This window comes from Ctenopharyngodon idella, chromosome 7 (genome assembly GCF_019924925.1).
Source record: "Ctenopharyngodon idella isolate HZGC_01 chromosome 7, HZGC01, whole genome shotgun sequence".
NCBI classification, from domain to species: domain Eukaryota; kingdom Metazoa; phylum Chordata; class Actinopteri; order Cypriniformes; family Xenocyprididae; genus Ctenopharyngodon; species Ctenopharyngodon idella.
Genome location: NC_067226.1, coordinates 16,787,296 through 16,931,474, shown reverse-complemented (window position 1 = coordinate 16,931,474; position 144,179 = coordinate 16,787,296). Strand labels below are relative to the sequence as shown.

Genomic DNA, 144,179 nt, shown 5'->3' with positions numbered 1-144,179 from the left:
ATTACAGAAGAATAAAATAAATCATATTTTGTTACCTTTTTTGTTGCTCAGTTTGAGCAGATGTTTTATGCCATCATCACTGTCCTCGTCAGAGCTCATTTCCCAGTAAATTCAGCAAATAATAGGCTAGTTTTATGTTTGAGGTCGCAAATATGAGCCCATTCGCGATCTCAAACCTATTCTCAGAACTATATAATTTTCAACATGTTCAAAATCAATATTTCGATCGCTAACAGCTTCACCAGATCCATCCAGTGACAGTCATTTGATTGCGTTTAGTACTCATTCTGCAGTAAATCACTGAGCCATTTCATGTTTTTCTTATTATTTCGTTTTCTGTCTGAATGAGTCATCACTTCAGCATTGTGTATCAGACATTGCCACCTTGTGGAATAAAAGTGGATTGCACTTATTCCGTCATCTAAGATTCGATTATTGTTGTGCAGAAAAAATATATGTACACTCATACACAACTCGGGTCGTTAGCGACCCTATACAATTTTTTACAAAAAAATGAATTCAAAAATAGGCATTCTTTTATAATTTTATGATTTTTTTCTTGTTATATTCTTTATAATGAATTGATTGAGGAATACCAAGAAGGTTGAAGTCTAACTTTAAAAAATGAATGAGGAGGAGGGTAGTGAATGACGTCTCGGGTCACTAAAGACCAGAGGTATGCATTTAAGGGTTAATTGGTTTTCAGAAAGTTTCCGTACTATATACAGTAAATAACCGCAATAGATCTAACGGTACATTTAATGTTATTCTACGGTAAAATACCATTAAAGTTGTTTTTGGAAGTGAAAAATAACAAGTCATTGTATAATTTACAGTGAAAAAACGTAAATTGACATTCCCACAATTCCCTGCGTGACACTTCACATTTAATGTATTTTCGTTCAAATAACTTTGATTCTTCTTAGTTTTTTCTAATCAGTTACATTAGGGTTTTATGTTACATCTAACACCGTGTCCTAACTACACTACATGATAAGATTCCAGCGACAAGCAATTTGACTCTCCACACTAGACGCGATGTGACAATGAGAAGCGATAAAATCAATCAAAAACCACAGCCAATCAGAAGAGAGTGTGGGCGGGCTCTCTTGGCAAGAGCACAGCAGACATGATGAAATGGGTTAAAATTCATAAACATTACACCATTTAAACATTATTTAAAGTACATACGGAGTGACTGAAACAATCTTTGTCATAGAATACAGTTGTTTGTTCGCATTGAGTTGACAGTTTGAACGTTCTTTTGCAAATTTATTTATTTTCAAGATCTGAGGTGAATTAGCCAGTGTTGTTTTCATTACAGCTTAAAAGCCGGGAACACAGAATGATATTCAAACTCACATTATACGCTTTTACCATTAAATAAAGCACATAAACATTACCTGATATTATCATTGCCATACTTTGTGTTGCTGTTCCAGAAACAGAAACCGTTTCTAAAATAGAATCGTCACCTTTCGCCGTTGCGGCTGGTTAGGACAAAAACTCTGATTAACATGGAAAAGACACTTCTTTTTTTTTTTGTCGCGGCGCATCTGGTTAGGACACAGTGTACTGTTGTTAAATTAATGTTTATTGCATTTTTAAAATTTTATGTGTTACCATGATGGTGTTTAGTATTTCTGTGAATGACGCTGTGTGCACCTTCTATATATTAGTATTGTCCTTCTCAGTTTGTGGAAAAGCTGCATGTGATGAACTTCGAATCATCATGTGACTCTTATCACCACTGTGTTTGGTGGTTGCCAGTGTATTACAAAGGTACAAAACAGATTAGTACTTTAAATAGGTTGGTAAATTATTATTATTATTATTATTTTATACATTATATCAGTTAATGAAATATGTTTTTTTTACCGTAAATTTAACAGATTTTTTTTTTTACAGTGTAAAAAACAGTTATGAACCTTAATGATTACAATATAAACCTTTAAATTATACGGTTTTGAACTGTAAAACAGACGGTAAACTAAGTGCTGTCCCGTAAAACCTAAAACATTGCTACCGTATTTTTACAGTAAAGTTCTGGCAACCACAGCTGCTGTTTTTTTACCGTAAATTTTACAGGGATTTTTTTTTTTTTTTTTTTTTTTACAGTGTATACTTACATTTTAGACATTTAGCACACAAGTCATATAATTTTAACCTTATAGTGTCTGACATCATTCATATTCACTGAATGGAAAAGAAAACCCGGTACATTGAGCAAAATTCCTCCTTTTGTGTTCCTCTGAAGACAGGCAGTCATATAAATTTGGAAAGACATGAGTGTGAGTAAAAGATGATTTCATTAAGAGTAATTTACATTTTACAGGCTTACAGTTTTTAAAGCATTTCACCCAAAGATAAAGCATCCTCTAATGGCAAACATATTTTTTGAGGCACACTGTAAACACGTCTGGACATCTTTTGTCACACACACCCACGGAGCAGATTCATGCATCTACAAAACCATATTACACACTGTTACTCACTGCTTTTCCCCACATCACCCTTACAGAAAACACATACTCTCACACAGTGACGTGGACGGACACCCACACATACTGGCTTGTGAGCCGGGTGTTAAATGTGGGAAACCATGATGGCAGGAGATCGCTGGCAGGAGTCGAGGACGATCCACAGAGAGAGAACCATGTCATCTTTCTTTACTCCAACCAGCTATTAATGCCACCTCTGATTGGTGCGGTGCTATGAGGCTTAGTTGTTAATGCTTAGACATTTCTAACTCCACTTTTTGGGCAATAATAATTATTTTAAGCTTAGTTTTGCTTTGCCACAGTCCGGAGGAAAATATCCTAGCCAGATAAAAGCCTCTGCCAACTGTTTGCATCAGCAGTCATTCGAATATAACCACATACCTGCTTTTCAGCAAATCAGTTACGACTATTAGGCTAATGTTACATCACCCAATTAATATTTATGAGCCATGCTGATACTTTTACATTTACCAGCTGGCAGACAATTACACTGCCATTCAAAATTTCGGGGTTGGTAATAAAGGCTGCATTTACTTAATCAAATACAGTAAAAACAGTAATATTGTGAAATATTAATAGAATAGAAAGTTCAAAAGAACTGCAAAAGAACAGAATTTATGTGAAATGGATGTTTTTCGTGTCAGTTTTGATTAACTTACTGCATCCTTACTTAAAAAAAGTATTAATTTATTAATTAAAAAAAAAAAACCCTTAACTGACCCCAAACTTTTGAACAGTAGTTTATATAAAGCAACCTGCATTGCTAGCACCATGCTCTACTAGTTGAGCTATTATAAAGACTAATATAGGTTATATAATGTGCATTTTTTCATGCAAAGCTCGCTCAGAATTTCCTTCGTAAGGTGTAATCTACCGCAACAACAACTTGTAGGTCGCCTCCCTGCAGCCTGTAATCTTAGACAGAACTGAAAAGTCACCAGAACATATCTCTGAATCAGTGATTCTTCTTTGCTGAGCTCAGGATATGTTTTTTTTTTTTACGCTTAAAGAGTTCATTCACGCTCTCTTTCCCCCACACAAACAAAAACACACAGGCACACACACACACACACACTGGGTGGAGCAGATGCTGTTTAGCTGTGGTAATTTGAATATATTTTTGGGTCAATCGCGTGCTCGCAAGAGACACATCCACGCCTTCCATGTGCTGAACAATTTAAATTTTTAATACTCCATTTAAATATATGGGCCACCTCTGCGGCAATTTCACAATGCCAAAAGCCCCTCTGATTTATGTGAGCCAAACAAAGCCACGGCGCCACGCTCTGATATCTGCTCTTACCTTCCCTGCTATTGTTATCTTTAAACCATTTCACCTTAAGGAAGAATCAATAAGAACAATTATTAGAAGAAGACACTACACACAGCTGTCTCTCTCTCCTCTATTTTTTCCCCTTCCTTATTTTCTAACCTCCTGTTTTTTTCTCCATTCATCTTCTCTTTCTATCTGTCTCTCCCTCGTTCTGTCTTTCTCCTTGGCAACTCACAGGGTATAATATTTAATTACGCTTTATAATTTATGCAGGTTATCAAAACTGTGAGAGCATCATTTTATGTACATTGGGCAAATTGCTTTTTTCCCCTCCTTTTCTTGAGAATCGAGGTGGGGGGGGTGATTCTTTGCAGGCATAGACAAAGATATTGAAGCAGGGTGCAAATGTGAAATGAATAAACAGGGTGGATCTCTTCTTCAAGGCCCTAAATGAGATCTGTAGGAAATAATTTAAACCAGCGATAGGACCATTTATCATTGAAGGAGAAAAAGAGAAAGAGAAAGGGAGAGAGAAAAAGAGAGAGAGAGAGCGAGAGAGAGTAGTGCCCCTGGCCCTGACTGCTGCAGCCAGCATCCTGCCACCATAAAAGAGCCATTACTGTAAACAGACACTGGTTGTGCCCTGCTACTAGTCAAAGGAGTCTCTATCGAGAGACTTGTGCAGGTAGGGCCTGCATGCGCACCGCAGCTCGGCATATGCTGCTCCTCTGAGACCTGTTGTTTGTCAAACTGCCTTTCTGCAACACGTAAAAAACTGTCACAATTCACTTTGCCTGCATTTAAGCTAAGGCCTAATGCACAGATCATATATTTTGACGTGTATGCGATTTCATTTCCCGACTGTGTACATTCACTTAAGATATAACCGACTGTGTTTGCATTAATATCCTGCCAAGACGCACTAGGCTGACAACAGCACTATATAGTGTCATTAGTTAGCTTTTTAGTAGCAATACTGTTTAGCATTAATGTCACCAAATATTAAATTATTTTGCATTTTCTTGTTCTTAGAAATATCATAAGATGTAGACAAATACATTATACAAATGCACAAAAAAAAAAAGATATATTGTACAACTATATCTCTAATACGACACTGTCATTAGTTCGCTTTTTAGTAGCAATACTCACAAGAGTTTAACACAAACATCACCAAATATTAAAATATTTAGCATTTTGTTCTCAGAAATATCGTATTAACACAAACATAACACAAATGCATAACAAAATGAAGTTAAATTGTAAAACTGTCTCTAATGTAGCACTATCCAGTGTCATTAGATAGCTTTTTGGTAGCAACACTCATAAGTGTTTAACATGAATGTCACCAAATATTAAATTATTTTGCACGTTCTTATGTAACCGACATATTATGATACTTCTTAGAACAAGTGCAATTTAAATAAAATTAAATAAACTCCACAAAAATCTCTAATGCAGCACTATCTAGTGTCATTAGTTTGCTTTTTAGAAGCAATACTCAAGTTTTTAACATGAACATCACCAAATATTTATTTAGCATTTTGTTGTTCTTATAAATATCATAAGGTGTCAATAAATATTATACAAATGCAAACAAAACCTTAAAATAAACAGTGCACTTATCTCTAATACAGCTTTTGATAAAAAAAAAAAAGAAATAATAATAATAATGTACTTACAATGGAAATCACTGTAAAACACTTTATCTGTGCATTCCTCCATGACTCAAGCCCACTCAATTTCCGCTACTCCAAGTGATGATTTCAGACCAGATATTTTTTATCTGTCCTGCAAAAAATTTAATTAATTAATTAATTAAAAATACTAAAAGCAATGATAAAGATGATAACCGGACATGAGTGTTTAGATCAGGCCAAATATCACATTTACTACCATTCAAAAGTTACAGTTCAACACTATAACTGTAACTGTTAAATGTGGTTTAAATAGACTACTATTCAGTCTTCAGCGTCACATGATCCTTCAGAAATGTGTATAATAATTTGGTGCTCAAGAAAGATTTCTTATTATCAATGTTGAAAACGGTTGTGCTTCTTAACATTTTGTTGAAATTACACTTTTTTCAGGATTCTTTGGTGAATAGAAAGTTAAAAAGAACAGCATTTATTCGAAATAGAAAACTTTTGTAACATTATAACTCTCTTTACTTTCACTTTTGATCATTTTAATGTCCTTGCTGAATAAAAGTATCATTTATTTCCCAAAAAAAAAAAAATCTTACTGACCTCAAACTTTTGAACAGTAGTGTACATATGTATTAAATTTAGAACCACATTTGAAAGTGCATCAAATGAGATGCATATTTTTCCTGTTTACATGCATGTATCAAGATCTGAGAACAAAATAGATGATACACATGAATAAAAAATAAATAAATTAGTTGAATGCAGCTTATTTAAATATAGAAAAGTCCTATCAAACTTATCCAGAACAGATGTAAACATATATCTGAATATGCATTAAAATCCAGTGATAAACCCTCAGAGAACTTTGAACTTCACCCTGATGTTACGAGGCATGAAAAGGGACCAGTTTTAGCATCTTTGTTTAGTTTAAAGTGCATACTTTAACATTCGTCTAATGCTGGCAGGCTTGTTGAATAGTGCACCTGTGTCTATAATCCATACCTACCCCAGCTGTCTCACCCCAATCCAGGTGTGTCTGTTTCACTGGATGCTACTATTAGCATTGCTAATGATCCAAATCTCCATACTTCTCTATATAATTAGCGGTAAAGATGACAAGCGACAGTCAAAAAAAAAATCATGTGCTCTACTTTAGAGCACCGATCAGCTGCAGGAGGAGGAGATAGAGACATATGCAACAACAGAGCTTCAACACTTAGTGGAGGACATAAGCACATCTTATAATTTTCAATATTAGTAGCCAGTGACCACAAGCTTAGAATGTTTTTCAAATGAGAAAACAATAAAGCTGACACTAATAACGACAATGTGAAAAGCCAGAAATCATTGAAGCATAGATTATTTTTCTCTTAATTGTATTCAATGCTCTCAAAAAAAATGGCACCAGGCCATAAACAGCACATTATGCTCATTTATAACTGCTTAAGATGCTCTTAAGGATTTTTTTTTAATTATTATTATTGTAATTTAGAACAGGAGTTTTTGATCTTTTGATATTACCCACCCCCAAATATGATCATCCTTGTAAGAGTGACCCCAAAATTTAAAAGGCAGCTACACTATATTGCCAAAAGTTTTGGGACACCTGCCTTTACGTGCACATGAACTTTAATGACATCCCATTCTTAATCCGTAGGGATTAATATGGAGTTGGCCCACCCTTTGCAGCTATAACAGCCTCAACTCTTCTGGGAAGGCTTACCACAAGGTTTAGGAGTGTGTTTATGGGAATTTTTGACCATTCTTCTAGAAGCGCATTTGTGAGGTCAGGCACTGATGTTGGCGAGAAGGCCTGGCTCGCAGTCTCCGCTCTAATTCATCCCAAAGGTGTTTTATGGGGTTGAGGTCAGGACTCTGTGGAGGCCAGCACAGAGTTCCTCCACACCAAACTCGCTCATCCATGTCTTTATGGACAACCCCACACCATAATCCCCCCTCCACCAAACTTTACACTTGGCACAGTGCAGTCAGGCAAGTGCCATTCTCCTGGCAACCACCAAACCCAGACTCGTCCATCGGATTGCCAGACAGAGAAGTGTGATTTGTCACTCCAGAGAACACGTCTCCACTGCTCTAGAGTCCAGTGGTGGCGTGCTTTACACCACTGCATTCGGCGCTTTGCATTGTACTTGGTGATGTAAGGCTTGGATTCAGCTGCTTGGCCATGGAAACCCATTCCATGAAGCTCTCTACGCACTGTTCTTGAGCTAATCTGAAGGCCACACAAAGTTTGGAGGTCCGTAGCTATTGACTCTGCAGAAAGTTGGGGACTTCTGCGCACTGTGCGCCTCAGCATGCGCTGACCCCGCAATGTGATTTTACGTGGCCTACCACTTCATGGCTGAGTTGCTGTTGTTCCCAATTGCTTCCACTTTGTTATGATACCACTAACAGTTCACCGTGGAATATTTAGTAGTGAGGAAATTTCACGAATGGACTGGAATTTCACAGGTGGCAACCTATCGTGGTACCATGCTTGAATTCACTGAGCTCCTGAGAGCAACCCATTCTTTCACAAATGTTTGTAGAAGCAGTCTGCATGCCTAGGTGCTTGATTTTATACACCTGTGGCCATGGAAGTGATTGGAACACCCGAATTCAATGATTTGGAGGGGTGTCCCAATACTTTTGGCAATATAGTGTATATAATATCATGTATAAAGAACCAATTTTTACTAATACCCAATTTATAACTATTATTATAAATGTGTAAAATATTATTTGAAAATATTTGTTCCCTTTCGAATGGAACTCAACGGCGCGTCATGGCTTGACGTTATGGAAACGCTCCGCGTGAGCCGTGTCTGAAGCATGTGAAGCATGTGTTTACACAACAATCAGCGTTAGACTGAGCACAATGACATAGCGACGTAATGTAGTACATCACTGAAACCATAAATAAACGCAATGCCAATGTGTCGCCAGCTTCGTCTTCAGAACCTGCATGTGTGAACTTGTATTTGCTGCTTTTAGTGTGTGTTTGACAAAGATAGGAGTTAGATTCCACCATGTCGGGAAATAAGTTCAGGAAATGTGTGACACTGTGAGCGCGATACATTAAAGTCCAGTAGAGGGGACTGACTGTGCTCATTCCGGCAAGATTAATCTCTGCAAGCTCCGATCCCAATTGGCTGATGAGAGCCAAGCTCCTGCACCCCGTGGCTTGGGTCCCGAGCTGCCTCTGCGACTTCGGTTATGAGGTTCGCAGGTAGAGTTGGTGAACGAGGACGCCCTTTTTTCTCGCCATCTCCACCAACTCTACCTGCGAGCGCCATGACCGAAGTCGCAGAGCCGCCTCTACGGCCATGGGACCCAAGCCACGGAGTGCAGGAGCTAGCCAAGTAGGATCAGACCTTGTGGAGAAAAAACTTGCAGTCACCCCGTTCTGGATCCTGAAGCTTGCTCTGCGATATCTTCAGATCAGAAAGAGGAACTCATTCGGTCTGTATCTGATTCTGAGGAGTTGGATGCAGATAGACAGGCAGGTGCATCAGCAGAGCAGCCCTCTCAGTCAGTTGTATTTGAGGATGTGCTCAAGGACTCGTGCTGTGGACAAGCTCAATCTAGAGTGGCCTGACGAAAAAAGGCAAGCCATGCAATCTGTTCCATCTATGGCTGGTCAGTCAGTTGTTTTGCCGGCTTTCTTCCCTCTGCCTCATGAGACACAATAGCAAGAATGTCTGCACTTGTTATGTCCGGTCCGTGCTTTGAGGATCTATGTCCACCGCTCAGGACAGTGGCGTAAGTCCTCTCAGCTCCTAATCTGCTTTGGTGGCCGCAATAGAAGAAATGAGGTCACCAAGAAGCGCATCTCGCACTGGATCACTTACGCGATCTCCCTCTCCAATGAAGTGCGTGGAATGGCTTCACCTCTAGGAGTTAGGGCCCACTGCACTAGGAGTATCGTGTCTTCTAGAGCTCTTGCTAGCGGTGCACCACTGCAAGATGTTTGTGCTGCGGCAGACTGGTCCTCTCCGCACACATTCATCAGGTTCTACAGTCTGGACATGGATTCAACCCCAGGGTCTCAAGTCCTTCAGGGTTAATCTGGTCACAATTGTCTGTGCTGAAACACAACTTTCTGGGGCAGGCATTGTCCAGTGGCGTGGCAGCATTGGCATTTAAGTCCCCATAGCGCCAAGCCATGACGCGGCGTTGAATTCGTACGTATGTAACCCGGTTCCCTGAGAGGGGAACGAGCCGTGTCGGCCTGCCATGCCCTCGGCCACGCCTGCGCGTCTTCTTCAGACAATTAAAATCTGGCGACACTCTGGCATGGCATCTATTTATGGTTTTTGTGATGTGCTATGCTACATCATCATGCTCAGCCAATCACAGAAATGTCAGGTAAACAAGTGCTTCAGACACCGGCTCACGCGGTCTCGTTCACCTCTCATTTTATTTTTTGTTGCTGTTTCTTTACTCACTATAGTACTATGCTGTTGATGTATTATTTATTTTACATTTTTTACACTGAAATTAAACAGTCCCCAATTACCTTGATTTATAATCCTCCAATAGTGTCAGAGACAAAAAAAGAGAGACAGAAGTAGAGTGAATGGGTCAATGGCAAATAAGAATGTGTAAGATGATTTTAAAAGGAAATTTAAAATCCAGATTTTTGGGATGTAATTTCTATTCACTCCTGAATAGAAAAACAAAGTAAATTCAATATTAGTACTCAATTCGAGCTTATCAACGTTATAAAATTTAGTAAAACCTACTCAACTTTTCTGAAACTGGAGTTACCATCATACACGGGGCCTTGAATAATTAATGAGGTTGATTTTTCGCTGTTTTCCAGCTGTATTTACACTGTTTTATCATTGCTTTTGTTGTTAGGTTTAGAAACTTGGCATTTTGTGACAAATGGAGTTCATTACATACTCAAAATGACACATTCATACTCAAAAACAATCCATCGAATGTTAGCGTCATTGTGTATTGTGTACCAAGTATTGATGTCTGTGTTCAGGTGAAGCATTACTTCTATTATGTAGATATGGTGTCTACACAATATTTATTGCATTATTTACTTAGATGTTTCTAAGTAAAGCATACACTTTAAAAGCATGGTTTAATTCAGTGTTAAAATGTTTGAGTAAGATGTATTGCAAAGGAAACTTCAACTACACAAAAAAAATGACTAGAGAAATACTAAAATTAAGTTTAATTTGTGCAACTTTTCTTTCAACACAGAAAAATTAAGTAGTTTGTACAAAGACTAGTCTTGTTTGATCTACGTAATAAAATTTGCAAAAAAATTCATCACATTTTTTAAGTAAATCAAGCAGAAATTTTTTATCAGTGTAGTACTACACTGTTTATGTATTATTTAAAACAATTTATTTAGTGTAATCTTATTTTTTATTGTTTATTTATTATTTACTTACATTTTTTTTAATTGCTTTTCTCTAAACTTTTCCACGGACCCCCTAGCATTCCCTTGCGGCCCCCTGGGGGTCCCCCAACCCCAGTTTGAAAACCCCTAATTTAGAAGCATATTTTTTTTCCCTATTAAATTATGTGTGAATGATGTTAAAAACTGGATCCCCTGATAAAGTTTGAGGATGATGTGTGTGCATGTGCATTTGACTCCCCGCACTGCGTTTTGGGCTCTAGGGCAGCCCGGTCTCTGGGGTTTCTAAATGTCAACGACCTGAGGGCCTGACTCTCTTTCTAGCATCCCTAACACACACATCAGTCAGCCTCTGATTCTGCTCTCTGCCTGATAACACTCGCTCATTCATCATGCTAATGAATCAAGCAAATTCATCATCTATCTCATTTCACTTTCGGCACTCAATGTACACATTCGCTCTGCCTCTGAAAAGACTAGGCCGCTTCGACTTGTCTCCTTCCCCTTTCTGCTCTCTCTCCCCATAGCGGAAGCGCTAGAGGTGTAAGATGAGAGGTGTGTGTGTGTTGTAGCGCGAGGAAAAGGTTCAGTCTATGTGTCTATCTTCTCTCAGCCTCTGGGAGTTGATACCAATCGGCCCCCACCTGCTAAACTTACTGACGTGCCTCCGCTTTGCCTTCTGCTCAGCTTGACTAACATAAATATGTAATTGGAGCACAAACAACTATGAGTGTGTGGGTATGAATTTATGTGTGTGTGATGTGGGGAGGGTGTGTGTGTAAGTGAAAATGTGGTTTAAATGCTGTAAGCCCACACTCCCTTGCCACCTTACCTAACAGTCTTGTGTCAAGTGCATTGGGAGCGTTGTAAAGATCAGGAGTGTGACAGTGAGCATGTGAGACACCCATATGCACATACGCACACACACACGACGTAGAGGCAGAAAAGCAGCGTGAGGGGCAATAAAGCAGCGAAGTGATGCGGGTAGGCAGATGAGAGAGCGGAAACGTAAAACAGCATGTGGACTCGGCTGGTGACGACATCCTAGCGGAGGTTAAACAGGCCCCGATTACCTTGATTTATAATCCTCCGCCAGTGTCAGAGAAAAAGAGAGAGAGACAGAGGGAGAGTGAAAGGGTCAAGGGGAAATAAGGATGTGTGAAATGATGACAAGTGATTATTTTTTTAAAAGTCTAGATTAAAACAAACAAACAAACAAACAATAATGCATGTGCAATTTTCTTAGAAATGTAAAAAAAAAGGTTTATTGTTCTACAAATGTTTGATTAAAGCTGAGTAACTATCAAGTAAAAAGTAATACACTATACCATTCAAAAGTAAGTTGTGATTTTTAATGTTTTTGAAAGAAGTCTTATGCTTACCAAGGTTCCATTTATTTGATCAAAAATACAGTAAAGTTGTGAAGTGTAACACATTTAAATAACAGTTTTCTATTGTGATATATTTTATTTATTCTTGTAATGGAAAAGCTGAATTCTCAGCAGTCATTACTCCAGTCTTCAGTGTCAAATGATCCTGTTGAAAACGTTGCTGTGCAGCTTAATATTTTTATGGAAACTGTAATATTTTTTTTCAGCATTTGCAAATGCATATAAAGTTCAAAAGAGCAACATTTATTTGAAAAAGAATTATTTTGTAACATTATAAATAACTATAATTTTTTAACAATTTATTGTATCCTTGCAGAACAAAAATATTAATTAGTATTTATTAACTTTTGGACAGCAGTGTACACTTTGAATAGATTTTGTACACATATTAAAACATTTTAATCACTATATTATACACATTATTATATTATTTTACTGATTTTGCAAAATACCTTTTCAGACATATTTTTCAAGATTACTAATATCATGAATTTTTACTAATATCATTAAATTTTAACCAAAAACAGTTACAGACCGCAGCTTTAAATAGCTTAATTCATAAATTGAATACATGTTCATCATAGAAGAGGTATATTCAAGTTCTTATGAACTGCATTTTTAAATTACTTAAAAGATCTGGACAAAAAAAAAAAAAAAAAAAAAAAGGAAACGTCACGTCATTGACCTGAATGAAGACTGCAACCAAAAAAAGAGAGAAAGTGAGAGACTTGACATGAATCATAAGAAGTGGGGACAGAGCGAGTGTTGGACAGGGGGAGGAATGAGAGAAATGAAGAGTGGTTTGTCTCACTGCTGAATCTGTGAGAGCAGAGGCGTCCACTAAAGTGCCTGAGGGAGTTCGGTCCTTCTGCTCTCTGTCTGTCTCTCTCTGAGATTAAGACCAAAATTCCTCATGTCTATGAGAAGAAGAAAAAGAAGGAAAGAGAGTGAGAAACCCAGCATTCCTTCAGCAGCCCAGCGCTGTGCCGCTGCCACAACAAAAGAGCCATTCAGGGGGGCCCCGCTTTAAAAAGTTGAAGAGTATGTCTAATTTTGGTCAAAGTTCATTAGAAAGCACAAAAGCAGGAGCTCACTCAGAACATAAGGACAGTCATAGAGGCAAGTGCTTCGTGCCAGAGCTGATAAGACGGGACGGGCGACTACAAAGCGCTCCTTAAGAGGACTTTGAAAAGGAGGGAAGGAAAGAGAAGCAGAGAAGAGAGAGGGAAAGGGAAAAAAGAAGGGGTCTGCATTTTTCAAATGGAATATGTCATGGTTTTAATGCAGTCATGTCAATGTGTATTAATGCAAGGGGTTAAACTAGTAGAGGGCAATATTTGAATATAATATTAAGCAAATGAACAGCTAATAGCTGGAAAATAAAAAATAAAAATAAATAAATAAATAGAAGTTCATTTTAAATGCAATATTTTAAAATACAGATTAAATTAAAGCAATCTCCACACTCTACCAGCTATCTGTCACAAGACCAAGATAAATATAGCAAAAAATAATGTCAATCCGCACTGTTTTGTGTTATTATTATTATACAATTCAGAATAGGGGAATAAACACTGTGACTTTTTTATTCCCTTATTGTGAATTGTAAAATCTAGACTAAAAAAAAAAAAATCTTAGAAATGTAAACATTTGGGGGGATGTTTTCTACAAACATTTTGATTGAAAAATGTCAAGTTGAGTAACTATCAAAAAAAACTAATACAATATTATCAATGGAATACCAAACATGTACATTCAGGAAAAGAGGAATTTGTTCAATCAAAATCATTCAGCAATATGAAAATGTGCCTTTTTGAGAATTAAACAAACTGTTTCGTTATTAAATGCAGATTTTAAAGGCATTTCCACAGTGCTCCAAAGGAGAGGCCGCCAGTGGAGATGGCCTATAATTGCTAAAGCGAGTCCTAGTGTTGTAAATGGATATTGGAGATTAGATCTCCCAACTGGAGGGGCATGTCATTTTCCTATTTTTCCTCCTATTGATTTTGCTTGCTTTTATACTGTCATGGCCAGAAAGGTTAACCCCTTCTGCGCTGGGCAAACCCATGTACTTGAAGCCAACATAAACTGAGGAATGACCTTTTAATCGGTGGACTAGTTGGCACCCGCAGATCAATTTAATCAACCTGACAAATTTTTCGTTTTATCAGGACCAGAACACAATCCGAATCAATCAACTTGCTTCTGATCAGGTAACGATTAACCCTCTTCTCCTGCCTTGTGTTTGCACTACTGACAGAGCGGCATTTTTCAGATATGCTTCGTTTCATTGCATACACACACACACACACACACACACACACACACACAGCACCCTTTCCCTCCCGCTGAGTGTGTGCTGGCTTATAGGAGCCATGCTCGCTCACTCCTAATCTCCTAATCAATAGTGAAGGCTCCCAATTAACCAAGGCCTGAAAGCCTCAAATGGCCCCCCAGCATTGCTGCCATGTGGCTCTTCTCTCTCTATCTGTATGTGTTTGTGTCACATGTGCGACCGTGAACCCATCCCCCAAACAACATCTCGAACAGACAAACATACACACGCTGTGTTCACAGAATCAAGTGGTTTATAGGCAACTTAACCCTCTTTCTAATACACATTCCCTCACTCCTACTCTCGTAGCGCTACAGGCTTATTTTAAGTGTCTCTTCTGCTGGATTATTTCCTGATGCTTTGGGCTACGTTTGGTGTGACAGCGGCAGTATGTCAGCGCCTGATTTGACTGCAGGGTGAGTATGTGTTTATACTGAGTGAGCAGTGACAAGGCCTTATGAAAGGTAACTTCAGGCTCTACAAAAAAAAAGAAAAAAAAAAAAAGAGGGTTTGTGGCTTTTCCTTTTCAGGAACAATAGTGGAAAACACACACGCACACAAATCCACTCCGCAGCTGAAAGACGCATTTAAGTGCCACCTGCGAGCCTATTAACTGAGTATGCCTAGCAACAGTGCGTCTGCGTTATTGTTCCGCATACAATCCCCTCCATTAAGTTCAAGCGACATGTCTGTTTTAACCAGCACCTGACATTTAAAGGCAAATGTGAGCCAAGTGTACTTAACTACCATGTGACTTTAAGGACAAGTCTGAGAGTAGAAACGGTCTGCGGAGTAGAGCGTGAGGGATTGCCGCTTCGGTTTGTAAGGTGAGACTCTCACGTCTGACTTTATCTCCCGCTCCCCGCCCCTCTCTATTCTTTGCGTTATTTTTACGTCTCCCTCAGCGCCTGGAGATAACGGCTCGTCAATATTTAATGGACATGCTCCAACGAGAGAGCGGCGGCGACAAGGAGTGAATGATATTTTGCTGTCAGAGGCCTATCTGATCAGGAGCTGTCCACAGGGGTGCGGGCCCTTGAGCCGATATAATTCTCTTAGAGCGGGATGAAGACCAGGACAGGAGAGAGGCCTCATCTCCATCCAAGCCCCCTCAACCACACACCAATCAGTCTACCACTATGGACTTAGGCTACCATCAGGCTAATGAAAACAAATGACTTATCAAGCCCCAGACAAACCAATTTCAGACATTCATCATGGCCCACATGGATTTCGGAAATCCCATCAAGTCTGTCCCCCTGTCGTTGTTCTCACCGCATCTCCGATCCCACATGACTGCCTGTCCTCGTCCCGTTCCTCATCCGTTTCAGACTCATAAAGTCTTCCTCGTCTAACAGACAGGCCTCGACGGCAGCACACAATGCAATAGTGCTCATGAAGGCTGCAATTTAGCAGCAATTTGGTCACACGGTTTCGGAAACATTGCGAACGCTTTTGGATGCCAGGCTGACGTGTTGGTAAATGTTGTCTCGACATCAGCCAAGATGACATTAGGCTGCATATCTGCTGAGGGGTTTAAGGGTGGCTCATGAGCGGAGATTGAAGCTCATTGATGCTGGGATAGATATGAGTGATGTTGTCCAACTTGTGTAATTGTCAAATCGAAAAATGAAAGTTGCTGTAGCTGTTGGGAACTGATTGATGGGCAGGTGGCAGGTTGATTTGGATAGGAGGGAAGTACTCATCAGATGGATGGACCACCGCCAGCCTGCAGTAGGAGAAAGACTAAGGCAGGGAAGAGACTGATAAACTAAGTTGTAATGCTGACACATTTACATCATGGGTTGCTTAATACACCAACACAATAGACTTGAATCAGATGGCTCTCTGCGCATTTTCATTTTATATAACTGACAGAGTTACTAAGTACAATGTGACCTGCAACCTCAAGGCTTATGAGCACCTTTTTTTAGCATATAAATTTTTTGTTATTAAGTTCCACAAAACAGACTGAAAATTACAAACCAATCTCTTCTTTTAATGGCCGATGGATAGGGATTTGCAAGAAGCCGAATACTTTATTCGGAAAGACATGGATAATGGCTTCAAAATGAATAACAAATTTTACCTAAAAACAGGAAAAAATATTTGGCAGACTCGTTCATTCCTTGTGTTTGCTGGATAACAGGTGAGACGGGGGATAGCATAGCACGTTATTACTCATACACCTCTAAAATCACTATGCAATAATGAGTGTGAAGTGAATGTGTAAACTTTATCTATGGGTGATTCTCAATCAGCTCCCTAGTTCAGTAATCAGGGCACTGATCAGGGAGTCTGCAATTTTAAGGGCTGTCTCAATCGCAAAATCCTACCAGCGCATTGAAACATTCGCTCCCCCCCCCAAAAAAAAAGTCCCACAATGCACCGTGAAAACCAGAGAGCATCGATGCTCACTATGTTCCCTTAATGGAAGTACTAAAGCATGAAACCATGGGAGCCAACTCACACATAATGATGTGATAAATGTTTTTTTTTTTTTTTTTTTTTAAATACAAACCATTATTTAATTATATTTCAGCAAAACCATAATGAACATAATCCAGCTAACATTTAAAATTTGTTTACAGCTAACCCTAACAAAGGTATCAGTTCTGCTGTTAATACTCATAAACACCAGTAGTGATGTTGTATAATAAGGATGTTGTCATGTTGCCAGAAATCAGTGTCAGAGTCGTCAGTGTCCCCATGTGTAGTGGTCCAGGGTCCTTATTGTCCTTACCAGTGCCCGGATTCATGTACATGATACTGATTTTTACTAGAAGATATTTCAATATATTTTGTAACAAAAACAATTATGAGCTATACAAGGCATATTTGTTAAATGAAGGGAACAAAATTACATTTAAAATGACTTCAAGTATTTTCACAAACTTTCGTTTAAAGTCCCGGTTAAATCAATTTTTTATTAATAATAGTACTAGTAGTAATAAATAAATAAATAAATTTTAATGGTGCTTTTTGTCCTTTTTGAAGCATGTAACTATGTGGCATGTAACCACATGCAAGTGTCCACACTAAAAGAAAAAAAGAAAAATCTAGTCTAAAATACATGTGTATTTACATAATAATAATAATTTACCCTTTTTTTTTACATTTCCGGGTTTCTCAGAGGCGGAAGTCGTCACAGTTGTGTAAACTTATTTAGCGGTGAATAAGAAACTTTGAGAGATTGATAACGGCAGTAAATAATAATAATAAAATAATAATAGAATGTTTATTTCATATGGTTTTGTGAAACATTTTCAAGAAAAGTTTAAATAATAAATAGCAGTTCAATGATAAAAATGTTTTAGCTGTAAGTCATTTTAGGTGTAAAATGCATTTTTATGCATTTTTAAATAAATTAATGGAGAAAAAAAAAAAAAAAAGATATGAACCCAGGCAACATGCACACTTACACTTTCTGCTCCTTTTGCAGGTCAGCTGTACCAATGAAATCTATAAAAAAGCGAGAGAATGATTAAGAAAAAGAAAAGCACCCATCAATCATCATTAAGCAGGACTGACTTTTACTGAAGCCCCTGGATCTTATGGGCTCTTAAAACCTACCCCAATGTGCCATATGGAGGAAGCCATACATGACATGTTTGCCCTAAAAAGCGCCTGCAATATGATCACCCAACTGTGGACTTGGTGCTCCAGAACATGGTCTTGATGTGGAAAATACCGGACACCTTTCCCCCCATGTACTATATGAGAAAGTGTACTCTACTGTAACTGTATGTCTTGGGTGCTTGGGAGCTCTGTTCTTTAATAGGTTTCCTGTCCTTCCCCTCCCTGATCAGAGTGTTAAGAGGAAACAATGGCTAATTACAGAATAAGGTTAGTGAGAATGGGAGAATTGGGACCCCACCCCCCCTCCTCTGTTCTTAATGAGCTCTGGGTCTGACCTTGTACAGCCAACACTCCCTGGTATATCAGTGAAGTACGCACACACATATGCCCAGCCTTTTTTACTAATTGAACTTCCACTAAACATGATTTGTCCTGTCACGCTCACAACTTTAACAGATACTTAACAGCCAACAATGAGAATCTTGCTTAGTCATCAATTACTCACCCTATGTCATTCCAGAACTGTATTATTTTCCTTCTTCCATGAAACACAAAAACAAATCCAGAATGTCGAAGCGAATAGTGATTTATACTGCCAAGCAAGAGTTTCCTCCAAAATCAGTACTGTATCTGGTCGGTTTTGAAAAGTCAGTTATTAATTTTGCGCAAAATGCGATATCCGTCGTGATATTCTGTCACGTTTTCTCCCTTTCTTTCCAAAACGCGACAAACGCCAGTCTCCCTTCTCTGCAGAATGCGATATATCCGCTCAACCAATCACAGCGCACTATTCCACACACAAACAGTAATGGCGGCGCTCTGAATGCACCCGGCATCCTAGTTTTATCTACGTTGTACTTTGTGACCAACAAAAACAGAAAAATGAATAATTTTTGTGAAACCTGTGATGGTTTCTGCGGTGGGGAAAGAAACGTAAGTCATCGAAATGTAATCATTTACGTGAGGAGATTAAGAAGATGAGGCACTCGAGTCGGGAGGAGGAAAAATGCCGGCTGTTGCTTCTTCCACGACAGCATCAAACTTCTGTCACGGTCCCCAAAACTGAACCATGAACAGTTTTTAAAAGCCGTTTTTAATACCAGTGTACTGGGCAAATGTGTTTATTTTAACCATGCGGTGGCACCAGATACTCTTTAATCGTTAATGACAAACGGAGACGTAATTAATTTATAACATTAACAAGATGACTCGTTGAATTCATTTTGTGAGCGAACTGAATGTATTTTTAGTCAAATGCCTGTATATAAGATTCGTATTGACAAAGTTCAGAGGCTGTCATATATGTGAATCAACTTACTTCGTTGTGTATTTTCAATATGAAAAATAACTTTTATATCGATGGATTAATTGCATTTTGAAAAAAAAAAAAAAAAAAAGTGTCATGGATTTATTGCAATTTGGGGGGAAAATAATCAGTTTTTATAATAAACCTTTTAAAATCAAAATCTAGATTTTAATGTTTAATTTTTTTAGAACCAAAAGATGCTATGTGAATGTTTGAAACAGAAAATAGTGGTTTTCATCTTGCCGCTTTCTTGGTAAAGAAAACACATTTTTACTCAAATTAATCAAAATGGATTTATAGCGTTTTGGAACCAAACTCTTCATATGTATGAAAAAAAAAACAATACTAATATTCTTTATTATTAATAGTAATAATAATAATAATAATAATAATAATTATTATTATTATTATTATTATTATTATTATTAATACACAAACTTTTTCTCCTTTTTAAGCTTAGTAAGATTATTCACCATCCAATTTTGTTACGGAAAAGAGCAGATCAGACATTCTGCTTAAGATCTTATTCTGTTCTTCACAGAAGAAAATACCAATGAATTGCAAACGCGTGTGTGAATGCGTAAATGTCCCAAAAGTGGGTGAGTAAATGACCCAAAAGCGTTTCTACACAGTTGCATCCATGATTTTAGCAGTGCCGGCAGTTGTGCTTAACTTGGTGATAGTAGCGACAGCTGTTGTAATAGTGGTGATTTAGTAACAGCAATATTTTCAGTATAAAACATCAGTGATAAATAGATATAGCTGTTGATGTAATATTTAGGCTGTAATACTCGAGCCAGTACAAATGTAAGAGGTGTTGTGGATCAATAAAACTGCACCGTGCATCAACCGTTATACAGTCCATGATAATAAACATTCAGTATAATATACATATTTCTCAAAAGTATATAAAAGCTATATATTGTGAGAGAACAACAGAATCCCCATTGTTTGCAAATTAAGTGCTTCTCACTCGTCCCTGTAATCTTCAACAGGCCTTAAGAGAAAACAAGAGCAATGATTCAGCTGCATTTATTGGCAAAAAAAATGGCACTGAAATATAACATCAAAACAGCAATTTTACACTTAAATTAATCAGTTTTTCTCTGTATCAGACCAGCAGTGTGTTCAATTTGCAAATCTCTCCCTTTCCCTGGTCTCTCTCTGCCAGGCGTGTGTGGAGGTAGAGGGAAAAAAATGTGAGCAGAACCGCAGAACAGTTAATAGTAGCACTGCAATAACAATAAAATGTCATCAATCTGCGGTGCCTCCTGCTTCTGTCACACCAAGTTTGTACAGATTAATGATATTAGGCCCGAGTCGCAGGCAGCGGTCTTAAAGGCACAGCAACCCGTGCAAACAAACAATGCCAACAGAGAGGGAGGGAGGGACAGATGAAAGGAGGTAGGGAGAGATGGCATAGTACTTGCCAGTCACTGGGCTGTAAGCAGATGGCATGATGGAGTAGAGAGAGAAAGAGAGAAAGAAAGAAGGGAAGAGAGAGTGGCTGAAGCCATCGGATGGACTGATGTTGGAGAAGGGAGGAGGGGAGAGGGGAAAACAGCCGACAGATGACTGTTCAATTAAAAAGGGCACTTCAGGGTGGAGAGAGGCAAAAGAAAAGGGAACGAGAGAGAGAGCAAAACAGAGAGAGGGAGGAGGGACGAGGGAGAACGAGAAGGGAAGACACTTGAGGATTGTGTGGAACAGATTACTGGAAGCATGTGGACAAAACACACTACGCCATCGTATCCAGAGATTTTCACACCATCTACTCACAGGCAATCGCACAAACACACATGTACACGCGCATATGCGACGGCTCGGCTAAGGTGTTCACGGCTGCACTGTTTGTGTTTTCATCCATCTGTGTGCCTGGTGGTGACATATCAGCCAAGTGCCTCAATCAATGACACACTCTGGGAGTACTGAGAGCCCGCCCCGTCAGCTTTTAACCCCTTACGAGTAACAGATCCGCCTTTAAACTCCCAGCAGTACTAATGCCAGCCACCATCATCACCACAAAATCTGTTCTGGGGCAGGAGGTGAAACAGAGCCCGCACCTCCCGAGTCCCTACCAGATTTCTGGGAGAAGATCTCCACATATCCATTACGTACCCTACTGCGACATTGGGGAGACCGCGGCACTCATTTAGCATCAACTATGTCCCAGAAAAGACAACATGCAAATGTGTGCTTTAATGGTTAGCACTTGATCTGGAACATTTAATTGTGGGCAACAAAAGTTTAAGCCTTAAGCTGTATTTTATAATACAGTAACAGGTTTGCAGTTGGTCCAAGTTATTAAGGGTGTTGCAATATATCAGTTAATTCATGATAATCATGATATTTAAATGAATTATTGATATCATGTTAATAATAGACATATGATAATAATGTATTCAATCTGGAATCAGTAACTGTTTTCTAGCATCTTAGCACTGGTTGCCCATCATATTTCTAAATTGTTGTACAGTTATGGTTACAAACTCTCTTTCCGCCTCCCTAAACTCATATTTTAAGTGTGATTCATTGGCCAAAAAAGATTAAACACACAAAAGTTAAAAATATATATTTCCTCTATTTTCAACATGTCTACAGATATTGTGATAAATATCATTATCATGATTTCTTTTGGCCTTGATATTCGTGTATTGAAAATCTGATATCGTGACAGCCCGTGTCATTAAATGGTTGACCACCATGTTCCAAAAACCACCTTAATCTGGCATGACTGGTGGGTAGCTGGTTTGTTTGTTGGTCTAGCAGCTGGTCTAGCAGCTTGTGCCGCCTAATGACCATCTTAGACCAACTAGAAACCAGCTACCATGTTCCAAAATCCAACGTCCACAACGTCAACAGCATAGGAGACTGAAAAGTATTCTTGTCACTTCATAAAATTAAGGTTAAACCACTGTAGTCACGTGGACTATTTTAATGATGTCTTTAGTACCTTGACAGTGGTGGTTAAATTGCTGTCTATGGAGGAGTCAGACAGCTCTCGGATTTCATCAAAAATATCTTCATTTGTGTTCCGAAGATGAACGAAGGTCTTACGGGTGTGGAACGACATGAGGGTGAGTAATCAATGACAGAATTTTCATTTTTGGGTGAACTAACCCTTTAAGTGACAGTTTCTTAAAAATAAAAATTCTGTCATCATTTAGTCAACCTCATGTCATTCCATACCCATATGATTTACTTTCTTTTGTAAAAACCAAAAGAATATATTTAGCATAATGTTCAAGCTGCTCTTTTTTTTTAATAAAGTGAACATGAATGGGGTTTAAGGACAGATGTGAGTAATTCCTAAAGGTTTAAGGCCTGTTTACACCAAGGCCGATAACTATGAAGATATAGTTCAAAAAATCATTCAAAATATAAAAGAATAGCAGAGTCCAAACCACAACTATAACAATAATGATACAGTGAAACAATCTTTTCAAAACTTTTTTTTTTTTTTCCAGTTGATGAACGATAAAAACATTGACATTGAGCCAATCAGAGTCCATCCTGCTTTAAAAGCATATAAACTGAACAGAATAAAGAGAACGATATTGTCCTCTGGTTTGGACGCTTATATCTAAATGGTTATCTTATAGTTATTGCTCTTGGTGTGAACAGGCTTTTAGAATGATATAAGGGTGAATAAATGAATGATACAACATATATTTTTGGGTGAACTCTATCCCTTTAATTCCTACTATAATTCTTTTCATTAATTCCATTTAATTCTTTAACATCAAAGTAGCAAAAAAGTCCACTCAAATAAACTTATCTCAAATAATGTTTCCTCTCCACTAACTGATTTCTTTCCTCCCACTCAAATGATGTGATTGAAATTAAGCGTACGTCCTCAGCAGCGGCTGTCTGGTGATGCAAACTTTTTGAGTGTGTATTGTTTTTGTGGTAAAAGCGAACACTAGAGCCCCTATGGGAGTATTGCTCAGGTTTGAAGCCAGACGTCTGACTTGCCTATGAAGTACCAGGAGAACACTGTTTCTCTATTGCTCTGGTGCTCCGCCTAACCATAACTGTGGTAATGGGTCTAAGTAATCTCTGTAGTACACCTAACAGGAGTGGGGGAAAAAAGCGGTTCATGGTGAAGGTGATGGCTACATCTCTATTTGTCTCACTGTCTCTCTCATTTTGTTTTCTTCATATCGTTGCAATATCTTCATGCGGAAGAGGCACAGCATGGCCGAATTAAGGGACACTTCAAAGCTTGCATGCTGAGTTTAATGACACAAAGCGTAGTGTACGAGCCCTATTGTTTAGCCTCAACACGGCAATTCCTCCAACATTACACCATTGGATTTTTATGATAAGGAATTAGGGCTGTCCTGTAATTGTGCAGGGGGCTTGTGTAGGACCCAAGAGGATGTGGCTGCTGAGGTGAAGACAGGGATAACACTCTTGCTACTGCCAACATGAAGGAAACAGAGAAATACAGAAAAATTACAACAATATCGCCAGTCGTAAAAGATGTAAGAAAGCTGGTCTAGTTAACGGAATTCCCATAATCATTTGCTTATTTCATTTAGTGCAGGGAGAAAAAAATTGGTTGGCCAAGATAGCTGTGTTGTATTTCAAAATGGCATGAAAAGCATATTAAATGTTAATCTTTGCAAATATGCGAGAAAAAGGAGGAGGGAAAAAAGAAGAAAAAAAAAAAGAGTGCGTGTGTGGTCCAGCTCTGGCCTGCAGGGACTGTACATAGTCTGAAGCTTGCAGTAGTAGAACATAGTGAAACCACCACACGCAGCAGTTGAAGTGGTGATACCATGTAGCAAAGGCCTACTAGTCATGTCATGCTACACACAGACACTCACTTTTTGCTACGCCTGCATGAATGGAGAAGAAAAAAAGATTCCAGTTGCCTAGGAAACACTTCACTCTGATAATTATTACTGTAACTATCTCTGCACACCCCACCTATAATAGAAATGGATCATAAATTATAATCAGACTGGCAGACCTCTGTGGCGAGGGCTACTCACTGCTGCCACCCTCTGGCCAAAGCCTCTCTGTCGTTCTCTGTCCCTGCTGTCTGTGTGTGTCTGAGAGAACCGAGGATACCCTGAGAGCTCCATCTAATTTATGCTCTCCGCTGAACAGAAATTCAAATATTTATGTATTTGATGTTTTTAGACTGTTTTCAGAGAATAATTATTGAGCGCGGAAAAAATGCAGTTAACCGCCAATTGAAATATGGCTTCATGCAGGATTGCATGTCTTTAAATATTTAAAACTAGGAATTCCCATGGCCATATCCTAAGTAATCAAAAAACAATTAAATATTCTTCCAGTTGAGAAATGCTTTTTTGTTTGTTTATTTTTAAAATAATTTGTGCCTTTAAGAAAAAAAAAATAACAAACAAGAAAGTGGGATTGTGCAATACTTGCAAAGTGAGCGTCCTACTTTTCTCTCTTCCCAAGAACTAGGAGGCAATAAATAAATAAATAAATAAAAAATATAAACTAAAAAAAAAAGTCTAAAATAGCAGCATCATTAAGTTTTCAAACAACCAGCCAAAAAGGAAATAAGATAATTAACAGCATGGATCGTCTTCATTTCATAGAGAACTTCAATAAATTGCATACTGTCCGATCCTGATAGACAGTGAGACAGCTCTTCCATTGTTGAGGGGACATTTAAACATTTCAGTCTCTTAAAATGATTTAGTGAATGGGACTTGGACAGCGTGGAGATGCCTGGCAAGCAGACGCACGATGGTGAGGCTACAGCTGCCTTAAATGCGGTTCCATGAAATAGAAACTGTCTTAAATCAACCAAATACAGCTGATTTTAATTCAGCTCCCCTTTGTGGTGTGGAAAAGTGGTTTTGATTCAAGACGAATGTGCAACAAAAGGTCTTCACCGCTGTGCCAGCTTACCCAATTACTGGCAAACTGCTGGGTCTTAAACCAGCTATCACATGTAAACATTTCCTGCAGCCACCGCCCCCTTGGTTTTTACCAGGGCACTGCAAGTTCAGGGGTGGGGGTACATCTACTCTGCCATGCCTTCTTCAATCAAACATGTGATGCTGAGGTTTGGCACCCACAGAGGCAGAATTTAAAAAAAAAGAAAAAGTTAATTTATTTTTAATTTCTGGAGTACCGAGCTGACAAACACCACTTATTTTGTTCGAGGAAAGAGAGAGAGAGATTGAGAACAAGTGGCTCTGTGCATCACAAAAACATCTGACTGTATTTAATCAGTTAGGAGTCTTGTTTCATTTTCACCCATTAACTTCATGTGAATCATGGACAAGTTTCCTCCACTTGTCTCAAAAAGTGCACGCTGCTCTTTAATGCCAAATGTGGCTCTGCTATGAACGCAAATTGCACAATCGCAAGGTCATCAGGCTGTGTGAGCACTTGATCTTTAAAGTCAACTCTTGAGCATAAAAATGCACGGAAAGTTATGCTGCAACAAAACTTTCAGATCTTAAACAATGAAACTGCTGCTCCTACATAACAAGAGTAAGTTGGAAAAATTATGACAGCATTGAGAACTTTCTGAAAACGTAACTCTCAGACTTTCAAGAGCCCCCGTTCACAGAAGTTTACGGTATGTTAGCAATATGTTAGATTCAGACTGTACAATGCAAATCATAGTGGAAATTCTCATTAGTAGGTATTGACAAGCCACATAAAACAGCCTTCTTATGTGCGCCCGCTCTCCATGCCAGCTTTTTCGGCTCACCTCACCTCTCCTCTCCTTTTGTCTCATCTTTCCGCCCGAGCTGTAGCCGTGCATATTTCAGATCGGCATGACAGACAGTGGAAATTATTTATCCTGGGTTCTGAGCTTGTGGCGAGCTGTTTAAGCATTCATACTAACAAAGGGCAGCGGAGTCACAACGAGGCTGACAAGGCCTCTCTCTCTTTCTCTCTCTCTCACACACACACTGCAGCACTTTTCAGAAAGACTGTTTTTTTTATTCTCTGACCTTTGAAGCAGCTTAGGTTCACAAAACACTTCCAAACAGTTCTCTCTAATGGCCCCCTACTCAAACAATCGGCAGAACGCTCCGACCAAGATGATTGATCTCCGACAAGCAGCTCGATGTAGCTCCATGAATCATTAGATCAGCTCAGAGGTGGAGAGAGAGAGAGAGGGGAAGAGGGGAGAGATAGACCAAACAGGTCTGCAAAGGTAGCGAAAGATGAAAAAAAAGAAAAGGCAGACATATTGCATGCAAATAAGCTTCCACGCAGCTGAGCATTTCAAAACTACCAAAAAAGAAAATCAAATGAATGGTGCATTTGACATATGAGGGAATCGAGCTTGGGTCTCATTTTATTATAACTCAACACAAATGGAGATTACTAGGTTGCTACATATGTAACTGTTTTTATATCTGTAGCATTTCAGCAGGCATCACTATCCCATCCGGAGCACTGGCTATGCTGGTAGGGGGTATGCATAAAACAGGGTAGTAACATGCTGTTGAACATGTTATAATGCCCCAGGACAGCAAGAGAGAGGACAGAGGGGTGTGAAAGAAGAGTTGTACATTTCTTGTACATTTCTTTCTTTCTTCAAAAGAAAAAAGATAGAGAGAGGGAAGAGGGAAAAATTAAAGGACAGGAGATATAATTAAAGTAGAGAGAAAGGACTGGAGATATTGAAAGAAAGAAAGAAAGAAAGAAAGAAAGAAAGAAAGAAAGAAAGAAAGAAAGAAAGAAAGAAAGAAAGAAAGAAAGAAAGAAAGAAAGAAAGAAAGAAAAAGAAAGAAGTAACAGAGAGAGAGAGAAAGGGAAAAGGGAAAAATTAAAGGACAGATCAAAAGAATGAAAGAAAAGTAAAGAAAGGACTGGAGGAATTGAGTGAATGAAGGAAGGAAGGTCGGATGGACAGAAAGACGAAAGAAAGAAAGAAAGAAAGAAAGAAAGAAAGAAAGAAAGAAGTGACAGAGAGAGAGAAAGGGAAAAGGGAAAAATTAAAGGACAGACCAAAAGAATGAAAGAAAAGAAAAGAAAGGACTGGAGGAATTGAATGAATGAAGGAAGGAAGGAAGGTCGGACGGACAGAAAGACGAAAGAAAGAAAGAAAGAAAGAAAGAAAGAAAGAAAGAAAGAAAGAAAGAAAGAAAGGGAAAAGGGAAAAATTAAAGGACAGATCAAAAGAATGAAAGAAAAGTAAAGAAAGGACTGGAGGAATTGAATGAATGAATGAATGAATGAATGAATGAATGAATGAAGGTTGGATGGACGGAAAGAAAGAAAGAAAGAAAGAAGTGACAAAGGAAGCAGAAATGTAAGTAGGAAACAGAAGGTAAATGAAAGAGGAGATAAGAAGACCAGATGAACACATGCAGCAGTTGAGTATTTGAGGCAGTGTGGCTGACTGATAAATGCTCTTGCCTTTTCCTGCTCTTTATTGAACTATCACACAGCGTTTCTGAGGCAGCAGCGGACTTTAATGTACCGAGCTGCTGCTAGTCGCTGAAAGCACTGTGAGCAAAGGAGACCTGTCAAAGGTCAACGTGTGTGAGACACTGCTCACTGCAGGGAGAACTAGAGGAGACGAGAAAAAAACAGCACATATCAGTGCCCAGATACTAAGGAACCATTATTACATGTGTAAAGCATACATGCAGTAAACTGAATTGCTTTTTTGCCATTTTATAGAAGGAGACTGTCAAAGAGGACACAGGAAATGATATGGAGAAAAGATCACTGGGATCGGGAAATTACAATTCAAACTTGAGTCACCCTGGGCATTTAATACCTACAAATTAATAAAAACAATCATTTTTAACACATGAAAAAAAGTAAAATATTTGAACAACACAAAACCCAAGTACCAAGTATGTAACATCTTTCTTTCAACTGAGGAAAACTCTCATTTAAACCATCGCATTAAGAGAGATGTGGCCTGCGTGACCCTTGCCCGTCTCATTTTGCTCTAGACTTAACTGAATCTGAACGCCATATCAAAGCCAGCAGATGCCGGGACACAGAAGTGGTCTTGTCTATTGCAGGCAGATGCGGGCAAGCAGAAAATGAACAAAAGCTGCCCTTGTCCCCTCCAGTGTCACTGTATGAGAAAGATTCAAAGCCTGTCAGACTGGCAGCACCACTGGAACCAGCAGAACATGACTGTGGACAGACAAACAGGTTCTCAGAGCCTTCCATACCAGTTTATGAATGCAATGGACAGCTATTTCGAGCCCTCATTAGGTGTGTGAGACTGCAAATTTATGTTGACTCTTTTTAGAACACACAGAAACCATGGATAGATGAAAAGAATGGAAGGGAGGAAGAGGATGCCAAAAGTATTAATGTAAAAATGTGTAGTAATTAGAGTTGTCAAATGCACAATAATTCATTGAGATTCATTATGAAGAAAATAACTTAAAAATTAACACAACTGATCATGCTCCCTGACCCATATGGAAATTGCATAATGAATTTTCACCTTCATGTTTCTCTTGAGATATAAGTATTTTTTTAAGTAACACTTTCCACATTAGACATTCTACTACCTTTGCAACTACATGTCAACTAACTCTCATTACATTAGTAGACTGTTTGCTTAATATCTGCTAACACTTTATTTTGATGGTCCCTCAACAGACTGAATTTTGCAACTACATGTCAACTTATTCTACTAACCCAAACCCTAACACCTAACCCTAACCTAACAGTCCACTACAGTCTACTAATACTCTAATGAGAGTTAGTTGACATGTAGTTGCAAATGCTGTGTTCGATACATCGATACGACGATGTATGGTCACATACTACTTGTCGATATAAGTATCGATACAGCTACTTCTGTATCAAGTCCGCAGCACGTGATCCCTAGCATTTAAAACAGAGTGGAAATGTGCTGAAATTAATTAACAGAATAGCATATTTAGGCTTTAATCTGGCCCGCAGAAGAACATAACTGGGGTTGCCTGATATCAAGAGACGTAATCCCCCAATCAGAGTTTCATACTTGCGCAATACGGAAATATTTGCTGTGTTTTACTTATTTTTCTCAACCTGGCAACCATGTGCACGTGCTCTGTCTCCACTGTGGAAAACAGAAAATATATCAAGTCTGTGTTCATTTACGGGCGAGTTTAATTACTTCAAAAACAGTGATGTTACCAACTCCTTGCTGAGAAAGATAATGTAGCTCTTCAGTGGTGAAGTTATTTTATTAATAAAAATAGCAGGGCAGCGTTGAGTTTCCGTGTTGCTGAATGTGTGTGCGTGAGCTACAGTGAAGAAAGATCATTAGTTTAGAACACTTCTAATTTTTGAAGACTTTTTCTTAAATGTAGAGAGTGTGTTAATTTGTGCAATGATAACCTACCAGTAATGTAAAGAAGTTTTTATTAATATATTAGAATGTAAACATAAATTTATTAGAATGAGTACATTATTATTTGTGTGTTTAAAAAACAAGACGACAACCATCAGAATATTTCCTGGTGGGGAGTGGCAATGTTAACATGAAACCTACACCATTACCTACATTGTGATACATTGTTATACAAGTGCTACAGAGGACCTTCATAATACAGAGTGCAACTGCCTGCTCTGGCTGTAGTTAGCAGTGGCTCTATAGTATGCAGTGTTTAATAAACAGCTGTTATACTAAATTCTGCTGAGGTGAAATTTAGTGCAGACCCGTATCATGATATATATCATATTGTGGCCTATGTATCAGGATACATATCGTATCGTGACTTTTTTGCCGATACACAGCCCTAGTTGCAAAGTTACTTTTAGTTGGTAGAATGTCTAAAATGTCTAAAACGTAAAAAATATATTTTTTTTTTAACTGATGTCTACCTCACATATTATACATTTGATATAGGCAGCCCATTAGCAGAACCTGATTTTACCAAGTAGAACATGTCCCTGGATCGACATTTTTGTTGATCCTGGAACAACATTCTAATCAACCAATCAGATTTGAGGGACAAGTTTACAATGTCAAGTTTAGGCTTACAACCAGGGTTAGGTGCTTCTACATTAGTGTTATTCACCTATCATTTCTCTCTGATTTTAGGGATAACTTATGGGTAGAGTTAGGTTGTAGAATGTAGGGGTAGGGATATGGTTAGGATTACATCTTCGGACAAGAATGATGTTCCAGGATCAACAAAATATGTTAACCCAGAAACGCATCTAACTTGGCAAAAATGAGGACGTGCAGATCATTACAGCAATTAATTCACTGAATTAATCACATCATGCAATAAATTTTAATAAATGGGAAATGATTGACAGACTGTTATTATTTTTTTAATTATTATTATTAAATACTTGGTATACTATTAATAATAATGCAAACTACAATGACACTAATAACACTACAATAACAACTGACATGATGCTGGTACTTATTGCAACTAAATGCATGAAAGTTTACAAAAAAATTTCATTGTCATTACTAAATATCTTCCAAATATCAAAGCAGCAGAGGAAATGAATTCTATATGGAAGAACAAGGGGAAAATACATGATAATTAGATCCGTGACCTTTGCACCAGCTCACACACTCTTTCCCGTTGAGAGGTCAGAGGTCACATGTCTCAACAACTCTGAGCATGTTTACACAAGCCTTACGCAAATGCACAACACACTCCAAGAGGGCACAGGTCAATAGGTCAACTCTCTAAACACCTGTAGAGTGACTGTTGTTTCTAGATATACTGAAAGATGTACAGTGAAAGACAGAAACTTTAAAACTCTGTATGCAGATTAAAGTCTGCAAGTCACAAGAAGGCAAAGGAAGAATATGCTTAAATCCCTTTAAATAGGAAGCATATGCACCTAGGCATTACTATATATTAAGGACAAATTAAATAAAGCCAGTTAAGAGAAAGAATTTGTGGGACACAAACTCCATCTGCTGATAAAAAAAACGGGATAGAGCAAAAAAAGGTGTAAGAAATGAGGACACAAGAAGTAAGGGTGAGGAAGGGAAAGAAGGAAAGAAAAAGTGTGCTGATGGTACATCCTCAAGAAGGCAAAGGAAGACAAAAGAGGCACACTGACACCGCTAAGAGCAGCAGTGGACAACTCTATAGATTTTTGCTCCCAGTGTAAAGACCAGTGGGATTGTGTGGTGGCAGTGGGTGGGTCCCCTTTAAAACCTGACGTGTGGGGGGGGGAAGAAGCCCCAAACCTCCCCAACCCCCTCCAGCTGAGCGCCAAGGCTGCACAGATGCAAACTCCCCCCTGACCGTGCGCTTGCCAAGACGAGCTTCCGAACCCACACCAGCTGGGAGCCCTCTGATGAGGCCAACACATCCATTTCCGTGGTAACCGTGCCCCTCTCCCCTGTCCTCGCCAACGTATACACACACATACACACACACAAATACAAACGCACACAAAATCTAACTCCCACCCCCCACATCACATATTTGCCAGCAACAATATCACAGCACAGGGGCAGAACGCAGCTAAATACTGCCACTCGTACACACAGGTGACTTGAACACAGAGATGAGGACAAACATCATAAAGTACAACATCATGTTTGTCTAATATCTCCAGTTGAGTTATTTGAGTGTCAGGAACACAAAGGCAAAAACATTAAATTCAAATTTGGTTCAGAGCAGAAAAGCTTAAGACAGGAAGCCAAACCCAAATATCAATTCTAAAGCATTTAGGTGTCAGCTCAGCTTTTTTAACCGTATTGACCGATCTACACTTAACAGGAAGAAAAGACATGATGTAATGTTAGAATCGACAGCACTTCACAAAACACAGACACTGCTAAACTCACAAAATTCTAACAGCTTGCTGAAACATGTTCACTGTTTAGCTTCAACATTTAATATACAATTAATGCAGAAACTAAAACATCCCATACAGCGCACTCCTAATCAATAAAAAATGCAGTTCAATAGCACTTATGGCTATGACTAGCCTCTGCCAAAACCTTTTCCAAACTGAAAACTTATGCAACAGCAAATTAATCAACAATCTTGCCATACTGTGTGAACTCTCACTGAGATCCCTTCAAAAACACATGACTGACATCTGTTGGGCCGAGCACAAACATGTTCTCTCACTCCCTCATGCACTACACAAACACACACACATCCATTGGCTGTGTGTTACTCAAAGCTATTAGCTTACTCCACTTCTGGCGTATCCATCCTCAGGGTAATCCAGTGAAGGAGAGACGCACGGCTTGGGAATAATGCAGCATTGTTGTGGGAATGTGAGAGATAGGGAAGAGGAGACAAGACAGCATTTATCAAGAGGAGCTGGTAAACATATAATCTCAATAAACTGCCAAGGTCAGGCAAACCGCACCTGGCAGACATGAAGTGTTGAGGAATGGAATGGCATGAAACAGGAATTCAGATCCTGGAACAGGATCAGTGGCTCCTCCAGGTAACCTTGGGGTCTTTGTGCTCTTAGAAAGAGGACACCCAGTTCTGCACAACACCCAGCTACATTTATCCCTCTCTTGCTTGCTCCAGTCAAGTGTCCTGGTTTTAAAATGGTGGTTCGGCGGCTGCTTGTTGAGTTTTTTTTTTTGAAGTGCCAGGGCCTCAGAGTGTGCTACACAAAGCCGGTAGCGGGCGTGCTAACACCAGAGCTGTGCCAAGAACAACAAGCCAGGCAAGCAGCTGTGCACTAGTGGGATGGCTTGCCCAAGGAATCAAAGATTGCCGCCGAAGAAAGAAAAACAACATTTCAAAGAAGTGGCCCTCTCTACTGCCATTAGTCAAAGTCTGGAAACAAAGAGTCAGAATCACAGGCCATGAGAGAACCCAGTGTCCACATGATCTTGAGAGACCGCTCAGGGTTAGCTTTAGAGTGACATCTCCCCCTCACTCAGAAGTGTTAATGAGCTTTGATCAGGACATGCAGATGAAAGTTAGGATGAGTTAGCAGGCAAGCAGATGGGCACAAGCCCACTGAGATCTGAAAGAAACAGTGCAGCAAGAACCAAAGAAGCAAAAGAGACAATATGAGAGATAGTCCACTCTGCATCCAGACAAACATCATGGCGCCTGGGCTACAAGACCTGTTTTCCCAACTGAAAATGCCTTTACCAGTCAAGCCTTCTTGAGTGCAAGCTACGAGTTAATGTTACATTCCAGTCAGTCTGTGCTCCTGGAGGAATTTTAGATTTGAGATGCACATACGATATCCAGTCTTTTCACTCCATTACAGTAAAGAGAGTGCTCTTAACCATTTCAGATGTTTCCTAAGGCGTAGCACCTGGGGCTCCCCTATCGAAGAATCACTCAAAGATCAAACGGCTAATATTCTTTGCTGTAGCTAAACCACTGCATTAACACCTAATGTCTCAGAATCACATTTCCGTTCTCACTTTACGCCATCATCACTAAAAAGCTGCATTATCTTTAAAGCTCCAACCTTAAGAGAAATAAAAAGGTGGGAAAAGAGGGAGAAACATCATCTTTTAAGTGGCGAATTTGGTCATTACCCAGGGAAAGAGTAAGAGATCTTTAACGGCACACTGTTTGCCCATGTAAAGATGTGGAAAGTGATAGAAAGGCACGAGAGACACGGTGCGACGGAGATGAACGGAGAAAGGATACCTCCCGTTCTCGCGCCTTTGGCGAAAAACACTCGAGCCAGCGGTTAACCTCCATCCCCTTAGGACAGATACCGGAGCAGCTGGCTGCTTCTAATACCCTCAGAGAGGACCGAGAGGGAGAAAGGGAGGAAGATCCTTTGAAAGCAAGAGGGCGCCCACGTGCTTACAACCTTCCGACTGATCGGTGGCAATAGGCCACTGCCAAAGGCCCGACTCCTAAGCTCTCATCTCCCATTACCGGTGAGACAAAAGCAGGCCCTGAACACTCCTTTACCCTAACCAATTACAAGCCCCCAGGGACAAGCCCCTGCCCTGTGATGTTGCAATGGATCAGAGCCTGCTGCTGCTGCAACTATTGCAACTGCTGTGGAAACTGTGACGTGCTGTATCATTTTCAATGTTTGAGGCTAGCATTCCTAAAAAAAAAAAAAAAAAAGAAAAAAAGCTGTGTCCACTGATATCATTACAAAAAGTGTGATCAGTGACCATCTGATGTTTCAAACTGTTGTATATTAAGAAAAATTGCTAGATGTGTCATACAGGAAACAATTTTCTACTTCTAAAGACAGCTGAACAGAGAGCAGCAGCAACAGTTCTTTTGACTGATGAAACACCAGTTAATTACCGCCAGATATTCTGTATGAAGCCTCCAGTGAAATTTGTTTCACAAAGCCAGTGCACAGCAAGTCTTCAGAGGGGACGTCTAAAATCACTGTTTAGTCCCCGCTACTGTGGTCTCCATCAGTCCCCCTTCGGTTGAAAATTCTTCAATCGCCGCTGCCTCCCTTTGTGATAGATCATCTGGTCAGACTCCTGAAGTGAGAGTGAATAATTTGGGATGCTTTCTTGTACATAAATAGTATTTGAAATGAAATCTGTGCATGGCACGTCAATAATTTCATCTTGAAAAGGACCAAATTTTCTCAAAAAAGGAAAAAGTACTACACTGCATTTCTGCCTAAAGGCTCCACTTAAGGCAAATTATCATTTACCTTTCGAGGGCTGCCAGATCATTAGGCAGGGACATTAAAATCAGCCACCGCAGCACCAGAGGGGGCCAAAGTGAACCAGTGCCCGGTACACAGCTGAGCATGCGTGTGCGTGTGAGACCATGTGTGTGTCTATGTGAAAAAAAGAGTGTGCCAGCATGCATTTGTGTATATGTGTGCAATGACATCAAAGCTTCCAGCAGTCAAGGGTTTGCCATGTGTCCAGAATCATTTGACATGAGCAGATGCATCATTAAAACCTTGCCACACGCGCAGTTTCCTGTGCCAGACACCACAGCCATTCTCACTCTCGTCATCATTAGCAGTCTTCTTTATTCCGTCTCTTTTCCGTATTTCACATATGTTCTACAACGATGTGCAGATCCAACAAGGTGAGAAATCTATTTCTCTTTCTCTATTCTGGCCTTTACTGGGGTCATGGGTCTTTTTACGTTTATCTGTCAGTCCAGCGGGCAAGCCTGGATCACTTGGGCATGTGGACTCTTTTCCGCAGTTTTTTTTTCTTGTTCTTTCTTCTCTTTTTTCTTCTCTGGCCAGACGGTGGCATCCCAAGCTCCTCTCATTAAATCAAACTGACTGGTCGGGTGTGTGGCGTGGCCAGTGACCACCTTCTGATGTTCAGCCAGGGATATGTGAAGGGACAGACCTTACCTTCTTCTGAGGGGCTGGCATATGGCCCCAGCACAGCTGCTTTACTCCTTCCCCTTCTCATCTCCTTCCCTCCCTTAAATCGTTCTGTGTTTGGTCCTTCTCCTCCTCCTGGTCAATGCTACTGTCAAGCCTGGACTCCAGACTGGTGCACACACACACACTCAAACACCCAAAACAAACCCAGCTGTTCGAGGAGCTACTACCAGACATTGGGGGTCACCACCTTTCTCTCCTAAGGAAGAGGATGTTGTGTCTTTTCAAGTCATGTCTCACTATAAAGCAAGACTTCCAGGTTTAAAATAACAACTCCAACATTTCCGGGTAAAAGGACAAAGCAAACTGTCCATTGTGGAAAGGGGGAAAAATGTCCATTGAGTGGTGATTTCTTAACAATGAAGTTAAAAAAATATCTTTGGAGGTACACCTGAACAATACAGCAGGAAGGGCTGGGGTGAATACTGCTGGGAAAAGAAGAGCTGGCGCAGGGATCAAAGCTTGGCTTTGACGCGACATTGTCTTTAAATGATCCAGACTTTAAACACAACTTTAAACATACATCTATTTATCCATCTATCTATCCATCTATAGGCCTACAAACCTGCAAATTTCAAAACTTTTAAACCTTCAAACGTGGCAACAATATTCAAAGTTTGTCTTGACAAGCTTTGCTTTTCTAAAATATTACAGTTTCTTTGAATTTGTTTTAATTAAGCATGCTTACATTCAAATTCAAATTGTAATTCTGCATCCTGTTTTCTACATTAATTCAAATTCAGGAAGGCATAAACAATTTAATTCTGAATCGCAGACAATGCTGCTTTCCTGTCGTTTCTCCACTCTCTTATGTCTTAAAAGCAAAAAATCAGTAAACAAGATTTTTTTAAAGGATTAGTTCACTTTAGAATTAAAGTTTCCTGATAATTTACTCACCCCCATGTCATTCAAGATGTTTATGTCTTTCTTTCTTCAGTCGAAAATAAATTTTTGAGGAAAACATTCAAGGTTTTTTCTCTATATAGTGGACTTCACTGGGGTACAATGGGTTGAAGGTCCAAATTGCAGTTTCAATGCAGCTTCAAAGGGCTCTACATGATCCCAGTCAAGGAATAAGGGTCTTGCCTAGGGAAACAATCGGTCATTTTCCAAAAAATAAAAATATATATATATTATATACTTTTTAAGCACAAATGCTTATCTTGCACTAGCTCTGCGATGCAGCACACATTACGTAATCACGTTGGAAAGGTCACGCGTGACGTAGTACAAAAGGGCAAACGTAGGGCAAAAAAAAAGAAAAAAAGAAAGAAAAAAAAAACATCTCATTTTCTCCTCCAACTTCAAAATCGTCCAACATCGTTGTTTTACCTTTTTTTGTAAAGGGCGTTTGACTTAGTCTTTGCACGTTTGCTTTGTAGACACTGGATCGGTACTTTCGCCTACGTCACGCGTGACCTTTCCAACGTGATTTTGTAATGCGTGGCGCATCACAGGGCAGTGCAAGACGAGCTTTATTTACATTTACATTTTTATTTTTTTAGAAAATGGCCGATCGTTTCGCTAGACAAGACTCTTATTCTTCGACTGGGATCATGTAGAGCCCTTTGAAGCTGCACTGAAACTGCAATTTGGACCTTCAACCTATTGTACCCCAGTGAAGACCACTACTATGGAGAAAAATCCTGGAAAGTTTTCCTCAAAAACCTTAATTGCTTTTCGACTGAAGACAGACAGACATAAACCTCTTGGATAACATGGGGGTGAGTAAATTATCAAATTTTAATTCTGAAGTGAACTAATCCTTTAAAAAAAGGTCAATTTAAATGATAATTTAGCATCCAAACCACCACAAACCCACAGATAATGAAGACCAACAGCCATCAATGATATATGTTCATGTGTCATTAAGGTCAGGAACAGATGCAGTGAGGAGAGCTGCTTTATCAGAGCACTAGATAGACAACAAGGACCAAGAGACCTCTAACCAGCCCTATCCAGCAGTCAGGAGCACGCCGAAGCTACTCTCTCCTCTGTCTCCTTTACAAGGAGATTAACTCCTGGGCACAATTAAGAAGTGCACTCTGAGGACTTTCCTGACGTTCGGTTATAAACTACAATGCGTCTCACATTTCAACAGCAGGTTTTTGCTAGGCATGGAAAGCATGTCGCACACCATACTTTACATGAGTGCCGAGGTTCAGCAGAGCGTTGCTCAATTGCACCTGCAATAAACAGCAGATTTATGGAAAATATTTCATCGTTTTGCCTCTGTCAATGGCAAAGTTTCAAATTAATTATTGATTAATCACTTTCTTTCTTAACAAAAATGCAGACTAGCAATATCAAAGCACGACGAAAAAAAAAAGATTATAGCCCCAATACAGGTTCGTTCCAATCATTCATAACCATGGTATTGACAAATACCAACTTGCTAATCACTGAGCTCGAGAAATAAAAATGGTCAGCATTTCCCCCCGGACACACTAAAGCTGAAATACATCAGTTGTCTTTAACAAGCAAATCTCAGAGAACTAGAGTGAAGAAAAAATAAATTCTATATGTGTGTGTTTCTGTCTGTTTGAATGCATGCAGCCGAACAAAACCCCAAAGCACAACATCAGAACTTATGAAGGCACATGCATGGATGCAGCGGACAGTACGGACCCCCGGTGTTGCTCTGGTGTGGTCAAACCAGACCGAAAAGGTCAAGGTAAATTTTAGAGCATGCAAGGGGCTTTTTAAAATATTCATGGTCAGCTTTTTAGCACATGTGGCCACTCCAGACGTAATGAGATGGGAATAGTAAATATTTGCCGCTGGTCTGTACCATTCCCATGTGCTGAAGCTTATTTTGAATACAGAAGATGCTGGGGAGGCAAGTGGAGGGGGCACCTGATAACTAATTAGTACATTTGCACAAATAATTAGAATGATTGATTGATTTTTCACAGGGAGGCGTGGGAGACATGTCAAATGAAGATGGTCTGCCATTAAGGGCAGACTACTGGTGGTCCGTCTGAAATCATCATTCTGAGCATATGCTGATAATAGGAAATGAGACAGACAGATGACATTAAAGACAGTAGAAAGACAACTTCTCCCTAGAGGTACACTTTGTGAATTGTTCTTCAAATAACTCTATAAACCTATAACTTCTTCAAAAAATATCTAGGGTAATTGTAAGGGTTTAAAGAGAAGATGTATTTTTAGCACTGTACATCCAAAATCAGAGTATTTCAGGCAATTCAGCATTTGAGACCACTGAGACCATTTGAAACTCTTTACTTAAATGTTTTGTGGGGGAAAACGTGGAATTCTGTTTGCATGGAAAATCCAGTTTATTGTATATTAAACTAAATGATGATTTAAAAAAACTTAAAAAGACTCTTTACTTAAGCAGGCCAGCACAGAATCTGCACGCTTTCAATTTTCAGCATCAATTTTGGGAGGAAATGCACAGAATTTAGTGGCTTGGATTATATAATTCATATAACAAATAAAAAGAAAATTCTAAAAAAAAAACAAAAAACAAAACAGAGCTGTCAGTACTATAATATGATTGGTAGATAATGCTGAACACATGAATTCATTATCAAATCAGACCACATATTTTACAAAACTTTGTAAATGACAAGTGTTAGACTTCTAAGGAAAACTGCAGAATTTATGTTATTCAATGCAAGCTTTCTCATGAGCCAGGGTGCCACCGAGTCACTAGGTAACAGCTTCACATCTAGAATAAGAGCAAGGTTACTTTAAATTCCGATTTTGTATTTTGATTTAAAATCGAAGGGCTCCAGGCTCTAATGTCCCGCTATTCATCTGAGTGATGTTTGTTGCGCCTTGAGCAAAGCACTTAAAACTCAACTTGCTCCACGGGCACAACAATATGACACAGTTTTCAGTGTTCTTGTGCTAAATGAGAATCGCTTTTTAAAAACAAAAAAGGAAACATTCCACACAGCCCAATACAAACAGTGGAGTCTCGCAGAATGCATATAAGACCACGTCCTATCCCTCTCTCTCGCTGCAGAAACGTGCACGTAGGCTGACGCGCCAGTCTCTTAACATCAGTGTGAACACACACATTACGCTGAGCAAATAGATATTCTCTCTCATTATCCTGTCTTTTAAAGTAAAGGAGAGGCAGGCTGTTTGTGGTGGCCGAACGTAATTTCCCCCTCATACAGAATTCAAATATAGACAGTTAGGAAATGGGAAAGAGGTACTGAAAGGAAGAGAAGATGAGAATGAGAGCTCAGGGTTGATTTCTCCATCAGGCCCTTTTGTTGGTAGTGAGCAGTCACGGGAAAGATTCGTCTTCATCTTCCTGGCTGGCTCTTACCAGGTTACTGTAACTGACACCTCGCTAGTTTTTCGAGGGTCTCTGCGAATCTAACGCATGCCTCGAAATTCTTCAGCACTTTGTATAAGTCATTGACTGCGAGGAGAGGTGGAGCGATGGAGAGGAGGGCAGGACGGGTAAGGAAAGGTGAAAAGGACGTAACTGAAATAGAAATGTGAATTGGAGAGTAGGGGAACACAAGGAGGGGGGTAGATAAGAGTATAATCCCTCTTATGTCAGGGACAGACTGGAGAGAGACAAGATTAGGCGATACCTACCATACCGTTACAATTAGTCTCAGCCTTGACTTAGTGCTCACATTGAATGCCTCTCAAACAGGGTCAAGGAAAAAATGATTTAAACGTCTATATTTGTGCACTGGCTGAAAGAGTGGCGCACAATTTGTCTCTGTCTCTCTGTATTTTAGCAACATCTGGCAGTAGGAGATTTAGGTTAGACAAGTAATTAGTGCCACGTATTTGTCCTAAAGACAGGTGTATTTTCATTTAAAAATCACTTCATCACTGTGCTGGAGAGCAGCCGGCGTGCACACACACACACACACACACACACCTCCTCACCTTGCATGCATCACAATGACAAGTTTGTGTAGGCTGATGTAAACTTGAAAGGTAAACTATAAAAAAAAACCCTAAAAAATCTTTAAGCAAAAAGTATTTTTAACCACCATCAGCTGGTCACACAATGATGCACTAGTCGAACTTTACAGCTCGGTTTTAACATATTGCATCTATTCATTTACATCTAAACATAATATAATATACACTATCATTCAAAAGTTTGAGATTGGTATGATTTTTTGATCAAACAATTATTATATATTAAATAACAATGAAACACAGTAAAAAGTCATATTGTGAAACATTATTACAAATAAAAAAGAAGTATATTTTTTAGGGATGTAACAATATATCATGTCACAATATATCGCAATACAAAAACGCAACAATATGTATCGTGGATAGTGACACTATGTATTGTGTATAGTTCACCCAAAATGAAAATAACTGTGTGAGATAAAATTCAAGTTTACAGAGTTTTAGTGTCAGTACTACATTGAACTACTATATATAATGTTGAATATAAAGTATAATAATGCAATATTTGTGGGCCCTGATAATGCCAAATGTCTTGTGTTACCAGTAAAAAGTGGCCTACATTATTTTAAATATATCTAGTCAGTGACAGAGTGCAAGCGAATATTTTTATTCTGGTACCAACATTGTCCTGTGCACTGGATTACCAGCACCAAGTCCAAGCCTATTTATTTCCACCCCCCAACGTAATACCAAATTTAGAATTTTAATCAACAGTTAATTTTTTGTTAACCTTTTACCAAACGCCTTGAAGTATCGCAATAATATCGTATCGACATGAAGGTATCGTTACATCCCTAGTGTATTTGTATTTTAATATATTTTAAAATGCAATTTATTCCTGTGATGGAATCTTCAGCAGCCATTACTTCAGTTTTCAGACTCACATGATCCACCAGAAATCATTAATATGCTGATCTGGTGCACAAGAAACATATTATAATCCATCTATATCTATTATGCTGAAAACAGTTGTGCTGCTTAACATTTCTGTGAAACCGTGATACATTTTTTCAGGATTTTTCAATGAATAGCAGCATTTATTTGACAATGTAAAAGCTTCACTGTCACCTTTGATCACTTTAATGCATGCTTGCTAAGTAAAAGTATTAAATAAAAAAGCAAAACATCTTACTGACCCCAAACTTTTGAACATATAATATAATATATAGAAACATTTCTTTTAATTAAAGGCCTGCAAGTTTAGTCTGGAGGTCTTTTTTTATTCTGATTCTAATGAAGTATGAATTTGCATATTGTATACAGACAGTAAATGGATAAAATATGAAACATGACAGTCCCTTCCATTAATACATGGTCATTGCTCTTTCTCCCTCAGATCTCAATATAGTGCCCCTCTCTCCTTCACTGACTAATCATGTTGTTTGTTTCCATCGTAACTTTTCCAGATTGAGTGCTGAAGTCTTTTAAAATGGAAATGTACTTCATCATGGTCATTTGACACTGAGCGCTAATAAATCAAGACCAGTCCTCTTCTACTGAGAATTAAAGTAAAACAAACAGCAGAGGTCCGTTCCTCTTTACTGAACCTAATGGAGGTCACATTCACCCAAACCACGCAATTAAATAGTCAAAGAATACTGAACAAAAGCTCTCTCCCTCATACCATTTCTTAAAAAGGGATGGTATTATGTTCCAAGACAAATAAAAATCTATAAAAGTCTTACCTGCCCAAACACCATTTCACATTATATCGGATGAAACTGACAGGAAAGATATTAAAAAGTCAAGTCTAAATTCACTGAAACAATATACAAAATACTTCAACCTATAAAGTACAATAACGAATCCAAAGGCTTCATCTAACTAAAATATTTCATGACAGAATGGTGCTGGCAGCCCAGCAAAAATCTAAAGAGCAATAAGAAAACAATGAGATCAATTGTAATTCAACTCGTTCCTCTGAATGGAACGCAAAAAGAAAATTCAAAATATTCTTCGCTGTATAGGCTCAATCAAAATATTCTGATCCTTGTTACTGAATCTGAATATGTATGAACGTATCAAATATGCTGAATTTATTTTGAATATTTAATGAGATATAAAATATAAGTCTATTTCAGCAAACTAATAAAATCAGTCTTGTATGAATGTAACACAGATTGAAAAAAAAAAAGGAGGCGGGAAAGGGCGGAAAACAAAAAAAGACAGACAGAGAGAGGGGAGTCAGAGGTTCATCAACATTCAATGACAGAATAACACAGCCATACTTCCCCACATCAAGAGCAGTCAAAATATCAGTGTGCATATCTAAGCATCTGCACACCCTCCATCTATCTCTCACCCTCTCTCGTCCGCCTCGCCTGTGTCCAATCACGCACCAGTCCCTCGCAATAAAACAAATTAACTGATTAGACATTTTAATTTCAGTTGTCTTTGACCTTGTAGAATATATTACTGATGTCTACATTGGTGGGGTGATAATACTGAGCTTTTTCATGGAAACAGAGCTGCCCTATTTTCACCTTCTGAACGCAAGAGCTGCAAACAGGTTGAAGTACATGAATGCATACGAACACGCACAGACCTCCCCTCTTAATACACAGCATCCTTTCCTTTCCCGCTCCAAACACCCCCCTTTCCAGCTCCAGGCGGCCGGCAACAGAAGGGTTAAGCAGGGAATGCATTAACAAAAGAAAATTATAGCGTAAACAGTTCATAAAATCTCACAGCCCCCGATGTCGCGCTAGATCATTAAATTTCTGCAACAATTAGACCTTTTCTCACGGCGGCAAATTGGACCCGTTGCCATGGCAAATCTGAGCCCTTAAGTCATATATCTTTGATTGCGGAAAGGTCAGACGTAGACAGCCTAATAACTCAGGGGGCTGTTTGACAGATTTCATCCGAGCATGATCACATAACAGCACAAAACTATGTCGGCAGTTGTTAAAAGCAGGGAGGGGTCAGGGAGAAGGTTGAGGTTATGGAATGTTTGAGCTTGACTGAGCACAGCCTGATAATGTGCCTGACTGCATTTAAATCCACAGAAACGCCATGCGTCTGTGTGCGTGCACCCTCGTTTCAATAGGGGCCGCTTGGATGAGGACGGGTTTCGTTCTTCTGTAGTTTTTAGAAGGCAAAGTGCTGTTTGAACGCGGCTGAGGCGACGAAAGGAAGAGAACTGCTGGCAAGCAATGGCAGCCTGTTGAGAATACAATGATTTAGCATGATTTATTTAGATGATGTCGCACACCCCCGATCACACACACATATGGTTGGGGAATTGTGCGGAGCAGCTTAGTGTAAGATGGCATCAAGCTAAAATCTATGAGCTCGACTCACTAATGACCTTGACATGTAAACTTTGAGGGAACAATAAGCTCTCTTTACTCAGCTAACGGCATTTGAGTGTGATTTTAGGAGTAATCCTTAACCCTCCCCTGTAGGCTTTGCTGGCATTTCAGCTGCCTTTCCCACAGGTGCCTGAAAAAGCAGTGACAACAGCGCCATCTGCTGGCCGGACGCAGGAACTCGGACGTTACCCTGTGCCATCTTTAAAAAAAAAGAGGTGGATAAAAGATGTTGTGCCTGAGTGTAATTAAGTTTCATTGCACATGTGTGTGTGTGTGTGTGTTCGAGCAAGAGCCTAGTTGTTGCTTGTCTTTGCGCGTGACTGAAATATACTTTCCTTGTCCCCAGACCTAGATATCAGGGGCCCTTGGGAAAGTGTGACAATGAGAGTGTGCACTTGAGTGAGTTAATGTGAGGGTGGCTCAGCTGGACAGCAGATGTCTACCTCTTAGTCCCCTTCCATCTCTGTCTCCTAGTTTCCACCTCCCTCTGACTCTTTCCTCCTCAATTCTCACCCTTTATCCTCTTTTTCTTCTCAGCCTCTGTAAGTCAACTTTGTGTTGGCAACACAAGGTCATTGGTTAGATTTCCAGGGAACACAAATAACTAATAATCAAGAATATCTATATGATTTTTTTTATCCAAAACAACATAAAGTGCATTCCAAATGAGTGTAAAAAAATATAAATTGCTCTAAGATATAAAAAAAAAAAAGTATTTTTAGTTCATACTACTAAGTCACAAGATCCAAATTCATTAACGTAAAAAAAAAAAAAGTATAAGGTCAGCAAGATTTTTTTTAAACCAATAATGCATTAAAATAATCAAATGTGACAGCGAATACATTTATGTTACAAAATATTTTTTAAAATATAAAAAAATAATGTATGGTGGTATCCAAATATAATCCAATATAAAGCAGCACAACTGTTTTCAATATTGACAATAATAAGAAATGTTTCTTGAGCAGCAAATCATCGTATTAGAATGATTTGATTTCTGAAGGATCATGTGACACTGAAGACTGGAGTAAAGATGCTGAAAATTCAGATTTGCCATCACAGGAATAAATTATATTTGAATATTGAATTAATATTTAAATTAAAATTGCAATATTTCACAATACTGCCTTTTACAGTATTTTGTATGAAATAAATTCAGCCCTGGTAAACAAAAGAGACTTCTTTCAAAAACATAAAAAAAAAAATCTTACCAACCCCAAACTTTTGAACGGTAGTATACAAACATAACTTAACCTGCGCTGAGCTGAGCTGTGATGCTCATGCAAATGACAGAACTTTAAGTCTGGCTCACGACATTAAAAAAAAAAAATCCCATTTCCCATCCATTTCTCCCCATTATTTTCTGTCTTCGCTCCAATTTCATCTATAATAAAATTGGCATAAAGGCTGGTAATAAATGTAAAAAATCGTATGGGTGGACTTAGCATCACCTTTCTTTGAAACCAATTTTATAGTGAAAATCTCTTTTAGCCCTCGCAGGGCAGTCCAGATCACCTTTAAGCTTTCGTTCAAACAGTCAAAATTAAATGTTATTATACAAAGGTCACACATTAATTCCAGTTTCATAGTATTTCTATTCATGACATTGAATAGTTCGCCGGATATCTGTGTCCTCGTAATCAGATATGGACTTCTCATTAAAAACGAAAAGGCTAGTGGCTGCCACAAGATGCCACGGCTTTACTTTAAGACTACATCATGCTTTCCACCAAAGGACATTTCTTCCACAACGCTGTCACCGCTGGCCTGCTCGCCGGGGATTTAAGACACTGATGTCAGCTTTGTGACAGCTGGTTTAAGTGTACAGCTGAGTTTTACAAGACAGGCCCTGTTGTCTGCCCTTAATTAAGGCTGAGAAAATGGCCCTGATTCACAAAAGCATTACACACAAGCAAAAGCTGTTTTGCTGAGCAAAAGGAATATGAAATTATGTGAATGGTTAGGCATCTGACAAGCCCCAATCACTGTTCTTTTAATGGCAATTTAATGATAATTGGATGTAAAAAGTACAAGTACTGAAGGATTTGAGAAGTCAAATGCACTGAAAGAGCACTACATAATCCTAAAATGAAACTGGAACTACTGACACAAACTGACTCGAGCTGGGAACATATTCACTAGTTCTTCCAGGCACTTAGATATTCCACAAATTCTCCACACGGTTACTCTTATAGCAAACGCACGCTCACCTCAAGTTAGTATATTAAGAACAAAAGCCAAGCAGATATCAGCCTGAACAGGGGAGCCATGGGTAGGGGGTTAATTAATACAAAGCATTTTTAAAAGAGAGCCCAACACATCCGCACTCAAAAGCAGCGGGGCTCCGCGATAAGCGGCTCATCAAACACACAAGTGGAGCTGTTTCTCAGCTGTTCTGCACCCAGATTAATAGCACCTCAGGTCAGGAGGCCCCCTGCGGTTCCTCAGCACCCCACCGTTCTCTCCAGCCAGATCATTCACTAACGCATTGCCACGGTGGATAATTGGGGCACGTCGCTGCGCTGCACTCCGCTCACCTGTCTGCTTGCAGGTGCGAAGGTGTCAGAACCTCTGGGTAACGTGCAAGCTACTCCGACGGTGAAATCTAACATGCATCCTCTTACACGCTGTAGCGTGCAGCTGAAAGCAGCAGGAGAAGCTTTTGGAAGGTAAAGGTGAATAGAAACCCTACAGCAGGATTAAATGGAGGCTGAAGGGAGGCGAATCGTCCTCTTTTTGTCAGCTTCAATGAGGCAACTGGTAACAACCTGTAACCTGTGCCACCCACAGCACTCCTGTTTCTTTTTGGTCTTCAGGGGTCCCACACCTTTTGACCAATGACTTTTCCATTGCTTTTCTAGTCATTTTTTATTACTGGATAAACAATATATATATATATATATATATATATATTAAAGATTCACTCACAAAAAAGCAATTTATAGTCAATAAGTATTTTACAGTTTGGTGGTTTGTTTATTTTTAATTATTTTTAATATACTCATAATTTTAAAATATAAACATTTCTATGACTTAAGATTGTACTGGTAATACATTAGATTATAATATGGTTGAATCACATTAAGGTTCAGTTGTAATAAAGTTCAATTGTTAACGCATTAGATATCATAAACTAGCAATGAATAACAACTTTTCACAGCATATTTTAATCCAGTTCATTTTAATTCATGTTTATAAAATAAATAATGTTAATTTATAATTTACTGAAATCAAAACTGAGAAATGAATACCTTTACTTAGCAAGGATGTTTCTAGATCAGTAAATTAGAATGATTTCTGAAGGATCATGTGACACTGAAGACTGGAGTAATAATGCTGAAAATTCAGTTTTGCCATCACAGGAAAAATAAAATAAAATAAAATAAAATAAAAAATTAAAATAAAAAATAAAATAAAAAGTTGTTTTAAATAGTAATATGTTACTGTAATTTTACTGTGTTTTTGATCAAATAACTGCAGCTTTGGTGAGCATAAGAGACATATTTCCCCCAACCCCAAAATACATGGTATAGTGTATGTAGAAATTAACATTAAAATAAATTAGTAAATGCTGTAAAAGTATTGCTCATGGTTACTTGATAAAATCTAATACATTAGTTCATGTTAAAAAAAAAAAAAAAAACTGAAACTTATTGCAAAGTGTTAACATTTAATCTATTTTCATGATTTTTCCGAGCATGGAATCTTACAAAATTCCCTGATATTTCGCAGGTTTTCCATGTCAGTGAACCCTTGAAAAGTCACATCCTGTCTGATTTATTGCACTGCACTTGATAAAAGCCCAGTTAAGTGTGTCAAAACTCATAGTGGAGAGGAGGTGAGAAGGAGAGGAACAGTGGGAATACAAATGGAAGGAAGGCTGGGATTAATTGTCCGAGAAGCGAAATGGCTGCGGTGCAGTTGCTGTGCTTTGAGGGCTGGGGGGGTCTCACTTGTTGTTGGGGTTGAGGTCAGGAGCGGGTCGATTCTAATGGTGTCACCCAGCACGCTCACAATTCCACACTCATTACACCATTCACAATTACTGTTACCTATTTCCCCGAGAGGGCTGGGCCAACCATTATCACGGCGACTCAAATGAAGTGGATAATTGTGTCTCTCTGCGGCACATCAGGAAATGGGAGAGAGAGAGAGAGAGTGAGAGAAGATGGAGACAGAGAGGCAGAGGAGGAGGAAAGACAGATGGATCAGGAGGTGTAAGACAGATATCAACAGACAACAAGCCAGTTCAAACAGAAGGAACCCCTGTCACATTTACAAGCACAAAAACCGCATCATTGCAGATCAAGCCAACAACTTCACCAATTCATGAGGGAGAGACGCTCCGATTCAAGCTTGCTAATAACACAACCGTCGCGATCGACTGATCTGAAAACACTCTGTGCCACTAATGTTTAAGGAGTCAGAAAAGGGAATTCATTCATAGGAAATGACCAAAAATAGAGGCGTCTCTTGAATGCTATATTTATAAGAAATGGGGGCCAACTCTCAGACCGCAATCCTACACAGACTTGTCAAACTGCGTGCCATTACTATCCCTTGTCTTAGCGCACTTGTCATGTAAGACTTGTACTCAAATGAAATATTTATTCTGCATAATAACTTTCAAAGGGGAATAAAGTATGGAATTAATTATTAATCATATGTATATTCAAAGCTTTTCTTTTTTGGGAGCGTTAGATATTCCCAGACAGTCTCAATCTGACGAGAGGCCCCGATTAAGTCTCAGAAAAATATAAGCTGAAAGACGTCAAAGTCAGAAAAAAAAAAAAAGAGAGAGAGAACAGTAAGCTTTTGCCCCTTGATTTAACTAGTTCACAGGTGTCAGAAACGAGATGTTTTGCAACACAAATTACACGCTTCATTTGGCGGATACTAACTGTGCTCTAGTTCTGTGGAACAAAGTACATTTGCTGTGGAAAAGGAGTCAAGGTCAGGTCATCAGCAGACGTCATAAACTCCCATTAACGGGAGTGAGGAAATAAAGAAGGCCACTGATGAGAGGAAATGCGATCTGAAGCGATAGATATCTCATTTACTGCATTCTGCCCCATTTTGACACAATTTGCTTCAAGCCAGTTAATATGCAAGTTATCCATCTGAGAGGGCGTGAGACAGACCATTTCAGTGTCAATTTACAGCAAAAAAAGAGAATGTGAGTACCCTCCATTCTTCAGAGCTCTTTAGTCTAATTCAATTGTACCTTTCAATACCTTATGATATGCAGGAAGTGCTTGGCTCGCTATATCACATTATGGGAGGATAAAATAGTAAAACGGATTTTTTTTAAAGGCAGCAAGTATGCACTGGGATAAAAGCAGATAAAAAGTCAAGCTTACTTTTGCCTTGTCTGGGGGTTGAAAAGTGGCTATAAGTGCTTTAGCTAGCGCTTAGCGGTAAATGCAAGGCATCCATCAACTAACCTCCTCAAATAGTAATGGGAGAAGTTATTCCTTATTGACTTTATTCAACTCTGCCTGACAGACTATTCATAACCAGCTGTGGACATCACAGGAGCTCAAAAGGACGCAGTGAAGTTGGATGAAGCAATGTTGCCCCATATTCCCACTTCACAAGAAATAACAAATAAAAAGGTGCATCCCAATTTACATACTTGTGCACTATTCTGTCAGGACCACTATCGTCAAAGATGACTAGCATATAGTTTGGATTGGCAGTATGGTTCTGTTCTGGGCAAGAACTCCTTGCCCATCCATGCAGCCTATCACAAGTGCATAGTAAAAGTGTATGTAATTTGGGACACAACTAAAATATTTTTAAAGAGAAATTGTTCAACTAGTCCAGAGGTGTGTACAAAGTGCATTTACCAGGCTGGGTTAATTTGGGCGGGTGGTCCCTTGTCACAATCACAACTAACCAGTAGAGTGCATAAAAAGGTTCGATGAGCAGAGAATTTGAGTTGCAACTTGCAAGACATGCTAGGCTTGCACATGGCCAATGCAATAAAGCAAAACAGAAGATGTGCAGCCCCTGTCTCGAGCATCCTGCATAAGAGTAGCATTAAATCAGGGCATTTTAAAGCACTGTCTTTATTCTGTGATCTACTAAAATGAGCGTTTTTGTGTATTTGTGTGCTGTGGTCCATAAAGTCCAAAACAGAGACCTGCAAATAGTGCATGCATTCATACCAAAGGGATACGAATGGAAATTTGGAGCTGACTTTAAATAATCCTTACCTAAGCTGTCGGCAGGCATATTTCATAGCATTAATATTTACATCGCATCAGAGTCGAAGGACTAAAATCTGAAGATGTGTGCTCGCTCGGACAAATTTAAAATGCATACATAAATAACAAGAGCTGTAGGAAATCAGGTGACCTACACTTGACATGCATGGAGACTTGTCAAGCATGGAGAACAGAAAATATTTTAAATGAGCTATATGCTGTTTAACACGATAACCGATAGTATTTTTCCAGCAATGTAAACTTATTTTAATTGTAAAACATTTTTCCAAGGGCGGTTTTTGTTTTGTATGTTCAATATGCATCTGGTTAAAAGCTCAGTCTGTACTGTTATAGTATGTTGCCAGAGTAGTATTTATATGTTATTAATTATAATAGCTATACATTTACAGTACAATGCAAAAGTTTGGCATCAGAGATTATTTTTATTTGAAAGAAATTAATACTTTTATTCAGCAAGGATGCATTAAATAGATCAAAATTGACAGTAAAGACTTTTGCATTGTTACAAAAAAAAACTATACTTTGAATAAATGTTGTTCTTTTGAATTTTCTATTCATCAAAGAAAATAAAAAAAACAGTTTCCACAAAAATATTAAGCAGCAGACAGTTATATATAAATTTCTATCATGAGAACTCTCTGAAGATTTTAACATGGTAATGGATATGACAATGTTAAAGGGTTAGTTAAATTCTGTCATTAATTACCCTCAAGTAGTTCCAAACCCGTAAGACCTTCGTTCCTCTTCGGAACACAAATTAAGATATTTTGGATGAAATCCGAGAGCTCTCTGAGCCCTCCATAGACAGAAATTTAATTACCATTTTCAAGGCCCAGAAAGGTCATCCATGTGACTATAGTGGTTCAACCTTAATTTTATGAAGCGACGAGAATACTTTTTGTGTGCAAAAAACAAACAAAAATAACGACTTTATTCAACTATTTCTTATCTTCCCTGTCAGACTCCTACGCTGTTGACGTTGTACACACTAGGGACGATACATCGATTCTCGATGCGTTTGTGCGTTCGGCTGAGTCATGTAAGTGGTTAAATATACTTGCACCTCGGCTCAGAATGCTTTTATGATGCGAGATTTGTAACCTTTTTGAACTTTTTGAATTATTATTTTAGGTTTAAGTTGTGTGTGTAAAGGAACTGGAAGCAGGCTGTGTACGAGTGTTTCTAAAGCACGTATTGTAATGCCATCTGCTGTTTAAAAACTAAGCTCAGAATCTATTCGAGAGAGAATTGTGATACAACGGAAAATATCAGAATTGCTCCAGATTCTTTGTATCGCTAATCGAGATTCGATGTATTGTCCTAGCCCTAGTACACACAGTGCAGCGCTTCTAGGTTCTACGTCAGAACGCTGACTCAGTAATGTATTTGGTCTTGGCAGAATAGATCTGCTACACTGCTGCTTCTGAATTGCTGCTGCTGTTGATTATTGCTGTAGTTGTAGATTATTGCTGCTGCAGAGCAAGTACAGGAACTTGCTACTGCCAATACAAATGCTGATACGCTGCTGTGCGTATGCAAGAAATACTGCTGCTGTACAAATAGCATATATAAAATTACCCATAGCAGATCTATACAGGTGGAGCTGGGGAAGGTGGAGGGTTTCAGAGAAACTCTGAAAGTGTGCTGCAAATTGCTATAGTGAATGCTAAACAGCCATTTAAATGTTGTGAGCAGCAAGCTCATTGGCTGCAAATGCGACATGAACCAATCAGCTTGTGCCAAGTAGTTAACGCTGAGAATATCATCAGTTTGCATTAAGGACCAATCAGCCTGCGTCATCTAGAGTTTCATGACAAAACTACTGAATGTAGTGTATTTTGACATCCTATTTGACATAAACTTCCCTAGAATATGTACAACATGCTGCCTGTACATCCTCAAAGAGAAATATCAGGCTTTGTGTAACATCAGTTAAGCACAACAAGGCAGGATGAACTCTCCATCTTGTGATACTGGTTATTGGAGATGATGAGCCTCTCATGTCGATGAAAATAGCAACTGCTGCCGCAACCCAATTATGAGCAGAATCTTCCCCGTTTTGTTTTCTTTTTTTTTACCTTGTGAACAGTAGGTCAGATGGGATCGACCGGGCAGCAGCGTTCAAAACAGACAGCTCGGCCCCTATTTGAGGATCAATAGCAGTGGCTAATGTCTGATCTGTTTCTGTCCATATTCAAATACGACGTGCTGGGATTGTAGCGCACATCGTCTCCTCAAAGTCATGTACGATTAGGCACGCCTGAAAGACACAATGAGAAAGAAACAGTGAGCGAGACAGAAAAGGAAAATACGTTAATTAACGAGGGCCTATCCAAGGTTCTGTGTCTCTGATTCAATATTGAAGGCCTTAACCGCATACATTTAAATGAGATCTGTACATATACTGCAATAAAAAGGTAACAGAGAGGGTACTAACTTCCAAATATGAAAAAAAAAATTGAATGAGATGAAATGAAACACTGACTAAGAACACATTTTCTAGCTCAGTACATCATGATATAGCTCCAGGCGCTACCTTTTGTCTAAATCTCCACACTGACTTAAACTGCGCATTGTAACACGACACCTCTGATTTCATGCAATATGGAGGATTACTGAATTGAATTGAACGCTCAGCGTTTTTGTTCACATTTCTAAATTAGGATTTTCTGTCTCCATAATGACAGAGAAGTCTCTCTTTTTGCCGAATCAATGCCAGCTATTTATATGAACGGTAATCCTTCACTCAGCTCTCATCTGCTAGCGCTGTGATGGTTTAAAGTAATGACTAAAAAACAAAAAAGACACCGAATGAATGGAAATTGGCTTCATTCCATGTAAAATAAGATTTCGCTCGGCATCGGGAGACTTGTACAATGCTGAAGTACAAGGAGTCTGAAATAAAAAAATCAATGTGGGCCAATATACGTGTGTGTGATTGGGGCGAAGGGGGAAAAAGCTGCCCCGCTTTTGTGAAAGTAAAGTGGAAATAGCTTGTAAGGAGATGTTATGGTTATGCTAGCGATTCAAATATCCTCCTTGCTTCTTGACAGAGCGAGTCAGCCTGACAAGTAGGCTATCAGCCAAGAGATCATTAAGCTAAAGGGTTGAAGTGCCATCGCCAATGTGTGGGGGATGCCATGGCAACAAGGGTTCACCCTGCTTGAGAGACAAGATAAAAAACAATGAGAGGCAGGGTGCGGGGCCGTGTAACGATCGGCACTGATCGATGGCTCACTCTTTCTCTCTCTTACTCTGCCTCTGTTCTTCCCTCTTTAGAGATGGAGGGAAAAAGAAAGGGCAGCATCGTTTAGGCTTTGTGGCTAGCAGAGCTTAGGGGGTCCTTAAACACACAAAAGTGGGAAAAATGGTGAGGACAGGCACACTGAGAAAATGGCTGACTGTGATGATATCAATTGGTGAGATACTGAAAAGATCCTGAGAGAATCCTTCACGCATTTACGCTATTAAAAGTCTAGTTCATCACCATTTACAGTGAATCGTTCCAAACCTGTATGACTATCTTTCTTCTATGGAACACTAAAGAAGATTTTTCAGGAAATGTTTCAATGTATTTCTTTCTTTTGTCTATACACTGAAAGTCAATAGAGTGCAACAGTCGGGTTCCGGAATTAAAAACCCCATTCATATTCTCCATAGGAGAACTGATGTTGAATAATAACTAATAATAAACTTTTAAAGACAGACCTGCTGTGTTCATTGATGGCATTATGCTTTGTTGAAGCCCTCAGTCCTCGTTATTATTTTTATTTTTAAAATGCAAAATTCCTGGTGAAAAAACATTACACATGAATCTACCAATCAGAGAACGGCAACAAGCAAATCATGCCAAAATAACCCTTTAGCAAGCCAAAAGAACCAAAGAAGCACTGCAAAGGACATAGAGTCAGTTTCCCTATGCTAAATACATTGTTTTGATGTATTTCTCTATTATTTTTAATTAAACTGTCATTCACAATACTTCTTTGAATAGTAGTTCTTTCCATTATTAAAGCTGTTAAGTAACCAGTCTTGTACCTTTGTCCTTTTGTCTGATTTTCAAATACCTTTATGCTTCAAATCAAAGTTTGGAATGTTGTGACTCACAACTCTTAAACTAAGTCTTTTTCTCTTTTTTTTTTATCCCTATGGGAATAATACTTTCTATGGGATCCAGTGGAGTTGTTTTGGACCCCATTGATTTTCATGGTATAAGCACAAACAGTTGAAACTTCAAAATATCTTCTTCCACAGAAGAAAGTTTGGAACGACATGAGGATGAGTAAATGATGACCGAATTTTAATTTTGGGGCAAACTGTCCCTTTAAGTTCTCCAGAATGAAGAAGACATCTGCAGGGCTTTCACATCAGGACAACCGAGCAAGCGTCTCCAAGCGTTCTGCCACATAAGCACAATGACGTCAGACACAATCAGGCTCTCTGTGGCTGGTAGAAGCTCCTTGAGACAAATGATAAGCACCTGCTAACCGAACACCCCCCTAAATGTCTCTCTGGGCGCGCTCGCTTACTAGCAACATGTCCTGATCAATCCAGTGAAAGAAATCTGTCAGGAAATCTTTAGCATTAGGTCTGCCTTCTGAATGAGGATCAGGCCCTTTCAGTGGGGCAGGGTGCGGATGGGTCTTAGGAATCTTCCTTTCCGCATCTCTGAGTGTCAATACGGATTATGAGCATAGCTTTTATCTTTTCAAGCGCACAGACTATTTACTCATTTAAATGGATGAATAAGTGTTTTCCCCCCTTCTTCGATAAATAAAAAAATAAAGCGACTTTGAATACATTCAAATCCTGCTCCAAATTCAAATTCGGCTCCCTTATGCATCCTTTGAGATCTAATCTGTCTTTTTAATCCACACAATTCACTGAGGGCAATTTTTTAACATACTTCCTTAAGACCTGAACGGATAAACACAGTCTAGCTATTGTCAGTGGCAAAGCACCTTTCTTCACAACTTAAGACCAACAATTCGCTCGACGATTGACTGCTTGCCAGCACATGCAAAGCAGGTGAGTTTAAGAAGCGTTTTCAGCAAAACGCCTGAGCAACAGAATCATAAAGAACTTTATTTACTGCTATTTCAATGGCTACAAAAATAGGCCTTTATATCACAATGCCATCAACATGAAAAAGAGCCAATAAAACCTGTGAAGAAGCGCCACAACGACGAACAAATAAAAGCAAATTTTGACATTTCGCATTCAGCACATCTCTTTATAGGTCAGAAGCAACCCTGGCTGACCCTGCATTGTTTCTAAATGCCATTTTGTAAAAGAGGATCTCAGGAATTAATTAATGCATGGGTAGCTGCCACTGTCAAGAGGCACGCATTAAAATCAATGATTAATAAATTCAAAACACACAACAAACTCAGAGGGGAGATGAAACTAGTATTGTGTTCCCCAGGAAGCGGCCCCAGTGCGGGTCCTCCCACCAGCGAGGCGGCCACTCAGATGCCTAATGGAAAGTCGCCGATGCCAGCTGTGTGCCTGTGAATAAAATCACTTTAATTAAAGGCATTACAATGAACAGAGAATACACGCGGCAGAGTCGACAGGAAACTGCCCTCACACTTGACACACACACACACACAGCGGCATAATACCTAAAAGGAACAGAGGTCCCAGATTATCTAAACACAAATAAAACGAAAAGCCTGCAGCTTCTTTCTGAGGCTATCAAGCACAACAATTACAGTAAAACATACATAATTACATTACACAGATCTTTCCTGATGTTCTTTATTATCAGGTAATCTGGGGTGGGAAGCCTTTGCGTTCTTATGAAATTTAATTGCCGTTCAGACATCAGATCATTTATTTTCAGACTTCCACAGACCACGCAAATCTTTTTACTCTAAACGCTTAGGCATAAAAAGAAATCAGCATAAGGATGCTGAACACCGAACCGCAAATTTGTTCATTCTGCGGCAGAAAGATTTTCAATTGTCTGTATACTTTTGAAATATCATGCTGTCTTGCAAGCAAACAAAACAGCAAAATTACTGTCCACCCCCATAGAACAGACGAAGGGTTCCTCTTAATCTGATATACAACAAAGATGAGCCCTGATTATATTCACCCTCCTCTTCTTGTTTTAAATAGACTGGGAGCAGTGCCCAGAGACAGCTGGAGTAAGCTCAGCCCAGCTGATGCCGGATCAGTGGAGCAGTTTGTCTATTCAACCATAAGGGGGCGGCAAAGACAAACTCACCCGGGCATATGCGATTCATTCACAAGCAAATAACATGCAAATGAAGAAATGTGACACAACACATACATAACTCTCTTCTGTATTCAATACAGAAGGACTGCACATGTTTAAAAACAGGCTTAACAGTTGTTCTGTGGCTCATAAGCTTCACGAGAATGTGCCATTGTTTAGAGGAAAAATAGAGATTGAGAACAAATGTGACAAACTTTTGTGGAAATGCATATGAAACAAAGTTGATCTTGACAGACTAAAGAAGACAACATAATTGGTTCTAGTGACTAACAAAACATCATTTCCAGATTGTATTTGACCATTTTATCACAAACACCTCTACATGTCCGCAGTCCTTGGATGTATTTTCTGTACTGAACAGGAGGGGGAGTATTAGAAGGAGGGGGCAGGCAAAATCAAACAAGCATAAAGCAAAACATACTTTAACCATTTAGTATACAGAAACACAGCTTAAAAAAAAAAAGAAGTTATGAATGTATTTTGGGTTCTGGTATATGCTAATATATGTCAAACACTAGTCTGTACAGGAGCTTTGCATATGCCAAGACAGAGGTTACGACTTTGAAGCCATGTTGCTGCCTAACATCATCCTTTCACAGTACAAGAAAATATTTCACAGAAATTACCAGTTCAGACATTTTCTCATAATCAGAGTTCTGCTGCATCTGAATTGAGGCAGCACACAGGATTTGGAATTTCAGAATTGCATAAAGTTAAAAGAAATCTACATATTATGGTCATAAACTAAAGACAATATATGAGTTAATTATTTCTAGATGCATATAGACAATAGGCCTACTGCATGGCGTTTCGAGCATTGGTATATTAATATCAAATAGAAATTTAATGAAGATAGGGCTAATTTCATTTTACAGACCAGGTTGAAAGAGCATTTCATTTGCCAGAATGCAGTTACTTTTGCTGAATAACTTAGAACTGCAATTCAGTAAATTCCTATTCCTATCATTCCAGTGAAAATTCCGATTCAACTTCCTGTGAGGCCTGGCAAAAACAACTGAAATGTGCTCATGAATTAAAAGGAAGGCAGTTATTAAATTAAGAAATGCGATTAATCCTGATTAGAAACAAAAGAATGATTGAACGTTCACCTGGTCATTGCTGGTAAATTGCCGGATTGCAGTTTTTCTTCCGAAGTACCCCTAAATGTTTGAAATATGTGACCCTGGAGCACAAAACCAGTCATAAATCACACGGGTATATCTGTAGCAATAGCCAACAATACATTGTATGGGTCAAAATTATCAATTTTTCTTTTATGCCAAAAATCATTAGGATATTAAGTAAAGATCATGTTCCATGAAGATATTTTGTAAATTTCCTACCGTAAATATATCAAAAATGTATTTTTGTGAGTGGATATGCATTGCTAAGGACCTCATTTGGACAACTTTAAAGGTGATTTTCTCAATATTTTGATTTTTTTGCACCCTCAGATTCCAGATTTTCAAATAGTTGTATCTCAACCAAATATTGTCCTATCCTAACAAACCATACATCAGTGGAAAACATATTTATTCATAAGTCTCAATTTCAAAAAACTGACCCATGACTGGTTTTGTGGTCCAATATGTGTTTATGGTACATAAAACCTGAAGAGAAAAGTATTGAATATTTTGTATCGTACTGACCCACGGGTGTGTCACTGCATTAAAACACAATGAATATCATTTGATGACAATAGATGGGGGGAACTAACCTGATGGATTTAAATAAACCGCTAAATCTCTTCCAACTGTGAATGACTTGCGTTTCTGCGCATGACACGCTGATGTGATTTGAGCATTTCCGCGCCTAGCTCGACTTTGTTGATGACGTCGAAGTGGGCGCCACTCAGCGAGTCACGTGTGTAAACAAAGTTGCTGCCACGTGGTTAGGCGGGAAAGCTTCCGTGACAGTTGGGTTTGACAGCTCATAGTCACAGTTCTTACCACAAGAGTGGTGAAACTTAAATTGATATCATTTGTTTTAAACAATATAGCGGTTTTTAATAAATGATATCGTATTGAGAATTAAGGTGACGAGAAACTTTGGAGCCAAGAAAGCAAAAAACAACAATAATAGGGTTAAAAAATAAACTGTCCTAAGCATTAGCCACTGCCTGCTCATTGTTTACTAGATTGTTACACAGCAAAAGGTGATGGGAAATGGCTCTAAACAGGAGCAACAACAATAAATCACAAAAAAATACAATAATAAGAATATTGAAAATATATATATTGTACTTTAAAATATTGTTTTTAATATTTCAATTTATATATGGTATAAATTATTTAATGTTGTGTCTTTGTAGTAGCATGGTGTCGAAACCAAATTTCCATATGGGCACAATAAAGTTTTTTTTTTTTTTTTACAATAAAAAAAAAAAAATATATATATATATATATATATATAAGCAAGTTATAAGGTAAAATCCTGATTTTATAAATGATGAATTTTGAATAAAGACTATTTTTGTATGATAAGGATTACTAGACTGTTCTGTGACTGCTTTATGATATAAAGAGACCCACTTAATCATGTTCTTCTTTTTATTCTAACAATATTGTATTAAAAACACACAATCACCCCATTAGTTGAACTGTTCTAGGTGAAAAATGAGACAATGAAGATTGAATTTTCTCATTTGAAATGAAGAAAAGTTGTGTGTGAATATAGCTTTTTATCCCCCGCCACCTCTAAGAACCGTAGGGGGCTTTTGATGAAGATGGCTCGCTAACAACCCGAGAAAAGCCCGTTTATTTTGCCTAAAACTGAGTCATCTAAATGAATTATCTAAAACAATTTACTCCCCACCCCGTGTCGTACAGGAGACAGAACAACACAACACAAACTCATTAATGCATGTAGGCTGATTATACATTTCAACCCTGACAGCACCTGAACTACTCAATTAACAATTACAAACAAGCAATTCACTCAAGGACTGAAAATCTGACCCTTTGTTTGTATGAAAAGAAACCCATTCTTGCATCTGCTAGCTACAGTATTGCATGAAGTGGCTTACACACTGTAGATTTAGATATTAAACACAAAAATCAATGCTCTGAAATCCAACATTAAACATATAACAGCTTCTTCTTGAGGATAAAATTGCTTCATAAGGTTCTCCATCAATGTTAACCAATATTATCAGCATTTCTCACATATTTTAACCAGAACTTTGTTGAGAACTCATTTATTGTATCATGTCGTAGTAGTCCACGGCATTATGAATATTAGTGGCAGACAGGGGACACAGAGCTCCGACTAGGTGTGACTTTTGGCGGTGATGGCTGGGAGATCATCCAATGGGCACCTGCTGCTGCTGCCACCAGCGTCTGTGCCGAGAGAACAAAAGGGGCCATTGAGCACATAACAGCTGTTGCGCTGTTGCCTGCCTGAGGGCCCCCCGGCCCCCAGGGTCTGTCTGCTGGGGGAAGCCCCCTCCTCCTTTTTAATGTTGACCTCCATACAGCTCTTTTAAGAGACTGCATGGTAGCCATCCTGCTGCCACATTGTTAAATACAGAACAGTGACGTCGACGTGGCACTCAATTCACTGTCAACCTCAGTAAGGTTAGGAGCTTAGCATGAGGGACACAAAGCTGCATGAATTGATCATTGAGGTTGAGAAGCTTTCATCTATCTAATCTCCAAACACTTTTTTATTAACTGCTTAATCTGCCACAAAACGTGCTTTTTAATTACCCTGATCTGCACTGTATGTTGTATAACGGTCATTGTTGTAGAATAACAATGTACGTGTGTAATGTTTCATTGAAATAATACAAAGCACATTCAGCAGTTTGCCATTTTCAATAACTGAAATAATAAAGCCCAAACCAAAATTGCCTTAAGCAGATTCCAGTCACCAACACAGCACCCAAACACTGCCAGACCAAGGCAGCAGAGCGATTGTCACTGTGCTATGTAATGAATTACCCTTGTCTCAGCAGCAGCTGTTGAGGAGCTCACAGACCTCAAGTCCAGCCTTCTGATCATGACAGACAAAGCATCACACTGACATCTAGTGGATCATGTCCTAGGTCTCTCCATAACACTCGTTCTCAGACTGCAAGCAGAGGGCACTGTGTATGTAGATACACGAGCGAGACAGCCATTACAGGCCCTGTTCACCATTTTGTTTCATAGATCTCATACATGATGCTACACTGCTATTTTTGACTCATTGTAAAACAGCCTGCAAGTGCATATTTTTCTAAATCTGCATGGATTGCTTTTTGATAATTAGACAACTTAATAAAAGGCTGCTTATAATGCAACCATTCCAGTTCCATTAAAAGACAAAATTAGGCTGCCTCTGTACATGCATGTCAAATTACACATGCTGGAGTTTTTTTCCCCATGAAGTTAAATGTACTGCACTACAGGGTGTAGCCTTGTTAGTAAATTAAATGGTTGCCATCTAAAGCACTTTTTTCTTTTTGCAATGCATTCATCTCTTTGGTTGCTCATTCATCTCTCATTCCTCATATATATATATATATATATATATATATATATATATATATAAAAAAAATTGTTAATCGTAAACATGTTAAAAACAATTTACCTTTTTTTAAAGAAAAGTTATTTTAAAATACAAAAAGTTAATTAGAATATAATATACAATATGGCCCGTATATAATAGAAATATGTTAAAAAAAAAAAATAAAATAAAAAGTTTAGTAGTATTTTATAAACACCAAGAAACAAATAAGCATAGTAATCATAAAAACTGTCTGAGACAGTGGCTTTATTTAAACATATGATATAGAGAAATGTAGCAGCATCTCATTTAAAAAACAAACCTATAAAAAGTGAATGGTCAAGTTTGGTACAAATACATGGGAAGTGACCAAAAGAAAATCTTAAATATAAAAAAAAATGAGAGTCCTAGCTTCTGAAGCTGGTGATTTCTCTGGTCCTTTCTGGCAGTGGAGACTTGAGTGCCCGTGACAACCTGTCAGGATTTTGCTGGTCCAAATGGCAACCTGAGCAACAGAAACCCATGCCCATATTTGTGTGAGGATCTCTGTGGTCATCTTTCCATCTGCTCCAGTCCCACCCTCTTTTAGCAGCAATCAGAGCCAGTGACAGCTCTGAGATTTTGGCAGGTAGTCTACATTTGTAAGATAAAAATAAAATAATAAAATAAAATAAAAACACCAAACCTTTGGACCATTTAAAAAAAAAAAAAAAAAGAAAAAAAGAAAAAAAAAGAAACGCTTTTCAATCTTTCAAGTCTCATACGAAAAAAATAAAAAATAAGCATAAGACACTTTTGGTCTTATGTCAATGCATGTTAAGTGATGGTTGGGTTTGTCCTGTAATGCCATTCATTTGTTGATTTTCACTTAAATTCATCAGTCAAGGCTGTGTCCTATTCCATACATAAAAGGAAGTCAGGAGACTGTGCTCTCTGGCTTCTCACTGCTGGGTGGTGGTGTGAGCACTCCAGAGGGAACTGGAGACCTCTGACTGCTCTCAATGTCCACTAGCTGATAGGAGTGCACCTTTCCCTGAAGAACAAGAAAAGAAACAAGAAAACTTTAGGCAAGAGGAAATGAAAGAAACAAATGTTGTGGCTGGGGCAAATGTATGCAAAATTCTTTAGTCAGAACAAGATAGATAATCGTGTTGAAGCCCAAGTTTTGGCTGTGTGTGCGCATATATAAAAATGGCCTAAGGAAAATGAAGTTGTGGCCACGCTTCAAATGCAAAAACTTACCAGCCATTCCAAGTACTGTACATGGGTCTGTATATTGTGCATGTCATCAGCTGCTATTCCTTTGAATGTCTTGAGGGCTGAGCTGCCTGCTTCACGAATCGACATGGCAAAAGGGACCATCCATCTCACACACTCCTCCAAATCACACCACTTCAGCCCTGGAACCAAGAAAAACAACATGAATAAAAGGTCACTTCCAACCACCTAGGTCCATTTTGTAATATACATGCTCTATTTAATAGAGCAAACTAGAAGAAATTCACACAAAGTGTTAAAAATCATACCGGAAACTTTCATGACTAGCTCTAGAGAAGAGAAGTGGAAGAGTGCAGAAGCTGCAAGGAGGCCATAAGAGAACTCCAGACTTCTTACATCCAGTATACAGAGATCCAAGAGCTATACAAAAAGACAAAGCCAAAATAAGTAACTAAATCATTCAAGTAAAAAGAGACATCTGCTTAGAAGAGGAGGGGGGGGGGACACTGAAACAACAGCTCAAGTTTAACGTATGAAGAGGAAAAAAAAAAAAAAAAAAAAAAAAAAAAAAAAAAAAAAAACCATTAAGGAAGTATTACCAGAGACACCTTTAGTCTCAAACCACTTTTTTTTAAACCCAGAAAACTTTTGGTTTTATATACTTAATTTTAAAAATGACCATACAAATAATATTTCTGCTGTAGATTCGTAACATTCAACCCTTAACACCTTTGGCAAAAAACTAAAGAAAGACCTTGTCATTTTAATGTTCCTCATTCCAATTCTGGTAAAAAGCTACAAACTAGGGCTGGGCTGGATATCAGTTGACATCAGCAGATTTTTGTTGTAGGAACCAGACAGTTAATTGTGGTTTTATCATTAGAACATGACAAACACCTGCCAAACAGGTGAACATATCACAAGTTAATATTACATGTTTTGTCTTTTAAAAATGCACATTTGACAGTAGCTTGAGTTGAGTGACAGTAGCAGTAGCTTGAGTTGGGATGCAGATGTAAATGTTCATTAACAAAAACGATAACATCTGTAAAAAAAAAAAAAAATATATATATATATAATATATATATATATATATATATATATATATATATATATATATAGGATCATGTTAACCACAGGTAAAACTACACATTGCACCTCATTACCATTGTAAAAAGTAACTGCATTGTTCCAATGGTATTTGTGGTTTTTTCTCCTGTTTTCCACGTCAGTGTTGTTGAAAATGTTTCATCTTGCTTTAAACTAGTTTAAGATTGCTTTCACAATAGCACTTTTGGTGCGCATCTGGGTTTGACTGACATCAGAGTTTGGTTCGTTTGGATGATGTGAATGCTGTCTTCCGAACTCTGGTGCACACCCACGAACCGTACCCGAATCAGCTTATAAAACGGGGGTCTGTGGTATGGTTCATGTGAACTCTGGCATGGTTCGCTGCTGATATGAATGCAATTGTACTAAACCGCAAACGCACCGTGGTTCGGACCCAAATAATATAATCTGAACACAGTCTAGCAGGGGCAGGGGGGAGCAATCAAACTCTAGTTCGGACCAAGCAATCGAAGCAAGTGTGAAACCACCTTAAGTCGCAAAGCATTTGTTTTGTGATTTGTATAGGAGAACTCTGCACCTGAACGTGAGCGCTTTTCACTGGATCTCACAGCGCTGTTTAGCAGTCGTGTGATTGAGATGGACAGCGAGTAAATGCATTAGCTCTAAGCTCACGCTGCAGTCTTTTGAGCAGAGCTGATAAATGTTGCGTGGTGCGCGGTTCAAACAAGCAGTTCCGCTTCGTTCTGCTTTTGGCAAGTTTGCGGTTTAATACTTCTAATACAAACAGCAGTGCTTATCAGTTAGGGAAATTGGTACTGGCAGTCCTGGATTCAGGACACAGGACTTGGGGCGGTTATAATTGTCAGAGGAGCTTGGGGTTGATATAGAGTTCTGGTTTAAAATTGCGTTCCGGCAGCGGGGTTCCGATCATCGCAGAGTGCGCTTGAGATCATCATGGGGGGCTAAGCCCACTCAAGCCCCCCCTTGACGCCAGACCTGGGTACTGGCACCAGTGTGACCGTCTGCAACACGCATATGCAGCATTATTTGCATGGTGCATAAACGTTATATAAAATTTTTTATAATTTTATCGAGGAAAATATCACGATAACCATCATTAGATTGCCCAGTTCTACTACAAACTTATCTTCTGTCCACAAAACCCAGGTTTTGTTTCAGTATACTACATTCACATAGTAAGTTGTAGTAAAATGTCTCAAATTACATGAATTTGAAAATGAATTTCAAAAAGATGTGTTCTTAAAGGGATAGTTGACCTAAAAAATTCTGTAATTTATTTGCATTTGTCATTCCAAACCTGTATGATTTACCTTCTTGTGTGGAAGATAAGAGATGATATTTTGAAGAATGTGGGTAAAAGAACAAAGGTAAAAAATTAAATAAAAAAGTCAAAATATCGAAGAAAGAAAGTACCACCTAATTTTGTGAGTAGGGCTGCACAATAATGACAAAAAGCATAATTGTCAATTATTCCCTTGAAACTGTAATTCCGATTATTAATTATGATTATCACAATTACACTGAATGGTGTTTTGAATAGCTTTATACCATTGTTTGAAGCAAGTGCATGCCAAATGTCAACTATACATTGGTTTGGTTTGTTTTTTTAAAATAATAAAAGAAGTAAAAATATGCATCTAATAATAATAATAATAATAGGGGCTTTTGCACCATGTTGTTCTAGGAACTGTTATAGGAACTAGTCACCAAGGTGGTTCCCAAGAACTAATGGCCACGTACACACTAAGTTTCAGGAGTGACAACCGCATTTAAATGCAGGAGTGAATCCCCTAAATTATCGTTACATGTGTATACAGAACATGACCCACTCTCGAAAATGCGACGATTGACAGCTTGGAAACCATAGCGATGTTCTGGCGTCTCTCGTGTTTGATATCCGTTATTGTGACCAAAGTAATATTACAGAGACAAAACACTCGTTATTTTCTGCGATTTAACTAAATACAGCTGACGGAGGCATTGTGTTTATGCTTGTACGGCCCATTTCACACAGAGCGTGCTCTTTCTGTGTTGCCAGGGTCACTCATTATAAGCGTTTTGGGCTTGTTGTTTAAGCTTGTCTCAAAGCGAAAGGGTTTATGGAGTTATTAAAGTGAGAAGACATGAATCGTGATAATTTGGTCTTATTTTCAGCATAAAGCATTTGGATTTATTCGGTTTATTATGGGCTTATTAGTCTTGCTAGAAAAATCAGCAAACAAGAATGTGTTATTAGATAGAACTGTTATACAAAGTAGACAGTATATGAAAAAGTATTGGCTTTTGTCATGTGGTTGATGCCCAAGGTTGCTGGCTGAGCAAAAAAACAATCATGTTTCGCTTGGTCCGCTCAAAGTCGCGCTGGATTTTCTTCTTAGCATAAGGTTGAGAGGTCCATCTATCACTGTTTTCCATGTTTGTAGAGTTTGCTCATGAAGTAAATATTCAGGCTGTGTACACAGCTTTTTAAAAATCGCGTTTGTTCAACCAATCAGAGTACACTTACGTCACTGGTAGCTCCTTTTGTGCTAGGTTAGACCATTTACACTCTGAAGTAGTCATGATTCGCCTCTCACATCGGAACATGCTCTAAACACAGAATAATGTAAGTGGATTTTTTTTTTGTAATCGCGCCTTTAAACAATTACAAAATCGTGGCATCCGTAATCGTAATCACGATTAGAAATTTGATTAATTGTGCAGCCCTAGTTGTGAGGGTGAGTAAATTTCCATTTTTGGGCAGACTATGCCTTTAAAGCATATTGAAATGGACTTTGCAGGATGCACTCATATATTGGAAACAACTTTGAGAAAGCTAAAACCAGAAGCCCCAAGTACACCTGCAGTATGTGTAGTAGAAAACAAAACAGTGCCAGGCCTTCACACTGCAGGACACGACACGTGCAGAATATAAATTTAATTGAATCACAGCTTTTTGTGGTAAATATAGTCTCACACCATATTGTGGTTTTAACACAATTAATTGTGCCGTCTTACCTCTGCAATCTGCACAAATGTAGCCTGTGGGTACTGGGCTATGAGAACTTCAGCAGTCTCCTTTAGATAGGCCATCTGCATGTAGATGTTGAGCCAAGCCACTGGGGTTAAAGGACTCAAACTCCAATTCAACTCCTGAAGAAAAGAAAAGAAGAAATGGAGTAGTCCATTACACCATACAAGGAGCACGGCTGCAGGTTTAAGCACAGTACTGAGGTTAAACTATGATAGTCTACCTTCATGATGATAACCTCCATGCTAAGAATGTCATCCTCAGTGCAGGCCCCATCAGTAACGTAAGCAAACTGATGCACCTTAGGAGGGTAAATTTCCTTTGGAAAGAACATAAAAAGCCAAATTACATTTCAGGTTCACATTTTTCTGCTAAGTGCTGCACTTGCACTTTGAAAAGTTCTTAAAACATGAAATTATACTGATAAGATATTATACCATAAGAGCCCTTATCAAAAGATCAGGCTGAAGTACAAGGGCATCTGAAAGTAAAACTTACCTCCATTTTGGCAGCGATGAAGAGACAGGAGATGCCTATAAGCTGTAGTGTTGTTTTAAGAACATTCTCTTGTGTGGCCATGAAGCGATCAAAGTAGTCCTGACCCAAGTAAAACGTTTCTCTGTGTAACTTGTATACCTCACAAACCTAAAAGACAGTAGATGTCAGTGTCAAAGATCACCATTCAACATTTCAGTGCTTATGAAAAAGAAACAAAACCATTAATCCCTTACAGAAGAACTACTCATTTTAAATTTCATTTTTAGCTAACCATTCTATGAAAACAGACTTCCATTTCTAAACCCGATGGTATCCGACCAAAAAAAAAAAAAAAAATTATATCAGTGTCACAACATCATTTTAATACCACGTGTTTCCACAGACTTTAGGAACGAACGGTGACGTAACGCTGTTACATGTTATTTACCCGACTATAAACAGTCTAAAAATCAAACTGTCCCGGTGTTGGTGCAGGCAGACCAACACATGCGTTTTGCTTTTCACAGTATCGGGAATGATTCCGGCGAACCGGCAGCTCGTATAAACTCCCGGTACTATTATCTGTCCTTTTTGGAGATATACTGAAACATATAAAACCGTCTCTTACACGGTTTTATATATTTAGATATAGAGCAATGTAGTGCAACGTTATTACATAGCTCAACGTCAGAGAGCGACAGCATTTCTCCATCCACCGCTCCATTCAAGACCAGCAAGTTTTTAGGCTCCAAGCTGAAACAAACTTTCTGGCCTGGAACCCTATTTTCTGCAGTGGAAATGCACAGAACAGTTCGAGAACGGACAAAGGCTGGGATCCCACACCGGAACCATGTCAGTGGAAAAGGGGTATCTGTGTTGTCGCCATTATTTTTTCAGATTTCACAATTCACAAGTATTAAGTATATCAATATTGACGGTAATTTCCCATCCTACTCTGGAGCTTCAAATCAAGTAGAAACACTTCTAGAAACAGCAACAAAACGCGGCCGCACTGATGAGTGCTTGCATGAGAGAGATGCACGCAATTGTAGTTTTAATGGAAAAATACATATATTTTTGCTGTAACTTCTGGAGAGAAATAGCGCAGACACTGTACAAAGATGAAACATTTTAGTTATCGATCGCCTGTGTTCATGCAAGCTATCAAATGGATGAAGCATTCACATAAAAATTCAAGTGTACTTTGGGCTCTAACTACAGTAAGCTTTTAATCATAAGAAAACTTGAGAGAACTTGAGGAACAGCCTTTGTAAACAACTTGAGGTTAAGACAAATGAAGGGACTTGCAGTGTCTCCACCCTTCTTATACAGATTAGATTAAGATGTGTGAATGGTTAAACAGTGATCACAAACCTCCATTAGCCAATCCAGCAGAATCGCTCTCATTTTGGGTTGGAGATTTGGATGTCTTTCCATAACGTGTGTATCTCGCGAGTAGAGTTTGTCTTTTCTAAGCAGGTTGTTCCACACATCATCTTTGCTTGCCCAGCTATGAGAAATTATGGAGAAAATGTTAACTCTTTCGATGTACATTAATGTATATCAAAGAATGTCAACAAAGGGGTCTTGTCATACAAGATATTCTACTGACAAACATTTAGTCACGTCAATCTAAGGTAGCTAAAAGCAGTTTGAAAAGAGATAAATCTCTCACCAGAGGGCCGGCAGAGGGGTAGAACGCGTGGGGGTGACGAAAATGTTTTCTGAGGCGTACTGTGTGAATCCCATGCTGCCAACAGCAACCGGTTCCTCTACTTCATCAGGTGTGGGGATCCGCCTGCATGGGCTTGTGTAACCTGTGTCAGGATTCCAGCAGGCCTGAGCAAGAGGACAAGATGTGAAAAGAAAGAGAGACAGAGGAAAAAAAAAAAAAAAAGGTAAACTCTAACGGATATAAACAAATATGAAAGCCCGCCCTGTGCAACTAGGACAGGCTTCAAAAGCATTTTGAAAAGGACCTTCCATGGCACAAAAAAAGCTCCCTAAATAAATTCAAGCCATGACATTAACCCTACCCACTCACAAAACCAAGGTGGCATAGGCAGCAATGATTATGCTTTAGGCAACTATAACCACTTTAGAAATTGAGGGGGAAAAGACCAGTCCATAATATTAAACAGCTGTTCAATGATAGAAATTTTAAACAACCAACTGTAATATCCTGAGCAGCAACCTACTCAACATTTGTCAAATTTCACTTTGAATTGGAAATATAGGCTGAATCATTTATGTGATTCATGTAATTCTTAACAAATATGCATTTTCAACATATTATTTGGAAATAGTTCATGATCAAGACATATTTATGGCCTTAATATTAGATTCAATGGCCCGTTTCACAGACAGGGCTTAGATTCGGATAGTAGCTTTTAAAAACATGTCTTAGGAAAAACATTACTGATATGCATCTTGAGACAATGCTATTGAGAGCCAAATGACACGGACATATTTGAATACATGTCAAATATAAGTTGTTTTCAGCTCAAACATGCAGTCTGGGACTAGGCTTAATCCTTGATTGTTAAACTGGGGAAATGTCTCTGTATATATTTACCACACAGGTATAACCGAATAATTTCAGGACGTTGGTCATAATTTTGCAATCTACAGAAAAAGGCTAAAATAAAAGTGCCAACTGGTTTAGCATCACTGATATGAGATGCCTGGCGAGGCCTATGGATACACACACACCGGTCATGACTCATCCATACCTGGGATGCACATGGTTTCTTTCTTGTCATCTCTGTGGTCTCCTCATCTGGATCTTGTAAATGCTGTGGATTCAAAAACAAAACAGTCAGAGAGTCATCTCTCATTATGTTTTTTTATTATAGGAATATTATAAAAAGTTTAAGAATAGTTTCCTTACAATAGCTACGTCTGCTTTCCTCTTCCTGGGACGCACTGAATTGGTTTTAGGAGCTTCATTCGTAGTGTTAATCTGCTCTGTTCGTAGCCTGCATCGAAAATGATATTGTTACATTTCCACATTGGCCTAAAACTCTGTGACTAACTGGGCCAACTCGTTGCTGTAACTTTTCCATGCATGAACACTGATGGTCAAAACTGCCTTAAAAAGACACGAAATCGAAACTTACACTTTCTTGCTTGGCATGATATCCACGCTTGTGACCTTCTTGAGTGTCGAGAGCCTAAAAGATAAAAGTGTTACTTTTTTATAAAGTCCGTTTTGTGGCTTTTAATCCCAACCCCCCTCATGTAAATCTTCACAAAGCGCTTTGGGCGCGGGGAAGTAGAGCTGGGCACAATGTTCAAGAGGTCAAAACTACACGAAAAACACAACCGAATGCTTCAAGACCACAGATATATGCACTTGAAAGTCTATATTTTCAAAGTAAAGCCAATTCATGCCGATATTTTTATTATTTGTAATAAAACTACACGTTTGCATTGCTCTACCCAAGGGAGTCAGAAAATGGCCGAGCCAATCATTATTCCTCATTTCATTGAACCCGTTCTCGCAACAGCTAAAAGTAAGAAACTAAAGTCTCAGCAATCCAACATTTCAAAGTTTGCTTCCACAAACCCTTTTAATACATCTTACTTGTTTAATGTCACATTTGCCGATCTTAATAATAACCCCACGATTGTGTAACACACGTACCTTAATGTGATGCTCTCTGAAAATGCCTTCTCTCCACGGATATCCTCAAATGCAAAAGTTAGGATGGCGTGACACAAGGCATTATTTAGAAAAACTGATCAAATAATCTGTAAGCAGGCAGCATATGGCTAGGCTATGATGTGTTCCGCAGTCCTCTCGCTCTGAGCTGGCGCCAGTAATTTTGCGCCTTGTCTTATAACCCGCCAGCAGTCGTTAAAAGGGGCCGTCAACGCGGGTCATTTAAAATCCCCGCTCTGTTAATAATGACCGCGAAGCAATGCGATCAGTGCCGCATGTGCGATTGACACCGGCACGGAGCGAGCACGCGAAATCCCGACGTTATACGTCAAACATTTAATGGTCAATAAAACAAAGTTTAGATACATGAAAATTTTGCCGGCAAAATGAGGCTTGTGTTTGGTGACGTCACTTGGGGGGGCGGCATTGAGGTAGCGGAAGTACGTTGAGCACATGGCTAGCAGGCTCAAGAAGTAAACAATCCGAGTGATCACGTTGAATAGATGGATTTAATCGCGCTATAATGTTAGTGATACATTAAATGTAATCTTTTGGTTGCGATCTGTTGGCCGTTTGAGATGTCAAGTGTTGTCAAGCTGATATAGCGCATTATTTTGTTACAGTTGCTGCTATCGGGTTACCCTGGCAAATCAGTTTCACTATATTGACTGGCGCCCCCTTAGAAATACACAATATACTACAATATAGCGTTTTAAAATATTATCAGAGGATTCCGATAGACAGAGGATTAATGTAGCTTGGTTGTTGAATTAGATCCACACTTCTGTCAGTATATAACCTTTGACCAGTCACATGACCAGCAAAACGCACACAAATCTGGTTTTTGTTGGCTTAAGGAATGACGTTTTTAAATCTTTTCGGACGCTTAAAATCAAATGTCATTGGCATGATTCACGTCCGAGCCTTGCCAGGTAACGCATTTCAAGGGAGAACAAAATTAACATTGAGGAAAAGACTGAACTTTTAAATTATTTTCTTTTGCAGGAACTCCCTTGAACCGCGCGAGTATCGCAGAGATCACAGAGGAGGCTTGTCGAGAGGCGGAAATTTACCACCAGGCAGGACTTGTATGTGCTCAATACAAGTAAAACATTATCATAGATGTTTAGAATTATAATCATCTCGCGCTTTCTAACATTCTGAAGTAATAATAATCGCCTTATAATAATTGCTAGCGGTGCTTGATTCACGAATGAGTCATTCTTTTAAGTCGGATCTTTTCAATGGATAACCGGTGTCGAATCTTGTATGGCATCGGTTTGAACGATTCTATTTTATCTGAATCATTGAACCGAGTCATCTCCGACAGTCTGTGGTGCGTTTCCCGAAAGCATCGTTAGCCAACTATGAACTCCTGATTCGTATAACCCGAGAACAACCGAGCAGCCGCGGCTCGTCTGTAATGGCAGATGGGGCAGAGCCCTACCAAAATATTCATCCAAACATAGACCTCTATATAAGCTGAATAATGAATTGTAAATGTTTTTATCATTCTGCAACAAATATTTTTTCGGATATTCTAGACTATTTTTTAACCCGTAAAGTGAGCAGGAAATATTAAAATGTAACGATCGGCTTCGGCAGGCATGTATAATGATGATACTATTCGGGGCAGAGGGTGCCTGATCCCTCCCTAGCTCTACAGCGCCCCACAGCGTTTCAACGTAAATTTGTGGTGAAAAATGGAACTGCAGTCCACAATCACTACTTGAACTATAAAAATGACGGCTAATCAGAGCTCGAACATTTAAAGCGCAGAAAACATAACTGCAGTGGGCACTTATAATATACAGAGCGTTAACATTCGTTGGTGTAGTATAGTTATCTATAGTTCTGGGTGTGAACGGAAACTGAAAAAAGGACCGAACATGAAATAACAATAAACATCTTAAAAGTGTAGTCGAAAAAGACACATGGCTTTGTTGTAACATTTCATTTAGAGCATGTAATATCACCCTATGATGTAAAGTGACGTAATTGACGTAAAGAGCTGAATCAGATTCTTAAACCGGCTCCTTAAAATGAACAGTTCAAAAGAACCGATTCGTGGAAACGAGTCAGAGCAGTCTTCGGATTTCTCATCTCTTCTTGTCAGTACAGGTGCCTGCAAAGGTCATAACTAGCATTCAGTAGGATATATTTTTCCATTTTCTTTTAAATGTGACTGAACGAAATTACATCAAACCAGTCTTTCTGATAAATGTTATCAGATTTTAGATGTATCTTTTTTTAGTTATGTTTCGACCAGGTCAGTTTATGCTCATTTCAGACAATTCTCTCTGACAGGATGGGCTGATCATTGAAAACATGCATGATATTCCATACACCCTTGAAGTGGGTCCAGAAGTGTGTGCATCAATGACAGTTGTGTGTGCAGCAGTCAGGGGCCTTTATCCATCTTGGCCGCTTGGTGTTCAGATTCTTTCAGCTGCAAACCAATCAGCACTGGCTGTTGCCCTGGCCTCAGGTGTTCGCATGACTGTACAAACTATCACAAATGCCTTTTTAAACAAAGGTATTCTATGACAAGATATTTAATTAATATTAACTTCTGCCCCTCCACAGGCCTGGATTTTATCCGCGCAGAGGGGTTTGTGTTCTCACATGTTGCAGACGAAGGTCTGTTAAATGCTTGCGCTGGTGAGCTGCTGCGCTACCGTAGATGCATTGGAGCAGAGCACGTTCAGATCTTCACAGACATCAAAAAGAAGCACAGGTATAATCAGATCTGCATTACGTGCTGGCTGACCACAGAGCTCTAACTGAGGCACAACACAGTAGTGTGGTGGTTTCTGCTTTATTGTGTGATATTTGATAATGTTACAGCGCTCATGCCCTGACTTCAGATGTGAGCATAGCTGAAACAGCCCAAGCAGCTGAGTTCTTCCTCTCTGACGGAGTCATCGTCACCGGAACTGCCACTGGAGCACAGGCTGATCCAAAGGAACTGAGGGGTGAAGCTGGCAGCCTGATGCCATAATACACTTTAGTCTGACTGTGTAAAAGTGCTGTGTGTATTTTTTAATGTCCATACTTTTACTTCAATGTATCATTAAGTCATTTTTTAAGATATTATGCTATCCAGACATGTCCTGTTTGTTGGTAAGATTTTTAAATGTTAAAGTCTCTTATGCTCACCAAGGATTTTTTTTTTTTTTTTTATCAAAGATACAGTAAAAACAGTAATAATGTGAAATATTATTACAATTTAAAATAACTATTATAGCTAAAATATTTAATATATTTTAAATGTTGTTTATTCCTGTGATGCAAAGCTGAATTTTCATCAACCATTACGCCAGTCTTCAGTGTCACATGATCCTTCAGAAATCATTCTAGTATTCTGATTCACTGCTCAAGAAACATTTCTTATTATCACTGTTGAAAATCGTTGTGCTGCTTAATATATTAGTGAAAACTGTGGTCTATTTTTTATTTTTATTTTGATTATTTAATGAATAGAAAGTTCAAAAGAAAAGTGTTTATTTAAAATAGAAATCTTTTGTAACATTATGAATGTCTATCAATTCCTAGTATGCTATGCATGTTTGAATCACTCAACTTTGATCTGCTTCAGAACAAATCAACCTATCTCATGGGTCATCCTGACATATGTCTGCAGCTTCCTAACATATCACAAAGTGAAATCATTGTTGCTAACAAGAAATGTACTGATGTAAATAGGGTATCTTATAGTCATAACACATAGGAAAACACATTAAATTGGATATATGCTTAACAACATGTGTGCAGTGTCACACATGCACAAACAATTTTCCAGGGCTTTCATGTGACCAGCATGATGTTTGAGTTAACAGGACTTTAGACTTTTGTTTTTATGTGTCCCTTTACACTACTACACTGCCCTTTAAAAAATATTTTAAAAAGTAATACTTTTATTCATACGTTTACACAAAAGTGACAATAAATACTTTCACATTTATACAATTTCTATTTGAAATAAATGCTAATTATTGAACTTTCCATTCATCAGAGAATCCTGAAAAAGATCACGGGTTCCCCAACAATATTAAGCAGCACAACTGTTTTCATCATTGATGATGATGATAATAATAAATGTTTCTTGAGCAGAAAATCAACACATTACAATGATTTTTGAAGGGTCATGTGACATTGAAGAATGGAGTAATAGCTGCTGAAAATTCAGTTTCACCATCACAGGAATAAATAAAACTTTACAATATATTAAAACAAAGTATTTTGAATTGTAATAATATTTCACAGTATTACTGTTTTACTGTATTTTTGTGTAGACTTGGTTTGCATAAGAGACTTAATAAACAAAATTTTACAGACCCCAATTGTCCAAAATGACATGTTTGTGCAAAGTCCAGGAATCATTAGTGTTAAAACTGTACACTTTTCCGACACTCTCAGTGTTCAATCCCATTCAAAGGTTGATCTGCTAATTTAGAGGTTAATCTCCTTCTAGTATCTAACGGAGCCCATCAGCCAAGACAGTAGTGTCCTTTGGAAAGAGAGGATGCTGACCAGTCTCCTGGCCCTGGTGACTGCCCTGTGTGGGCAGATGGCCTGCTTCCTGCCCTTCCTCAAAACCAATAGCCTTGTATGAGCTAACATAGATACCACACTGCCAGCTATTTTAAATCCCACTTCCAGATGGCTGGTGATCATGGAAGGCTGTAAACATAGGCATGAAAACCAGGCCCAGTCTAGTCTGCCACTGCCCTGCTGCCTACTTTGGACTTGTGCCTATTGCCTTCCTTAGTTCTGATCCATTGGACTGGGGAAGCTGTCAGATGGAGGATGAGGCACAGTCTGCCAAAATCCTCATTACAATGAAGGAACAACATGTTTTTGTATTTTTATGCATGCATGTAGCAGAAAGATGTCCTCATACTCATGTTTTGAGTCCTGTTTGTTTAACAGAGGTTACCCAGTCTGTACGGATCCCTGTTCTCATTGGTTCTGGAGTAACACATGATAACGTGGAGCAATACCTTCAAGCAAACGCCATGATCATCGGCTCCCATTTCAAGAAAGGAGGATACTGGGCAAATGGTGTGGATGCTGAGAGAGTCAAAAGGTTCATGGGGAAGATACACACACTTCTGGAATGACTGATGTAACTAAAATTGCACAAAAATAAATAAGAGCAATGTAAAGACGAAATATTTATTTTTCACTTTTTAAAAAGTTTTATCAAATATATTCATGAGGATAAAAAAGCAACACCATTTAAAGGCATTTAAATATACAAAGTCAAATAATAACAGTTGTAACAATATGAATCACGACATACATCATCAGACTTCTCGGCGGTAAACACAGCATATTGCTTTGTCATGCGAGTATCATTAAGATACAATTTTACTTTAATACTTGATGAAAAAAAATGCCTTGTACAGTACAGTCTTCGATACTGAATTATTTTCAATTATTTTTTTTCTTTCACTTAATATACATGCACCAATCACAGCTAAGCTAAAATAGAAGCACACAAACATTACATTGCTTAAAAACTTTAAAGTACTAAAAGACTAATAATGCAAATTACTTGTAATTTTGTAACAAATGCTTAATTCAGTGTCAGACTATCAGTGAGACTTCTTCCTGAAGATCATAATACTACGCTGCATTTAAAGAAACATTTTTCTTAATCCATACTAGTCTTACAGGGGAATGGTTTCATGTCATCATTTGCAAATATACCCCCTTAAAACGACTATTCACTTATCAAATCCTGTATGTTCAGTGCTTTCAGAAGCATTTAATTCTTCTTAATAGTTGTACAGGCGCTGAGTGGGCTGTTTGAAGTAGCCGTAATGGCGCTCGGAAGGTGAATAGCGTGTTCTTGCGAGGTTTTGCCTGTTGAGGGCGCCGCGGGTCAGCTTTTTGTGCTCATTATAGACTCTGGCACGCTGCACTGAGAGCAGAATGGTGCTGCAGGGCAAGGGGCTGCCCCATGCTGCTAACCGCCAAGAAACGTGGCGTCTGATTGGCACAGGCCTAAAGGGGTAGATTGACACCACAAGCCAACATAACCACAGTTAACAACATGGAAATATAGGTTACATATCCGTGCGACATCAACAGACGTGTTTTCTTCATATTTTTTTTGAAAATTAAAAAATTATAATCTTACAAAAAATAAATGCTAAAATCAGTTTCCACCAAAATATGAAGCAGCAAACATTTTTAACATTATAATGATAATAAATGTTTTTAAACAGCAAATCAGCATTTAGAATGATTTCTGAAGGATCATGTGACACTGAAGACTAGAAATGATGCTGAAAATTCAACTTCACCATCACATGAATAAATTATATTTTAATATATATTAAAATAAAAAATGGTTATTTTAAATTGTAATAATATTTTACAATATTACTATTTTTACTGTATTTTTGATCCAATAAATGCAGCCTTGTTGAGCATAAGAGACTTCTTTCAAAAGCATTACCAATCTAATCAACTATTAAACACCTAACATGCCATTTTAAGTTGCTTAAATAATGAATATTATCTCTATTCTAGCTGAATAAATTATTCTAGCTGAAAATGTGTAATTGTCTTTAAACTTACCTAGCCATGTCCTCTGTTTCTTCATCCGAACCAAGGTCCCCCTGATGTGGCCTCATCTGGTATACAGACATGCTGGGGTGCTCAATTAACAGGTTCTCAAGAATGTTTGTGTCAGCTGAGCCAAGTGACTGATTCTCTGCACAGGAAGCATAAATTACTTCAAGTCAACAACATTACTAATTATCCAATTAGGCATAATTCAGAGCAGAGTCGACACTTAAATTCACAGGACATTTTTTTTTATTCCTATTCTTCCACAGGCCCAATGAGTAAGCTATACAATAATGGATACTGAGACAGATTAGGGGCAGATTAAGGTCTACAGGCCTCAATAAGGCAGTGATTGAAAGCACTCAATGGTGTTGGGCATTGTCAGAATAACAGTACCTGTACTTGACAAGCGGCAGTTTAGAAAACGAGCGCTCCCTACTAGCATTGGTGTTTGCTGTTGTGCCGTGAGTTTGCAACTGACATAGGGAGGGGTGGTGTAACATTAATCCGTTATGCTCGCTGTGTGCTTGACAATTGCCTGTCATTTTAAAACCTCCATCCAGTAACACTAGTAATTACTAGTACTGTACAAATAGATTAATCAGAAAATATTTGCAAAAACCATGATCACGTGAGCTCCTAGGCTACAGCCTAAGTTAGCCTCTAATACACCTCTGGTGGTCACACAGGGGTGTTTGCCACAAAGATGATATCTCAGTAGCCTCAACCTCAGACGTCACGTCCATGGACCACTGACGCATATGGCACACTTAACTGGAAACACTTCAGGATTTTTGAAGTCGTCATTTCAACAGGATGAATTCAACAGGATGTCTGGGGTTCTTTAACGGTCTGCCTGGATACAAATGCCATGACTCCAAACCCCCTCGTGGAAGAAGAACGCCGTTGTGTTTACAACTGTAACAATGAGCGCTTACCAGGATCAACTAAACGCTGGATTTTCAAAAGCATATGAAGTTAGAGACTTCATTGTTGTAAACAATGTTCTTGAATGAATAATTTATTAGATGCACGCTGGTCTGTTATTGTAGGGACATCTTTACATTTTCACGCCCCTAAACATGACGCAGAACAAAACGAACTGTGACTGGTTGCATTACATGTCAGTCAAATGTACTCTTGGGCGGTCCTTGGCCAATGAAAGCTGCTATGGAGTCCAGACCTTCTGCCGTCAGTCTGAAGGTCTGGCTACGCGAGACTAATATCTCAGTAACTATGGCCTGGTTTCACAGACAGTGCTTAGATTAAGCTAGGATTAGACCTTAGTTCAATTAGGACATTTAAGTAGCTGTTTATAAAACATTACTGGTGTGCATATTAAGGCAAAACAATGGCACTGATATATTTTAAATATAAAAATTAAGTTTGAACCACTGTAGTCATGTTGACTATTTTAACTGTTTTTACTACTTTTCTGGACTTTGAATGACAGTAATTACGTTGCTTTCTATGGAAGATAAAAAAAAAACTCTGGGATTTCATCAAAAATATCTTAATTTGTGTTCCGAAGATGAACGAAGGTCTTACGGGTGTGGAACGACATGAGGGTGAGTAATTACTGACAAAAATTTCATTTTGGGGTGAACTAACCCTTTAAAACAGCTCAAACATGCATTTTAGTCTGGGACGATGCTTAAGCCTTGTCTGTGAAACTGGGGGCATAAGTTTTAACATCAGAATTACACGTGTGGTTTCTCTATCAGTGAAATTTTTAAGAAAATTTCTATACAGTTTTGCTATAGCTGTTGGATAAACAACTGAACACAATAAAACCACACTAACATACATTCAAGATAGTTTGGTTGATTTTAACTGAAATGATACAGGTTTATATAACTTATGTATTACAATATGTCTTGACTAATGGTTTGATATTTTGTATGTTAACTTTTGCATTTTTTATTAATTGTTTTACGGTTTTATTTTTGCCAAACATTTCAAATAAGCTGAAATAATGGCATATTAAGTTTTGACAGATTGCCCCATACAGTGCGACAACATGCCATGCTTTTATGGTCAGTGAACTGCCCCAGTCTCCCCTATATAGCCACTATAACACACCCAGATGCAAGAAATGGAAGTAATGATTCTCACACTTATGTGATAAGATGTGGTTACTATTTACATTAATAAACCTAAGAATTATTGAACTGTAAAAATCAGTTAACTTTTATCAATAACTGCAGATTATAACCAAAATAACTCACCATGTATTTTTATGATAACCCATTCTCCATCATCGAACTCGAGGAGGTTTGCACAGTTATCAGTTTCTTCTGCAACATCACTGTCCTTCTCTTCTCTTCCCACCAGCTGTGCAAGGATTCTGCTGATCATTTTCTGTTAGGGCTTAGCCAGACTGCTATCTGTTCAAAAATATCAATAAGGAGTTATGTTGCCCTCTAGAGGAATCGACCTCCATTGCAATATTTCCCTTTGCAATTCAAAAGATATTGTAATGAGCATATTTAGCATGCGAATATCTGCTCTTGCTGTTTAAATATAAGTTGTTGATGGGAAGTAATGTGCAGAATGTTTCAGGTGTCACATTAGACACTGTAGCCTTGCGTGACATTAAATATAAGGTCATGTTCTTGATCAGCTAATGCACCTGGCATGTACCAGCTGGTTGAACTGAGACATAGTGTTCCTTTCCACAGATCACTTATTTTTAACATTATCTAGAATGCCTTTCTAATGTTAGCTTTATTTTAGATTAAATTCATATACGAGTCAGATCATCAATAGACTCCTGTACAAGATCAGATATGTGCAGGCATGTCTGCCTACCCTGCTAAAGGCAAATAGCAGGAGGTTTTTTTTGCAAACTGAATTCTGTGAGCCCACTGTACAGATGCAGAACTGACATTTTTACAGGTTTGAATAACCTCCCCTTTACAAAGATAACTTATTTGTATACACACTCCAGATGACTTACTTAAACCAGCATAACATTTCATAAATGGTTAATTGTAGCACCTCTTTAGACCCTTTTAAATACAATTACATTAAATACAAAAGGCTATTTGAAATATTAGTGGTGATGATATTTGTTTTACAGTTCAACTGTTTTTATTTTTAAACTCTTTCCAAAGAAAAGGATTGCTGGTTTATAATGTTTTTTTTTTTTCTTACGATATTACTTTGTTTCTTGATAGTTTTTAAGTTTTTATTAATCATTTCAGTCAAAACTATTTTCAAAACTGTTATGTTTATTTTTGAATATCCTAAAATTATCCCCAATACGTCAGTGAAGTGGGACAGGAAGGGGTGATCAGCTGCAGCCCTGGCCCCTGACCATGTAAAGCATTCTAGACTTGTTTACAGTCAAGTGCTGACTGTACATATCTTTATAGCTACTTAAGTAGTTCACACAACAATAATAAAATTGTTTCTTCGGATTATTGAAGAAATTAATGATATTAAGGACAAAATAATAGCCAAACTGCTTTCGTTTTTGTGTGGCCTAAGCTATACTATTCTCCTTTAAAAAGGGATAAACTAATAAACAGTGTTCAAAATTGAGCGTTTAAATACAAAACAATCAACGTAGCTGAAGTTATCTATACGAAGAAACAAAGCACATTCACAAATTTGACATTTCAGAATGATGCGGTAAAATCTGTACGTTTAGACTTGCCCACCTTATTAGCTGTCAGAAAAGTAGTTTTTGCAGCTTAACTTCTCTGCTTTCTCTAAATTGTGTCGCAGTCGCTCCGGTCTGTGTACAGACTAAACTTGTTTATGTTCTCGAGGCTCCTCCCCCTTGTTCTTGACTGTATTGTACCTGACGTCAACAAGCTCCACCCACTAGGCGGGTCAATGGTATTCGTGCAAGAGGATGTTCTTGTTTACATACTGGAAGTCTCACAGGTGTTCACAGACAGGCTTTCCTATAGCCTACAATACTAAAGAAAAACATTGATCTTCAAAGCCGCAGACGCTGATTGGAAGTCAAATTGACTGACCATGGTGCTGCATAATGCACACTTATACTTACACTATAGACACATTTTCAAAGTCTGTAATTCTTTTTCTTTTGCACTGTCTCAGCTAATAGCCTATAATATCCTGTAAATTAGTGTGAAGTTAAGTACTACAGAGAGCAGTTGTTTCAACCAACTACACTGCAGGGTGTGACTGAAAACATGGACATCTATCTATCTATCTATCTATCTAAAAATATCAGAAAAGACCCACCTTGATAAACATCTCGGCATGATTACAATTTCAAATGAAATTTAGGCTACAGAGTAATCATTTGGATGATCTGCTAACGTTATACAAACCAAAAACTAGCATTTTGGGAATGTTAGATTAACGTTAGAATAATGTTCTGAGAACCAAAAACAAACATTCTGGGAACGTTAGATTAACGTTAGAATAACATTCTGGGAATGTTAGATTAATGTTAGAATAACGTTATGCAAACCAAAAACTAATATTCTGGGAATGTTAGATTAACGTTAGAATAACATTAGAATAATGTTAGAATAACGTTATGCAAACCAAAAACTGACGTTCTGGGAATGTTAGATTAAAGTTAGAATAAAGTTAGAATAATGTTAGAATAACGTTATGCAAACCAAAAACTAATGATCTGGGAATGTTAGAATAACGTTCTGGGAACGTTGGATTAATGTTAGAATAACGTTACACAAACCAAAAACTAACGTTCTGGGAATGTTAGATTAACGTTAGAATAACATTCTGGGAACGTTGGATTAAGGTTAGAATAACGTTACACAAACCAAAAACTAACGTTCTGGGAATGTTAGATTAACGTTAGAATAACGTTCTGGATACGTTAGATTAACATTAGAATAATGTTAGAATAACGTTCTGAGAACATTAGATTAATGTTGAAATAACATTAGAATAACGTTATGCAAAACAAAAACTAACGTTCTGGGAATGTTAGAATAATGTTCTAGGAACGTTGGATTAATGTTAGAATAACATTACACAAACCAAAAACTAACGTTCTGGGAATGTTAGATTAATGTTAGAATAACGTTCTGGGAGCGTTAGATTAATGTTATAATAACGTTATGCAAACCAAAAACTAATGTTCTGGGAATGTTAGATTAACGTTAGAATAACGTTATGCAAACCAAAAACTAACGTTCTGGGATGTTACATTAAAGTTAGAATAACGTTAGAATAATGTTAGAATAACGTTATGCAAACCAAAAACTAACGTTCTGGGAATGTTAGAATAACGTTCTGGGATTGTTGGATTAATGTTAGAATAACGTTACACAAACCAAAAACTAATGTTCTGGGAATGTTAGATTAATGTTAGAATAACGTTCTGGGAACACTGGATTAATGTTAGAATAATGTTACACAAACCAAAAACTAACATTCTGGGAATGTTAGATTAACGTTAGAATAACGTTCTGGGTACATTAGATTAACGTTAGAATAATGTTAGAATAATGTTATTCAAACCAAAAACTAACATTCTGGGAATGTTAGATTAACGTTAGATTAACGTTAGAATAACGTTCTGGGAACGTTAGATTAATGTTAGAATAACGTTATGCAAACCAAAAACTAACGTTTTGGGAATATTAGATTAACGTTAGAATAACGTTAGAATAATGTTAGAATAACGTTATGCAAACCAAAAACTAACGTTCTGGGAATGTTAGATTAACATTAGAATAACGTTAGAATAACGTTATGCAAACCAAAAACTAACATTCTGGGAATGTTAGATTAACGTTAGAATAAGGTTAAAATAATGTTAGAATAACGTTATGCAAACCAAAAACTAACGTTTTGGGAATGTTAGATTAATGTTAGAATAACGTTCTGGGTACATTAGATTAACGTTAGAATAAAGCGGCGGGTGGAGGTGCTTTTGTTGGGGGAATGGTTGGAGGCCCAGCCGGTATAGCTGTTGGTAGGATCATGCCTCTGTTTCCCATGCAATTCATGAACTTTCATCTACTTTCATCATAGGGTGTAGGGTGGTGTTATTATCTTTAATAGAGCAGTTTATATACAGTATCTATCTATCCATCCATCTATCTATCTATCTATACACACACACACACACATCATAAGATTATTTTAATTATTTTAATCCTTTAGCCCTGATATTTTTACATTAAAGTTATAACTTTTTTAGGTTTAACACTATTATTAAGCTTTAAGCTAAGTGGAGCTTTAATGCCTTTACAAACAGAGCTATAAATTAATCATATTCATGAATCTCTTGATATATTACTAGGTGGTACTTTGGGAAGTCTCTTGGGAACTTGGATGACCAGTGGCTATTTCAAACCTCTTCCTGAGATCATCATGGAGCTGCCTCCTAAATATAAGGAGAAACTGTACTCTGATGTCATGGCTGCATTGGGCACTCTGGACTGGACAGACGTCGCTAGCCTCGTTGCTCTGGTTATGGGCAGTGCCACCCTGCAAGAACAAGTGCTTGCTGCTATACTCACTTATGCCACGAAAGAGCTCAAAGCCGAAGTGCAGTATGAAAAATGACCACTAGAGAGTTAATGTCACCAGCCAGTGTTACTAAATACTGGTCCTGTTTGGTTATATTAGATACTCCTGTTGCTTTTACCCATGGTTATATTTCTATATATTTTTATAGCTACTAATGCCATTTAAACAGTATAAAGAAAATGAGCTATTTCTGTGCATAATGCAGGTTATACTCTAATAAAGCACATGTTGTTTCTGTGGCTATATATTCTCTAATAAACATCTCTCATTTCTGGGATGGATTAGTAGTGTTTTATGTTTTATGTTTTTATCGAACTGAAAATCAATTCAACAGATTATGTGAAATAATATATTGTTGGCTATGTTTTTTTTTTTTTTTTTTTAAATCCCCAGCTACATTTTTTTAAAACTACTTTTCATGCCAGGTTAATTTTATGCTCGATAATAGTTTATCAAAAATATCTCTATATATATAGTCTCCACCTGACTAAATTCAGTCAACTAAATTCAAATGATTAAGCGCAGAGACAATAGCTTGTAAAAGCGCGGAAGTGCTTGTAAACAGGCTATATTACACTCATGAATGTGATACCGAAAGTAACTGTGTTAAACTTCTGCTCGAGTTAAACTTCTGCTTGAAAGACGCTCGGGTAAGAACTGTAAAACCTTGTTTAGTAAAATCAGAGATGCAGTTTATCAAGTAGACCCACTGATGATTTTTTAAATTACAATTCGTCGATCTTATTTTCTCAAACATGAAAAGTGGCGAGGCCTCAAAAAACGCTAAATGATTAAAGATTTGTGTGTGTCAGTGGCCGTTTTTCCTCTTCCTTTATACATGTGTGCATCGTTGTTTATTTCAATTTTCAGCACGTCAAAATGACAAATCAAAAAGATGATATTATGAAACTTTGCTGTGAAATCTCCGCAAATAAGAAGATAAAAGCAGCATTCAAAAGCTCAGCGAAAGGAGCTGCAGTTGCTGGTGGAGGTGCTTTTGTAGGAGGTCTGATCGGAGGTCCAGCTGGTATAGCTCTTGGTACGTTCATCTTTTTTTTTTTTTTGCAATCCACAAACGTCTAGTTAACTTATTAACCACAAGATGGTGCTATAGTATAATTTTATTTATTTATATTGATTAAAGGTGCTGCTTTGGGGGGTGCGCTGGGAGGATGGATGACAAGTGGCCAGTTCAAACCACTTCCTGAGATCATCATGGAGCTGGCTCCTACACAGCAGGAGAAACTGTACTCTGATATCATGACCGTAGTGGGTACACTGAAATGGACTGACCTTGCTAACTTAATTGCTCAAGTTAATGGGAATGCCTCTCTACATGAGCAGGTTCTGGCTGCTATACTCAGTTATACTAAAACCCAGCTCAAAGCTGAAGTGCGGTATGAAGATTGACCATAGGGTGAATTTCACTTTATTTAGTTACCCTTTTAAGTTAATTATTAATAAACTAATGACTGTTGGCATTTTGTTAGCAATAGTATGCTTAAGTTGGCTAGTTCAAAATATCTTCTGATGTCAGAGACTATAAGATGGGATAATGTGAGAGACCAAGAATGGTTAAAACACTGGGCTATTTGTAACAGAACTAGTTCCAGTGTTTACATTCTTTATGTCACATGTGAAATTTTAATAAAACACTATAAAGGATGTCACTATGGCAAAGTAGAACTTGCAAAAATATTATAGGCCCAGTCCATGTTTTGGTCAGACAGTTTACATTTTTGACAAATGTCATATTATAGGCTACTAACACACAATACGCAATCACATAAATAAATACACACATAACCATGTAGATCATTTATTAAAGTTGTCACAATGCAAAATGTATAATTTTGGTGTCATTGCATGTTGAATGGACATAAATGTATAATAAAATATGGTGATTGTGTACATGTGAATATCTTTTTATCCCAAGCCAAATAGGTGCAAAATATGGAAACATAGAAAACGGGAAAATTCCATAAAAAATCAGATCAGACAGTGCTTAATATTTGTTTCTTTTGGCCTATTAATACAAATGTTCACAACTATACTAACTCCGATAATATAGGCTATGACAGTGGAAAACCAATGTAATCAAAATCAGTTTATGATCTCTTGAATAGACTGATAGTTGTAATAGGTGGTGGGTGGATTTTTGTTAAAATGTGAGATATACTGTAAACTACAAAACAACATATAGAAACACCAGCCAGAATGTACCATTAAGGTGCACAATTCCTAAAATAATCCATTCTGAGCAAAAACAAACAAGAAAGATTAGATGAAGTCTAACATTTGTTCAATCTGTAATTTTTTAGAACATTTAACATGACATTTCCCCCCATATTCCCCATTTAAATGCTAAATGTCTTTCATTGCCTGCAACCTTATTGAGGATAAGTGGTTTGGGGAATGGATGGATTGATGTATAGATACATCATGGCAACACATGATTTTTATACTTTACAAACTGTTTATTGTATCCCCTAACCCTAAACCTACCCATTACAGAAAACTTTCCATAGCCTATTTTTATTTTTTTCTATTCTGTCCAACAGGTGGGCCTATTGCTGGTTGTTTTGCCAATTGTATTAAGTTGAAGTGATGCTCCTAGGTAAATTAAAAGTATTATGAAAATTCCCCTTTGGAATTATTAGGTTCTATCTGCATTCTAAGCAGTTTTGAGATATTGAGCTTCAAATTTTTTGCATTCCATATACATTACATATAGCAATGTGTTGACATGCATGAGAAAGTTACATTTAATGCTTTCTATGACATCTATTTCATATTTTGTTCAAGTGTGCAGACGTAGTCGTTTTTTTCAGAAAACCAATATGACTCATGTAAAATTCTGTACTACTTACATTACTGCATGCATAAGTTTCAGAAACCCACTTTAAAAATGACAGAAAAGCGAATACCAGTCAAATAATAGATCATCGCTAAGACATGGCATTGACCATTTCATGGTCTATTTATTAAGATTCTTAATGATTTTCAGTACATTTAACATAGATAGGCTATAGCAAGTTATTGACAACATTATTTCTATTATACTTCATTTTTCTGAACATGTACACGGGTTCTGTCTCACATACAGACGCGCGTGCGAGCCTTTGAAAGTATTTGGCTGCAGAAAGATGTGTTCGGCGTGTGCACTGCGCACTATCTAGTGGACTTTTGTTTTCAAGCACTCAATTCACTCTCGCATGGGCTGTTGTACAGTACACACGCTGTCCGTGCCATCACAAAAATTGGGCTGCACGTGGACGGGGAGTGCGGACGTCCGCGAACCCTCCTAATGACGAAAATTTCGCGATGCGGACGGTGCGCGGACGACCGAAGTATACTTTGGGGTTAAGCCCGTAATAGCGGGCCCCCAATCCGCCCTGGCCCATATGCACGTGCATACCCTGCATGCCCAGACGCTACGCCACTGATCGTAACATCGTAACTGCCATATTGCTAAATCTACATGATTTTTCATATCAACAGAAAGATATACCGGGATAACCTTCTTTTGAGACTCCCTTGCGCGGTCAGTTAATGATATGCTTGATGTGATTGGTTAACGTAGTTTGTGACGTCACATACACCAGCGATTTCAAACCGCGGGTTTGAGACTGTCTTTGGTTTACTGCAGTTTTAAAGAGAAAATACTCAGTAATGGTGTTGACTTATGAATTTGCGCATGGTTTGTCTTAAAGCATATTAAAAACACAACATTAAAAACTTGATTTTCACCACAGGGGGACTTTAAGTTTGAAATAGGTTTTAGTTTAGTAGTTTTAAAAGGAAGGAAGGAAGGAAGGAAGGAAGGAAGGAAGATAGATAGATAGATAGATAGATAGATAGATAGATAGATAGATAGATAGATAGATACTTGTTTTCTAAATAAAAAGCCCAAAATGTACACACACAAAAAAAATCACATAATGTAAATAAGTGTCAAAATGTAGGCTATAATATGCATATCACTAATTAAAGGGACAGGACACAGCAGCGGAGCAGAGAGTGTATGATGTCACTCGATGTCACTTTCACTTTCTCAATCTTAAAGTAACGTCAACAGAAGAAACAGAGGTAATGCCTAAAAGTTTTATGAAATCTGTATAATGTGGTTTACAACACTTGCCTGTTAAATATTCTCAAAAGCAGATGTATGCCAAGAAAATGTACAGATTTTATGTAAATTGTTTAGCTTTATCACTTTTTAACTACGGCAGTTGTAGTTACAGGCTGTTTGTTTGATACAAACCATAGTTTATATAGGGCTACGACACTCTGAGCAGTTTTAAATCTTCCTAAATTTGAGAATAGACAGCTCTTTGATAAAAGTTTCTCCTCCCCAGGCAGTGTTTTTGAACACAACACAATGAAGCGTCAAATAGACGATATAATGGGGCTCTGCTGTAAGATATCAGAGAGCAGGCAGATTAAAGCAGCAATACAACACTCAGCCCAAGGAGCTGCTGCCGCGGGCGGAGGGGCTTTTTTAGGGGGGCTACTCGGAGGTCCACCCGGTATATTTATCGGTATGTATTGGCTTGTGTGTTTGATTTCTTGTCATCCACAATCTTTGACCTACTGCATTTCTTAACCACAGGGTGGTGGTATAATATCATTTATAAACAACTGTGTTTCTCTGAAGTTACCTTTGTTGCTGGGTTTACTAAACCGTTATTTCAGCGTTAAATAAAATAAAATATAAACGAAACTTAAACTTATTTTACTTCAGCTAGTTAAGTCAATATTTCTCATTTTTATTTAGTTTAACTTTATGTACTAAAATAAAGTAATAACCCAACTTAGCTGTTCTTAATTCACTGTAAACCATGACTTTCTCGGGGCTTATTGCTTTTGTAAAAACGGTTAGTCCATAAAAATATATATTTTAATATTCACCCGTGCACATTTGTAGTGTAGGTTTAAATTTTAAATCAAAACAGAAAACGTAAAGATAAAAGTTGATTCAAATTATTAGCTAAAAACTTTAACAGCATCTTAGTGATACCTTTTTGTAATAATAGCCTATCTAAACACATAGTTGAAAGATTAATAAAGTTTGATTAAAGCATGTACAAAAAAAAAAAAGGTAGTGTGATCAACTTAAAATTTCAAGTGAAGAAAACAGAGCGAGAGTTGATTTTATTAGTTAATAATTATGGATGGTTCATTCATTTAGTGAACACAGTGCATCTTTAGCATCTCCTACTTGATCTTCTATTGTCTTTTGTAGGTGGTGCTCTGGGAGGTGCTGTGGGATGGTGGATGACTAATGACAAATTCCAGCCTCTCCCTCAGATCATAATGGAGATGTCTCCTCAACAGAAGAAGAAACTGTACTCTGAGGTCATGGCAGTACTGGGCAATCTGGATTGGGTTGACCTGGCTCAACTCATTTTTCTAGTAATGGGTAATTCCTCCCTGCAGATGCGAGTGCTTACTACTTTAATCTCTTTTGCCACAAACGAGCTTGGAGCCAAAGTGCAGTATGGACAAAATTAGTGGGTTAATGTTACCTGCTTAGTCTAAGCCAAGTTTGTCTACAGTACCTGGAGCTTTTTTAGTTTAGCCTAGCTGCTGTTTCTGAAATCTGTGTTTTTACTTTTATTTTTTCCTTATTATAAACATGCTCGTAGGTGTTATTGCATTGTTCTGTTTTAATATTTTAATCCAGTTTAGAGTTTTACTGTAAATCTTAAAATGTTTAAAATACTCAAATAAATTGAGTAAATTGCTTCTGAGTAATTAAACGGTAATCTTTTCCAACATGTGAAATCAAGGCCACCTGATGAACTACTATAGTACAGTTTAAAGAATTTTGTTGCAAACCTGTATGACTTCCTTCTGTGGAACATGAAAGAATATATTTTTGAACAATGTTGGGAAGCAAACAGTTTTATTTACCATTGATTTGCATTGTATGGACAGAAAACACTGAGCCATTTCATTAAATATATATTTTTTGTGTTCTGAAGAAGTAAGAAAGTCATTTGGAATGACATGAGAGTAAGTAAATGATGAAAGTTTTTTTTTATTTTATTTTATTTTTTATTTTTTGGTGAACAATCTTTTAGTAGATTTACCTTTTAGATCTGTTGTTTCGCTAATCATTTCAAAATTAATTTCCTAAAAACATGGGGAAGTTATGACTTGAATCAGAGTCAGCATTTTCGTTATCATTTAAAATCTATTTATTTGCTATGTATTAGCATTGGTATATAGAATTCGGTTGAACCGAGCAGGGTCTACCTAAGAGAACAGTAATCACTATAACAGTGACTTAAATGACTCTAGTCTTTATTGATTCAATAACAGATATTTACACAACTATGTTCACAAAAATGGTGAAATAGTTAAATGTTATTTTAAGGCTACACCCTGTGCAATATGTAACACTAATTGTAACGTACTTAACACAGCGTTCTTTCATAACTGTAGGAATAACCCATTTACACTACTCTTTTTAAGAACTTTATTTTTCCATTTGTTTTTACCTGGTACCTCATATACACTACCAGTCAAGTGTGTGTCTGGCAAGATCAATTTGTTTACTATGTATTATAGAGAATTTGGTTGAACCGAGCAGGGTCTATGCTAGGAGAACACTAATCACTATAACAGCGACTTTTGTTTTTAGTTACAGTGACTTTGTGTTGTATAATGTTACGAAAAAAAAAAATCTATTTCAAATAAATGCTATTCTTTTAGACTCTGAATCCTGAAAAAAGTATTATGATTTCACTATATTACTTTTTAAAAGTATTTTTTTTTTTTTTTTTTTTTTTGTAACATAAACCCCCAGTTTCACAAGGCTTAAGCTAGTCTCAGACTAAAATGCATGTTTGAGTTGTTTTAACTGAAAGCAACTTGTACTGACATATCTTAAAATATGTCACTGCCATTGTTTTGTCTCAAGATGCACACCTGTAATGTTTTTTCCAAGTGTACGTTTATAAAAGATACTTAAATATCCTAATTGAACTAAGGCCTAATCCTGGCTTAGGCTAAGCCTTGTCTGTGAAACTGGGCCAATAAATGTCTTTACTGTCACTTTTGATCAATTTAATGGATCATTGCTGAATAAAAGTTTTTATTATTATTTTTTAATCGTACTGATCCCAAACCTTGGTATATTTTTTTATTTTTTACCATGGTAAAAAAAATGCTAATAATTTATCTCATTACAACATTTCTTTGAAAGTGAGAAGAGGTTAGACATTGAACCACAGTATCTCACTCTCTCTGTACTGTGCTCTATAGCAGTTTGCTGGAGAGCAGCAGACCTGTGCTATTCTTAGAATACCACACTCACACACCATGAAAACTAACAGACTTAAAAGGCGAAAACCACACTACAAATATAAGTACAAACAAATCAAATTAATTACTTTAAACAGTGCAAAGAAGAAAGCAGTGAAACCCTCAGTGTTGACTGTCATTTGGCAGCAAATATATGTGTTATTTTTAGAGGGTCGATACAGTGGTTGTATAACATCAGTTGGTTGCCAAGAAAAATGCAGCTACTTCCTCATATTAAGGTGTGTATGCATTCACTGTCTGTCATCTAAAGTGCTGAGCGTAAATGAGTACACCCCCTTTGAAAAGTATGTAATGTAAGTAATGCCATCAATGAAATGCAGCTCCCCGACACCAGCAGCACTCATGCAGCCCCACATAAGAACACTGCCGCCACCACCATGTTTCACTGTAGGCACCATGCATTTTTCTTTGTATTCCTCACCTTTGCGACGCCATACAGTTTTGAAGCCATCAGTTCCAAAAACATTTATCTTGGTCTCATCACTCCAGAGTATAGAGTCCCAGTAGTCTTCATCTTTGTCAGCATGGGCCCTGGCAAACTCTAGGCGGGCTTTTTTGTGCCTGGGCTTTAAGAGAGGCTTCTTTCGTGAATGGCACCCATGCATGCCATTCCTCTGCAGACCTGGACGTCTCTGTGAGATGATTGCAGTTCCATCTTTTTTAAATTTTTGTACCACTTTTGCTACAGTATTCTGACTGTTAAGTAAAGCTTTGTTGATCTTCTTGTAGCCTTCACCTTTCTGGTGTAAAGAAATTATTTTCTTTCTCAGGTCATTTCTCTTCCATGTGGTGCCATTGCTGACAGCATGAAATGAGAAGGGGTTTTAACACCCTTTTATAGTCAACTGTCTGCTGGACACCTGTGTAATGAATAATTAGACTCACCTGTGGTTGAATTCTTGTTAAATTAGACATTTGTAGTCTAAAATTTAGCTTTGCTCCAGAGACTTTCTGTGGGGTGTACTCATTTTTGCATCACTCTAATTTGAGTAAAACTGAAAATTTTGTTCTCTAAGTTATATTATTAACCTCACTTTCATGTTATAAGTTAAACAGATGTTATATAAAACGTAGTCTTGTCAACATTTTGGAAATTGTAAACTGTAAATACAACAACATTGAATTTTTCAGGCACAACATGAAAAGACAGCAGACATGAAAAGACACATTAAATCCATCTACAAATGCACTCAATGACGACCGTACCTTAAAAAAATAGTTCACAAAAAAATTAAAATTCTGTCAAGTTTACTCACCCTCATGTCATTTCAAACCTGAATGACTTACTTTCTTCTGTGGACATTTTTAGAAATGTCTTAGTTTTATTTTTTAAATTTATCTTCATTCAGTGGAAGTAAACATTCCTCAAAATATTTACATTCCTTTGTGTTCCATAAAACAAAGAATGTCATACAGGTTTGGAACAACATGAGGGTGAGTAAATGATGACAGAATCTTTCTTTTGGGTGAATCTCTTTAAGACCAACAAAACATTCTAAATGTATTTTTTTTAACACTGTTTTTTAAGTTCAAGTTTTGACCAATGTCCCACACACAACAATATACAAAGTGGTAGGCATTTTGCGATTCTGTATGTCACAGCATTCAATTATGAAGCTTGTACTATTAAGGATAAAATTTGACATTATAATTCTTTTTGTTTTTTTCAATTTCAATACAGTTCATAATATCATTACTATCCTATCTTGAGCTCGATTGCTCCTGTCTGCCTCGCTGCTGAGTGGTTTGCATCTGTAGCTCCGTATAGCTTTGTTTTGAATCTTTATTTACTATAATTCATTGTTGTTTATATTGCTAAATATAACTTACTCATCACCATATATCTGATATTGTCTAATATTGCACATATCACATTAATCTGACATCGCCAGCTTTTAACCTAAATTGCTAGCACAACGTGTTAGCATTTCGCTAGCCTGTTAACTTGTCATCCTTGCTTACCGTCTTTTTTTCTCTTGTGCTCTCCTTTTTCTATAAGTCCATCAAACTACTGTGGTAAGCCGGAATCAGTCAAAAAACATGGTGAGTCATCATAGCCACTATAGTCACATGTTTGCTGGGAGCCAGAGCACCTGACATCAAAGGAAATTTTAAAAGTGCTAGCTAATGCTAATTGTTAATACTTTAAGATTATTATTCATGTTGGCACTAATGATGTCCGACTTTACCAGGTCGGAGATCACTAAAATTAACATTAAAGAGGTGTGTGAACTCGCAAGTACGATGTCAGACACTGTAATTTGCTCTGGCCCCCTCCCTGTTTGTCGGAGTGATGAGATACTTAGCAGACTGTCCTCACTCAATGGCTGGCAGTCTAAGTGGTGTTCACAGAATAATATAGGGTTCATAGACAATTGGAAATGTTTTTGGGGCAGACCTGACCTGATGAAAAGAGATGGTATTCATACCTCCTGGGACGGTGCTGCTATTCTCTCTATATGGCAGATATTCTTAGAGCTCAAACATGACAAACTGGGGCCCAGGTCAGGAAGCAGATAGACTGGTTAAACCACCCGTCTGCTAGCTGTCTCATGTCACAGAAGTCAGATACAGCCAAAACAAACTTTGCTACATTATTTTCCTGTTCTCCTGAAACAATCTACATTGTAAAAAGTGCTATATGAATAAAGGTGACTTGACTTGATATTTATAGTAACACTTATTGTGCATTTAATGTTGTGCCTGTCCTACCGCCCTTTGTCAAGTCAAGTCACTTTTATTTATATAGCATATACAATACAGATTGTTTCTAAGCAGCTTCACAATGATAACAGGAAAATAATGATCAATGATACAAACAATTCAATTCTGCTGTAATGCATCACTGAAAAAAGGCAATCATGTCATTATTCTGTTGAACTCAGTTCAGTGTTGACTGTAAATTTCATCAATTTTGAAAAGGGTTCAGTTCTGCTATAAGCATCTCTACTGAAGACAGTCTTTTTTGTAATGCAAACTTGCAAAGAAATGGAGCTTGTAGTAAGAACTTTTCTTTGAACTTTAGAATTAACTTTGCTTCACTAGTTCCCGGAATCAAGCTCTGAGACTGTAAGTAATGTGTTGGAGTTTCTGTACAGTAAAAAAGTGTTTCTTTCGTAATGAGTGGTTCAAGTTGTTTGCATTTGAACAAGGTTTGTGGGTTTCTTGTTCTATTTATATCTGTCCATTGATAGTAAACAACAGTGATGAGTGTGAAAGTTGATCTTACCTACTGAGCTGGTTTTGCTAGTTACGGTGTATTTTTCCACACAGTGTGCCAAAAAGTCTGTCATGGAAATTACTTTGGGCATTTAGCAAAAGGAAAAAAGGTGTTTTTTAAAGAATTGTTTACTCTATTCCTCCCACCAGTGTGTACAGTTCTTATGAGAGCGGAAAACTTTCTCAGCTTGTATGTGCACATTACACTTTAAGAGTAATTGCTTATACAAAATGGCTGTTTTTTTTGTTTTTTGTTTGTTTTGTAAGCCACACAATTTGACTTGTTCTACTAATCGGTTGTTAGTACACTCTAAAAATAGATGGTTCTGTAGAGCATCTTTACTCATATAAAACTTCTATTTATAACTGTATCCTCTCGAAGAAACCTTTTATGCTGAAATGGTTCTTTGGGTTGGGAATTATGCTTCTTGTGAAACATATAAGGAAACGTCACACATTCAAGCAAGAAACAGGCTACACTTTATTTTAGGGTGTCCTTGTTAAAGTGTAATTAAGTACTCAGTAATGTTAATTAACTACATGTACTTAATATAGGATTAGAGTTAGGATAAGATTTTGGTTTAGATGCATGTGATTATGCATAATTTATAGTTATTACTATAGTAACTACATGTAATGTGTAAAAAAGACACTGTAAAATAAATTGCCACCTAGAAACATAACATGGAAGCTAAACAAAACAAAATAATTATATTGTAAACAATAAACCCAAAAAATTACATCTGAATTCAAAATAATGATATCACAACTAAAAATAAAGCAAACCGTGAAAGTTAAGTGATTAACACCATTCACTACTTGCTTTCCACTCACTGATGTCTCTATATATAGATTACAGACATATTATTAAATTATATGATTTATTAATCAATATTTCAGTGTTTCAAAGCAACTTGAGTAGCATTTAGATTTCTGTTTCCCACTTAGAAATGATTAGCTTGATCATTCATGTGCTTTGAATATGTAATTACGATATTTCTATATGAAAAGTCTACATGAAGAGCACATTATTCCTTTTAAATCTGTAACTGTCAAAAAATCTTTTGAAGCACCTCGTAAAATGACTTTAAATTAACTTTTAAATTGTAACTTACCATTTAAACTCTCAAAACTGAGAGAGCTCTTCTAATCCAAAGTCACTGTCAGAACCATGTAAATGATGCAATTCATTAAAGATACATGATCAGTCATGTGACCTGGACTAATATTCTGCAATCATGTCCTGAAAAAAAGATGGCATCTTTAGATTTTTATTGTAATCTCAGTTATCCATCCCACCAGCAGTATGTTGAGTCATTGTCTACTCTGATCCCTACTGTAAATGGATAATCCACCATGGACAATCCAAAAATTAAAAATACTCATTTTCTCACGCTCATTGACTTCCATCAAGCAGGTTTGGTTTCTTAGTTTTTTTTTTTTTTTTAATCATTTAATTATATTGTTCATTATTTAATTATAATAATTTATTAATGTGTTCAGTTAACAAATGCTGCTGGAGCATTGTAATTTTTCTACAATTCCTCAATGTAAAAAGAAAATACTTTACACAAGTCTTGCTATAAGTTTTATTTATACTCTAAATTATATTACACGCTATTCAATTGGTGGCCTCATTTCATGATTTTCTGTTGTGCTATAGCAAATAAATTGGCACTACTTATATTTCCACTAATAATAATTTGGATGATGTCTCATAATCATTCTGTATAGTCTTATCTTTAAAAATGTTACCATATAACAGCTGCACAGTTAAGGGTTAAAGGGTTAGTTCACCCCAAAATGAAAATTCTGTCATTAATTACTCACCCTCATATCGTTTAACACCCGTAAGACCTTCGTTCATCTTCGGAACACAAATGAAGATCTTCTCCATAGACATCTACGCAACTGACACTTTGATGCTTCAAAAAGTTCATATAGAGATCATGAAACTAACCCATATAAATTGAGTCCAAATTTTCTCAAGAGACTTGATCGCTTTATATGGTGAACAGAAGCTGTAAACATTAATCAACTCACACATCGGTTGTGGTAAACAGAAGCTCAAGCATGTTTGCTTGACATGCAAGAACCAATGAGGTTCATTCTCATGTGTTACACAGCACGTTTGAGCTTCCACAAGAGGTTTGTTCTTGCGCATCAAGCAGGTTCGGTTGAGCTTCTGTTTATGTTCACTGATCAATGTTTATATGTGAATAAAAGCCTAAATTAAATCTGTTCATCATATAAAGTGATCAATTCTCTTCAGAAAATTTGAAAAACCAGTCAATTCATACGGATTAGTTTTACGATCTCTTTATGAACTTTTTGAAGCGTCAAAGTAGTATTTGCGTAGCTGTTTATTGAGGGACAGAAAGCTCTTAGATTTCATCAAAAAGATCTTCATTTGTGTTCCGAAGATGAATGAAAGTCTTACGGGATTGGAACAGCATGAGGGTGAGTAATTAATGACAGAATTTTCCCTTGTAGAATTGTATATGAGTGTATATTTTGTAATTTAATGCCAGTGTAATATAATGCAGAGTATAATGTCCATTTATTTTTTAAATGAAAATATAAAAAACCTCAATAAATTAATTAAGTTAGATCTTTTGGATGGTACAGTCATGTGACCTGGACTACAATATTGAAATCACATCCCAAAAAAGGATGTAATGTTTTGTCAATGTCAATCGCAGGTATTCATTCGAGAAGCAGTATGCTGAGTCACCATCCATTATCCCTCCCTTAAACGTTATAGGTCTGCAGTAAGAAGACGTCTTTCTAGTTTCTAGGATGCTTCTATTGAAAATATTGTTTTATGTTTTAATTATTTCTTCGGTTTATAAACAAACATTTACAAAAACTGGTGTGTGTTTGTGTGTTTCCCACCAAGTATTCAATGCAAGTATTTCATAATAATGCTTTTTTTTTATTATATTGATTACAAAATTCACATTGTTTACTTTATACATACGCTATAATACGAAACATTTGTTATACTATGAAAATAGAATATACATTCAAATTTACATACATAAATATAAAAGTGCAAAACAGAAGTAGTAGAAGTGACTCACATACTTTAGTGCAAAATACTTAATAACTGCCGGCATCCGTTCTTTGATCAACAGTAAAATGTTCAATTTCAGCATAGTTCATAATAGTAGTTGCTCACATCATGCTCAGAGTCCAATGATGGGAGGACTCTTGTGCTCGGGCCTTATGTAGCAGTATGGGGAGTAATCCGCTTCCTCCACCTGGTTGTTGAACCACTTGGTGGGCACCTGGTACCCATTCTCATCTTCGAGCTCCTCGTCGCTGGATGTCTCAAACTCAGGTAGCGTTGGTGAGTCCTCTACGGAGTTCTTCTTCCAGTGCTTTACATGTTTTTTCTTCTGTTTCTGCTCCTTTCCGTCTTGAGTGCTGCTCACGCAGTTCCGGCAAACTCTCACTGGTTTGGAGGAGATGTTGGGTAGCAAGGCCCGGTTCTTCGAGCAAGCTTGACATACTATATAACCGCATCTCCGGCAGTGGTGCCTTCTCCGAATGGCAATGTTGAAGCGCTTTGAGCAGCGCATGCAGATGGCTGAAGCCATGTCAGGGATCCAGGTGGCAGCAAACTTCTCTGCATCATTGTCAGTGGGGAGGCCCTTATTTTGCACGTGGAGGGCCCTGCACCTCTCAATGTGCTCCATCCATGCGTTTTTTTCCTCAGGCGAGGCTGCCGACACGTAGAAAGACTTGCGTGGCATGCGGATGAGCCATTGGTTGGCCATGGCCATTCCGTCTTCCAGATCTTCCTGCTGCACCTCCTCCAAAGGAATGATCCTCTGCTTATTGTACCAGCGACCGGGCACCATGATGCTACCATAGACCAAGATGTCGTTGAAGAGGAAGAACATTTTGGATTTGGGTCCACGCCTGCACAGCTTCAACAAGCAGCCCTCTCCCACAAGAAGACGCCCGGGTTTTAAAAGCACCTTTCCAGTGCGGCCGAAAGAGCTCTCCACTGCCCGGATTCGCTCACGGTTCTGAATAGTAAAGGTTGGATGTTCTGCCATTGGTGCTGCCTGTAAAATGTCAAAGTATTGACAAGGTCAAATTAATTTCAATGGACTGCTGGATGAATTTTTTTTTTTTTTTTTTTTTGGGCAGTACTTTCAAATCAACAAATCTTTCAAATATTTAAAAATATTAATCCACAAAGGAGCTACCAAATACCTGATTGTCGTGGAAAGCAGTGAATTAACGTTGGGTAAACAGACGCTGTATCTGTTCGAAGTTCCTTCGTCCTTTGAGCTCCAATAAAAAATGTGATGAAAATACTCCTCTGTGTTCAGCACTACAAGTCACTTCTTTTACTTTGCAGGCTGCTTGAGACAGACCTTTTATATAGTGTCATAAGCTTGTCTTTCCTGTTTGAAAAGGGGAAATTCTAGAACTGCTCAGCAGTGACTCTAATATTTTAGAAGTGTTACCTTCCTTGTTGTTGACTGGCAGAAACTCAGACACATATTCAAAACATACTGACAAAAAATAAAATGTTTTCAATGAATGACGTCAGATTCAAGTCCTGAGCATAATATATGCTGTCACGACATTTTATAGACCTTATGTTCATAAAATAGAATGGAACATTTATGATAATACTGGTATATTTGGTGCTGTGTTTTTTTTGCTCACCTGCATAATTTATTTTACAGTGTATGTGATTAAAAAAAATGCATGCATTAATGCATGTTGTTATTGTTGACTAAAATGAAATCTACTAAAATGGGTTTCATGAACTCTAGACACTGTGTTTCAAATCATCACGCAAGTGACTTTCAGTACAATAAACATTCAGATTTTAGTTTTTCAAAGAAAGTTTGTTTCATTTCTCATCTTTTTAGATGACTGGTATCAATCTCGGACAGGTTTGTTCACGTTTTCCAGGTCTTCTTGGGTAAATGGAAAACCTTCTGAAAGAGGTTGTTCCACATTATTAAGAAAGTCACAGTTCTCGTGCAATATTGGGAGGAAGAAAGATCTTTCTGAAGATGAAAAGCATGAAATGGTGCAATGTCTTGCAAAAGGCATGAAAACAACTAATATCGTGTGAAAACTGAATAGAGACTATCAAATTAACACTTAACATGTCAAAACCAAGAGAAATGACTACATTTTGCATGAGGTTACTGTATAGTTATAGATATAGAAGCCGTTTTCTATATTAAATATAATAAAAATCAAGATCAAAAAATCAAAAACAAAATATGAGAAAAATATCTTAAATATGAAGGAAAAGAGCAAAGCACTAAACTTGGTATTTATCTGTCAAAATTATTTGGCAAAAAAGGCAAACTACATCTACACAATGTAAAAAATGCATTGAAAAAAAAAAAAAAAAACTCATGAAAAAGCTAACACTGACAACTTAATCAGTTAATATTTTGCAATGTGGATTGTTTTATTGCATTATCACATATAAAAATAGACTCCAAGCAACTACACAACATTTACAAAATCTTTAACAAATTTTTAATAATATTTGAATAAAGGGTGATGTCATTTTCCTAGGCCGAACATCACTTTTGGACACTACAGTATGTGAAGACAGATATTATTTTTAATTTTTAAATAATTATGTTTATGAATGTGCTTAAACATGCAGTTCCCATGACAACGTGCAACCTGTAAAAGTGTGGGCTGAACTGTATACAACATTTGTTGTTTATCTGATTAAACAGCATTGGCTCAAATAACAGAGAAATCCATATCTGATTCATTAAGCAAATGTCAAAAAAACAACAGAACTTTGTCCCTTAAACCATTCGGGTGGCACAGCCAGTCTAGCAAGTTTTTTTTCGTGATATATATATATATATATATATTTTTTTTATTTACAGAGAAAAATATGAAGTGTGACTGCAAAGAACAAGCTTGTTATAGGGCACATCTATTTTATACATATAACAACCTGAAATTTTATTTGTTACAATAGGCTACATAATATTTTTTGTAAAAATATAAAATGTGATTTACAGGAAGTGTGCACACTTATGATGCAACATCATGACATCAGAGAAGGACTTATTAAGTGTAAGGAACCTCTTTTCTCATAAAAGACATTGCACATGAGAATGATGAAGCTTCTTGTGTATTTGCAAGAATGGTGACTTTTTCAGGACATGTTTTCAGCTTCCTTTAATTCAAACACTGCTGCCAAAATCTGTACTATGGTCTCAGCACTGAATGCCACATAATCCAGTTTTTTTTTTTTTCTAAGCTAACATATCATTTCATCATTTACTCACCCTCAATTTGTTCTAATGAAGTTCTTTTTTTTTGTCTGAACGCAAAGAAAATATTTTGAAGAATGTGGGTAACCAAACAGTTTCTGGTGTCCATTGACTTCCATAATATTTATTTTTCATACTATGGAAGTCAATGGGGACCACCAACTATTTGGTTACCCACATTCTTCAAAATATCTTCATTTGTGTTCAGCAGAAGAAACTCATACAGGTTTAGAATAACTTGAGCATGAGTGAATGACAAAATTTTCATTTTTTGGATGAACTACGCCTTTAACTGCAAAACCTGTTCTGAGTCTAGTGATGTGGAGATTCCCTGGCATTACCAGAAGAGGCATTGATGAGTCACTTAAAGGAAAAAAACATGACCAAGTCCCCAAGAAGGCCTAGTTTCACAGTCTAGTAGTCACAGAAGGAAAAAAATAAAATAAGTTCCTTGTTTTGTAAGCAGGCAAAGATTACAACATATATACCACTGAAACATAACCACATAACTTCAAAATCACACCAATTCAGTATACACTTTGAACTGGAGATCCTGTGCTCATTCAAGTACACTGAAGATACTGCATCTAACAATACTTTGCTTATTTTATACAACTTTAACAGTTTACTTTACCTACTTAAATACCTCCCACCATAGGAAATAATAGTGCAATATAAACACACTTGTGGATCTATTGTCATACCATTGTCTTATGGAAGTAATGGGATGTGGTATTTATGAATTATTAGTTTTATTTTTATTTGTAGTGCATTTGCAGTGCTGACTACCCTTGTTGACTAAATTAGGTCATAACCAAAGAGTTTTGTATAATATAAGGAAGTGGCAGGTACCAAGGATTGTTTAAAAAGAGAGAGAGAGAGAAAGCAAGGTCAAGATTTTTTCCTCCCATCTCCTCCCCCCAAAAAAGGTCTCCCCCTGGTGGACAATTAAACTACTTTTCCTAAATGCCCCAATAGAGTTTCATGCTTGATCAGATACAAGGTATATATTGAAAATATTATTATTTCTCCTTTTGTACACATTTTTGAAAAGACGGTTATGTGACCATAAGGATATAAAGTAAAAACAAATCCATAATGATTGAGCATCAGTTCTTTATAATCTTCCAGGCTCCAGTGTCAGCCCACAGTTAAAAATAAATGACACAATGTTTAAGACTTTCCATTACAAGTCAATAGTTCCTTTTACTTTGAATTTCTTTGCTGACCGCTCACTGGAGCGCAGTTCAAATGTGCTTCCATAGATGTGAGTTACAAAATCACCAATTTCCACACTGAACACACTATTCCTCTTCGGTATTACTGTAGAGAGAGAAAGAGAGGAGGCAACAAAAAAAAGAAGAAGTCAGTATCCAGAGGGAATTATTGAATAGCATATTTCTACAATGAATAAGCAACACTTTATTTGGTAAAGGGGGTTCTGAGAGGTGGCTATGACTGTTGTGAGGAAGTGTGTTCGTGACACAGTAAGGATTTGACTTCAGTTTGGAATAGGGCTGTTTTCACAACACGATTATCATGGCCAAAATAATTCAAAATAATATTACAGCGATATCTATAGAAATGTCGAAAAAAAAAATAATGCTATAAGTTAAATTCATCTTTAACTTTAAGGTCTTTTTATTTTCCTTTTTAGCCAATGAATCACTCTAAACATGAGTGTAGGGAGAATGAGAAAGTTTGTAATCATAACTGTACAAACAAGCAAAAACAAAAACTTACAGTTGATCAGCCTTTTTAAAATATTGTTTAAAATCTAAATATTCAACAATAATACTGATCTGGCACTATTGGATGAGAACTAACTGAGCTGGATGATGACATCACTGTTTTCTGCAGAACTTTTTTAATAGATGAAATTAGCTAATTTAATAACTGATGATCTTGACAACAGAAATGAATCCACACGGTACTGACTTCAATTGAACAATGACTATTTACTTTTAGAGCTGCTGTACAGCCGAAATTAACTCATCAGTGAATCATTTTACTGTTATCACTGTAAAGCTGCTTTGAAACAATTTGTATTATATAAAATCGCAATATAAATAAAGGTGACTTGACTTTTTTTTTTTTTTGCAGACTGGGTTGTCTAACACAACGTCCTTTTACAAAATTCAAAAAAACTCCCACACGGACTTTTCTCTTGTGTGAGTTGAGTGTTATTTCCTCCAACATGATTTTGTGCTGCAGTAGTAGCTACACACTGTACGCCATCTTTTTTCTGTTTTATGATGGGTACTATGTTGGACACGACCTCTACTATGTTGGAGTGTCAACCAGATAGTTGCTGTGCTGGATTATTTACGGTATTATGTATAACGTAACAGGATATCAATATTTTATTTTTTAAACATCACATATCATGTTTCTATTTAAAGTTGTGAATTTAACGCAAAATTAGAACATCGCATAAAACATTTGCAAATAAAGCAGCGTTTAACTTCCATAATCGTCACTTTTTGGGAAATTGCCACAAAATATCTGTAATAAAAATCTAAGTTGCTGCAATTGGTGAAGCCACTGTGGACTATAATTTTTGGTACATCATAAATGTCATGTGCATCAGAGTGCACAGATGAAAAAATACACACTGTCGTGTTATCTTGCATTTAGATACTTGGTGTTTGGAATGAAAATGAGACAGTTCTGGGAGGTCATTATTAATCTAACCATTTTGATGACATTTCAGAATAACTACATCAACATTTTAGATGCTGTGCAGTGAAATTGTTCTGCTGGTTATTCCAGTTATCCAATCACAAGCAAAGTCATGTGAGTTTTTTTTGTTGTTGTTGCGCATCGAGGGATTTATTCTCTAAATGCGTTTCCATCATAGTTTATGTGCTTGTCTTCTTATCAGATAATAAAAAAGATCCACCTCAATTGAGGGCATTTTTTATACACATTCTTAGAATGTAAGTGCACTTTGGTGTTTCTGTCCAGTGTTTTTCAATGAGATATCCCAAAATGCACGCAAAAATAGGCTTTTACTTTTTTTGCCCTCACAGGGTCCTCCTTTCTTTATCTGGAGGACAGAAGCTTGGTTTAGCATCTTTGAGTACCGACATGCTCACTCACAATAGTGAAATGCTGCGAAAAATGTACAAATAATTTACGCATATACCTTTTAGTTTGTCCTCTTTTGTGATGATTTTGAAGATGTGCTTCATTTCCTGTACCAAGATGCCAGTGAGACCCACATACGAGGGGCATTTTGATCTGACAACTATAAGGAAAAAAGATGAGAGAAAGAGAACATGACATTCCACTATACGCTCAAAATATCACCATTAAAACGAAAATCTGGATATACTGCCGCTAAACCAAAAATGTGTGCCTTTGTGCGCAGATATTTTCAAATGTGCATGATGTTGTACCTGTTAAGATTGCACCATGGAAATCAGCTTTCAAGAGCTTCTGCTGGATCATCTGTGGGTTGCTGTATTCAAAAGAAACAGGCAGCACATTCACGGAGCGTTAGCAAGACTGGAATTGAAATTATAGCTACCCATGTGCCAGAAATTCTGAAGAGCATATTCCTAAAATTATGACATGCATCTTACCTTCCTGGTTTCAATCCATTGCATAGGTCCTCAATGTACTGTTTCCATAGCTCATGTAGAGGCAAGAAGAGTTCATATCTAAAATCACATCCATAGACAAAGACAAGTGATTTTAGTGATAATCAGAAGTTTTACTGATATATATAGTGCATGATACAACACTATAAGGTGAAAGAGAGTATAAACATAATGAAATCTCTAATACAGACTTTTGATGTTCAGGTTTGAGCTGGAATATTTTTAGCCGTCTTCTTTCTTTGGCATTCAGTCCCTTGGCCTTTCTTTTCTTTCCCTTCTTTTTCGGTCTTTTAAATTCCAGTACTACCGCCTTGTGCAACATCATCGTCTCAATAGCTTCATCTTTCATTTGGGGAAAGCTATTTTTCAGGAACGCTTGGGTGAAAGCCTCCGCTTTCGTACTATTTGAAGACTATAAAAAAAAGTGACATTCAGAATCTTATTTGACTAGTCTGTAATGTTCCCAGAATTAACAGAATAACTATTTCTACATTATGAAATGCTTAACAGATCATTAATTATAAAGTTTAAAACCCTGCCTGTAATCCACGGAAGAGCTTGAATTAAGAAACTAATGTTAATGATAATGAACATGAGTCACCTCAACTCCCAACAGAGCGCTTTCCTTTGATGGGATCCGGGAGTCCAACACATCTGTAAACGTGGAAACATATCAAATATAACATATATTACGCTTGTCTTTCGTTTTGTTTTCTTTGGTAAATGACCCTAATGTTGTGTAACACGATCTAAGATGGTACAACATAATACATTAAACAATATAAGTTTCTTTTTATTGGCAAATCGCACTTTACATTGCATTACTGCCATCTATTGTTTACACATCAGAAACTCTACTTTCTCCTCATCAGAGTCCCTCCTTTTCCTCGGCAATATAAGAACCAAAAGCTTAACCAGCGCTGCGTGTTAATCTCCTCTGGTTTCACTTCCAGCAAAATTAGATTAATAGGACCATGATCAATATATTACCACCATCAAACTTACGTTCCATAGTTCAAAACACACAGGATCCAAAAAAATAAAAAATAAATGCTGCTGCTAGAATCACACGTGCTAACAGGACAGACGAGCTGATCACCGATTCAGACCGAAGAAATCGAGCACGCATCATTCATCACAGAATTACAGTCCAAAATAACAAAAAACAATACTGTGAAAAGGAGGATTGATTTCTCGATTTCTCTTTAAGGGTTATTAAAGATTATTTATGACCATTTAATTTAGGAAAAAATTTTAATCTAGAATTAAAAAAATAATAATAAATTAGCTAACAACCTAAGATAATGTTAAAGGGATAGTTCACCCAAAAATGAAAATTCCATCATTATTTACTCACCCTCAAGTTGTTCCAAACCTGTATACATTTCTTTGTTCTGCTGTACACAGAGGAAGATATTTGGAAGAATGTTTGTCACCAAGCAGATTTCGTCCCCCATTGACTACCATAGTAGGAAACAAAAATACTATGGCAGTCAATGGGGGGGGGGGGGGGCGAGATCTGCTTGGTTACAAACATTCTTCCAAATATCTTCCTTTAGCTTCTATCCTTTTAAGAAGCTAAATTTCAGCCATTTCACTGGCCCGCGCTATATTAAAATGCATTTAAATGTATTGTACAAATATGTTACACTGTAAACCATTAATGATTATTTTAATGACTTCCTATGTGAGCGTAATAATAAAGTATACAAATTTACTAAATGCATGTTAGGGCAGGGCTAAATAAGCACTCAAAATCATTAAAATTCTATATTAAAAAAAAAAAAAGTATTTATGTAGTGTGTACTTCTCTGTCTTTGTCAAGTGGTCCTTGAAACATGGAGCTCTTTACTTCTGTATTGTGATGTAGGCTTCCTTTGAGTGTAGGTGGATATCTGAAAATGAAAAAATGCAAAAAGTGCTTATACATGGTTGTATTGTTCATGTAGGCTACTTGTTATTCAATAAAAAAAGAGAGAAAAATGAGAAAGATATAGCCTAGTTGACGTTCATGTGCATTCAACTCCTGAATATGATCTTTCCTATTTGACTTGAATGCATTGGTTCTATGCATTGGATGTTGATTTGATTGTGAGATTTGGTTGTTGCATTACAAAAAATGGAAACACATGAATGCAATCTTGCAGGGGTGGGGGATAAAATTTTTGGATAAGTCCTGTATATGTCATCGGAGAGAAAATCCAACAAAGCCTGTGCCTTCGGGAGGTCACATATGGCCGCATATATGTCATTGAGGATGTCTCATTTCAGAAAAACAACCATTAGTACATTAGCCTATAAAACGATTGTTACTCCTGTTAGTATTTTTTCCATACCATGGAAGTCAGTGGGGCCCATCAACTGTTTGGTTACTCACATTCTTCAAAATATTTTCTTTTTGTGTTCAGCAGAAAAAAAAAGACATTCATACAGGTTTGGAACAACTTGAGAATGAGTAAATAATGACAGAATTTTCATCTTTTTGGGTGAACTATCCCTTTCAAAGGGTTCAAGTGTGCAGTGTCCCTTTAAGAACGTGTCGGTTTGCTCCGCCCTGTAAGTTTATTGGGCTGTTTTGCTCCGCCCGGGTAGCGTTTGAAAATACAAGTGAAGGGAGGGGACCGACATTCAGTTGGCTGCTAACCTAGTTAACTAAATACATTTTATTGATATCTATACTTCGTTTACTGTAGCTAGATTAAAGTTTTAAGCTTTAGTGATGTCAGAGGAGCTTGCGTGTTCAAAGCCGGAGGAGGTGAGAGACGCTGAGACTGAAAACGCCGTTGAAATCATCATCAAACTGACCAGCGAAGATGCACTAAATAATCATGATCATAATGTCAACCAAGAGACAGAAAGAGAGACAGAGACTATCTGTAATGACATCAGACCAAACCACAATCGGGTTTCTAAAGGTTCGTGATGTTTATACGCCAAACGACTGGCTATATGATTTGTTGTGATTTCCGTTAAACTCTTGCATTATGTGAAGTTACCATGTGTCATTCACTCCCTCCAAAAAGTTCATCGAATGTCACACGTTTGACTTTGACACTGCTGTTTTAACAATATCACATAGGCCAAAACACATTTGGTTGTGTGGGTCTATAGCACTTTACTGAACTGCCAGTGCTGATGTTTTCAGAGTTATTTCAGACAGAAGAAGAAGAAGAAGATGAAGATGATGATGATGATGACGACAGCGGCACCGATTATCTGAATAGTGATGAAAGACCCTGTACCCATCTACAGCGAGCAGAGAGGCCAGGAAATGGAAAACTGCCGGACACCTTCCAGACAGATCATCTTCTGTACTATGAGAGATTCAAGGCATATCAAGATTACATGCTGGGTAACCATTCAAACACTTTTGAAAGTCATCCACAACAATACGTGAGTTAATAAATTTATTTATAAACCTGAAATGTTTGACAGGTGACTGTAAAACATCAGAAGTAGAAGCCTTCACTGCTGAATACCTGGAGAAGATAGTGGAGCCATGTGGTTGGCAGGCCATATGGCATACTAATGTGTTTGACGTGCTGGTTGAAGTAAGTTCATTGAAGCGTATGGTGGCAAGTGCTTTTTGGGTATTAACACAACACGAAACACAAACAGTCAATACTTATGATTGAAGCATTCACACAATAGGATGTTTAGAAAGCTGAGGATTGTTGTTGTAGGTTGTTGACGTTGATTGTAAGGAGCTAAAGGCAAAGGTGGAGCTGGTGCTACCAATGGAGTGTGAGACCAGAAGCTGTGATCTTACTGAAGAGTCCATGAAGGCCCTGCTGGAAGCTACACTTCATAAAGTGCCTCTTCTGGAGCTCTCAGTTGTCTACGATGAGTCCGGGGACTTTGATCAGACTGCTGTGGCCCTGGAACACCTCAGGTTAGTTAACCCATTAAAGGTACTTTTTTCTTTTCCTTTTCAGGGTTTGACAATAACGAGCACTCAATTCAGTTCTCTTTAGAGTCTTCTTGTGTTTGAATCTGAATAATGAAAACTTTGATTAATGAAAGAAGATTAAAAAATGTGTTTACCTGCATGTCAGGTGCCCATTAACTGACACCAGAGAACCTTGAACTTAATTTGATTATTATTATTATTGACTTAATTTTATTTTTTATTTTTATTCTTTGACCTAAATTATTAACTTAAAATGTGAGGGCTTACTTCAAGTAAATATATTAGGGCAAAGACGTTCAGCTGACCAAAAAGTTGGTAATCTCTGCATTGCATGCACACATGAAATGACGTGAATTTGTACGTTTATCTAGTGCTTTATACAATACAAATTGTTTCAAAGCAGCTTTACAGTGATAACAGGAAAATTATGCATTTTGGCTGTTGTTCAGCTGATGTCAGTTCAGTGTTGATTCAGTTCTGTTGTAAAGATCATCAATTATTAAATTCATTTCAGCATAAAGCAGTTCTGCAAAAAAAAAAAAAGATGTCATCATCCAGCTCAGTTCAGTTCTCATCCAACAGCAGCTGCATCTCATTTCAAAGGCTGCTTCCTTCAGGCTGCATACGTCATCGAGGCAGTCTCATTTAAGAAAAGTAACCATTAGATTGCATAGTAAGAACGAAATTACAGTATTTTACACCTCACAAGGAATAACGGTACATTTTATTACAGTTACTTTTCTTAAATAAGACATCCTTGATGACGTATGCAACCTTCAAATGTGACCTCCGGAGGACGCAGCCTCCTAAATGAGACGCAGCTAGCGTCAGTGCAGTCAAATCAATATTATTGTTGAATATTAAGAGTCATATTAAGTGCAAGTAAGCCAGAGGCAACAGTGACAAGGAACCCGAACTCCATTAGGTAACAGAATGCAGAAAAAGTTAAAGTTAAAAGATTCAGTGAGTGATAATTCAAATAATAATTATTGTGTTTGTCAGTAGCTGATTAGATATGCAATGTTGAGAAGGGATAGTTCACCAAAAATGAAAATTGTGTCATCATTTACTCACCATCATGTTGTTCCAATCCTGTATGAGTTTCTTTTTTTCTTCTGAACACAAAAGAAGATATTTTGAAGAATGTTGGTAAACAGAGAGTTGTTGGTAGTCATTGACTTCCATAGTATTTTTTTCCTACTATGGAAGTCAATGGGGCCCATCAACTGTTTGGTTACTAACATTGTTCAAAATATCTTCTTTTGTGTTCAGCAGAAGAAACTTGTGCAGAATTGGAACAACTTGAGGGTGAGTGAATGATGATGACAATTTTTTATTTTTTAATGAACCATTCTTTTAAAAGTGAAATGATTTCTGTAAATCCAGTGATCAAATGCTGTGTGGGTCTCAGTTTAGTTTTCAGTGATAGGCTCATCAGTATTATCTGGTCTGTGTGTGCAATTCCACAAACCTGGAAGACCTTCTGAATTTATAAGCAGTCAGCCTTTTTAGAAAAGAAAACTGAAAATATAACAAACTAAGGATTATGAATAACTTTCTGCCATTGTGTGAATAACATGTAATCTATAGAAAAGTAACTGTAGTCTGATTACAAGTATTGTAAAATGTAATATAATCCAAGTACTTTATTTTTGGGGTTACTACCCAGCACTGTTCATAATACATTAACTAATTTTAATTATTCAGCTTGAAATGTTTCAAATAGATGTGTGGTTTAGTGATCATGAGTGGGTGAGGTACTGTAGCCAAAAGGCAAGATTTGAATATTTAATGGAATGTTCCATTTTAAACTCTGATCTGCCATATTTTCTCCTTCAAAACAGTGATGCAGTTGTATACGAGTTTGGTTTGTGATTCTGATGAGGTTACTCTGTTATACTGAACTGACTGGTTAAGCAGGTTTTCCTGTCATTGTTATTCACATCTCCCCCCACACTGTCTCCCCCCTATCATTCACTCTTACATGTTTCTGTCTAATCCCCACAGGTTTTTTTATAAGCATATCTGGAGGAAGTGGGATGAGGAAGATGAGGATGATGACTTTGATTACTTTGTTCGGTGTGTGGAGCCTCGTCTTAGGCTGTAAGTGTCCTCTGTGTGTCCTGTCTCTTCCCTTGAAGCATGAACCAACACTGAGTTCTAAGTCTGTTAGTATCCCAGCAGCGCTCTGTTAGTTATAAAGGAGCTCTGACCACAAGGTGGCAGTGTGTACTCAGTAATGAACAGTTGTTTGTTATATGACAACACTATAAATTGCTTTGAGTTATCCAAATAGATTTACTTTGCAATGTTTAGAGTCATTATGAAATGAGATGTTTAATTTATGCATGGGATATCTAGTTTTAAACTCACTTTGGAATAAACAACAGTGGAGATGATGTCAGACAAATTAAATGAGTCTAATGGCACCATTATGACTTTTTTTTTTTTACTGAACTTCTCAAGTTTGAAGCAATTATTTTTGGTGCCACTAGTGATGCAGAAATATGTCATCAACTTTAATAAGTACAGGATTTTCTGTTTCCTCACTTAAAAAAAAAAAAAAAAAAAATGTCCCTTCAAGGGTTAGTTCACCCAAAAATGAAATTGCTGTCAATTAAGTATTCACCCTCATGTTGTCCTAAACCCGTAAGACCTTCGTTTGTCTTTGGAACACAAATTAAGATATTTTTGATGAAATCTGAAGGTTTCTGATCCACACATAAGCAGAAACAACATTGCACCTTTTGAGGCCCAGAAAGGTATTAAAGACATCAATAAAATAGTCAGTGTGACTACAGTGATTCAACCTTAATGTTATGAAGTGACGAGAATACATTTTGTGCACAAAAACAAAACAAAAATAACACTTTTATTCAACAAATTCATCTGTCTCCTGTCATACTGCTTTGCTATTTTCGTTGCAGAGCTTCCGTGTTTACGTCCGAACGCGGGCTCAGTATTGGTGCGACACAGGACCTGGCCAATACTGAGCCCGCGGACGTAAACATGGAAGCTCTGCAATGAAAATAGAATAAAGTCATTATTTTTGTTTTGTTTTTGCGCACAAAAAGTATTCTCATTGCTTCACAACATTAAGGTTGAATCACGTTGATTATTTTATCAATGTCTTTAATACCTTTCTGGACCTCAAAAGGTGCAATGACCTTGCTGCCTATGTGTGGAACAGATGCCCTCGGATTTCATCAAAAATATCTTAATTTGTGTTCTGAAGACAAATAAAGGTCTTACAGGTTTGGGGCGGCATGAGGGCGAGTACTTAATGACAGAAATTTCATTTTTGGGTGAACTAACCATTTCATATATTTTCCACAGTTACTATGATATCTTGGAGGATCGTGTTCCAGCTGGTCTTGTCGCTGAGTATCACTCTGTGCTGGCACTCTGCTCAGAGAAGTTTCAGGAGTTCTCCAGCCTGAGAAGTGACCTGAACAGCGACTCCGAGTCTGAACAAGACAACGTGTCCATGGTGGAAGGGCTGCGGATGTATGAGCAGCTGGAAGCACTTAAGCGCAAGCTGCGTATTATTGAAAACCCACTGCTCAGGTTATTACACTGCTGTGTATGTTTGAGATTGAGAGGTGTCATGTATATGTCTGCCCACAACGTGGCTTTGCTCCTGAACCCCAAGTTAATCAGGAGAGTAACGTAATGAGTATAAATGTGATTAATATTGATATCAGGCATTCATGGTTTTTGAAGTATTGGCTTATTTACGTTTTTTCAAACCTCTGGATCAATGCGCACTGCTCCATAATTAATCATCAGTCTTTCCTAGTTCCAGATTTCAGATCCATTGGGATCAAAGACGTGTTAATCTGAACAGCTGTGTTTGAGCAAGTGTGCCTGTTAGTTCTTTGGTTTGCTCACCCGCACCACCTGCGTGTCTATTGCAGGTACGTTCTGGGCTACAAGGTGAACTCTGGTCAGCAGTCATGCAGGGCAAAGGGGCCACGTTCTGCTGGCGGCCGTGTGGTCCACTTGGTATCTGCCTCGGCCACAGTTCACCAGCTTCAAAGCTTGATAACTGACAAACTGATGCCCCACTATTCAAGTGAAGAGTTTGAAGTACAGGTGTGTATAACCCTTTCTCTTTTTCATGGCTCAGTTGCATGCTGGCCAGAAGACCTTATAGTTCTCAACTTTTCAGGATAATGGTGTTGTTTTCAGCTGTACTGGCTTTGTAAATGGAGATTTTGGGAGAGGTTTATGACATCTAGACTGTGAAAGAATGGGAGAATCTCTTAGTTTTAAGCCATGACAAGACATTTGGGTGGGAAATAGGGTATTTGAATTGGAAAAGGTCACTTCCCCTATTCTGAGAGCTGAATCTGGATGGGGGGATGGTCTGATCATTTTAAATAAAGTAGTTTCAGACAAGGCAGGTTGAGCGCAAATCCTGCCCAAATGCTGATATTAATGTCCCTCTCTCCCGTCGCCTCTGATCACTGTCTTTTAATTTCCTGGGTTTACCTCTTAAAGGTTAATATCTGGCCGAGAGCGCTGGCCGCCTCAGAGCTCTTAGAAAAAAATCAAATCATCGATTTCACTCGTGCTAGTATAATTTTATGACTGCTAGGTCTCAGTGAATAATTTGGCCAGTAAAATCTCGCATGTGCTCTCTTCTCAATCTTCTGTTCGAATAGTAAGATTAAAGACTGTTTTGTTCCAAAAAGAAGTTGTTAGGACGGTATGATCACTAACGTGTCAAGGTGCTGTAATGTAGGATTTGTAAAGCACAGTGTTCATGTACTAGCTCATGTTTGATCTCTCTTGTTTTGTGAACCAGTTTATCCCTCAAGAACTTGTTAAAATGGTGCAGAAGATGTGTGTGCTCGCATGTCTCTGTTCAACCCCACTGAGACAGATTCACTTCAATTTGTGTGTGTGTGTGTGTGTCAGACTGTTTTTACTTTTGTGAAATTCAGTTTTTATTGCTTTTTCTTTGGGATAAGATGAGTTGGACTTAATGTGGCTGTGTGTTTTGATCCCAGTTTCACAGTGACCCGGTGCTTGCAGTCAATGCGTGCTATGAGGGGGATGTGGTCATCATATGCCCGGGCCTTTACAGCATCACCAGCTCCATCAGTCTCGTCGACTCTATCGAGGTTGAAGGTAATCACATGACTCGCCATGTTATAGATCTTTTTGAAATTTATTCACAGATGAATTGTTCACATTTTTAAAAATGTTTTTGACCTTGTAATGTTTAATCAAAATGTCATAACTGGACCTTTTGGTGAAAACTACAGACTTCTCTGGTGATGAATGCAAGACTTCTCCAGTCATCTTACATGTTTCTTTTTTCATAGTTTTTGGCAAATTCCATGGAAACTAAAAGAAGTTAATTTGACCGCTCACATTTATGTTCTTCCAAACTTTCTTTCTTCTGTGGAAAAAGAAAATCTTTATATAATTAAATCAAATTAAAATATCAAGTTAAAAAAAGTTAAAATTAATTAAGACTAATTAAGACTGATAGCTTTGTGTGAGGACAATTACAAAGAAAATTTTAATTCATGGATGAACTATCACTTTTAAATTTAGTGACATTAGTGATGTCTAAATGGTTTGGCCGGTTTTAGCTGCAGTGATGTAGTAGAGGCACTGACCTTTATCATCCGACTGATTTGAAGGCGGTACTTTTTTTTTTCTTTTCTTTTTGTATCCATTCATAACTCAGAGGAAATCACCTGTATTTTGTACTATTCTTTTCCTTTTAATAAAGCTTTGTGAAACAGCGTGCTTCATAACAGTAAGTCAGTAGTCTGGCACCTTGCCTTGTTTGTCAAAATGGTTCCCTGGACGTGTATAAAACGAATCGCAATTGGTGCGTGATATTAGAAAGCCTTCTGAGGTAATTGAGCTCGATGGCACAATAACCATCTTCCAATGATGGGGGGCGGAAATTAATGCATGAGGAATGTGGAGGCAAGCGAGCAGACAGAGCACGGGGTCAGGGTCGAGTCTCTTTATGCAAATGGGTGACCTGCAAAGTCAGATAGGGATGAAGTCAAATGAGGTAGAGGAAAGAAGGCCTGGAGGCTGCTGTTTAAATATGGAGGTTTTGTGTGCTTGGCAGTCCCTCCTGCAGCGTCAGGGAAGCCCTGAAAGAGGAGATAACACACAGGCGGCTGCTGGCTCTACTATAGGAGAAGAGCAACTCAATTAGACCACTGCCAGATTACCATAAAAGAACTCAGCTCCCTGCGCTAAAGGTCTTTGGTATTTAGAGAGAATGTCACACATGCCTCTGTCTCAGGCTACGGCTTTATCGCCAAGATAATTTGAAGGAGCTGTAAATAGTTTTGCATGTTTTACATAAAATTATTTAACCCTGCTGCATGAGTGTTTCTAATACAACAGATGATGGAGTGATGGAAAATTTAACATCTTTCTCTCTTCTGGTCAACATAATCAATCTCTCTGTATTTTCTGCCTGTTTTGGTAAGTTGTAGAAACGCCATTGTGGATTTTCTTTTGCTATTGGAGCAAAAGATCTTCCAGCAAATCCACTCTTGTTACCTGCAGACGTAGAAGTGAGGATGGTGCTGTGACCTTATTGGTCTATATTCAGCCTTTGGCATTTGAAAGAAGTGTCTGAGAGCTGACCAGAGTGCTGAAGTTCATCTGAGCATTGTTAGAAAACTCTGGAAGAAACCTGCTTCAGGACCATCTGTCAAAGAGCAGCGTGTAATGAAGCCGGGCTGTCAAACTTTGAACCGCTGCTGACCTGTCACCACTATCTCAAACTAAGATGGTGCTAAGCTGACCTCTCAGTCATCAGTCTGCTGTAGACTCAACACGCTTGTTGATGGTCATTTAGGCACATTGTTACTTGGAAACCATGTGTCTAGACTGAGAGACGATGTAATTTCCATAGAGAATTAGGTCCTTTGTGGAGAGGCTTTGCTATAATGAGATGTGCTTTGCTGGATGGTAGGCATAGTGGTAAATGACAGTGATCCATCAGGGTTAAGGGCCTGTCAATTTCCCTTCGGCGTTTTTGTCATGCAGGTTCAGAAAATGTTTTATTCAAAGAGTGCAATTTTAACAGGTTCTTGTTACTGTCGAAAATATGCCATCACTGGTCTGTTTTATAACAAGGGTATTTTAGAGTTTTTATTTCATTTAAAAGAGGCATAAACAACATTAAAATAACCCTGCAGTGACTTAAAAAAAGAAAAAAAAAATCTTATTTGGTTCTATTTTAGTTTGTAAAATACTCTTCTTGATTTTTTGTAAGTTGCAGTCAAAAATATAAGGGTTGGTTATAAAAAGCACTTTTTGCAAAGACATTTCTCTCCCTGTCTTCTCTCAGGATACGGTCTGCCGGACGAGGTGGTGATTGAGAAGCGTAACAAGGGTGACTCTTTTGTGGAGTCAACGGGAGCAAACGTCAAACTCTCAAATCTGAAGTTCATACAGCGCGACGCCATTGAAGGCATCCTGTGTGAGTCTCAAAGAAAATTGGCCCGTTCCTTTCCCCCTTTTCCAGCTGTTTGTCGAAGAGTCTTGAGGGACTGCTGCTGTTGAATGGGCAGCAGCATATCCACCCGGGACCTGACGTGCATTTATTCAGTCTCTACAGCAACACAGTAACAAGAGTGATCTTTTTTTTTTTTTTTTCCTTGTCATTTCATTGGTGAGCCATTCTGGCATGTCTAGCCTAGGGAGCTTTTAAATCTGTATCCCCATGTGCAGCTACACTAAAGGTTTGCTTCCTGTGGGATTTCTGATCTGGTCAGAGCAGTTCTGTTTATTATCCACTAGATATCCTGCTTGCTTCCAGCACAATATGTTCCCTACTGTATTAAGGCTGGGCGACTTTTTTATAAAAAAAAAAAAGTCTTACACTATTCAGACTTGTATATAAAATCTATATCTTGATTTATGCATTTGGTATTCGATGACTTAAAAGGGACTTTTAATTATTATTTTGATCAAACAGCCATTGTAGCCAAATTAGATTTAAAATATTTAAAGGGTTAGTTCACCCAAAAATGAAAATTCTGTCATTAATTACTCACCCTCGTGCCGTTTTATACCCGTAAGACCTTCATTGATCTTCGGAACATAAATTAAGATATTTTTGTTTAAATCCGATGGCTCCGTGAGGCCTACATAGGGAGCAATGACATTTGTCAGTTAAATCAGTTCATGTGAGTACAGTGGTTCAATATTAATATTATAAAGCGACGAGAATATTTTTGGTGCGCCAATTTAGTGATGGCTGATTTCAAAACACTGCTTCAGGAAGATTCGGAGCGTAATGAATCAGCGTGTCGAATCGTGATTCGGATCGCATGTCAAACCGCCAAACTGCTGAAATCACGTGACTTTGGCGCTCCGAACTGCGGATTCGACACGCTGATTCATTATGCTCCGAAGCTTCCTGAAGCAGTGTTTTGAAATCGGCCATCACTAAATAATTCGTTATTTTGTTTTTTTTGGCACACCAAAAATATTTTTGTCGGTTTATAATATTAATATTGAACCACTGTACTCACATGAACTGATTTAAATATGTTTTTAGTACCTTTATGGATCTTGAGAGAGAGAAATGTCATTGCTCCCTATTTAGGCCTCACGGAGCCATCGGATTTAAACAAAAATATCTCAATTTGCGCTCCGAAGATTAACGAAGGTCTTACGGGTCTGGAACGGCATGAGCGTGAGTAATAAATGACAGAATTTTCATTTTTGGGTGAACTAACCCTTTAATGCAAGATGTTTTAATGTTTTCTATACTGTCTTTAAGTGAATGAACACAAGGAAAATTATATTTAATTTATTTACACTATAAGTTTGGGGTCAGATTTGTTTGTTTTTTTTTAAAGAAAGAAAGAAATTAATACACATCATTATACACATAATACACATCACATGTTTTCTACAAAAATATTAAGTGTTTTCAACATTGATAATAATAAGAAATGTTTCTTGAGCACCAAATCAGCATATTAGAATGATTTCTGAAGACTGGAGTAATGATGCTGAAAATTCAGCTTTGCATCACAGTAATTACATTTTAAAATACTGTAAAATAAATATCATTACAAAGCATATATTGCTTTGTAATGATATTTATTTTACAGTATTACTTTTTTTCCCCCTGAACTTGTGAATCAAAGTTTTGTATCAATTGAAACAAACATTTTGAACTGATTCACGGATATGAATAAAACTTACTATTCTTGCAGCTAAAGTGTAAATAAAAGATGCAATTTAAAATTTCTTAACACTTTCATACTCACAACACAAGATCATGGATCTAATCTAATTGCGTCTTATAAATCATTGTGATGTTGTCAGTGTTGTTTAATATTATATTGTGTGTATTCAGTATAGCCCAGGACTATTTTCAATCTTTATGTGTGACCGGAAACCTTTCCTTCTCCTTGCATGTCCTGTCACCGTCCTCCAATATTTTTTCGATTTGTCACCCTTTCTTTCATCAGGTGTTCGCCAGGGAAAGCTGGAAATGGAAAATTGTGTGATGCAGTGTGAGACCACAGGTGTGATTGTGCGATCGGCGGCCCAGCTCTCTATGAACATGTGTGACCTGTACGGCTCCAAGGTAAGCTGCACTAGCACATGGTACCTCACATAAATTATAAAATGACTTCTTCACTTCTGAAAAGGGTATTATCATTTGAATGTTTTGCTCCATCATCTATTCTTTACGATAGTTATTACAGTATGAGATACAGGTGTGAAAGATCTCAACAGCAGCATTCTTTGACTGATTTACCACCTACCGCTTTACTAAAGCGTCGCTTCTTCATTCAACAATATCATTATCGTTTGTTCTGATGGTCACTGTGTGCTTGCTTCAGGGCGCCGGTGTGGAGATCTACCCTGGGAGTGTATGCAGTCTGGTGGGCAACGGCATCCATCACTGCAAGGAGGGGATCCTGATTAAGGTGAGCAAGATAGATGAGCTTCTGCTCTTCTAAACGCCTATAGATTAGCCCGTCTAGCTTCTGGTTACTGCTAATCGTTGCCCAGGCAACAGCAAGTGTCTTACCTGACCCAACAGAGGCACACTGTAGAGCTGTCTTGGTATCGTATTAATGACCTTAGTGGATTATTGCATTTAGAAGACCTCCAGGGAAGTTAGCCCCTTTAGTGCGTTAGTGGAGTGGGACTTCACTGGTCGCCATGGGGCGTCTTTGATGGTACTGCCTCTAAGCTGTGTCACCAGAGGTCAGTACGCTCACACAGTTCAGAGGAAAGCTCAGAAAAGCAAATGAGAACCCCGCAGTTGTAGACATAAATCTTTGTGGAAAATTTTGCAGATCGGCTTCAATTGAGAGTGTTTCATGAGCTGAAATATTATGTGATGGCTTTCTCAAGTCAGTGTTAGTGTTTCACCTGAGAGCAAATTAGATTCACACACAGGTAGCAGCATCCCAAAAGGATTTTTCCATAATTAACTCTAGCGGAATAATTGGATTTTATCTACCATCCTAAAGCTTTGTGCATTTGTGTACACACTGTGCCTGTCTTTCATTCTTCCTCACGTTGCTTAGGCCAAAAAGAGATGTGAGAGTGTGCGTGCATGTTCATTTGTGTAGGCATGCTGCGTGTTTACCACCTCCTGCTTCCCCTTTGGCAGGATTTTGCAGATGAGTTGGACGTCATGCCTAAAATCACCATGGTGAATAACGTGATCCACAACAATCAGGGCTACGGCGTTATCTTGGTCAAGCCAGGTGACGCTACCGTGGAGGATCTGCCCGCAGAGCCCAATGCCGCAGGTGCCTCTCTCTTCTTCTCTCTGTTCCTGCCACCTCAGTTCATCATCAGCAGGGCATATTCTCAAATTAACACCAGCTAGTTTATTAAAGTGTTGGTTCACCCATAAATTAAAATTTAGTCATTAATTACTCATGTTGTTCCACACCCGTAAGCCTTTCGTTCATCTTCAGAACACAAATTAAGATATTTTTGATGAAATCCGAGAGGTATATGAATCGTCCATGGACAGCAATATAATTAACACTTTCAAGGTCCAGAAAGGTACTAAAGCCATCATTAAAATAGTCCATGTGACTGCAGTGAAGCGACGAGAAAACATTTTGTGTGCAAAAACAAAACAAAAATAACGTCTTTATTCGACAATATCTTCACTTCTGTGTCATTCTCATACGTTGTTTACGTCCAGCGCTTCCAGGTTCTACGTCAGAACACCGACTCATTATTGGCTGGTTCCTGCATCAGCATCATACGCATGTGTCGTGCTGCTCACGTGATCAGCTTTGGCCAATACTAAGTTGGCATTCAGATGTAAACATGGAAGCCTTCACTGTGCTTACTGTGTCACCTGCATAAGGATAATGACGGGTAAGAGAAGAGATTGTTGAATAAAGTCGTTATTTTTGTTTTGTTTTTGTGCACTAAAAGGATTATCGTCGCTTCATAAAATTAAGGTTGAACCACTGCAGTCACATTGACTGTTTTAACAATGTCTTTAGTACCTTTCTGGACCTTGAAAGTGTTGATTAAATTTGTGTCTATGGACGAGGTATATATCGCTCTCGGATTTCATCAAAAATGTCTTAATTTGTGTTCCGAAGATGAACGAAGGTCTTACGGGTGTGGAACGACATGAGGGTGAGTAATCAATGACAGAAGGAAAGTGGTCAGCATGAACTGTCATTGTATAGATAATTTTTTTTGTTTGGTTCCACAGAAAAAAATATAACTGCATTTGATTTTGAAACAACATGAGGTGACATGAGTGAGTTATTCTGTTAAAGTGCCCCTATTATGCTTTTTTGGATTTTACCTTTCATGTAGTGTGTGCTATAGCTGTTTATAGCTGTCACCCTTTTGTTAAGGTTATCATCAGCACCTCGTCTGGCAGATAAAGTAAAATGTCTGTAAAGTTTCAAAGGTCAAACGCACTATAAATGGAGGCATTGTCTCTCAAATGAAAGAACCGGTTCTGAACTGACTGAAATGAGTTGTCAGTAATTCCAGTCTTACTTCCTGCAAGAACCTATGTAGGTTTGTAACAAATAATGCCACTTTATGGTCTTCATTGGCTGACTCCCGAACAACGCCTACTTTGAACCGCCCTTAAACACTGTGGTTGTAGCTGAGGCCTGGAAGAGTTTAATTTGTATTGTTGACATGTCGAGAAGATGCTGATCCTCCTCTGTGAAAGCAAATCCACTTTGCATGCACTTCCAAAAGATGATGACTCTGGCTTGAATTGATAAGGTAAAACCAAAGCTATCATTACTGTTCGAGGCCTCCAGAGCTGAAATTCAGATATGGTAATGAGTGTTTTGTTTCCGACAGTGGTAGACCAATCACAACAGACTGGGCCATCTGACCAATCTGAGCAGAATAAGCTCTTGGAAAGGAGGTGTTCATCCTTTTATTGAACCATTTCAGACACTGTGAGAAAAGAAGTCATGCTGTAATGTATTTAACACCTTTTTAATACCTTGGACGCATGCAAACCTTTTGTAGGAGACCTTCAAAACAAAAATAGGAACTTTTTTAAAATAGCAAAATAGGGGCACTATTTTGAAATACAGTAATTTTTGGAATTTGTTAGGAAATATATGGAATTGTGCTTCAGCTTGCAAATAATACAGTACATATCCTTGGTGTTTTTGTATGGGAATACTGTAACCTTGAATATTTTTTTTTTTTTTTTTTACTTTCACACATCTTCTTTGCCTCATATTAAATAGGCCACAACCACTCTCCCCATTACTGTAAATGGTTCTGTGTGTGCCTGCATAAGCCACATGCCTATATAGCTCATGAAGAAACCCGCAGGACTCAGTCCGACTATGCGAAAAGTGCTCTACTTTCTCCTGTGGTAATATCTGTGAAAATGTATTCGCTTGCATAAAATTTTTGTTAAAAATGCCCCCCTGGGGCTGTTGGAAGCCCTGTCTGTAATGACTGCCATCCCCATGGCACATTTCTTCAGCAGGATTGGCTTTTTTCCTCTCTCTCAGGCAGCTCCATTTTGAGAAAAGGAAAGAACGGAAATACGCTTGACATTCATTGAAGGGCAGCTGTGAATGCAGTGTGCTTAATTTCTGAATTATGCTCAGCAGAAGGCGTCTCGGCTTCAAACTACAAGTAGAACCTACTTCTCTCTCTGGCTCATTTATGTTTTCACCTCTAACCGTCTACCTTGGTCTAATGTATGCATTGGCATAGTGACTTTCTGTGCTGTATTGTTTAAATAGCCCTCCTTTTTATGTTAGAGAGATATTTTTACACTGCAGTATAACAACTGGCTTTCCTAAAGATGCTTTCTCTTTTTTAATATAGGAAATTAAATTCTGTCTGTCTAGTAGTATTACAGTGAAATTGTTCCTTGCGTCACTTGTTTTTCCAGGAATGGCAGGGTTTAGTTTTAGTGCAAAAGCCTTCCATTTAGGGGAGAGTCGTAGATGTTTCAAACACATCCTTTTATTGTACCCTATCATTTTCAGGCTGACTATAACCATTCATATTACTTTCTGCTGTAAGGATGAATGAGAGCATGTTGTGTTGATGCATCAGTCTGTGCTGCCTGCTTTTTGGTCAGGAATTAAAGGAATCATTTGCTGAAAAATTAATATTCTATCATTTGCTCTCACTCATGTTGTTTCAAACCTGTACATCACATTTTCTTTGAGGTTTTATATTAAAAATGCTATCACCCAAAAAATTCGAAACCAGATCTATTCTGTAGCCTGTCTCTTCTGTTTTGTCAGATGAGAAAGAGGAAGAATCTGAGGACACAAGAGTAAAACCAGAGGCTGATATGGATGAGGATGATGATGACAATGATGGTGATGATGTGCCCATCATTGTTGTGGAGGAAGAGTGCCCAGCCATCAAACATAGCCTCTCCGTCCCTCCAGACTTCACTGAGGGAAATGATGCCATCAAGCAAGAGTTGGTTGCCACATCAGCCAAGAAACATGGGCTTCAGAGGAGCCGGATAAAAGCACTAGGGGCCATGCGGGCTGATGAGAATCTACTTTCACAGGAAATGTTCATTTCCATTCATGGAAATCAATTCAAGCACAATGGAAAAGGCAGCTTTGGTACCTTCCTGTACTAAAGGCTTCTCTACGGCAGGCATGCACAAGACACACTTTACTGTTTAGCTATTTATTCTGTACTTCTTCAATTTTGCTACAAGTCTACTTTGTGAGCTTTTCTTTAATTTCATTGTGTGAGTGAAATGCAAAATGAATTAAATGCGTGCTAAAATGTGTAGGCTTTTAAAAATGTCTCTTTTTAACCCGTGCCTTTTTGGATTTAATTTGTTTATCAAAGTTTTTAAACACTGAAACACTTGTGTATATATAATAACACAAAAAGAGCAGCACTTTGGAAATGTTCTGTTCACACAGTCTCATGTTTTAGAACAAACATGTTGATAGACAATTATTATTATTATTATTTTTTTTTTTCTTGAGGGTTCACACAGTTCATGTTTTGTCCACACACTATTAATTACTATTGTTACTAATAAGCTCTAAAAAGCATTTGGTCTGAAAAATAAAGGACAAAAGCAGTATTTTCTTTCTTAATTCTCAATTTTTTTGTAGACAAAGTTTTATTGTTCCAAATGGCAAACATCTGCTTTATGTAGTCTGCTTTTTTTTTTATTATTATTATTTAATGAAGTATAGAAGTGTAAGAGTTACTGGTTTTGCTGGTGTATAGCGGTTCCTTTTGTTTTGACTCAAAATTTAATTCCCATTAATTAAAAAAAAAAAAAAAACTTTTATTCATTCTCAGAAAATTAAAGGTAAACTTTATTACAATGGTGTTTGTTTAATTGGATAATACATGTTTCGAGTCTGAAATAAGGAGCTACAGTTTGACCTGCATTAGCCAAACTTGTTCCTCAAACCAGCAGTGATGCTAATTAATTTTAAATGGGAAAATAAATGAACCACAAAAAAAGCATTATGAGATCTTTGAAGTGCATTAATGTGAAATATAACAATACAAATTAATTGAAGAAAATGAGATGGAGAACAATTAAATAATGTTAATGGTTTGTCTGTTCAGTTATCCTCTAGTGCCATGTCAAATTTAGTGTTATACCAAATTCATTTATGAATCTTAATTAACTGTCCCTTTTTATACTTAACTGTTGCTTTAAACTGCAACTCACAAGCGTTTGTAGGGAAGGCCTATTCTCTTTTTAAGGAGACTTCTGGGAAAGAATTCTCTTCCTGTTTATTACACATTCATAAGTTTTTCTTCACAAGATGTCTGTTTGTTGTATAGGTCAAAGTCTTTTAGCGAAATCGATGATAAATATATACCTCTTTTTTGAAGAGGGAAAAAAGACCTGGGGGTTATTGATTTCTTTTTTTCCTTTTACTGTTTCTTCTGGCATACTTTAGATGCAACAAAAATGGAGGGGAAAAGAAGTGACAGGGTTCTTTTGTGGCGATTGTTTTATCTTCAAATGAGGTGTCAGTCTGGACAGATTAAAGCAAGAGCTTGCAGCCATTGAGGACTCTAGAAAGTATCCCATTTTGAAGCTGTGTCCTTCAGACCAGCGAGCGGTCCAGGGAACAATGGCAGCATCCATTGTTCGGGGTAAGGACGACTGTCAAAGCCACTGAATGTGCAGTAAGTTTGTCCCCTATGACTGTAAACCACCACTCTCCTTGTTTTTCTCCCTGGTCTTCTGGCCTCAATGCTAAGGTGACCTACAATAACTACCAGTTGCTCATTCATTTATGACAATGAGCGTTTCACCTTCCATAATTTGTGATGCTGCATTTGAATACTAGAGTAACAAGCTGCTCGTGTAGACTTTAAATACAAGATAGTGGTGAATACAGCCTTGTTAATTAGCGGTGCTGTCTGTTAATTAAATGTCAAGGAGTATTGTCCTTCTCTTGAGGTTGGAGTTTCTAGGTTACGCTCTTGTTTAAAAACTCAGGACAGTTGAGAGAAGCTGTGTTATATAAAGTTTTGATAGAAATAAAGGTTTGATCTCATCTTGACTATCTCTGTGTTGAACTCTATTAATTGGCATAAGTATTGAACAGGCTATAGAGATATAAGAAGTGTAGATATGAGTGACAGATTTGAAAAAAGTCAGAAAAAAATTCTATCAGATGGTTTTTGTCCCTTTGTGTCCTTTCTTGATCTAAATTGTAATTTGTCTGAAAAATTAAGTCTCTTTTATGAAGCAGGTTATTTGTAAGTAGGACACAACCTAACACTTTTTTGACTTTCTCAGTTTGTGTAAATCTATTTAGGGTTCAGAGAATTTCTTTTGTTTTGTTTTTAAAACGGTTCGATTTACACTTGTCTACAGACTCTCTCCGCAAAACGAAACAGATCTTCAATTCCCGCGCTATAGCCGCAAGGTTCACGTCAACGAAAGCAGTAACCTATCCTGTGAGCTGCATTTTATTTATCATCAGCTAATTTCAAGATCAAAGACCGCAACAGAATGCAGAGCGGCATCAGCAATGATAAGATAGTTCATCTCACTACTTTAATGAAGATGATTGTGTGTTGAGCTGAGCATCTACGACATTTTCAGCAGTTTGCATGTCGGCTTGCTGAAGAGCTATTCAGTTAGGGTACGTTTACACGACAACGATGTTCTTAAAATGGAGAAGTTTTTCCTTTGAGTTTTCTGCGTGTAATGCGCATGTGCATGACTTCATCGTTTTCACAGATTCACATTTTTTGTTTACACAGAGACAGTTTTCAAAAAACTTACACTTTGAAACCAAAAGTTTGTGTTTTCAGACCACCAAAACGCTGTTGTTGTGTAAATGAATGGCCAAAACGCATAAAAAGTTTTCCATTTTTAGTTGAAAATGGTGTCGTGTAAACAGCCCTTTACTCATCTGTGGAGATGCGTGTTGCAGTAGCGCTGTCATATTATGGCTTATAACATGTCTTATAAAACGGTTAGTTCCTGTCCTTGATTCTGATTGGTCAGTAGCTGTTTTATTCACAATTAAACACGGCTATGACCGCTTCACCCAACAGTTCTGTGTGTCACTACACAACACCCTTAACAACCACTCTTAGCAACGTAAACTGTATGTTCTCAATTGATATTGTTCATTGAAGCTTACTGTATTATGTAGAAGAGTGTTGTGAGAAAAAGATTGAGTGAGCTATTTTATTATCTGCATTCAGATTTAGCATTTTCCCTCAGGTCAGTCCTATGTTCATAATAAAAAATCTGTTTAATTGTCCGATGTATTATCTTGTCCTTTTAACACTTAAGGGGTTTTCCCGTGACTGACAATGCTAGTCAAAGCATTTGTCAGTTGCGTCTTGTTCCGTGTTCACAACAATTCAGTCTTTTCAATGTAAAAGTTTTCGCTACTGACTGACACTCATAAAGACAGTCTTTGCCACCATCTAATGCCGTAATAATGTAACTTCTGTTGTTGTTGACTATTTTTTCCGGCGGAAGCTTATGCAGCGTTTGTGCATAAAGGTACTTCGTAACGGATTTCGGACAAACTGCTGTCACTATGGCAGCATAACGCTTCAATGATCTACAACAGTATAAAGAAAGCTTTGGTGGCAACTAAGCAAATATTTAATTAGGCCTACTACAATAATTTCTCATTAGAAATTACATCAAAAGTGGGAAAAGTATAGGTCAAAAATGTACATTTACACACAAATTGACCACCAACTGCAGTTTTCAGATGCCCTATTTATTTTTTAGCTGAACTGTCACAGAATGGAACACACATGATTGTGGGATATCAAACGCAGAAAAGGATACATCTATGCAGATGAAGATATCTCAGTAGACAGGATGTGACATGATCATTGGATTTGGACATGCCTTGTTGCCTTTATACCTCTGTATGCTGCCTGCAGAGGCAGCATTTTTCAGCTTTCGGATTCAGCCAGGGTGTGTGGGCACTGCAACAGATTAAGGCTGTTTACATTGGTCAAAGCAAAAGTTCCAAATCCATTTGTCCTGTTGTTGGAAGTGGCACAAGCATGTTGAATATGCCTGAAATAAAATGGGCCATCAGTTCCTCATGTAACGTGTGGTACGATCAGCTTTGAGCTCTGAGAAAACCTCACAGATGGTGGCCCATTATCTCAAGGCCAAAGTGGATGAGTGGTTTGAGTCCTCTATGGACTCCTTCATTTAAATCTCCATATTGGCTCAAGCGTCCAGTCAGCAGACTGTTATTGCCAAATCTGTAAAGGAGCCACTCAAGATGAGTGACTTCACTCCATTATGAGTCAGAGTATTTTCAGAGTACAAGACAAAGCAAAAACACCATTGAAGGTCTTAAAAAAGAAAACCTTTCTCCGCAACCCTAATCCGCCAGATATCACTGGTACAAATCTGAATATAATACATTTCCAGCTAGAGAAATGTGAACAGAAAGAGAATACTAAATTGATGGCTTCATGAGAAGCTCAAGCTGCTCTTCTCATGCCCTTCATCACCGCTCGCTCTCTATTATTAGATCATGGGGGTCAGGTGTAAGGTGTAGAGGCAGAGCTTGTTGCACACGCTCAGATCGATGAAGTCTGCGCACACTTGGAGGATCGCTTTGCCAGAGTTTCCGAGCTTTAATGACTGCAATATCTCACACCATCTGTCACTCTTTGCGGGACGAGGCGGGAGGTCCGATTCTGTTGTTCAGGATTAAAGGCTGTAATTGTCAGCTCATATTCTGTGTTTCTTGCCAGTGTGTTTTGGATGCAATCGACATGCACACCCCCTAAACACCACCTCCCTGACCATTCTCTCCACCAGTCCTTTCTTCATCATCTCCGTGGAGGGACAGCAGCCGGGGATGGCGGAAAAATGTGTATACTTCCATTACTGCTCACGCTGTGAGTTCAATGAGTTTGGCTCTGGAATCTACAGTACCCATGCTGCCATAAATTACAGTTTTTTTCCCCCTTCAAAGGCTGTCTTGAGTGCTATAAAGTTCTCAGTTTCTTCAAGCTGACCCTTTTTAAAGTATTTATTTATTTATTTTTTTGAATTAGACGACTTTGTCCGTCAATTTCTGGGTCCTAATATTTGGTAATGAAGACTTGTATAAGTTATCTTTTACAGATTTTCTGTCAAGTCAGTGTCAGGTAAAAAATTTGACAAGAATATTGAAGGGCTCCTGAGAGATTTGATGCCTATGCTCATTGAAGCTGTAATTTTTGTGAGAGGTTCTGCAAATGTGATCTAATAACTTAATGTTTGAAAGAAAATGTAAGTTAGGAGACCAGGCCTGGTTAAAGAACCCCCCAAAGTTGTGATTTTTCAAGTAAAAACATGACTGCATACAAAGATCCACAGATCTCTGTATCCAGGGATTTTTTTTTTACTTGCTAACCAATGTTGCACTCACATTGTTCAGTGTTTCAAAAAGATGTTTGACTTAAAGGTCAAATAATTAATCAATTCTGCATAGGAATACAAGAAGAATCTTGCGTAACAGGTGAGGAAGATGTGAAGATGCAATCTTTTTATTGGATTTTGGATGTTGTAGACCTAACCAAACCGAATCACTTGTCCTTTATCTTCATTCATCTCATAGCTTTAAGAAATTCTTTCATTCTCATCTCTGCCTTGTCATCTGTCTGAAAAAACCAAATATGATTTTTGACACACATCAAATAGCAGAAATCGATGTTATGTCTCATGCTCTTTGAAGATCTGGCTTCTCACTGTTGCACCATTTTTACCAGTTTTATTCTGTAGCCACTGTTTGTTTTGCAATAATTCTAGAGTTAAAACACACCGTGCAGATTCATTTCATGTAATAATGGTCTTAGTTTTTGTCTAGCTTCTTTTTATGTAATGGTGCCACAAAACTAATTGGGTGCCTTTAACACATCTAGGACATTGACTAGTACAAAAAGCTAAATTTTGTCAAACTGTCCAAGACATAATGGCAGTGTGTAAGACCAAAATTGCTTGGTCTTATGAGATGCTTTACCAAGATTAATTCATACTCTTTCATGATTGCAGAATTTAAGCTCATTAATAATTAACAGCCTTTGCCTGAGACGTGTATATGAGAAGTAATGATTCCTCTTTTACTAAATGTTTGCCTGCATAGAAAAAGGTCAGCACAGACCTAAATGCCATAGACATGAGTACTGAAAGGTATTAGTATTCCATGTAGTATTTGTGGCAATCAGGACCGGCCCATTTTATTGGTTGTCACCTAGGGCTCCCAACATTCAAGGGACCTGGTCTATTTATTTTTATTTAGCCTCCTGACCTTTTCCCCACCAACGTGGTCTCATGAGAAAACGTGTGTATTTTTACGTAAAGTGTGGTTCTACCACACGAACATTTACTTACGTTTTCATACACACAAAAACGTACAACATTGACGTATTTATAGCACTAAAACGTAAACATACTTACGTATTAACAGCGAAAAAACGTAAATCATGTAACGTAAAGTGTGAATGTATATCAATTCCCATGTATTAATATTAAAATCGTGGCTTTAATGATTTATCGATGTTTTTAGTCGAATTTATTGAAAGCACTTTACTCATCTACTTAATATGAAATAACATTTCTGTTCGTGAGTTGTGCTGCTCTTGTGATTACATAATGTTAAACAAGACTACAATTTGAAACCTTATGAATAAAATTTCTGTAGGCTAATTGTTTAACCATTTTGTAATATTTAGTTTGTTTGCTGTGAGACACAGAAGGCGTTTTCTCCTATGCAGCGACTGACAATACAACCATAAGATACACCAAAGCACAACATAAATTCACAAATCACATCCATTTTATTTGTTCGCTGTACTCCAAATCTTTAGAATCCATATGTTTGTAAGGAACAGATCCGAATTCAGCCTTTTATCCATCGATCTTCATCTTTATTCTCAGCAACAGCGACCGTCACAGTCAAAGCTCGCGCTCGTTATGATTCAAATTTGAAAGTAGCGCCACCCTCGAGAAGCGTTACGACATGGTTTACGGCACTGATATCAAACGCTCATTGGTTCTCACCTGCTTCGTCACAGATTACGACATGCCGTGTTTCAGTGGATTGACATTGAGTGCGCGCCTTCACGAAGAGAAGCAGGATTTATCATATTTTCATGGATTAATAAGTTAAGTTCTGCTCTGTACCCTATAAAAAACTATTACCGCCAGAGAAGACTGTGACTGGAACTCATCATCATTCGAACTACTTTTGGTACCACTTTTGACATTTTCGCAAAAAAATAAATTATTGTGATTACGCTTGTGTGTCTGTCATTCTTTTATTTATATTCGTAGGTAGTTTAAAGAAATGGTTATGGGTAGGTTTAGGGGTAGGTGTAGGATTAGTGGCTCATTTTCCTACACATTTCTGTTCTTTATGTTTTATTCTTTTAACATTCTGTATAAAATGGGTAGGTTTAAGTTCGGGATGGGCTTTAGGGATCTTACATTTATCTACAAAACGATAAAATGGAAATTATACATATATCTTTATGACATGAAAGATTCGTAAATATTTTACGTTTTTTCGCTGTGAAAACTTAAGTATTTTTACGTTTTAGTGCCATAATTACGTCAATATTGTACGTTTTAGCACCTTTCTAAACGTACAAAAATGTACGTTTTGTGTCTTTTGAAAGTTACGTATTAATACCTACATATTAACAATGAGACCAGGCTGTACTCACAGCTATATCAATGACTATCAGTGAAAGGAAGCAATGGCAGACGATTCAACATCAGAATCAGAATGCACTTTATTCGCCAAATGTGCACAAGCACACAAAAAATTTGGTATGGTTTTCATACCAAGAAACAAAATCAAGAAAAAAGACAATTATGGACTGTACTAGCAAGGTTTAAAATTCAGGGAAGAAGAGGCGGGAAACGGAAAACTTTAATCCAAAAATAAACAAACAAAAAACGGAAAGTAAAAAAACGAAAGTAAAGCGGCAGCCCCTCACAGACGACTGCTGCATATAAACATAATAAAAACATAAAGTCCAGGCCTGGTACTCTCTCGTCTTGCACTGTTGTCACTCCTTTTATCATTCTGGAGCTCCTCCATGAGACTAGAGACCAGTGTGGCGCACAGGTGATGCTCATTAACACTCGAGCCACCGGCCTTGCTCCGTTCCCGCGGCTCTCGGCCTCGCCTTGCTTGCCACATGGACATTTACATATACAGTATATTTATTCCACAATCTATTTCTTTACATAGGTGAGTCTGGAAGCTGTTAAGAATATGAGGTGGAGAACCTGTATAAATATCATGCTTAATATATTTAGGAAAACGTAGAAGGTAACCAAAATACATTAAAATGTGTATGATGTGACCTTCTTTAGGGTTTACAGTAATTTAAAAATATATTTTGCTTAACTTGTTTGTTCTGGATGCTGTGTGTTTGCATGTTTTCTTTAGAGGCGATATCAAACCCAACAGAATTGCTTAGACACATTTCACACATAACCCACAATATTAGTGACAACCAGTAAACACATTATTTGAATATATAGTGACAGCAAGTATAATAACAGCATAAATGAAAGCAGCAAACTGAAACAACAATAGTAACACAGCAATCTGTATAGTTTATTAATTCTACGCCTTGCTCAAAATTGCTCAGTGTTCACATTCAACTGAAATGCAGAAAAAAAGGAAACACTTACTTTGTGGTTATTTTAGTCTTTGCTGTTCTTATTTTTAATGGTACTTTAATGGCACTTTTGCATGGAAGAAAAATAGCTTGTTAAATCTTTTCTCAAGAATAATACAGGGGAAAAATAAAACTTTGGATGTAGAGATTTAAAGAAGTCACACAATGTTTAAAATATGAGCACTTAACCTTTCTGCAAAGATCTGCTCTTTAAGAGGTTTTTGTATATAGTTCAGACTCATTTTGTCATTTTACCTGATTTAACTGCGTATTTTGTTTACTTGGACAAAGTCGGTTTTCACTGAGGCCTTTATTCTCTTTTTCTGCATATTCTTCAATTATTGTTTGTTTACATTGAATCTGTTACGCTGAATAAACTTTTATGCACAGTTATGTAGAGTTATCTACCAGTGGGACCCATTTTCATGATCTTGCCTAGGGTCCTACATACCCCTGGACCAGCCCTGGTGGCAATTATAGTAAAACATTTGCTTTACAACCAAAAAGGACATTGAATATCTCTAGGCCTGCAGAGCTGCTGATAAAAATCCAAGTTTGCTGGGTTGGTGTTTGTGTGTTTGGACTTTGTCCACAACTCATGCCGTGCGGGGAAGCTGTAAGCCATGGGATTCTTATTATGTGCAACTTATTGCAGGCCTCTTTGTCTCCAGTGGTATTCAGCAATATTATAACCTCAGGACTGTGTTTCTTTTTCACAGTGTTATTGCATTGCTATTATTTAATCTTCTCTAATCAATCTAAAACAACATGTAAACAGATGAACTCTTAAAACTCTTTAATGGTAAAGTTTCTTGAATAAGCAATGTGCTATTCTTTCAAACCCTCCAGCTAATGTTTTTTTCTACAAATTGCCCTCAAGCAAGGACTATTGTGGCACAAACACTTTATTCCAGGCTCTTTCGGTTCTGATTGTTGCAGATTGTCTCCTGGCAGGGTTTTCTGTTCCCACTGATATTTTCCTCCATTTGCCCTCATTAAGGTGTCAACACCCCGAGTCCTTCACCATATGCTGGATCTAGACTCAAAGGCCTGAGGTGGACGACAGCCACAGTCCCTTTCTGAGGTCAGAAAAACATTACCTTCTGTTTGGACATGCTCTCAGACACAACAGTGAAATATGAGTCTTAAGAGAAATTAAAAATGCTACCAACATCAGTACAAGTTCTTGGTTTTTAACTTCAATGCGCTCAACCTTTTGTTCCATTCCAACACATTTTGTGCTACTTAAAAGAAAGGCACACAGAGCATATCTGTGAAAGCAGAGCATATTTATTTTGGTACACATATTAACAAGCAGAGTGGTGCTGCATAGCAGGTCCAAGTAGAGTTTCAGCACTTAGCCATAGTGCACTGAATATAGCAGAAAATATGGTGAACTATAAATATAAATGTATTTATCAGCCTACTCTTTTGCAAATTAGACTTATTATTATAAAGTAACAGAAAATGCTAGGGTGAATTACTTATCCATTTTTTTAAAGAGGACAGCAGCCTGATGCAAATTCAACATGCTCACAGGCATGTAAACACTTTCTATTCAAGCCATTTACTTTGGGGTTTGATGTTATGTTCTCTGTAGATTAATTACCATGTGGATGTTTGCTACTGTCCAAACATTTGGGGTCGGTAAGAAAAAAAAAGAAAAGAAAAAAAACTTTTATCCAGCAAGGATGCATTCAGTTGATCAAAAGTGACACTAAAGACATTTATAATGTTCGAAAAGATTTATATTTTAAAGAAATGCTGTTCTTGTGAACTTAATGAAATATATATATTTTAAATATATTAAAATAGAAAATAGTTGGTTTAAATTGCAATGGATTTTAACAATATTACTGTTTTACTGTAAATGTGCTCCATTCTTCATGTAAATTAGGGGTCATTTACACGGCACCGTTTCCAAATAAAAAACGGAAAACGGGTAACACTTTAGTATAGGGAACACATATTCACTATTAACTACACCTTTTCCCTCAATAAACTCCTAATTTACTTCTTATTAATAGTTAGTAAGGTAGTTGTTAAGTTTGGGTATTGGGTAGGATTAAGAATGTTGAATAAGGTCATGCAGAATAAGGCATTTATATGTGCTTAATAATTACTAATAAACAGCCAATATTCTAGTAATATGTATGCTAATAAGGAACTAGTTAAAAGACCCTAAAATAAAGTGTTACCGGAAAACGTTATGCGTTTTGGCCGTTCATTTACACATAAATCTTTTTCATTTTTAGTGCATTGTTGTCGTGCAAACATACCTTTACATTTCACTGTTATCAAGTTTTGTAATAATTGCCTGTGTTTAACTCCAAAAAAAAATATATTTTATTATTTCTGGCCGTGATTATAGATATGTATGTGTGAATATAGATTTTCTATACAGAGATGTTTAGTTACACAGTAGAAGTGCTGTCAGTGTGAAAGCTGTTGCTGTTGTAGTAATGCTGTTCCTTCGATTATCCACTGCTTAAGTGTATGGTCTAAAACAGACCTAAGTCCTAAAGACTTCTTGTACCAGAGGCATTTCTATTGCTGTTCTAGTTGTGTATGTGTGCACTCCATTATTTTTTTAAGCTGAGTATCTGTTAGTGTCAGTGCATATGACAGACTGACCATGAAAAATCCCTCAGTGTCTTATTAATGCTGACTTTTACCTGGATGTTTGTTTGCCAGGCATAGAACAGGGTGGCATCACAGCCAACTCAGCCAACTGCTGTGTAGTAGCCTAGTGCTCTACATGGTGTCCAGAATGAAAAGGGAAGCATGTAGGAGTAATGCAAGCAGCAACAAATAACATTCAGTTTGCCAGTTTTTTTTCCTGAAGGAAAGCAAACATGATCAATATTCTATAAAGTTGTAGTCTATTTCATGAACTCCCAGGGGTCCATCTACAATAGCCAGGAAAAGTCTGTGAATTGTGAACAAATTTCTCACCAAAAACCATGGCCAGGTGATATAGAGCCAAATCAACAACAATGATACACTTTATAATTGATGTATCATTTTGAGTTGGAGTCTTTTAGTGATGCCTTAGTTTAGTTTAGTTTTACTGTCCCCCTTAGTAGTAAACTAGGAAACTAGTTTTGCAGCAGTAGGTCACAACACATACAGAAAATACATAGTCTACAGACAACACAACAGTAATAATACACATTGCACAAATAATTCCTTAATTCCTTAAAAAAAAAAACATTGACAATTTGCCTAGGAAGAATTAATTAAACCTATAGCCACTGAAACAAAAAAAAAACCTTTAAAACGTTTTGTTCTTCCACCAGGCACTCTGAAACGACTCCCTGAAGGCAACAACTGAAATTCTTTATGTAATGGATGATCCAAATTACTTCCTTAAATTTACAATCCTTAAAATTGAGTGTGCCTTGTTTAAAACTTGTCTATGATAAATATCAATGGGCTGAATTTGACTCACTCCAATACATTCCCTGTTACTTTGACTCTGGTCTAGTGTCTGTTTAACTATTCCACTTGCCTCTTGTATTCCCAGTGAATCCAGGGCAGGCATCGTTCTTCTTTCAGAGCCTATATTAACACTGGGTGGTCTAACCCCAGTTTACTCCGTTCTTACCTTGAGACAGTGTACTGTGAGTGGGAAGAACAGCTCTGAAACTTTGAAAAGGAGACTTGCAGTGAAATAGATTCAGAAGTCTTAAGTCTCAGTGCTTTGATATTTTGACCGTTCTTTCATACGAAGTTTTTGTTGCTCTTAAACTTGATGCGCTAAAACTTGTGATTTATACATCATCCAAGTATGCATAATAGTATTAAACTCTTCTCTATGTAGTAATGATAGGCATACTCTAAAAAGCTCAGAGACATTTAGAATGTGTTGAAGTGTTTAATAGACAGTGTCTTGGTGCCCTGGATATTGATATTTTGTTATTAGGTGTTCAAGCACAGAAGGTGAATTGGACTCCTAATGAATTTATGATGCTAACTGTAAATTCTAAACTATCAGCCATTTCAACTAAAAGATGAAAGGGTTAGTTCACCCAAAAATGAAAATTCTGCCATTTATTACTCACCCTCCTGTCGTTTCAAACCTGTAACATATTCGTTCATCTTCAGGACACAAAGGAAGATCTTTTTAATGAAATCTGAGAGCTTTCTGCCCCTCCATTTGACAACCTATAGGCAACTACCTCTTTTAAGCCCCAGAAAGGACATCATTAAAGTAATCCATGTGACTCCAGTGGCTTACCCTCAATTTTATGAAGCGACGTTGCTAGAAAGTGGTAGTTGTGTAAACTGTCAATGGAGGGACAGAAATCTCTCAGATTTAAATAAAAAGATCTTCATTTGTCTTCCAAAGATGAACGAAAGTCTTACGGGTTTGGAACGACATGAGGCTGAGTAATTAATTTTCATTTTTGGGTAAACTAACCCCACCCCAACATTCGTCTGAGACTGCTGGCCTGGCGCTGCTGTTCTCACATTGTTGTGACTCTTTTTTTTCTATTGTGGTATGAATAATAAAACAAAAACTTAAACTGCAAGCTACACATATTATAGAAATAAATGAAAAAATGTAAGTACATGTAAACTTAAATGTAAACTTAAGATAAATGCTTCAGATAAAGTTTTGAAGTGCAAATGATATCTTTACATTCATTTGAAATTGATCTGAGAGACATGTGATTCATGTTAAAATGTTGAATATGAGTCCACACTTACACCACATATTTAATGATCACATCATTTTTTAGAGGTGTATGTTTGACTTATTTAATCTGACACTAACAGTGAGTGATTTCTTTTTAAAGTTAGTTGCCCTTTTTGACACTTGTGTTGCTGTTTCATCAAACCCTAATTTCAGTGATGATTCAAGTTGAACTTTTCTGTAAAAACCACATAATAAGATACATTTCAGTAGGCCTGTTTGGTTCTGATTCATGGTTCTGGAATCAATGGACTCGATTCCAAGAATCAGTTCCTCACTGTTGTTGTGATTATTTTTCAATTTCTTTTTTTCCTTTTCTGTCAATCAGATGTGTGTGTGAAAGTTGTGTTCATAGCAACAGTGCCATGACGTTCTACGCCATGACGTACTACATTATGTCCTACATTATAACGCAGAGTACATCATGTCATTGTGTACTACGTTGCAGAAGTTAAAGCTAATGGCCTTTATTAACGCCCCGGAGCCACGTGGAGTACATTTTATGATTGATGGATGCACTTTTTTGGGCCTCAATGTCTCATTCTCCATTCACTGCCATTATAAAGCCAGGATATTTTTAATATAACTCTGATTGTGTTTGGCTGAAAGAAGAAAGTCATATACACCTAGGATGGCTTGAGGGTGAGTAAATTATGGGGTAATTTTCATTTTTAGGTGAACTATCTCTTTGAGGTCTGGGTAGATTAGATGGTAAGCAACTTTAAGCACATAATCAATGTGTTGGATGCAGAAGAAATGGGCAGGAATAAAGATCTGAGCAGCTTTGACAAGGGCCAAATTGTTATGGCAAATTGTCTCATCCGAAGGACGGTGCTTTTTTGACAGTATAGTGTCCCCGTCACTATACTTGGGCGTTAGGACCCACATGACCACAGGGTGAGCACCCCCTGCTGCTGGCCTCACTAACACCTCTTCCAGCAGCAACGTAGTTTTCCCAGGAGGTCTCCCATCCAGGTACTGACCAAGGCTCAACCCTGCTTAGATTAAGTGGGCTACCAGTCTTGGGCTACAACTGCTGGCGTGTACTGTGTATATTCCAGTTGAATCATGTTGCGACAAGAGCCCATGAAATGGCAGGATAACAAGCCAGCTGGTGGCTCAACCAGTCCTTGGGTGCTATTTTTTTCTAAATTAAACTATGGGGGCAGCATCAAGTTCCTGTCATGGCCATTGCAGAGCTTCCCGTCATTTTAATTACATTATTTTCTTTTTCCCCCTCCTCATTACTCCATGTCTGCAATTTGAAACAACAACAAAAATCAGATTATTGTTTAAATACATTACACATAATGTAAAAAAGAAAGGAAATTTAAGAGCACAAGCAAAAAATCAGAAGGTACAAACATAGAGCACTGGAATTTGTCATCTGACTATATGACTGTATGGCAGCACGTATCGAAAGGTAGTGTAATTAAAGCTAGTGTCAAAATCTTCAAAATATAATTAATGCCTTAACAAGGCTAACTGTAGACTGCAAAATTTGCTGTGAGATCAATGGTTTGTTATTTATTGGTGTCGATTTAAGTCATGTGCAGATAAGAATGGTATAATATCGGCAAGTCTGTTGCACGATAAATTATTTAAAATGCAAGTTGTTGTGAAAGGTAAGACCATAAGAACCGGTTCTTTTTGGTGAGTCAAAAACACAGCACAACCAGTGTAGCCCAATTCACAAACAAATATATAGTATTATTTTCCACAACGCTTCTCATTGTCTATTTTGACCTGCATCGTGTACTGTAACTATTTGTGGCGTGCAGATTCTCTGGGAAATTTTGATTTCTCTGATCTACATATGAAGAGTTCAGATGCAAAAGCCTCTAAGTGCCATCTGAAATTTTCTTCTAAAATGAACATTTTTATCAAACTTGTATGTTTAGGTTCAGTAATTTCACTTTAATGGCAATTAATAGGTCCCTTTCATTGCCATTAAAGTTAAATAACTTAACATAAACATACAAGCTTGATAAAAATGTTCATTTTAGAAGAAAATTTCAGATGGCACTTAGAGGCTTTTGCATCTGAACTCTTCATATGTGCATTTCAAGATGTTTGAAGGCCAAAAAACTTGATAACAATAGCTTTAAAACCAGTGTAGCCAGAACAGTGTAAGTGAGCAGTAGATTATTTGTCAATACCTGCTCTCTCCTCATCTCCATCACTCTTTATTTTTCTTTCTCCTTATCTTGCCCTGTCTCTTCCCCTCCTAAAGCTGAGCTTTGACTGATAGTCTTTTCCATTTTCGTCTGTGTCAGTAAAGAAAGTAAACATAGGGTCAACTGATATTTGTTTTATGGGTAACACTTTAGAATACTGATCCTTCATTAATGAATAACTACACAGGAACAAATGAGTAATGCATTATTAACACTCTAGTAACTACTATTAACTAACAAGAAACTCTGATTAATGAATTAGTAAGTAATAGTGCTCAGTTGAATATGATAGTTCACTATTAACTAATCAGTAACTACTTTTTTCATACCTCCCAGAGAACTACTAAGAACTACTATATACAGGTTCATAATTAATGTGAATAATGCATAATGTATAATTAATTCTAAAGTAAAGGCCATGGTAACATAATTATTTGGATCAATATTATAAAGTGAGAAACATGATAACGCTCTAATAACTACTGGAGTCATTGTAAACTTTTGAGGTTTTTGTAAAGTATTGGATAGTAATAACTCAAGAGTTACTATATATAACTCTAAAGTAACTACTACTTATTTGGATCAGGATTCTAAAGTGAAGATCATGGTAACCCACTAGTAATTACTCAAGTGTTACTACATCCTTCTAAAGGAACTACTAATTATTTGGATCAGTATTCTAAAGTGAAGATCATGGTAACCCACTAGTAATTACTTAAGTGTTACCAAATACATCATAAGGAATTACTGTACAAAACTGTACAAAAACATACAAAAACATCAAAAGTTTACAATGACTTCAGTAGTTATTAGAGCGTTATCATGTTTCTCACTTTAGAATACTGATCCAAATAATTAGTAATTCCTTCTGAAGGATTTGGTAATACTTCAGTCATTACTAGTGGGATATCATGACCTTTACTTTAGAATTAATTATACATTATACATCATTCATGTTAATTATGAACCTGTATATAGTAGTTCTTAGTAGTTGTCTGGGAGGTATGAAAAAAACAGTAGTTACTGACTAGCTAATAGTGAACTACCACCTTCAACTGAGCACTATTATTTACTAATTCATTAATCAGAGTTTCTTGTTAGTTAATAGTAGCTAATAGAGTGTTAATAATGTGTTACTCATTTGTTCCTGTGTAGTTATTCATTAATGAAGGATCAGTATTCTAAAGTGTTACCGTTTTATGAATCATTTTATTAGAAGTTAATTTACTTAAGGCTACCCAGAAATCTAGGTGTGCACGTTTGTTACTAATCTTATGGCTAATATGATGATAACGGCTTCGTTAATGTTTCTTGTCCCCTCACATTGACAGTTAATTATTACATTACATGAATCATGTAGCTAAAATATATAGGCTTATTTTCAGTTCAAAATGGCGAAATTAGACAAGTTTATTAGTTTGCCTGATTATTTTTTTTAAACGTTTCTATCCTAAAACAGCTGTCAAATATGAAATGTTTAGTTTAGCTACTTACATCTTAGCTTGCACTTTATGATGCTAGAATTCACGCTCAGCAGCTTCTGTGAACATAAAGCCCGCTTACTTTGATTTGATTGGTCATCTCATAAATTGTTTGCATAAATCTAATTCTGTGTAATTATCATTATGAGGGTCAAAGACAAGACGTCACCATTTTGGTGTCGCATCAAATTACAATAGTCATTTTATATACATAAAACATGTTAAATGCAAGTAAAGTGTCTACTTTAATATTTCAAAAAACTTCTAAATATATATATATTATATAAAAAATGTCCCCTATTGTGATTAATTGTGCGTTTGATATAGGTGGCCAGTTGATGGCCTGCAATTTAAGCTAAAGTAGAAGTTTCATCATTCAGTGTAATTCATATTCTCTGTTACACCACAGTGTCATCCATTACACTGAATGACAGTATCACTGTATAAAATTTTTTAGCATTTTATTTATATTACAGATAAAGGAGGAATGTTGACAACTGACAAATATGTTAAACTTAGTGAATATTAATATTTTATTGCATTTTTGTATTATTCAGTTTGTGTTATTGATTCATTTTAGATGCTCATGAACAGAGAGAGTTGAAAGGCACTGTAAAGTGCCAAAAAAGCCAAAAAGTAAATGCAGACCCAGTAGCTTGGGTGGCACTCTGAAAGCCTGTTCACACCAAGAACAATGACTATAAAGATAACTATAACAATAACTATATTAGCGTCCACACCAATGAACGATAACACTGTTCATTCTAAGAATGTACTGCAGTGTTGTCATCTGCCACTTTAAATGCTGGAGCTCTTTAAATTGGAATGGATTTTGATTGCCTGTCAATGTCTTTATCGTTCATTAGCTGGAAAAAATCTCTCTGAAAGTTATTCCACACTATTGTTCCGTTATCGTTATAGTTGTGGTGTGGACTGTACTATTCTTTTATATTTAAAAATATTTTTTTTTTTAACTTTATCTTAGAAGGATTTTTTTTTAAACTATATCTTTATCATTATCATCACTATCATTATAGTTATTGTACTTGTTGTGAACGGGCCTTTAGCAAGGAAAAGAGAAAGGTATTCAGGACTGCGGTTGTCACAATAATAGCTTACCAATATTTCTGAACAGAGTTCCCCCTCACTACAGTATGTCACAAGTTCAAAAGAGGCCATTGAGGGGATTCTCCACCCAAAATATTGCCATTTATGTTGACAAAAAAAAAAGTCTTCATAAATATAGCTGCAAGGAGTGACAAGCTAAGCAAGCATGGCAGGAGCATCAGAACAGTAGAATAAAATTCTTATTATGTTTCACCACCTGTTTCTGCTTACTCAGGAATAGTATTAAAACGGTAAAACTTTACAATAAGGTTCATTAGTTAAACATTAGTTAATGTATTAACTAACATGAACTAACCATGAGTAATACATTTGTTATTTACTAATCTTTGTTAACATTTGTTACTGAAAATACAGTTGTTCATTGTTTGTTCATGTTAGTTCACAGTGCATTAACTAATGTTAACAAGATTTTAATAATGTGTTAGTAAATTTTGAAATTAACATTAACAAAGATTAATAAATGCCTTACAAGTGCACTTCATTATTAATTAATGTTAACTAATGTAGTTAACTAATGTTAACTAATGAACCTTACTGTAAAGTGTTACCATTAAAACTAGTTTAATGAAACAGACTAATACTAAAAACATTGCAATTATGGGAACAATGGCAATATTATCTCCCTTTTTGGCAAAATGTCATTACAACAAACGGTAACAAACCATGGTCATTCAGCGTAATGGATTTATGTAAAAATGAAACAATATACTTATTCTGGCCTGTAATTATTAAAATATATAAAACAATATGTGATCATACTAAATTTTATAATGTTTTAAATGATTTTCACTTCCTTACAAAAACTTCTTGCTGACAAATGGGTAAAACCTAGTGGTTTGAAGGTTATTAGCAAAGTATAAAGATTTAAAAATTACAATTAATTAGTATTTGAGGGCTGCACGTGATCCTTACATAGAGTCTTTTAAAATGTCATAAAATGATTCCTGTTTTAAATATACCAGATAAGATTTTCTAATACAGAAATATTGTTACACTGAATGACATTTTAGTGGGTGTCTTCTGTAAATCATGGTAAAAAAAAAAAAAAAAAGTGCGACAGTCTTTTTTTTTTTTTTTTTTGCGCAGAAAAATATAAAATCAAACAGGAGACATTCTAATGTACAGGAAAAAACCTAAATTTAAAGTTGTATTACACATTTATTTTTTTGATGCTTGAAACCCCGTTATTGTCTTTATTGTCGTTATTGACCCATGAACTTGTGGTTTCTTTCTCTGACACATGTATCTGCCAATAAAGAGACCTCTTTGACACGTGCAGTGCTGTTGGATGTCAGGAATCAGGCGACAGGCAAGAAGTATGCTGCTCTACTTAAGATGAGTTTTTTGATGCTGCTGGCTAATTACACCAGCGTTTTCAGGTCACAAGTGTAAAACACACAGGGTGGTTTGCTCTGTCAGCTATTGTCTGTGTATGACAAACTTCTTATGACAGATCTGATAATAACCAGAGATGCCAGGCATATCTTGGTAGAAATAGTTTCTCCAGCTCACATGAGATAATTTTGACTTGAGATAACAGAGCCAAAATTGATGGAGCACATACTTTGTGATGCACTCTGTCATTTAGCAAGAAATTAGATAGGCAAATATATTTTTTAATAGAACAAAATGTCAGCTTTCAGATTGTCACTTTATTTACGAAATTCACACAAAAATGTCATTTTGACATTCTTTAATGTGGTTAAACATGTACTGTATTATAAATGCATTGTATTGTATTACTTTAGTTATTACTGACTTAATCAAAAATAGTTTTTTTTTTGCATATTAATACTGAAATATTTGAAATATACTGTATATAATGAATGAAATATATAAGTATCTACATGTGCCAATTACACTTTATTTTCAACATTTTTTTGTGGACAGATTATTACATCATTTCACTAGATTTGTAATGAGAAACATTTGTAAACTTAAAAGGCTTCTCTGCAGTTTTCCGCTTTAAAAAAACAAATGGATTTATTAGGGCTCCAAGCGTAGATATGTAGGCCTATACGTAGATTCCGCATTTGATGCGTCCACTATGTTGAAATGGTTAACATGATGCTGTTCATCACTCACACTAACAAATCAATGATTATTTAGTGAGAAAATGCCACAGCATTGTGCAGCCATGTGGCTGTAAAAACAAATTCCAGATGGATAGAGGATAACCTTTCAGAGTTTGTATTTGTATACAACTCAATATGCTGTGAAAATCATCTGCTAAAGTCTATTGCAGATATAGATGTGACGGCTGTGTTCACGAAGGAAGATGGAGAAGAAGAGTTCAATACAAAAATCCAAGTTTAATCCAAACAGGCAGAATGGCAGATACAACACAACATATAATGACGGTGATCAGACAAGGAACTAAAAACAAACAGGAACTTATATACACAAAGGAAGATTAACTAATGACGTGCAGCTGCGATGGTGGTTAGTGTCCATGGTGACTGATGAGTGGCGGGAACTTAGAACAAGGGAGCACATGTGACAAGAGAAAACCAAAACAAACAGAACATGAGGGTGAATGTGACATCATGGACCGGATTTGACCGTTTTTCAACAGGAAAATAGGGTACATGTAGCAATATGGTGGGTGAATTATGTATATGATGTATATACGATGTCATGATGAACTATATGCCTTTTTCCAATGATGTTCTAAGTTGTTCAAAGCGTTTCTAAGGATACTGATTTTTGGAAGGCAGCTGTCTGTCATAAGATACATTTCAAATGTATCACATAATCATCCACATGGCCCATTGGTGCTTAGACCCCAATGATTGCTGCTTGCGGCTATATTGATAATTAATAATAATAATAATAATAATATATTATTATTATTACTACTATCCCTTGTTTAAAATGTTGTTGCAAATCCTGATAATATTGAATAACATTTTTTTTCAAGGTTTTGTACCAAAGTTAGAAATTCTAGTATCATGACAACACTAGTCTTAGTTTGATTTAATAATAAAAAAAATAATTCTGTCAACAAAAACAAAAATCTGTAAATTGTTTGCAATCTGCAATCTTTTGCTATATAACAAATCATTATCATGTATTCATTACTTCCATGAGCTCATTGTTTCTACCTTAAATTAATATATTGCCTAAATTAATACATTATCTAACTGCATGATTTGTAAATGTACATTTCTGAAATTACATAATTTGGACACAGTCACCTCTGATAACTCTAAATTGTAATGTTGACATGCATTTTCTGTAAAGCAGCTTTGAAACGATATGTATTGTGAAAAGCGCTATACAGATATGAATGAATTTGTGAATTGAATTGAATTAAATGCTGTCTTGATTATTTAATGTTTGTTTGCATAAATCTAATTCTGTTAAAAATGTTAAAATTATTTGGAATCTTTAAAATTATTTAAATGATAATATTTCAACAACAGCTTGGAGAAACATAAAGCATAAACTATTCAGTGCATAAAACTCAAATATGTTTCTGGGTCTCAAAATGATGGAGCAGGTCACATATATTCTTCTAGTGCTAAACCATATGCATCTGTTTTCACATCTCTCTATAGTGTACAGACACAGTTAGCAGAAACAAGCTGGCACTGGGGCACAGTTTATCACAAAAACATGCTTCCTGCTCTCTTTCTCCCTCTCTCTCTCTCTCTCTCTCTCTCTCTCTCTCTCTTTTTTTCCTGCTCTCTATCTCTCTCTCTGAAGCTGAGGCAGCCTGTGGTGGTGTTTGCCATTTGATGTGGCTCCTCTGTTGAAGCGACAGAGAGGAGAATTCTCTTTCCCTGCAGGAGCATCAGACTCTGTATGCATGGAGGAAAGCTCCAGCTGAGATGCCAGGTTTGTAAAGAAAGCTTAGAAAGGAACACATGCAGAAGGAAAGAGATGAGCGAGAGAGGTTTCCATTTTAGAGATGCAAATGTAGACAGTGTGTTAAGGTTGCAGAATGGGAAGAAGACTTTGAAACTACTCTTAAAGGCAGTAGGAAAGGTGTGTTTATTTTAGAATGGAGGCCATTCTGTTGAGTGGCCTAGAGGTTTGGGACACATGATGTGAGGACACACGAGGATGTGAAGCACAAAATTGTGTTTTTATGATGGTGTGAAAATACAATACTTTATACAATTTGGAGAATTGGCGGCTGAAATATAATTTTTTGCATGATCTGCAATACGCCCCACTGACAGTTATGTTTAGGGATTATGGGTGAACCATCATGTTTACTTTTTTCTAAAAATTGGATTGGCAAACTATTCACAATGTATATTGAAAAAGTAATAAAAATGAAATTACATTTT

At 37.4% G+C, this 144,179-nt stretch overlaps 9 protein-coding genes across 12 annotated transcripts; 5 read left to right on the top strand and 4 right to left on the bottom strand.

Moving 5' to 3' along the window:
- Window positions 1-61,098: 61,098 nt before the first annotated feature.
- ccne1 (cyclin E1) lies at window positions 61,099-70,633 on the bottom strand. Its single transcript, XM_051899137.1, has 12 exons — window positions 70,305-70,633; window positions 69,778-69,831; window positions 69,549-69,636; window positions 69,391-69,453; window positions 68,334-68,497; window positions 68,033-68,168; window positions 66,680-66,826; window positions 66,405-66,500; window positions 66,169-66,303; window positions 62,388-62,499; window positions 62,104-62,261; window positions 61,099-61,894 (listed from the first exon to the last, which is right to left on the bottom strand). Exons 2-12 carry the CDS (start codon window positions 69,792-69,794, stop codon window positions 61,778-61,780), a joined length of 1,233 nt encoding a protein of 410 aa, XP_051755097.1. The 5' UTR covers window positions 69,795-69,831; window positions 70,305-70,633; the 3' UTR covers window positions 61,099-61,777.
- A 227-nt stretch (window positions 70,634-70,860) lies between these two features.
- On the top strand, window positions 70,861-75,457 carry zgc:162297 (uncharacterized protein LOC555865 homolog). 2 transcript variants are annotated; one of them, XM_051899141.1, is made up of 6 exons: window positions 70,861-71,254; window positions 71,328-71,401; window positions 72,630-72,810; window positions 72,909-73,059; window positions 73,170-73,297; window positions 75,255-75,457. In XM_051899141.1, the coding sequence occupies exons 1-6, from the start codon at window positions 71,182-71,184 to the stop codon at window positions 75,443-75,445; spliced, it is 798 nt and encodes a 265-aa protein (XP_051755101.1). In that variant the 5' UTR covers window positions 70,861-71,181; the 3' UTR covers window positions 75,446-75,457. The 2 variants fall into 2 exon arrangements, with proteins under 2 accessions (XP_051755101.1, XP_051755100.1); XM_051899140.1 differs by having other exon boundaries at window positions 71,328-71,410.
- Window positions 75,458-75,486: 29 nt separating this feature from the next.
- On the bottom strand, window positions 75,487-80,717 carry si:ch211-260e23.9 (uncharacterized protein LOC555795 homolog). Its single transcript, XM_051899144.1, has 4 exons — window positions 80,570-80,717; window positions 79,133-79,291; window positions 76,914-77,049; window positions 75,487-76,334 (listed from the first exon to the last, which is right to left on the bottom strand). Exons 2-4 carry the CDS (start codon window positions 79,260-79,262, stop codon window positions 76,106-76,108), a joined length of 495 nt encoding a protein of 164 aa, XP_051755104.1. The 5' UTR covers window positions 79,263-79,291; window positions 80,570-80,717; the 3' UTR covers window positions 75,487-76,105.
- Window positions 80,718-82,780: 2,063 nt separating this feature from the next.
- Window positions 82,781-83,673, top strand: LOC127515479 (protein C19orf12 homolog). Its single transcript, XM_051899149.1, has 2 exons — window positions 82,781-82,836; window positions 83,167-83,673. Exons 1-2 carry the CDS (start codon window positions 82,806-82,808, stop codon window positions 83,430-83,432), a joined length of 297 nt encoding a protein of 98 aa, XP_051755109.1. The 5' UTR covers window positions 82,781-82,805; the 3' UTR covers window positions 83,433-83,673.
- Window positions 83,674-83,821: 148 nt separating this feature from the next.
- On the top strand, window positions 83,822-85,307 carry LOC127515478 (protein C19orf12 homolog). Its single transcript, XM_051899148.1, has 3 exons — window positions 83,822-84,046; window positions 84,267-84,435; window positions 84,541-85,307. The coding sequence occupies exons 2-3, from the start codon at window positions 84,276-84,278 to the stop codon at window positions 84,804-84,806; spliced, it is 426 nt and encodes a 141-aa protein (XP_051755108.1). The 5' UTR covers window positions 83,822-84,046; window positions 84,267-84,275; the 3' UTR covers window positions 84,807-85,307.
- Window positions 85,308-87,258: 1,951 nt separating this feature from the next.
- On the top strand, window positions 87,259-90,520 carry LOC127515477 (protein C19orf12 homolog). 2 transcript variants are annotated; one of them, XM_051899145.1, is made up of 3 exons: window positions 87,259-87,485; window positions 87,755-87,937; window positions 88,642-90,520. In XM_051899145.1, the coding sequence occupies exons 2-3, from the start codon at window positions 87,778-87,780 to the stop codon at window positions 88,908-88,910; spliced, it is 429 nt and encodes a 142-aa protein (XP_051755105.1). In that variant the 5' UTR covers window positions 87,259-87,485; window positions 87,755-87,777; the 3' UTR covers window positions 88,911-90,520. The 2 variants fall into 2 exon arrangements, with proteins under 2 accessions (XP_051755105.1, XP_051755107.1); XM_051899147.1 differs by having other exon boundaries at window positions 87,286-87,418.
- A 1,529-nt stretch (window positions 90,521-92,049) lies between these two features.
- plekhf1 (pleckstrin homology domain containing, family F (with FYVE domain) member 1) lies at window positions 92,050-98,339 on the bottom strand. Its single transcript, XM_051899139.1, has 2 exons — window positions 98,175-98,339; window positions 92,050-98,023 (listed from the first exon to the last, which is right to left on the bottom strand). Exon 2 carries the CDS (start codon window positions 98,012-98,014, stop codon window positions 97,136-97,138), a length of 879 nt encoding a protein of 292 aa, XP_051755099.1. The 5' UTR covers window positions 98,015-98,023; window positions 98,175-98,339; the 3' UTR covers window positions 92,050-97,135.
- A 2,994-nt stretch (window positions 98,340-101,333) lies between these two features.
- pop4 (POP4 homolog, ribonuclease P/MRP subunit) lies at window positions 101,334-104,992 on the bottom strand. Of its 2 annotated transcripts, none has more exons than XM_051899143.1 (7): window positions 104,845-104,992; window positions 104,441-104,493; window positions 104,031-104,251; window positions 103,822-103,899; window positions 103,636-103,697; window positions 103,383-103,484; window positions 101,334-101,557 (listed from the first exon to the last, which is right to left on the bottom strand). In XM_051899143.1, the coding sequence occupies exons 1-7, from the start codon at window positions 104,849-104,851 to the stop codon at window positions 101,421-101,423; spliced, it is 660 nt and encodes a 219-aa protein (XP_051755103.1). In that variant the 5' UTR covers window positions 104,852-104,992; the 3' UTR covers window positions 101,334-101,420. The 2 variants fall into 2 exon arrangements, with proteins under 2 accessions (XP_051755103.1, XP_051755102.1); XM_051899142.1 differs by lacking the exon at window positions 104,845-104,992 and adding an exon at window positions 104,655-104,782.
- A 1,425-nt stretch (window positions 104,993-106,417) lies between these two features.
- Window positions 106,418-122,388, top strand: shcbp1 (SHC SH2-domain binding protein 1). The gene is made up of 13 exons (XM_051900995.1): window positions 106,418-106,754; window positions 106,985-107,191; window positions 107,275-107,390; window positions 107,523-107,731; window positions 109,757-109,852; window positions 111,086-111,316; window positions 111,667-111,844; window positions 112,765-112,885; window positions 115,092-115,223; window positions 117,232-117,350; window positions 117,610-117,696; window positions 118,392-118,533; window positions 121,507-122,388. The coding sequence occupies exons 1-13, from the start codon at window positions 106,559-106,561 to the stop codon at window positions 121,857-121,859; spliced, it is 2,187 nt and encodes a 728-aa protein (XP_051756955.1). The 5' UTR covers window positions 106,418-106,558; the 3' UTR covers window positions 121,860-122,388.
- Window positions 122,389-144,179: the final 21,791 nt, after the last annotated feature.

Bases quoted from the DNA above. Each gene is read 5' to 3' on its own strand.
- ccne1 (XM_051899137.1), bottom strand. The intron at 69,454-69,548 runs GTAAGGAAACTA...TTGAATCCACAG, and splicing joins GGAAAGCAGACGTAGCTATT to CATTTACAAGATCCAGATGA. The intron at 61,895-62,103 runs GTAAGTTTTTGC...CTTGTTCTTCAG, and splicing joins TACAGTACTTGGAATGGCTG to GGAAAGGTGCACTCCTATCA.
- shcbp1 (XM_051900995.1), top strand. From the start codon at position 106,559: ATGTCAGAGGAGCTTGCGTGTTCAAAGCCGGAGGAGGTGAGAGACGCT. The intron at 106,755-106,984 runs GTTCGTGATGTT...TGATGTTTTCAG, and splicing joins CCACAATCGGGTTTCTAAAG to AGTTATTTCAGACAGAAGAA. The intron at 115,224-117,231 runs GTGAGTCTCAAA...TTCTTTCATCAG, and splicing joins CGCCATTGAAGGCATCCTGT to GTGTTCGCCAGGGAAAGCTG.
- pop4 (XM_051899142.1), bottom strand. The intron at 103,900-104,030 runs GTCTGTATTAGA...ATGTGATTTTAG, and splicing joins CTCAAACCTGAACATCAAAA to ATATGAACTCTTCTTGCCTC. The intron at 101,558-103,382 runs GTATATGCGTAA...CTCTCTCTACAG, and splicing joins AAAAGAGGACAAACTAAAAG to TAATACCGAAGAGGAATAGT.
- LOC127515478 (XM_051899148.1), top strand. From the start codon at position 84,276: ATGACAAATCAAAAAGATGATATTATGAAACTTTGCTGTGAAATCTCC. The intron at 84,436-84,540 runs GTACGTTCATCT...TATTGATTAAAG, and splicing joins TCCAGCTGGTATAGCTCTTG to GTGCTGCTTTGGGGGGTGCG.
- LOC127515479 (XM_051899149.1), top strand. From the start codon at position 82,806: ATGGTTGGAGGCCCAGCCGGTATAGCTGTTG. The intron at 82,837-83,166 runs GTAGGATCATGC...ATATATTACTAG, and splicing joins CCCAGCCGGTATAGCTGTTG to GTGGTACTTTGGGAAGTCTC.
- plekhf1 (XM_051899139.1), bottom strand. From the start codon at position 98,014: ATGGCAGAACATCCAACCTTTACTATTCAGAACCGTGAGCGAATCCGG.
- zgc:162297 (XM_051899140.1), top strand. From the start codon at position 71,182: ATGACGTTTTTAAATCTTTTCGGACGCTTAAAATCAAATGTCATTGGC. The intron at 71,255-71,327 runs GTAACGCATTTC...TTTCTTTTGCAG, and splicing joins TCACGTCCGAGCCTTGCCAG to GAACTCCCTTGAACCGCGCG. The intron at 73,060-73,169 runs GTATAATCAGAT...ATAATGTTACAG, and splicing joins GACATCAAAAAGAAGCACAG to CGCTCATGCCCTGACTTCAG.
- si:ch211-260e23.9 (XM_051899144.1), bottom strand. From the start codon at position 79,262: ATGATCAGCAGAATCCTTGCACAGCTGGTGGGAAGAGAAGAGAAGGAC. The intron at 77,050-79,132 runs GTGAGTTATTTT...CTTCCTGTGCAG, and splicing joins GGTTATCATAAAAATACATG to AGAATCAGTCACTTGGCTCA. The intron at 76,335-76,913 runs GTAAGTTTAAAG...CTACCCCTTTAG, and splicing joins GAAACAGAGGACATGGCTAG to GCCTGTGCCAATCAGACGCC.
- LOC127515477 (XM_051899145.1), top strand. From the start codon at position 87,778: ATGAAGCGTCAAATAGACGATATAATGGGGCTCTGCTGTAAGATATCA. The intron at 87,938-88,641 runs GTATGTATTGGC...TGTCTTTTGTAG, and splicing joins TCCACCCGGTATATTTATCG to GTGGTGCTCTGGGAGGTGCT.